This window comes from Microtus pennsylvanicus, chromosome 7 (assembly GCF_037038515.1).
Source record: "Microtus pennsylvanicus isolate mMicPen1 chromosome 7, mMicPen1.hap1, whole genome shotgun sequence".
NCBI classification, from domain to species: domain Eukaryota; kingdom Metazoa; phylum Chordata; class Mammalia; order Rodentia; family Cricetidae; genus Microtus; species Microtus pennsylvanicus.
In genome coordinates, this window is record NC_134585.1 from 73,947,650 (window position 1) to 74,067,621 (window position 119,972).

At 40.6% G+C, this 119,972-nt stretch overlaps 1 protein-coding gene across 2 annotated transcripts; it reads right to left on the reverse strand.

Annotated features, from left to right (window-relative positions):
- Positions 1–4,109: 4,109 nt before the first annotated feature.
- On the reverse strand, positions 4,110–119,044 carry Ttll7 (tubulin tyrosine ligase like 7). 2 transcript variants are annotated; one of them, XM_075981114.1, is made up of 21 exons: positions 118,729–119,044; positions 82,899–83,104; positions 82,598–82,729; positions 80,750–80,871; positions 79,749–79,816; positions 76,582–76,740; positions 74,347–74,563; positions 67,928–68,092; positions 64,975–65,133; positions 62,253–62,347; positions 55,166–55,313; positions 54,899–54,972; positions 53,342–53,477; positions 50,373–50,459; positions 44,712–44,916; positions 40,861–41,072; positions 39,833–39,967; positions 37,426–37,506; positions 21,203–21,363; positions 15,166–15,339; positions 4,110–7,868 (listed from the first exon to the last, which is right to left on the reverse strand). In XM_075981114.1, the coding sequence occupies exons 2-21, from the start codon at positions 82,921–82,923 to the stop codon at positions 7,748–7,750; spliced, it is 2,676 nt and encodes an 891-aa protein (XP_075837229.1). In that variant the 5' UTR covers positions 82,924–83,104; positions 118,729–119,044; the 3' UTR covers positions 4,110–7,747. The 2 variants fall into 2 exon arrangements, with proteins under 2 accessions (XP_075837229.1, XP_075837230.1); XM_075981115.1 differs by lacking the exon at positions 82,899–83,104 and having other exon boundaries at positions 4,467–7,868; positions 118,729–118,854.
- Between the last annotated feature and the right edge of the window lie 928 nt (positions 119,045–119,972).

The following is a 119,972-nucleotide window of genomic DNA, read 5'->3' on the forward strand; positions in this document are numbered from 1 at the left end:
GCCAACACATGTCTTTCCCAATTCTGTCCCTTTGGATACGTGTGAGCTCACACTGTTTTAGTTAAAACAACTAAAGTCAGCAAGACTGGTTTCACGTTTTTGTTTTTATTTTTTTTTTATTTTAGAAATAACATAGTTGTGCTTCACTGGAGAAAAGGTGGAAGTGAGTGGGTTGGAAATGAGAGAAGATTTAATTTGAAAATTGAATATAAGTAAGACTTGGCTGAAGAACCCGAGGCTGAGCTGCTGCAGTACTAGATGAACTTGAGATCATTTCTGAGGGATCTGTTTATCCTTTTTTGCAATAAACATTTCATGGCAAGCCTATAACTTCAGATTCAGAAGGCAAAACAATAGAATTAGCTGTTTGTTTGGTTTTTTAAAGCCCCATTTCTTGCCCAAATTTGAATTTTTCCTTTGTACTTTTCACATTATGAAGTAGAACATTTACTGAACAAATACCAATTTGAGCTAAAATGATATTAGGTTTTGATGATCTACCTATTTTTAGCCTGAGGACTAAGTGATTTTCTGTATTCACATTTTCATCATTTTAATGAAAATGAGGTAATATGCTGAAATGGTATTTTCTTAGAATGTATTAAGGTTTATATATTCTCGATTTTTCAGATACACTATGTCATAGACTTTTCCTCTAAGTCAGATGTATTATAAACACACAGATTAACATTTTTACTGCTAACAGCATGCTGCAGGTTTCAAACTTAATTCCATTTTTGATCTTTTAGAAGATCTTGTTCTAATGCAAGCAACAGAACTGCCATAATACAACAGAGCTTGGCTAAACACAGATGCATTGTGGCTACCCTTGAAGTTTTGTTATTGCAGAATTGATTTAATCTGTGAAGGGTGTGTCTCCACTTACACTTGCTCTTAGGACTGTTTCATTCATTCATCCTCCGTGTTTCTATATTTACTTAAATATGGAAGACAGTCATAAAATGATAGTTCAAAGAAGATGAGTATTGCTTTCTGAGAAGAGCCAAGATAGTCACTCCTCAGTTGACAAGAATGTCAATATTCTAGATAATTGCATGAAATACTTCAGTCTGGGGTGCTGGAGAGATGGCTCACTAGGTAAGAGTGTCTCCTGCTTTTACAGAAAACCAGAATTCAGCTCCCATCACCCATGTAAGTCAGTTCAGAACCACCTGTCACTCCAGCTCCAGAGGATCTGATGCCCTCGCCTCAATTCTATGGATACCTGCACTCAGGTGCACATACCCACATACACTCACATATACACATAATTAAAAATTAAACCCTAAAAATCATTTTTTATTTTTTTCAATGTAGACTGTGATACTACATCTCAGTTTATACTCCTTATACACACCCGAGGACAGCTTTGTCATATTGTTAAAGAAGGATAATTCAACAGTATTTGCATGGCATAAAACTGTGACAGAACTTACTAAGGCTGAGGAAGTGCCACCACGTTTCTCTAAATAAAACAGGCACAGCAAAACATCTGACATGATAAAAAATTGTCTCTCACAAATAACGTGACAAGTTTTGGATAAATTCCAGCTTCCTACATCAGCAGCAGGCCTTTTGTTTGAGAAAGATGGCCAACAAGTGCTTCCAGATATACCAAGATAGCCTGCGAAGCTTTTGGCTGCCAAGGAGAAACGTTAGACTATCATTAAAGACAAAAGCCCTTATCACATGGGAGCCAAGGCCCTCCCCCTATAGCTAGGTTGAGCAAGGTATCCATCCTAAGAGAGTGGGTTCTGAAAGGCCAGTTCAAGCACTTGGGATAAATGTTGGTCCCACTGCCAGTGGCTGCATAGACTGCCTCAGCTGCACAATCATCACCCACGTTCAGAGGGCCTAGTTTGGGCTATGCAGGTTCCCCTGCTGTCAGCCTGGGTTCAGTGAGCTTCCACTAGCTCAGGTCAACTGTTTCTGTGGGTATCCCCATCATGGTCTTGATCCCTTTGATCATATTATTGCTTCTCCTTCTCTTTGACTGAACTCTGGGAGCTTAGTCCTGTGCTAGCTAAATCTCTACATCTGCTTCCTTCAGTTGCTGGATGAAGTTTCTATGATGACAATTAAGGTAGTCATTAATCCGATTACAGAGGAAGGCCAGTTCAGTTACCCTCTCCACTATTGCTTAGGGTCTTAGCTGGGGTCAACCTTGTGGATTCCTGGGAACTTCTCTAGTGCCAGGTTTATTGTTAGCCCCATAATGGCTCCCTCAATCAAGATATCTCACTCCTTGCTCTCCCTCTCTGTCTCTCTGTCCTTCCACCATTTCAGCCATCCCTTTCCTTCATGTTCTCATCCCTTCTTCCCTTCTCCCTTCTTCCTCCCCGCCTGCCTTCCCACCCCTATGCTTCCAATTTTCTCAGGAGAATGTGTCTATTTCCCTTTCCCATGGAGAGCCATGCATGTCTCTCTTAGGGTTCTCCTGTTACCTAACCGCTCTGAGGTCATGGGCTATAGGCTGGTTATTCTTTGCTTTATGTCTAATATCCACTTATGAGTGAATACATATCATATTTGTATTTCTGGGTCTGTGTTACCTCACTCAAGATGTTTTTTTTTTCTATTTCCATCCATTTACCTGCAAATGTCAAGATTTCATTGTTTTGTTTTGTTTTTACCACTGAGTAGTACTCCATTGTGTAAACGTACCTCATTTTCTTTATCATTTTTTGGTTGAGGACCATTTAGGTTGTTTCTAGGTTCTGGTTATTATGAATAATGCTTTTATGGACATAGTTGAGTCCTTGTGGTATGGTGTGCATCCTTTGGGTATATGCCCAAGAGTGGTATTGCTGGGTCTTGAGGTAGGTTGATTCCCAATTTTCTGAGAAAGTGCCATATTGTTTTACAAAGTGGTTGTACAAGTTTGCACTTCCACCAGCAATGAAGGAGTGTTCCCCTTATTCCACATCCTCTCCAGTGTAAACTACCATCTGTGTTTTTTATCTTAGTTATTCTCACTGGTGTAAGATTGTAGGATTAATCCACATAAGATGATATCTCAGAGACATTTTGATTTGTAGTTCCCTGACGGCTAAAGATGTTGAGCAATTCTTTAAGTGGCTTTCGGCCATTTGAGATTCTTCTGTTGAGAATTCTGTTAGATCTGTACCCCATTTTTAATTGGATAATTTGGTATCTTGATGTCTAGTTTCTTGAACTATTTATATATTATTGACCTAATTCTTTAAAAGCAGGTAGCATTATCACCCTAAAGTTGCTGCACAGCAGCAAAAATTACTGTGAAAATATGTTCATTAAATTAAATACTTAATTCAATTTGCTTAATTGGTTGCAGTCTCTTCTACTGAAATCAGTATGTGTGCATGTAGTGTGCGTGTTCCTATGTAAAAGGAGAAATCAAATGATGACATACTGTTGGTTTCTTGTGTTGACATTTTTATTATAGTAACATATCTGAGTAATTGAAGTAATTTCTCCATACAGGTGTCACATGCTAGAGCATGCCATGGCAATGTTAACTGCAAGTTTTGTTTACATTCCAGGTGTATCTTCTGCAACATTTGCATTCATATACAGGAAGTAAAACACAAAGGGATAATTTGATCCATGATTTGTGTTAGCAAATGTATTCCCTCACCCTCAAATTCAGACTCCTCTGCAAGTCCATTAAAATTCAGATGCTATAGCATGTAGGGTAGTTGTTATATGAACTCAAGGACCAGAATGGCTATTAGCCTTTGATAGAAGTAAGCATCTGACCACTTATCAAAGGCAAGCCTTCTTGCTAATTAAGACTGATTAGTCTGTTGAGTGATGTGTTTGTCAAGGCAAGCGCTTTCTAATTCACAGGTGGTGATAAAGTTGAAAGCATTATACCGTTCTTCTTGGCTGGCACACACCTCAGTATCATAATGTTTACCTGAGTAAATTTCTTCCAATACACCATATACCACTTCATGATAGATCCTCAAAAATAGAAGCAACCTCAACATGTGTCATTTCAACGTGCCAATTTCTGTTGTAAGACTGTTAAAGTGCATCTCACATCACAGAGATCCACACATTTCATGCGTTATAGACATACAGGCCTCAACCTTGTTCCTAAAGTTCTCAGCAAACTTAACTTGATCCAATATTTCATTGAAGTTTTATTGTTGTTCAGGCAAAACCACACCACTATAAGAATTCAAGGAAGACCCCTGTCTAAAAGGCAAGATTTCTATTCTTTTTTACTTTGGCCACGCACAGTTAAAGTTTCAAAGGAAATTTGAAGAAGGAAAATAGGAGAGAGAGAAAGCGGTGTGACAAATCAAGTTTTCTTTATGAATACATTTCTACAGTTTTCATTTATTTACAAGCCAACGTTAGTCTAAAACCAATTAAATCTCTAATAATCAATGTGTAGATGACATGGCCCTTTACACTTGAAGTCCTCATTTTAAAGAGAAAATCAAATGACCCAAAATCACCAGGTCACAGTAACACAATTGTACAGTTATACTTTTATTGTTGGTTAATGCTTAGAACAAGTACATGAGATCCTGAATTCAAATTAGCAATGCTAAATAGGAAAGGAAGGGATTTTTCTATCACTCTTGAGGTATTTACTACCTTTTAAATAATATATATTTAAGAAGGAATCAGTGCTTTACAGAAGATTAAACAATGACATGTATACAGCTATCTTTTTGGTATTTTGAACAGTGCTATTGCATATGTTTAAATTTGAAGATAATGTTTACATAAATGACACTGACATGTTAAAGAAGAAAGCATTGGGTTTATACTCAAACAACTGAAGCTTCAAATCAGCATAATCCCATACTCATCTATTTTCCAGGCTAAAGAGATAATTTGAATATAATCATTTTTTTCAAAGTCTAGGAGACACTTATTTCCTGTGCATGCATAAATATTAATTAAAAGAAAGGAGTGTGGTTTTGGTTTGAACTTTAGAGATAAGGAGTCAAGGAAACTTTAGGGGATTTGATCTAACTTAGGCAAATCCTTACAGACAGCAGAGTTGCTTCACTCTGTGCTCCATATAAAACTTTATGTTCATATGTTGAAGATAAATGAAATCAAACAAAATAAAATTCATGCAAAGTAAAATGAATTGCAGCAGGGTCTTTTAATAGATTCAAACCCACAAGGCTGGTTTACTTAGGGAAAACTAAACTGTGACTTTAGATTATATTTGTAGGTCATAACATAAACAAGCTACTACTTAGTTTGGAAAAAATTCATATATTACAGTTTGGGGAAGCATTCCAACCTTGAGCTGATCCAAACTACTAGGGCAACCTGTCTATACCTATCCCCTACCCTGGTAAGTAAACCAAAATCCATTCTGAACAACAACAACAAAACCCTGATGAGATCAAGTAGTTTCTGAAGTTTTCTTTATCTCTTGTGAAAGAGAAATTCATACTGTCTTTTAGGTAGATATGTTTTAACCATCTGCATAAGAAATTGATAACAAAACCTAAGGAATATTTTATACCTCTAAAACCCGTCTATGGCCTCCTGAGACTTCCATGGCTCATTATCATGTCTTCTCATAGCTGCTCATTAGGGAACGGTGCTATGACAACTGCAGCCCACAGCACACCAGGTAATGCACATAAATAATGAGCACATGGCTTTCTGCACGACTTCATCGTAGCCAACCAGTTGAGACAGAAAAATGTAGGCAATGAAATTCTAGTTCTCAGAACAAGGCCTTGCTTGAGTAGCTAAAGGAATGATGTTTGCTCACCAAATACTTGGCAGTTTTATGTATTTAAATGTATGCTTGTTTTTTAATGTGTGTGCGTTTCTAGGGTGAGAATACCTACTGTGGCAAAGCCCCAATTTTTTTTTTTTGGTTTTAAACAAAAATTCCTTTCTTGAATGAAATAGAAGTTTCAAAGCATACACTCTATCTCATCAAATAATTATTTGTGATTTAATATACACAAAGTGAATGACCAACAAATTGGGTTGGTATCACTTACCAATTACTTTAAAACATATATCCATAACTTCTATGTTCTTTTATTTTTCCACGATTTTTAAACATGAATTGAAAACAAAAATGACTATAAATAAACCATTAAAAGGACTGACTGCTGATTATTCCATAAAGATTCTGTAATGTTCTAATATTTGTATCACTTATTTTAATTACTCTGTACCTTATTGAATAATTCACAATATGAACTCCTAAGTTCCACATTCATTTTCTTCATTTGGATGCTTTAGTCTCCTTTGAAAACACAAGAAAAAAACTATGTGGGTTGTACTCGGAAAAATCTCTGATGGAATGTGTGTGGGTGAGCAGCCATAAAGAAGTAAAATGGCTACCATTAATTTGTGTAAAATAATGAATATTGCAGTAAAAAATATACTCTCCAAAGGTGGTTTTAAAAGTAAAATACATATACCTTACAACTTGGGTCACCAACGATCCACCTTTGAATGAACCTGGGACAAATGGGCTCTGACTGCTGCCGCCGTGGAGTTATTTCTTCATTTACTGGAAATACATTCTAAGATATGAAAAGATGGTAAACAATCTTGAGTTTTGCAAATACTTAGCATCTGTGAGTAAAACCTTTGGAGGGAAGTTTGAGCAAATATTATACTTCCTGAGTTAAAAAGTCCATGACTGTGTTGTCTGAAAGCAACACATTGGCTTTGAAACTGTGAGCAAGAAGAGGGAGCATGGGAGTATGCTACTCGGGAACACATGCACAGTGCCTGGACAGAAAGACAATGCCACACTGAAGTTGAATTAAAGACTGGCTCCATGGCACATCAGTGGGTAGTGACATGTGTTCCGTGTAGGCTTCTCTTCAGAGCCTTCAGATTATTTTCTGAGGTGAAATGAGACATCACTGTCATTAGACTTTGCAAGGTATATTGGTCTCAACACTGAGAGACTTAAACCCATCTATGATATATTTTCCAGAGAAATGTGAGTGCTATGTGTCATGAAAGTCCCACAGCCAAGCCCTATGACTGCCACCATCTTGTCTCCTTGTGTGACTCTCATGGAAAGTCAAAGCAAGTTTGCATTGTATTCGGAAGCCACTGGACTGTCTCCCCTTTAGATCACACTATGACCTCATCAGATCTTTCCTGAAAGTATACATGAGAACAAGTAGCTACGTCTCCACATAGGAGGATAAAATGTTGGGGAGTCAGGCGAGGATTTTGTTCTAGGACTTTACAGTGTGCTACAGTAACCATAAACCCGTTTCATCCTAATCCTATCGTCAAGCCAACCCCAGGCTTCTGCATCGCTTGTGTTTCACTGTTAAACAGTTGCTAGAAGTGAGAGAAGTCAGTGATAAGATATGCTCGGTGCTTTCTGAACTCTAAGCTGTGTTATCTAGAAAATAATTTAACACTGTAAGGGGATCTTCAAGATCAATTCTGCTTTATATACTCTGCAGCAAAAATAACATTTCTAGTAGGAAGTAATTAATTGTAAACCTAGCAAATTCTACACATTTGCATATTTGTGTAAACAACTTTAACATGGTTTATTATATTTCCAGAAAGGTTAAATCTTATATTCAGTTTTCTGTTAATTCTTCTTACATATAATAAATATATATATATTTATGTTACTTGAGTGCATGTGTGTATGTATTCCACACACTTATATGACATATATACATAAAACAGCACATAAGGGTCACTTCCTCAAGGTTCAACTAGACAAAATAAATGAATTGCTATTATGTATAGCCCATGACAATACTCCATTCAGCATTCAGTCTCACAAACGGCCATATCGGGATGTAAACAAAACATTGGAGCGAGTCATTCCGGGCGAATTATATTTCATGTTGTATAGTGGTGATCTCATGAGGAACTGGGCACTTCCTGGCAGCAAATACCTAAAAAAAAAAAAAAAAAAAAAAATTGGTTGGTTGCAACAAAACTTTAATGTCAATATAATTCATGAAAGGATTACACAACTAGTTATTTACCCTTCTTATCTGAAAACTGTGACTATCACAACAATACAGTTCATACAAAAATTTCCGTCTTAAGAAAGCTGAACATATACAACATATGAAATTAGCATACCATGACATGCTATTATCATTGTACTCAAACATCACAGTGCTGTTTGTTGGTTCACATAAACTTATAATTCATTATCAGTGCCTGTAACTAACACATAGAGCCGGACTAACAGCCCCTTAAAACGTGATAGAAGAATCAGATACTTTGACATCTCAAATCTTTAGCCTTTTACTAATTATTTTCATGAAGAATTTGGCAGGTCGCATTAACCTCAGCGTTTATTTAAATGATATAGAAACACAGATCCTAATTGTGTAATATTTTATTGATTCAATATAACTATAGTTAATCTAAAACATTCTTAATTAGAAGCTTTGTATTCTTAGATAACTCAGTGTTTATGTTACAGATTGATGTAATCATGAAGCCAAATGTATTTCCAAATATCTGATTTTTCCCCAGATTTTAGAACGACAAGATAGTATATGTATAATATATATTATATGTAACATATATATGTTATATATGATATATATATATATATCAGGGTGCAACATTCTGCAAAAAACATTAATTTTATATTCACAATTGATAATAAATACTACAAGCAAATTTATGCTCTAATTCAGGTCAAATTTGCCAAGAAACTGGACCTTGTTTTTTGTTTGTTTGTTTGTTTGTTTTCAATGCCAAGTTTTAAAAACTGGGAATTACATAAAATATGGAATTAGGTAGCCATATTTTCTTTTCCTGTAAAAATCTTGATAGCTTGGTCAGTCCAATCTATAGATCTATAGCTGAATGGCCAAGAAAATCCATAAATGTGAATGAAAATTAACCATGGTATATAAAGCCTATGTAGTAATAACTACAGCAATGTATTGTAAAGTCAGGTTAAAGGCATCTCTGAGGAATTTCCAATAACAAGGGACAGGAGAGCATCACTGATTCATTTCCTTCTTTGGCCACTGGAATCTTCTAAGCAGCATCATGAATGAACACATAAGAAGCAAAGTGATAGGTAAGACCTGTCAGCGGCCTAGTCTATGACTTCAGTGCTGAGAACTAGGGTATGTCTATATTAATGAGAAACTAAATTTACAGTTGATTTCTGTAAATCTTAGGAAAAGAAAAGAATTCATTATAATAAAACTGCAAACAGCATCAGATTAAAATAGAATTTTTCATACTATCCATAAACATTATTTCATCCTAAATAATAATACCTACTAAATCTGTTACCTAATATCACAAACTATAAATAATTGTGCTGATCATTAAGTTAATAGAGCAGTCAAATAACACACAACAAAGTAAATTAAATCAAAACTCCAGAATGGCTGATGAATAATGAAACAACTGATTTCTCACATCACAGATTATATAAATTATTTTCTTAATATAACTAGGGTAATTTATATGGATTAATTATGATGTCAAGTGCTGGTGAAGTCTTAATGATTAATCTGATACCTTTGGCACGGGAAAGCGTCCCTTCTTACGTAGGGCAAGGAGCAAATAAAATAAGGCACTGATCAAAACCTACGAATCCACAGTGGGTGGGGACAGTCTAAGCTCTGTGGAAAAGGCATCAGGAATAACACAAAAACAGCAATTTCTATCAAACTTCACACATGTGTATGTGTGGTGTACACGCATGTGTGTGGTCGCCTGAGCATGCCTGTAGAGTCCCTAGGTCGATGGCAGTTGTTTCTCTCCATCTTCTTCTACTTTATGTGCTTAGACAGTGTCTTTCAGGGAACCTGTAGCTCAGCACCTCCAGCCAGCCAGCTTGTCCCAAACATCCCCATCTCCTAGGTTCTGGGATTATAGGTGGCCAGTATACCTCCTGAGTTTCTGCTATTAAGGTGGGTTCTGAGGATCTAAATTCAGGTCTTCATGCTTCTGGAGCAAACATTTTAGTCACTAAGCTATCTTTACAATCCTCCAATTAAAATTTTTAATTTCCAATAAATTGGCACTATTGACACTTGAGAAACATGCACAAAAGCGACTTTCTACTGTCTCTCAGTAGATCTGGAACCCATGCTCCTCCCGTCCTCAGCCTCCTGAGTGTTGGGAAATCACACCCAGTCTCACTAAGACCTTGAGCTCCATTTTGGCACATGAGATAAATAAATAAATAATAAATAAATAAATAAGATCACAAAGTACAGGATCCTAGGTGATTTATTTTATACTAAACAATTATTTAAATAGCATTTTATTGGCCAGCTCTATTCTATTTTTTTATAAATGTTAACATATTTTACCCTAATAACAATTACCTAAGTACATATCACTGTTAGCAACATTCTACAGGCGAATAAGCTGTATGAAGCAGCTGTCTTTCCCCTGCTCATGCCTGTGCAAATCTACAGCTTTGCTGCTCTTGAGGACTGCACTCCGTGGTCATGACAATTCCAGACTCTTGTCATGGCACACAAAAATACCCCTTTAAAACCTGTATACAATCGTTATAATAACACTTTCAGGAACATGAAGCATAAAATTACCCAGGAAGTACAGTGGGAAAGGACACCACAAACCCCAACTTTCTAATAGAAGCGGTAGTTAGTAAGAAACTGTTCTTTTGGATTTGGAAGAAGGAGAAGTGTGATATGAACTGGAAAAAGTATATGAAATTATACTGGAAAAACACTCTGCTCAGCTAAAACAAATGCTGTGGGTATTGCAAGGCATTCTGGAGAAATGCAATAGCTATTTGCCTCCAAGTCTCCACTAATACCTCCTGGGAGACTCCAGTAGCTGAACAGCAAATATTACTTTTAAATTGTTCTTTGCATTGGAGTTAAATAGTAGAATTTGATTTTTTCTTTTTAGGCAGGAAGACTGTCTCAAGGAAGGGAATTTATAGACTCTATCTGAAGACTTTATATAAGCATCAAAATACAAAGAAATTTACAGCTTTTTGCCTAGCTTATTTTTCCTGTACCACAATAACTCACAGCTAACTCGTACCCAAGAGCAATGCACCTGACTCTCCATTGACTTCACTGCACAACCCATAGCCACACTCGTTTTCATATGCTATCTTTTTGTTAACTCTGATGATGCCCAGAATATCAGTCATTTAAAACCGATAGGGGACTTTTCCTTGACCATGTAAGTGACATTCACCTTCCAACATCTTTCTGTTGTAGGACAAGGACCCCTGAACTCCTTCAGACAAACCCAGCTTCCTAGTTTGAGGACTGCAGGGTAAATAAAATTCAACAAACTATGCGCATTATGCTTTTGGAGGATTTTTCTTATTGTCTTGAATTTCATGACAGAAATATTTTTTATCATTCTTGGATATAAAATTCAGTAAGCTAAGTATATTAATCTTATATAGCCACCTGCAAGCCAAGAACACTGTCATCATCCCCCAAAAGAAATTGTACATCAATTAATTTTCCTAGTTTCTCCTTTTCAGCTTGGGTTCAGGAACTCAGTAATGACAGCACTGGCCTAGAATATGTAAAGCCCTGAGTATTGGGGGAAGATGCTCACCTCTCCCCTAGTCCCTTACCAGGTTCCTAACCTCTGTGGTTATTTGGATGGTACCATGCAAATCCAAGGCTTAAAAGGTAGTATCCATATATAAAGTAAAAGATACAATATTTGTCTTTGGGGTTTTGGTTGCCTCACTTGGGATAACTTTTTCCAACTCCATCCATTATCTCTGAATTAAATGATTTCATTTTTATTAACAGCTGAATAGTATTCCATGGTACAGTTGTACCACATGTTCCTGTCCATCAGGGGATGGACATTTAAGCTATTCCCCATTTCTGGCTATTGTGAATAAAACAGCAATGAAAACAGATGAGTATCTCCATCTCCATGGGAGGATGTCGAGCCCTTTGGGTATATGCCCAAAAGTATATATGGTATAGCTGAATCTTAAGGTACATTTATTCCCAGATTCCCGAGGCACCATGACCCTGCTTTCCACAGTGGCTGTACGAGCTAGCCCTCCCATCAGCAGCTCTCCATGCTTGACAGCATGAACTGCAGTCGGCTTGATTGATCGTGGCCATTCTGACTGTGCTAAAATAAAATCCCAAAGTAGTTTCCATCTGCATTGTCTGGGTGGCTTAAGGAGGCTGAACATTTCCCTAGGTGTTTCTAACCCATTTATGTTTCATTTTTTGAAAACTAGCTTCTTAGTTCTGTACTCCATTTTTTTTTAATTTGGTCTTCTTGATGTTCTGCCTTTTTAGTTCTTTATATATTTAGATACTAATCCTCCATCAGATGTAGAATTGATAAAGATCTTTTACTATTCTGTAGCCTGCAGCTTTGTCTAAACTGAAAGTGCCTTCTGCCATACAGAAGCTTTCCAGCTTCATAAGGTCCCATTTACTCACTGTTGATCTTAGAGCTTGTGTCTTTAGTGTCCTGTTCAGAAAGTCATTTCCTGTGCCAGCAAGTTCAAGCCTCATCTGCACTTTCTCCTCTATCAGGTTTAGCGTGTCTCTTAGGCTGAGGTTCTTGATGCATTTGGAGCTGAGTTTTGCACAGGGTGGGTGATGAATATGATTCTATTTCCATTCTTCTACATGCAGTATCCAGTTTCACCAGCACTATTTTCTGAAGATGCTGTCATTTCTCTGTCACCAACCCCTTCCCCTCAAGGCTCAGGGAATATGCAGAAGAGGAGGCAGAAAGATTGTTGAGAGCCAGAGGTGACAGGTGACTCTGAGGAAATGAGTGTCTTCCAGTCACAGGAGGACTGATGTGCAGACGAATTCAGAGACTGTGACAGCATTCACAAAGCCTGGACAGGCTCACGCCAGATGGGATTCCAGTACTGAGTGGGGGAAGTGAACATGGACTCCCACCCCTAACTAAGAAGCTGTCCTCAATTGATACCCACCGGGAATGGAAAAGTTAGTTTTCTCCTGTGTGGTCTGACTGGGTGTATTAACCACATTTCACAGTAGGCCTCATGCCCAGAAGTAGTTGGACAAAAAACAAACTTGGGGATATTTTTGTTGACTATTTTATTTTACTTCACTTTGCTTTGGACATTTTTTGTTTTTGTCTTATTGGTCTTTTGCCTGTAGATCTTGGTGTTCTCTCTCTCTCTCTCTCTCTCTCTCTCTCTCTCTCTCTCTCTCTCTCTCTCTCTTTCTGTTTTCCTGTGTGTGCATCTGTGTATCTTGGCTCTTATTTGTGTTTTGTTTTGTTTGTTTCTTAAAGAGAGAGAAAGAAATATAAATTTTGGTGGGTAGGGATGTGGGAAGGATCTGGGAGGAATTAGGAGAGATGAAAACATGATTAAATATATTATATGAAAAAAGTTCTTTTTCAATTTACATAAATAAATAGCCAAAACTACTGAAGACAGCTTATGCTGGAGAGGCTGTGGGGTAAGAGAACACTTCTGCATTGTTGGTAGGAATGCAAGCTGGTACAGCCCCTTTGGATGTCAATATGGTGATTTCTCAGAAAATTAAGAAACAACACTCCTCCAAGAGCCAGTAATACCACTTTGGGATATATATCCAAAGGATGCTCAATCGTGCCACAAGGACATGTGCTCAACTATGTTCATAGCAGCATTGTTTGTTATAGCCAGAACCTGGAAACAACCTAAATGTCCCTCGACTAAAGAATGGACAAGGAAAATATGGTACATTTACATAATGGAGACACAGCAGAAAAAAAATAACAACATCTTGAATTTTGCAGGAAAATGGATGGAGTTAGAAAACATCATTTTGAGTGAGGTAACCCATACACAGAAAGACAAGTATCATTGTAGCCACTCATAAGTGGTTTTTAAACATAAAGAAAAGAAAACCAGCCCACAAATCATAATCGCAAAAAACTTAGACAACAATGAGGACACTAAGAGAGACATACATAGATCTAACCTACACGGGAAGTAGAAAAAGACAAGATCTCCTGAGTAAATTGGGAGCATGGGGATCTTGGGGGGAGGGTTGAAGGGAAGGAGAGAGGCAGGGATGGGGAGCAGAGAAAAATGTAGAGCTCAATAAAAATCAATAAAAAAGAAAAACCACAAAAAACCAATAAATAAAATAATAAAATACAGTTAGCTTTGTCTCTGTAATTGTTATGATCAATCAATTACTATTTGCAAAAACAAAATAGTCAAAACAGATTAGATATACTACACAGTGTACAAGAAACAAAATCTAAGACAAATATGTGGGCTGATCCTTTCTGAGGAAAATATTCCAATCCATTCTGTGATTCCGGGTCCTGTGGAAGAGAGTAGGCTCGAGTGCTCTCACCCTCCCCGAAGAGAGATGATCTCACTGCATCCACATCTAGCGATTCCAACCGCTCTTTATTTTCAAATCTCCTCCCTGACTCTCACTCCTTTTTGACTATGACTTCATCTTCATCACTCACTTGCTTCTACTCTCAGTAACACTGCAACTTTAGTATAATAAAACTAAAGTGAAAAAGGCTGGGAGCACAGCTCAGCGCCCATCCTGTGTAAAATCCTGGCTCCAATTTCCTACCACCAAACCAAGCTGTAATCCGTACCCAGAGTTACAACTCATCTTTAATTCTGATAGGAAGTGCAAACGTAGAGTGACGTTCTAAAGTGACTACACTTTTATTCTGTCCATTTGCAGCGTGACAGTTGTTTCTTGTTAATGTGTTTCTACTTTCAGAAGAACTACATGTTTTAACTGGATACACCTGAAATTCAATTTTGTGATAGAACTTGACAAAAATTCATCTCCTGCTGACTGGCGTGGCCAATGTCTTGGTAGAAGCATGTTGAATAAATAAAATCAAACCAAATGCACTTTCTCAATCATATTGTTATCAGGGATGAATGTTGAAATGCCCAATAATAGTTCATTTTATTCCAGCATTTTGGAATGCTCTTCCAAGGTTTTTAGAAACAGGAATATATACATCAAATATGCATATTTCCAATCACATTACACGTACCCCTTTAGGCTAGTGATTGCTCTTTGGTTTCTTAAAGGCAAAGGCTGTGCAAATAGAAGCTGCTTTGTAGATTAGGAAATGGATGCATTTTCAGTTTTTGATGATCCCCTAACCAGGCATAAAAAGACTCCTAATTGAAAAAGACCCTCAATTTCAAACTGCCCCATGCCATGTCTCTACACGATACACACAGGGAACTAAGAAAGTCCGACTCACCTAGAGTTACCCCAGTCAGGGCCGATGCCTGAGATGGGCCCTCGCGTTTCATTGGTGTATTTGTAAACCACCAGCAGACACTGCTTACAAAGCTCCACCAGGCGCTGGCAACACTGGAGCTGCAGAGGACTCACCACCTCCGGGCTCTTACTGAAGATGCTCTCCCAAGAGGTCCTGTTGGCATGGAAACAGACATGACTTTGTGGGGTTCACTGTTGGAAATGGCAACCAGCAACAAACCGGGAAACAAAGTAGAATTGGCCTTTCATAGATGTGATGAATATGGAAGCTTTATAACAGATACAAATTAGGAAGTCAATCTTCGTTTTTGAAATATCGAATTATTATAGGATTTGTATAATCCTATGTATGTATGTGTGTGTGTACATATGTGTATATATGGCCATTAGTGCTACCCAACCTGGAGAGCTAACAAAATGACTCATTCCTGCTTTTACAAAATGAAGCTGCTCCATATTAATTTATTAATTTGTTAACTGCTCAAATTTTAGGCATTATAGGAATTTAGGGGTTTTTTTAATTCTATATTTAGCATAATACCAGACACAAAGAGATTATAAAGTCATTGTGATTTGTGGCTGCCCTGCTCTACAAAACTCAGTTTGACCCCTTTCTAAATACTCTCTGTATTGATCATCCCTTCTGCTTCCTCTAACATAGTGATACCCCAATAGTGATGTCACCCCAATGGGCACTCACCTCCCACAGCAGAAGTTGGGTGTCCCTCCTCTTTCAGGGAACTCACTCCAAAGGAGGAACAGTTTGTGATTCCCTGGGAAGCCCCACTGTTGGTGCATACATGTTTGTCTGTGTCACTGTTATCAAGTCCCAAGCTATCATCCATGGCTTAAATCAGCGTGGATGGAAGAGGGTTAGCTCTTCAAACCTTGAGAGGAAAGTTCAAGTCTCTTTCGACAAAAGCCAATGTTTGTAAGCCTCAAGGGCAAAGAACAGGTTTTCGGAAAGAAAGGAAAAAAAAATACTAAGGAAAAATCCTTTCCCGGGGGGGGGGGGATCTCAAAAGAAAAATCCCAAAACTCAGTTTTCAACCTTCGGTAGCTATTTTATATATTTGGAATTTAAAAAAAAATTCTTTACATACTTCAAAGTGCTTGAAGTTTCTTTGTTTCATTTTTTCCTGCAAAGACGACTGTTTATTTTCTCAATAAAAAACATGGTCCAAGAAGACAGCATGTCCTCAGCAGATGACAGATTTTCTTACAGGGTTAAAGCTCAAGTGAGTTAATTGAAAGAAATAGATTTTCTTCTGGGTTTGGAAATGTTAAGGTCTAAATATAATACTTCTTCCTTACCAAAGGCATAAACATTTCTGATCCAATTGATTTAATTAAACAATTAAATGTGAGCTCAATTAACTCAACCTTTACTACTAAACATTTAACAATATATGTGTGTTAGAGACACACATTACAGCCACAGATATAAAGTTAACTTACCTAATTGGAGCAAAAAAACACTGGAGAAGATAATTACCATTTATGTTTGTATTTAATATGCATAATGTAAAAGACCTTAAATGCCTGAGCTGAGAGATATAAAACTGTATATGCCTGTAAATACACATAAAAAACACCCTACGTTCCGACTGCCCATCTAGCCTTCTCTGGTGGGATTCTGATATGTTTATATGAGCATCTATCTCCTTTATTACTCCCCACTCGGAACAGGAGTTTTCTTTATACTTTGAAACATCTGCTTACATCTGTACCAGGTCTCTCACATCAAGGTTATTTTTCTTTACTGACCTTGGGGTTTAGAGGGGCGAGAGGAAGAAATAAGATGGAGGAAAGATAAAGGGGTTTCTTTATTTCAATTTGATACAACTTTTACATATCGTGTGAGGTTTGTCTCTAAGGCCATTGATGCTACCAACTCAGCATGGCTATCCAGTTTGCTGGGTTTGCTGGCTCCTGCTTACAGAAGAGCTTTGACCCGTCTACCACTCTCTTCTCAAGGCAAATGGATGAGCCAATGTCCTATACATACTTCCTGTGTAAACATTCAATATCACTAGTAAAACACTTCATTCTAGTCTATTAAGTTATATTCAAGTAACAGCATACAAAACCCCCCAAAAGAGAAGCCAAAGGCTACCAGAGCCCATACACAGAAAAGCCGTGACACTCAGCACCGTGTGCTCCTCACCTACTGCCTGCCGTAAAGAGTATATATGAAAAGCTCCTTTGCTACACTTGTGTCAAAGTAATGACACAAACGTTTTTCTATTGTTGTTGTTGTTGTTATTTCTAACAAAGGTAAAAATGAGATAGGAAGAGGTGAAAATACCAGAGCTTTCCAATCAAAGAATCCAGGGTCTTTTTGCCTGCTTTTTAAATCTAAATTCAAAGAGAATAAAAGCACTAGCGTCATTGAATTCTAAAAGAAAAATTAAATGATTTAATAGTTCTTTTGAGTTTTCCCTAATCCTCAGAGAAATATTAAAGGGGACGGCTTTAGATGACATTTTTAGTGACATCATGACAAGGGATAAGATCCTGAATACTTCTCACAACAAAGCGGGGTTAATGAAATCCCAAGACTTAGAAAGTCCGCCTATTATTCAATAATCCAACCACTTCACCCTCTTCCTCATGAAAACTTTAATAAAACATTTATCTGAAGAAGGGAAATAATTTATTCCTTTGTACCCTGGAAGAAAACCTAACTGATGGCTAAATGTATGGAGAAAGAAGAAAGACCGGTTTTGCTTTGTCTGTTTAAAAATCTAGACAGTCTGTCAAGCAAGTGGATAATCACCAGAAGAAAGATTTGAGTGCTGAAGACCTACCAAGAACATAGCCAATGGGAGGGCTGTGAAGGAAGAGGGTCGGGTCACTAGACGACTACATTTTCTGTGTATGTTTTTCACACTGGGATAGTTCACAACCTAAAACCAAGCCACTTGCTACTGCTTGTGTTTGGTCCTTAGTTTGGCTCTTCCATAGTTCTACTGTATCTTTTGAAGCTCTGCTCTGTCCTTTTGTATTCCTTTAAGAGCCATCTGACAGCTAGGACATCAAGGTGAAATCTAGTCTTCTTATTTCTCTAGAAAGAATTTTAGCTAAAAATAAAAATGTGTTGCTTTCTTGCTCCGTTACAAAAAATATATATAATTTAAGTAACTCTTGGACAGCTCTATTGTCTGTATAGACAGGTATGTCTCTGCCTTTTAACATACCCAAGAATGTGCCTTAGAACATTTCTTTTTTTAAAAAAGATTTATTTATTATGTATACAACTTTCTGCCTCTACACGCCAGAGGAGGGCGCCAGATCTCTTTACAGATGGTTTGGAGCCACCATGTGGTTGCTGGGAATTGAACTCAGGACCTCTAGAAGAGCAGACAGTGCTCTTAACCACTGAGCCATCTTCCCAGCCCCCTTATAACATTTCTTAAAGCTTATTTCTGAACTAAGATCTTAAAAAGAAATAATAAAGCTTCCATATGAACACTCCCACAGGAAATGTTCTGGGCTGAAAATGTCTGGACCAGAATCTCTTGCCCTGGGTCTAAAGAGGACTTGTGAATCCTTTCCAACATGGTGGTGCTACCCCATTTCCCTTTTCTCTTCATTCCCCATCTTCCTCCCCATTTCCTCTTCTTTCCCACTCACTTTATATGGCTAAAACCTAATCTTCTGCAAGTCTCAACTGAAATGTTACTCAACATAGCCATATTTCCTGAGCTAGAGTCCACAGAAATCTGACTTTGGATCCTAGCACCTACATTAGGCAGCTCACAACCACCAGTAACTCTGCCTTCACAGGATCCAGTGCCTCCTTGTGGCTTTATGGATGCCTATACTCTCATAGAGACACATACACGCCATTTTTAAAATAAAATATATCTTTAAAAAATCCTCCCAGAGGGCTATGTGGGACCAAGGAGGTTTTGCGCATGAGCATCCAAGAAGAGAAGGACCAGGATATTTGATACAAAAGCCCTGAGCTAAATTTATTGAAACCAGCAAGGAAGATTTATAACATTTTTCCAATGTTTCTGGAAATAGGCAAAATGGCTTACTTGTTTAATCTTATTCTTGGGTATTAACAGACAAAAACAGGAATGGAGTTGCCCTGTTGTTATTTAAAATATTTGTCTAATATTTTCCACATAGGTGAGAATAAAAACATTTTTTAAATTAAAATCATTCATTAAGAAATGAGACTAGGTTTCTTTCACCTTAGCTGCTGGATCAGCTATTAAAGGAAGACATACTGATGGGCAAAGTATCACAAGTACAGTCAAACTGTGGAAGATCCAAACTGAAGACCACCAAGCATAAGTAGCACCATGTGATGTCACAGAGTCGAGAATGCCTACCGAGCTCACTTGTGTCTGTCACATAAAGCCCGGAGCTAAACATATAAAAAAAACACCAGCACGTTAGAAAAGTGTGTAGAATATTGAACTCCTAAGTGTTTCTCCTCCACCTGCTCAGACATAACTGGCTAAGCAATTGAATGCTGGGGAATTGAAGTGAAGAAGGCTTGGTAAATGCGGGCAAACAGCAAATATGTCTGGGGACAAACAATAAGGCACTGAACTGAGAGCTCAACTCAGACTTCTGGGTTTAAAAGGAGGGTCATCCAATTTCTATGGCAACCTGGATAATTTACGTATTCTGTATACATTTTAGTTTCTTCGCCTGTCAAATGAAAATAACAGTAATAGTCTACTCTAGATATTTTTATGGTGACTATATGAACAACTGTCCTATGCTTAGTAATCCCTAAGTAAGTAATAAGTGTGACTTACTACTGCTGTCAGAATTTGTAGAGAAAGATACTACCAGGAAAATGTGCACAGAGTATTATCTTAGTGGCAGGTGATGAGGAAACTCAACCAAGCCTGAATATGTTACCAAAAAGAGTAAGGAAATAAAATAAAATAAAACCCTGTGATCAACGAAGGCACCAGATGTATATATTTAGATGTTGACACTGGCAAATACCCAGCATTAATGGAAATAACAGACTGCCTTACAGCCTTCCATGGTTGGCATTAGCTGAAATCCCTATGTAGAACCAAGCCAAAGGATCCACAAACAAACCAAACCAAAGAGAATTCAGATAGAAGCATTCCAGAGAGCCATCAGTTGAGGTGGAGGGTGGCTATAGAACACAGATCAAATATTTCACCTAAATCTCTGGAGGGAAGTCTTACAGCCAAGATTATCCTCAGATGGAAATGCAACACGGGTGAGCTTCCACTGGTGAGTGACCGACGAGGGAAAACACCTAGTGTTTACAAGGGGTCTGCGAAAGGCACACATGACTAGGAGTCTCGGCACTAAACAGAATGCTCAGATTTCACAGCAGAGAAGAGTGTACTCTGGGATGCTACACAGAGTAGCATGCTCAAATCATGCAGAATGGACAGATTTTTAATATTTGAAAAATAATCCGTGTTTTCTGGAGCACATGGTGATGGGCAGCCTGTGTCTGTAGACAAGCTTAGACTCTGACGAAAGATGAGAGAAATGTCTACATTTTAAGCAATGATCTTGATAAGCAAATAAAACACTGGACTCAAGACTGCCCAGAAATCTCTTTAATTGGGCATGTATGTGTGCGGGTATGTGGTGTACGTATGTATGTGTGAAGTATGTGTGTGGTGTGTAGGCACATATCTGTATATATGTGCCTCTGCATGGTATGGTATGTATATTCTCTGTGCATGCACATGTCCTGCAAGTGTTTCTGTATGTGTGCATGGGGGGAAGTTTGATGATGGGTCCCTCCCTTTCTTGATTACTCTACATCTTATTTTTAGAAAGAAGGTCTCTCATTGAACCCAGAGCTCACTATTGACTTATGCAAATCAACTTAATTGATATGAATTATATTTGAGTACTATAATTACATGCAGTAAAAGTTCATCTTTTAAAAGACTACTATTAAAGATGTTTGACCATGTCCTTTGTCTGCCTGCATAACTAATGGAAAAACATTTAAAATTGCAGTAACAGAAAATGAAATGACTTCAACTTACCCTGAGTCACAGAAACAGCTCCACAGTCCTTGGCCATGACTCCAAAGTAGGCGATTAAACACCCGGTTGAAAATCCGGTATAAACTCAGTTCTTCAGCATCCGGGACCCTCCAGATTCTTGGAAGAACTGTGCGGATACTTGATTTTACTATGTCCAAAACCTAATGGGAAAACGGATACTTAAAATAGACATATGCACGCATGAGTTCAAAGGTATCCCTTATCAGGGAAAGGAGTGTGTCATCTCCTGCAGCCAAGGCTGGCCAAGAATTTGTTGTCATTGAAGCTGGCTTTGAGTTCCTGAGTCTCTTGCTTCAACCTCCCAAGTCTCGCATTATGGGCATGTACCACTATGCTGGCTTAAATGTGAGAGATGAATGTGTGTGTGGAGACAGGAAGGGAGGGGAGTGGAGAGGGGAGGAGGAAGAGGACGAAGACAGAATCAGTGAGAGAAAAGAAGAAGCCACAGGCAGAAACACAGACCAGCACACTTGCACAAGTCTGCTGGTCAGTGACAGCACTTGAGGAAGAAGAGAAGTACCAAAACAAGTGGAGACCTTGAGAGAAATGCTTTATGGGAAAGATCATGTGAAGCTGAAGCCTTCGTTCACTCAAATCGCAAATCCCAACTCTAGAAGGATTGAAATGTCAAGTGTTAAAAAAAAAAGTCAACCATTCAAATGTCAGTGCGTAAATATCTTCTAGACCCTGAGTGGGAAAAAACTAAGTTGCATAACATCATGATTATATTACTATAAAGAACCTGAATTCATTAAAGATATCGTAAAGGAAAAGCCAGACACCATGGCGCATTTGTGATCTCAGGAGTGGAGAGCCATGGACAGGCAGATCCCTGAAGCCCACTGGCCTGTCCTCTGGGTTCAGAGAGAGGATCTGTCTCAAAAAACACAAGGTAGGAGGGGCGGCTAGAAGGCTCACAGGTAAAGGTGATTGTCACCCAGCAGTCAAAGTCCGCTGACCTATTTTCACTTCCTAGAACTCCTGTGAACATGGAGGCAAAAAATCAGCTCCACAAGGCTTTTCTCTGAGCTCCACAGGTGCACAACAGCTATGAACCCCCAAACACACACATAATAAGAGTAAATGAAAAAAATAATAAAAAAATAAGCTGGAGAGAAATCAAGGAAGACCTCTGGGCCCCACTAGTATGCGTATGCACACATCAACAATATATAACACACACTCACATACATACAAAAACACAGGGTCTAACACACACAGGGCCACAGCCTCCCAATGCTGTCAGTGTGAGGAGCAGAACCCATCGAGATGGGGAGCTGGCTGCTGTAGATGTTAGGTTCACAAACATGAAACGAAAGCACAGGCCATGCACAACCTGATGAGGAGATTATGGAGAAGAAATACTGTAATCAACCCAATGAGTGAGACTCAAGAGGCCCTGACAGACATATAGAAAGCTTTTCAAGACAAATGATCAGGTGCTGGACATATTTCTAACTGAATGTTGTAAGAAAGAGATATCAACAAGTCAGGCAGAGGTGGCACACGCCTTTAATCCCAGCACTCTGAGGCAGAGGCAGGCAGGTCTCTGTGAGGTCAGCCTGGCCTACAGAGAACTTTCCAGGACAGACAGGGCTACTTAATAAAATCCTGTGTGGAAAAACCAAACAAACAAAAGGCAGAGGCAGGCGGATCTCTGAGTTCAAGGCCAACCTGGTCTACAAGAGCTAGTTCTAGGACAGGCTCCAAAGCTACGGAGAAACCTTGTCTCGAAAAACAACAAACAAGCAAACAAACAAAAAAGAGATATCAAGAAACACAACTGTTTTAACAAAGTTTAACGATGATTAGTTTTTTCCTTAAGATTTTGTTTTATCAACTTATGGATATTTCCCATAAAAATTAAAGTGAAAGATCAAAACATGGCAGGGAGGGCGCTGGAGGGAGGACTCAGCAGATAAGAGGGCTTGCTGCTCTTGCAGGGGACCAGGGTTCTGTTCCAGCAGCCCACAAACCCTCTGAACTCTGGGTGCAAAGGATCTGTCTCCCTCTTCTGAGGGCACTTGCTTTCACAAGTACATAGAGACAGGTGAAGACACAATTGCTCTCTCTGGGAATAAACAGTCATTGGAAGAAGGGTATGAACCATTTGTTTCTGTAGGCACTCCCTAAATATTAAGTGATATTAGTTATTGATGACCAAGTTCGATTTCAAGCAAACAGCCATTTAGAACTCAATTTGATAAAAAAAAAATTTTCAGACTAATATTGTTCATTCTGACAGAATACCATATTACACAGGTACAGCTCCTCACAGTGACGTGTGTGAGCCACCTATTGGTCTCATGTCCCTCCGTTGCGCTTCCATTGCTGTGATATGGGGGCAGAAAGGCTCGCAGTGAAGTGTGTGAGCCACACAGTGGCTTTATGCTTCCATTACGGCGACATGGGGACAGAAATGCATATCCTGCAGTATGTTGAGGTTCGTCAGTAAGCACGGGGACAAAGCAGAGATAGTACTGCAGTTCCTGACAGACACTATCCTGGGTAGTGACTCCTTAATTACAAAGAGGATTTAAAAAACACTTTCATGTGAATTATTCACAAAAATACTAATATAATATTCATATCAAACATTAATTTAATTTATGATGTTTTAAATTTCATTTAAGCTATTCATTTAATGATCTGCAATGTTTAATGTGGAAAGCAAGACTCATGATTGGTGCAATGTAAGAATGAACAGGAGCAAAAAACATGATAAAAATTTGAATCATTTCTCACCTTTCCTCTCCGGTTTCTGTCACACTATATTAGTGAATCATATAATAGGTTAAAAATCAAGAATGAAAGAAAAAAGTAGTCAATTACAGGTTATTCTAAATTAATCTCAAGAATAAATGTAAGGCCAGGAGGTGGTGGCGCAAGCCTTTAATCCCAGTACTTGGGAGGCAGAGGCAGGTGGATCGCTGTGAGTTCGAAGCCAGGCTGGTCTACAAGAACTAGTTCCAGAACAGGCTCCAAAGCTACACAGAAAACCAAAAAAAAAAAAAAAAAAAAAAGAATAAATTTGTGTTATATAAAATAACCAGAATTTGAATGATGCTCTTAATACTCAAGATTTAAACATTACCCTAAGCAACTAGTTTTTCCTTTAAATTATAAGAGACATTTATCTTTCCAATGAAAAGGCATTTGGATTAGGATGTGTTGATGTGTTTATTCTTCCTTTTTTACATGTACCCCTGGTGATCACACATGATTCACAAGAACCAAATGGAAGGATAACCAGTGTGGATTAGCAGACTGCCCTGGGCCATGCAGTGTGCAAGTCATACTACTTAAGAGATTCTCTGGGCCACATGGCTACATTTATTCTATTCTTAGTCTCAGGGAAAATTAAGAGCACGATACTCTAGTATCCTAATTTACGTGTGCCTTTAAGCCAAGGACATGGAGCTGGAGAAAGCTTCCATTTTTCAACAGTCCCTTCCAGTATGGACACGGGGAAAACTCCTCAGCCATCACAAGGGCTGTACAAGCCCCTTGGCGCAGGAGAGCTTTCCAGGTCTGGGAGAGCTATGTAGATGCTTGCTCCTTCCCGCAGACCAGCACTGGGAACTTGGATTCCCCTTTGATTCTCCTTGCTTTCAGCTTTCAAGAGGCCTCCTCTGAAGCCGAGCTCTGGTCTTAGGAGAGGGGATGGGCTAGAAAGATCTACTTTGACAGTGCAAAGGAAAAGAACCCAAATGCCTCCTCTTCAGGATTCTGAAACCTCAGCAAAGCTCTTTGCTAACAAGAGCAGTATCTGCATGTCTGCCTGGGGAATTCTGGATCTTTTTTTAGATGTATTTTTCATTTTTATTTTTAAGATTTTTTAAAAATTCTTTTTAGAAAAACTATCTTTTCTCATTTTACATAACAAAGCCATTTCCCACTCCTTCCCCTCCACTTCCTCCCCCCACTAATCCCACTCCCCATTCACTCCTCAGAGTGGGTAAAGTTTCCCATGGGGAGTCAACAAAGTCTAGCACATTGCTTTGAGGCAGGAACAAGGCCCTCCCCACTATATCTAGGCTGAGCAAGGTATCCCTTCAGAGAGAATGGGTTCCAAAAAGCCAGTTCAAGCAGTAGGGATAAATCCTGGTCTCACTGTCAGTGGCTCCACAGTCTACCCCTGCCATACAACTGTCATCCACATTCAGAGGGATAGTTTGGTCCTATGCTGGTTCTCTCGCTGTCAGGCTGGGGTTGGAAGGCTTCCATTAGCTTAAGTAAGCTGTTTCAGTGAGTGTCCCCATCATGGTCTTGACCTCTATGCTCGTATTCTCACTCCTCTCTCTCTTCGACTGGACTTTAGTCGGCCCAATGCTCCACTGTGGTTCTCTGTAAAACCCTAAGCAAGTGGAGAGGGTGCCTGAAAGACCTTGCCCTGTAGTCAGATTAGGAATTCTGTATCTTAAGACATCATCACATAGTAGAGACAAGCTACTTACCACCAACCCACAGCAGGGTCCCTCAGTGACCAGATCTTCCTCCATCAGTCACCTGACTTTAACTTCCCATCCAGTTAACAACAGAGAAATGATGCCCTGCCCAGTCACACATTTGCCCTGTCCCCAAAGGCTTAGAACAAGGTCTACCATTTACCAACTGCTTATGAAGCAAAACCTATTCAGATGAGGCAAAAACCAGAGCTTAGATTTATTCTAGGCACGTCTGCATATATTAAATCCTTAAATCTCAAAACAAAAACCATAACATAAGCACTGCTGGTCCATGGCCCCTTCCCAAAACTACTGAGGCTGGAATCAATGATCACACACACTAATATTTCGACAGGAAAAGATGAAAATATTGAAAGCAAGATAAAGAGAGAAATAATATGTTATTTCCTGTCAAATCGGCAAGGGAGTTCTAGTGGGTTAGGCTTTGCCATCCAATGACTAGGTAAACTTGCAACGTCCAGATCAGAAAGCTACTTTTCTAAGATCACAAGTCACGCAGACTTCAGTCTCTCCCAGTACCGCAGCACAGTCTTGTCTTCTCAAGGGCCAACAGCAGGAGCCCCGGAGACAAACCCTGACCTTGTCTTCTTAGATTCAGACCCATTCTAACAAGTGACATTTAGGAACATAGGTGAAGTCACTGTACAGACAAGGCTGCTAGACACCTCCGTCTTGTCCTTTATGCCCATTGGATTTGGACTAAACTGCTTAAAGGTATTGTGGACAAGCAAAGATGGTTGTATCTTCAGCAAACTACCCACAGGAAGGCAAAGGGCATGCAGGCCAGAAATCAAACCCAGACCAGGATGAGGAAAATCTATTGCTTATTCTGTTAGTGATAAGCTTTTGGATTCCTGGTATGATCTTGTTAGACAACTTTAAACTTTAAATAACTAGCCTTAAAACTGTTATAGAGCTGACAATAACCGTGAATTTATAATTCTCCTGCCTTTATTGCCCGAGTTATGGGATTACAGGCATGTGACATCATGTGCAGCCTGGGATTGAACTCAGAGCTTTGCAGCCTCTGAGATCTCTCTAGGCAAGGCTCTCCCCCCTGTGCTACTTCCCCAGTCCGGAGCTGAATAATTTGTGAAGTATAATAATAAATGGCCAGCCTGGATCCTCATGCTTATCTGCAGCCCAAGCAAAGCCAACCTATAAAACCTAAGTCTCATTCATATAAAATGAATTTTCAGAGCATCCCAATCCAACATTAAGCTCTCTGTGGAAAAAAGTAAATGGAAGATTCAGTGAATAGCAACGTTGATAAAATGAAAAGATTTGTCTTTGTGTGAAATATAGTACATCTGAAGCCATAAAACACACTGACAAATACATATTTTGCAACTACAGATGCTGAATGACAAACTGCCACCTACGGCTGAGCAGTTGGCCCTAAATTCAAATAATGGCAAAAGGTGAAGACGGTTTGGAAGCAACATTAAAATCACTGTGTGCCGCACTAATGATGCGTGCAGCCGCTGTGGCTATAGGGTAAAGGCATATTTGCTGACACAAAATGCGCCGCTAAGAACGGCATCCCTGTCAGCCCAAATGAAACAGAGGAGGGAAACAGGAAATACAGGGGGCAAGCGGCAGCTAAGGTAGGTGTGGAAGAGAATTTGCTACCGAGAAGCACTAGTAAACAAGGCTCCATTAGGAGCCCTAAAACAAATGCAAATGGAAAATGACAAGATAGCTGATTTCTCTCTACCCCCAGTCCTAGTTCGTGCCTAACTATGGCAATGGAGAATGTACTTCTCAGCAAATTGGGTGTTCTTCACAGCCCATCAACGCGGCTGCACACTCAGGCTTCATATAAATGTCTGCAGCGCGGCTCTTGGCAGAAAGCTAGACTGCACAACTGTGGGTTTACCACAGCCTGATGTTAAGTAAGATGAACTGTTCTCACCTTCACCCACCGAGGACTCGCCTCAGTATTTAATTCCTGAGTTCCAGGAATTAAATGTATATTTTATACCCCTTAAGGAAAATGTGAAGAAAGGCAAATCACTTTATTCTTTAAGAACATACACACACGTGCACACACAGGCATGGGAAAGCATGTGGGAGTCTCTGTGAGTCTGGCAAGGTAAGCTCTGAATCTCACAGTTCTCTAATGAAGCATCAGCAATGTCACTGTCCTGAAACAGAAAAAGAAAGATAAACATATATTTCAACAGTAGCCTCAGAATGGAAGTACAAATGCTTAGAATGTGCCAATCCCTCCACTGTATCTGCAGAATCCATGATTAAATGAGAAAATAAATGAAGGAACTTCCACAGACCCTACAGCACCTAGCTGAGTTCATGAACAAAACCAGCAATCAATAAAGGCTTGTCAAATTAAATCAAGTAACACGTAACCTGTGTGACAGCCATGGATGCAGGCGAGTCAGATCAATCTGCTTTAAAGAGCTCGGTCATTTCTGTCCGGTGCTACAATGTGGGTCTCTGTCTCTTTTCATTGCCTGATGAAGGTTAATATTCAGGAGGATGCCTATATTTTTTTCTTTGGGTTCTCCTTCTTATTTAGCTTCTCTAGGATCACTAATTATAGGCTCAATGTCCTTTATTTATGGCTAGACGGAAATCAGGACTGCGAGGGGTGCACCCACACACTGAGACAATGGGGATGTTCTATTGGGAACTCACCAAGGCCAGTTGGCCTGGGTCTGAAAAAGCCTGGGATAAAACCGGACTCGCTGAACATAGCAGACAATGAGGACTACTGAGAACTCAAGAACAATGGCAATGGGTTTTTGATCCTACTGCACGTACTGGCTTTGGGGGAGCCTAGGCAGTTTGGATGCTCACCTTACTAGACCTGGATGGAGGTGGGTGGTCCTTGGACTTCCCACAGGGCAGGGAACCCTGATTGCTCTTTGGGCTGATGAGGGAGGGGGACTTGATCGGGGGAGGGGGAGGGAAATGGGAGGCGGTGGCGGGGAAAAGACAGAAATCTTAATAAATAAATAAATAAATTTAAAATAATAATAATAAAAAGAGCTCGGTCATTTGATGCTTTCTCATTCAGAAGGGGAATGACTGCCTATGCGCTACCTAGACTGCTCCCAGCCAAGAAGTGAGCAAGACTGGGACGCAGTCCAGGCACTGCTGCCCAGGGCCAACCCTCCAACATGCAGCGTTTTGTCTACTCTCTCCATCAGCCTGGCCAAAGCCTTCTCAAGATTAAGTCTGAGGTCATTTCCATCCGAGCCAGCCCTTTTGTTCGCAAGTGTCTGACCTGTGCTCCAGCTGAACTCCTCTGCCTGCCTCCTTCAGATCCCTCCCCATTTATCCCTCTTGGGTGTTCCCCATGGAAACCTCCTTCACTCCTAATTATCCCTGCTTAGCAACTGCCTCCCAGCGGAGTAAAGTGGCAGAGCTCGCCGGTGATGATTGACTGTTATCACAGCTGAAAGAATGATGTATCTGATTAATCCAATTCTAATACGTTAATTAAACCTTTGGCTTTCTAAGTGGGTAACATTTTATAATATCTAACTGCACATTCTGTGGCTGACTTACATCTCTTTATTTCTTCCTGTCTTGGATATGTTTTCTAGCTTTATAAGGAAGTCACACCAGATTAGACACGGATCAATATGGGAAGTCAACAGGCCATAGTTATAGCTCCTTCCTACACATTCTGTACACACAAAGTTCAAGTGCACGCAATGTTCCTCTTTCTCCCATGAGCTGTGCAGTGCCTAGAGCTACACATCTCAGAGAAGGTCTAATAAGCCACCAGGAGTAAGGTAGGAACCTATCAAACCCACGTCCAAACTCCCCTAAGTCCCAGGACTCTTTCCACCCCCTGCCACTGACTCTCTTGTTCCCCCGCACAAAGCTTTCTGGTCAGTGCGCTTTGGCGTGCTACATTAGTCCTCTTGTCATCAAAAGAACATAGTTTCGCCAGTCATTTGGTACTTACTCCACTTCTGATTTCATTGGAAATATGGAGAAAAAATTATATATTGAATTTATAATATAGATAAATCAGTTAATCACATTATAATGTGTCCCGATGATCCTTAACATGATAATTCAACACTTTTATTCCTGCCTGAGGTACATTTTAAGCATTTCAGGTCATTAATTTCCATACTCAGGATTAAGCAGGGAAAAAATGTTTAAAAATTTAATTAAAACCATAAATCTTTGTTTACAATGAAACTCAGTGCCTCCCTTGTTGGCTGCTGTGATGAAGTGTGTCCATGGGTGTGTTCGTCCATGCTTCCACATTGGTGGAAGAGCTATCAATTCGGCACAGTTACTTTTACAAAGATGCTAAGTTCTACACAGTTGACAACTTAAGAGTCGAATGAAGACTTATGGGAGAGACCGCTGAAAGCAGGCCTGCCATAGAAGAACCCCATCACGGAAGGACAGCTGCTGAGGGCCCTTCCCTGCTGCTCTTCCCAGGTGGGCTCATCTCTTGCTATACTGAGGAAAAGGAAAGGGAGCTGTGGTAACCATGACCACAGCAAGAAAAACTGCTACAAATGAATTGCACGTGTGGGTTCCAAAGCCTCTGTCTCGCAGTTCCCCATCCACCACATCCAGAGGCCTCCTGGCAAGATCCATTTTTCTCTAATTAATATCAGCCCTTCCTATTCTTTGAGTGCCAAAATCCAAGACATAAATTCTTCAGCCCAAACTAGAATTATCTATTAAATAAACTGTGTAGGAGAATGATCATAACTGTTAAGCTAGTGTGAACTATAAGACATTATTAACTGTTTCTTTTGGGGGGGATGGGTACTTTATTGTGTCTTAAAACACACAGGAAATATAATACCTTTGGAAAGTAATTGACCAAAGGAAGTAGCAAAATGGGAGTCCAAAAAGGGAGTAAAATCTGTATAAACTGAAAATAAAGATTCTGGAACCTCACACTGGTACAGCCTCTCCATCCCCTCAAACAGCCTCTCAGGAACTCTTAACTGAAGAGGACACAAGTATTCGTGCAGTAAATTGCCACGATGGAGCTGAAGTTATAGCATGTACATGTGATAGTAAATTCACAGGCAACCACTTATATTCACTTTAAAATTTCACATCCTACTAAGCATGACCCTTAAGCATACGGAAGAGTCCTTTCTACTCACAGACTGCATTCTACCCAAGTCCATCAGATGCTCACCCCATATTTACCAGCATTCTTACACCACATGCAAAACACGAAGTACCATTTCACGTGTGGCTGCACTCGTGTATACGCCAGGTTACTAAAGAAAGGAGGATACAGACAGGTGCCAGCTTGCTGATAAGAAAACTCAAACACCGAGTCTAGACTGAACTGGTCTCAAGAATGCGTACAGCAAACTTCCCGCCAGTGACTATCCATGAGACTTGGTCACTTTGGGACAGATTAGAGCAAACTGACTCTATTTGAGGTGCTAGGGTCAGAGAGTCAGGACAGACAGTGATGTTTGAAATTGAGGATTACAGATGCTGCCAAGTGCCAATCCATGGGTGGTTAGAGCCCGGAGGTATAAGCCTCCAAACTGAGGGCCTAAGCGTCTAAAGAATTGGTGCTGTCCGTCTCACGGTCTACTCAGCCTTCCCTAGGGCTGTGGCTCTGGTCATAACCATCCGGCACTGACTAAGTTTTCTTTTCCTACACCCAGACCCTCTGGTTAGAACAGAAGGACCCCAGGCAGGTGGCTGACAATATCTTAGCCTATAGTGATATTTTATTTATGTTTTATTAAATAAAGCTTGCCTGAAGATCAGAAGGTAAAACAAAACCACTAAGAGGCCAGGCACTGGTGTCATACACCTTTAAACCCAAGATTTGAGAGACAGTGAGAGACAGAGGCAGATGGATCTCTGTGAGTTCAAGGTCACCCTGAGCTACACAAAATCAATGGGAAAACAAATCCAAGTGCAGTGGCTCACACCTTTAATTCCAGTACTAGGGAGTCACCTGCCTTTAATCCCAGGACTAAAGGGGAATATAAATGGGAGGAGACAGAGGTCGGGCTCAGTCTGCAGTCGCCCAGCCTTGCGAGAGGTAAGACTTTTCTAGCGGCTCAGCTGCCTTGCATTTCTGACCTTCAGTTTGGACCCCAAATCTGTCTCTGGGTTTTTATTATTCATGCTACAAATGGTACCCAAATGTTTAGCAAAAATTTTCACATAAAGCCTGAGAAAGCTTTAAAAAAAAAAATTCTACATAGACAAAAACAGACTCAAGCACAGCTCCTTGCTTGGCAAGTCTCTTTACTCCTGTAGGCTCTGTTTGCTAGAGACAAGCAGAGGCACAGTTCCTTTAAGAGAGGATACCTGACTGAGCATTAGCAAGAAAAACAACATGGTGGCTCTTTTAAGAGGCAGTGCTACCAAACACATGTTTATGAACAGTCAGTGACATACTTCTTGGTGGTAGCATGGACCTAGAAACTCCACAAAGTTGTAGCAATAAACATAGTTCCTGCCAATATTTCCATCATGAAGCTAGACTCTCAGGAAGCTAAGGAATGGGCGGAACCAGTCACCAAAGCCACAGCTTTAATCCTAGCCATGCCTCTTAGCAGACTGAAGACTCATGTGGTCAGAAAAAGACAGAGATAGACAGTAAAGACAAATTCAGATGGGGGAATGCCTCTAAACTGTTTACAGTGTATTTAAAAATATATGTAGGCTTGGGAGAGAAAAGAAATTAGATAGAGAAAGTCCTTTAAAAAAGAAATAGAGTAGCCAGGCATGATGGCATGCCTTTAATCCCAGCACGTGGGAGGCAGAGGCAGGAAGATATCTGTGAGTTTGAGACCAGCCTAGTCTAGTTCCATCCAGAACAGCCAAAGATACACAGGGAAATCCTGTCTCAAAAAAAAATCAAAAATTAAGAAATAAGAATAAAAGAAATATAGTAAAAAGAAAAACCACATAAAGATAGAAAATACACAGAGAATCTGGATAATGTACATTATTGTGCTGTCTTTGAATTGTTTGACTGCTGAGGAAGGAGCAACAGCTACTAAAAGACATCTGATTATAAATGCTGCTGGATTAAACCAACCTATATATTTTAAAAACATCTTGACTTCAAAATTTAAGTCAAAAGACATGTTAATTAGGGAGAGAGGTTCTGCTTTTATTTCCACAGGAAATGAGAGGCTGTGGATTCATTCTCAGTTAAGGAGACTCAGGCTTGGTCAAGGAAGACCCCCTGATCAGTGTCTGACATGAGCGGATGGCCTGGATGACTCAATGTCTCAAAGCACATCTGCTGCAGCTGCTTCTGAGTTCTGCGTCCACAACAGCATCAAGGCTGCTAGCTGAGATGATCAGGCCTCACTGAATACTCCAGTCAGGGCTTGACCATGATCCTAAATTTTCTCAGGGCTTTCAAAGATTACCAGTGTCCCCAATCAGCAGAAAGCAGCCTAGAAAACTATGCCCATATTTCCCCCTCCCCCCAAAAGTGGATTAAAGGCCTGGAATCAGAGCCCAGTTCCATCTCCTTTCCTTACTTCCTTGGGACATGGAGTGAGACATGTCCATCTCTCTCAGCCATCCCTCCACTTGTAAAAAAGATCATTGTACCTGGAAAAATATAAAAACGCATAAACGAACATGGGAAAATGACACCAAATAGCATCTCTTCCTTTCTCTTGGTTCAGTTAACTTTACTCTAGAAATGAGTCATCATAATTTGGCAGAGTCTAAACAAATAGGGATTCTTTGAAATGGGATCTCACTATGTAACCATGGCTAGCCTGGAGCTTGCTACGTAGACAAGGATAGCATTACATGTATATTCATCCAGCTGTCTTTCCCTCCTCAATGTTGGGAGTGTAGGGTTTGCTACTACATGGCTGCTTTTCTTTTTAAAAAAAAATGATGCCAGGTATTATGTAAGTAGGTAGGTAGATGGATAGATAGATAGACAGGTTAATTTTGGGGTAATGAATATGGTACAATATGTATTGTGACTTGCTTCTTTAATATAGGGTATCTTTTTAGGATAGTATCAAATGGAAAACTTCACTGGTTCCTCTCAAAGCCTCTCTAAATTTCTAAATGGGAAGACAGCATAGAAATTTTTATCTAAGACCCTTAAAAGCAGAAGTCAATAAACATGGCTGGACCTTCACATTTAAATAAATTAAAACTAAGTTACAAACTCAATTCCATGGTCACAGTAGCCACATTTCAAGCATTCAGTAGCCTCCTGCAACTGGTAACTACTGTATTGAACATCACAGACACAGACCTTACCCGCATTTGCAGAAAGCTCCTAGGAGCTGGGCTCACAAAATATTGGCCCGGAACTCCTGGAATTTTTATCTCACTTGGCTATTCACATTGGAGCTCACCATTCAGGATGCATGGGGGGAAACAGAGATGAAAAATGGAGTCCATACACACTCAATAGGTTCCCTCTTTTCCAACATGAACATGGTCCATCTTATCTCCAGATAATTCAGAAGGAGAACCAGACAGCAGAAGGCATCAGCCTCCCATAGACACTGCATTGAGCCTGCTTCATGCTGTGCCTTCCCCCGTGACAAAGAATGTTCAAGTTATTTTACTACCATGTTTGTTCCGCCAGTCTTAAGTCACAGGCTTGAATTCTATATTCTACTCATGGACGGTTCTAGAATAGTCTTCAAGCAAATGCAACTGAATTCTATGGATGTTCCAGGTCTTTTTTTACCATAAACCCACTGTGAGCCACTCCAGCTGCTTCTGGTATTTGACTTTTCTAAATAGCACTGTTCTAATGTTGATATGTGGAAATCTTTTCTATTATTCAGGACACGGGCCAGAAATGGTTTTTCCGAGTCACAAGGTTATGAGCACCTGTAATCTAACAGGTCCCGTAAATGACCTTTGTGAAGCATTAGACCCATGTACTGACAGCAGAGTAAAGGCCCTCTTAGCCATGCTAGTCCCGCTGTGTGCAATATCCATCTTATTAATTTTGACCAATATGAGAGTTTCCACCCGCTATTGCTCCATCATTAGTGAGGCCAAGGATCTATTTACATGCTAATTGGCTGTTTGAAGATCCATTAAATTGTCTCTACATAGCCTTCTTATGCACTTTACCGTGCTACTTTCTGCAGACCAGTTTGTCTTTGGCTGATTGTGTTACCTTTCATTTTAGATGCACTAAATCGATCTCTCCTCCTCAAACCACCCCTGCTGGCACAATACCCTCACTCTTTAATTTGGTTTAAGATGGTTTTGTCCCCCCATTTGTATGGTTTTTGGTTTTGATTTTTTAAGCTATGGTTTCACAGTATTGCCCAGAATGATCTGGGACAACCTTGGTGCCTCGGCTTCTTGAACACTGGGGCTATAAAGAAGAACCACTACATGTGATTTTAAGTTTTCATATAACTTGTTGGGACCAATTGAGTCCTGGCCTTCAGCTGCTCTTACCTGCTAGAGCCTTCTAATTGAAGTTACTAGAAGCTGTGCCTGGCCTAGAGGATCAGAGGATGGAATTTTCACCTGTTGGCCATTGACTGCAGGGTATTTAAGCCTCCATGGTGCTATTAAAGAGGGGCTTTTGTACCAGTGATTAGAGGTCCGTGTGTCGGTCTGTCTTTGCGAGTGTTTCCTCAACCTCCAGCCCCTTGCCCGAAGCTCGTGAACTGGGTTCTAGCGCATAGAGCGCAGATGGGGGAGGGCGGTGCGCGGCAATAACTAAACATTTCAGGCTTTCCCTTTAACCCCTCTTTGTCAGGTCTTTCTTAAGACGCTGTTTCCCCACTTTATGACTATAATCATCTTTCTTCATTTCCTTTTGTCTTAATGTTTTTTCATGTTACATACATCATATGTTCCCATCTTACATACATCATGTTTTCCATGTTACATACATCATGTTTCCCATGTTACATACATCATGTTTCCCCATGTTACATACATCATGTGTTCCCATCTTACATACCAATTGTACCCTACAAGGAATTTATTTTGTGTATGATAAGAAATAAGGTTCCTTATTTTCTTGTGAAATAACCAATTGTTTTGACATCATTGCATTAGTTGCTTTTGTTCCTGTGGTACAATGCCCACCTCCCAGTCTTCTCTGCAGCTCTACCTCATTCTCTCCTCAGATCTCACTTTTTCCTGCCATCTGAGACCCCTCATCATCTTCCCTCTGACGACAACAACTGCTCTTGGCTAGACCAAACCTCAGTTTACTCAGGAACTTTGTGCTGCCCAATCCTGGCGGTCCTTCTTCCAGGCCACTGCCATTGAATCATCAACACACAATCATCTTTAGGCAGAAAAACCCTCTCTGGTTTCAATTCTCTCCTCACTACCACCATTTTCTTTTGTCTTCTTCCCCCAATTTCTTGAGACCTGCCTGCAGCAGCTAGAGCTTTTTTTCCCCTTTTCAAGGTACAGTAATTGGATCCCTTCCAGCTAATTTTTGCTCCCCACCATTCCTCGAAATTTGTGATCACCACTAACCTCCATGTTTGCCCAAAATGACAGAGAACTTGGTGCTCACCTCCTAGAGGCAACTTCCAGCACAGCCTATGGCCCACTAGTCTGCCACGAGGATGACGCTCCTGGGCTTCAGTGACACTCTGTCCCCACTGTTTTCCACACTGCACCTCCTGTCTCTTCTCAGTCATCTTCAGAGACCCCTCCCCCAATTCCTACACAGAGGGGATTTCGTTCCCAGAAGCCTCTTATCTTCTAACAAACTCTCCATGTGGTCCCTTCCAGCCTCATTCCTTTAACTACCTTATAGACTCCTAATCTTTCTTATCTCCATTCGCAAGCTCAGTTCTGCCTTCATGTTCATATGAACATCACTTATATCACATTTATCATCGCTTTGATATCTAATCAGTACATCAACATAACATATCTAAGATCAAAACGGGGGACTGGAAAGATGACTCAATGACCCCAAGCATTTGTTCTTGCAGAGTTCCCATGTTTGATTCCTAGAATCAATATGGAGGTTCATAAGTGCACAGAACTTCAGTTTCAGGGAATAAGACACCGTTTTGGACCTCTCTGAGGTCCTGGATGCATGTGGTGCACAAATGTAGACTCGGGCACACACATACACACATAAACCCACATGACAAATGGGCAGAATCCCACCCAGGCTAGCACCACTGTGCTAAGTACTCCCTCGTTCCCGCCTCAGTTACCCTACAAGAATCCTAGCTCCTTTCTATTCCAACTGTGCCACATTCTCTCTGCCGCAATTTGACTCCTCTCAAGTAGTTCTCAGTCCTTTAGAATTACTAATTGAACTATAAATGTTTTCCCAAACTTTTCCAGTCGCCTCTCATGTGCAAAACTAAAACCTGATCTTCTTGTAAGCCATAAAGCTGTCATCTGAGCCCTGCCTCGCCATCCAAGCTCATCTCTTAACGCTACTGCAGCACGTACTCTTTCAGCCAAAAGTGAGTTCATTTTACAAGATAATTAAATTATCATATATAGACACACATATATAGATATGTTAATAAGAAAATTGCCTCTGTGGCCCTTCTGCTCCTCAAGCTAATCTCCACTCATGATCTCTGTTCCTGCCCCGCCCTCTGCCGCCACACGGATCCACAGATTTCCGCACAGCTAAACTGCCTTGTCCTCAATCTACGTTTCATCCTCACGATCTAAATCCTTGTCTAACACAAGCAAATCAATGTTCACATATAAAATTGCTATGAATTTGGCCACAGGTTTCAGCTTAATAAACACACAAAGGGTAAAGGGATGCGTGTCACTCACTTTTCGTTGTTTTACGGAGTCCAATTTTATGAGCCAATATGAAGCCACTTTTGTTTTATAATGCTTCCAGTTATCCATGATCTGTGGGGGAAAGACGTTAACAGATTTAACCTAGAATGCTCACCAAGGCGGTAGATAAATGTGTTAGCACCGATTCTATTAATTTCTGCAGTGGAAACACTTATAGTGAAACTCTACCACTTGCACAAGCCAGAGGTTTTTAATCCAAAGCCTTTTCTTCCTTTTCACTAAGAATAATATCACTCAATGAATATAAGTCAGAAATCTGTAGACACACATATTCTAGACAGAAATCCAGCCTATAGGGTTTTCATCTTGCTATGTTACCCACCTAGTAATAGAATATTAAATAATACACTAAAAGTCAGCCTATATCCAATTAGGATTCTACTAACCCATTCTCTGTATGACCTGTATCACAATAGCATTTCTCAACTTATATTCTAATAGCATATACTGTAGCAAACATTCAAGTCTGGAACACAGTAGACAGGCAGCAAAGAATCTAATGTACAATATTAGTTATGTTTCATTAATTATATATGCCTGATAATCTTCTTTATAATCATAATAGTCACAAATATTAGTTCTACTTTCTCTTCTTCTAATAAAAAATAACCTTAGCAGGGCTGCAGTGATAGCCCAGTGGCTAAGAGCATTTGTTACTCTCATAGAGGACCTGGGCTTGATTCCCAGTATCCATCTGGTGATGCATAAATGTAACTCTTGTTCTAGGGGATTCGACACTTTCTTTGACCTCTGAACATCGGCACACATGTGGTGTATACACATGCATGCAAGCAAAGTATCAAACAAATAAAATGAAAAAATTTTAAAAGAAAATGGCAGATCATAAAAACAAACAGAAAATGATGTATCTGGTGCAAAGTTACTGGTTTTCCTTAAAAATAAACACTGTCAAAATAAGTAACCGCTTATCCAGCTGGTGGCACAGTGCCGTGGGCAAAGGTGCCCACTGCCACGTGTGACAACCGGAATTAGGGCGCTGGGACACGCATGGCAGTAGGAGACAACTGGCTCCCTGAAGTTGTCTTCTGGTCTCCACATCACGCACATACAAACACTAAACAAAAAAATAAGTAAGTGTAATTTAAAATTGTAAAACATATCAGCACAATGCCTGATACTCAACCTAAAGTTTCTTTTGTTGTAGCAAATAGCAGCTCCCCCACAGGCAACATACCACTTTCATGTTTGAAAAGTCTTTATCACCAAAAATGCAAAACATTTGGATACTTTATTATATTATCTAATAACAAAAATATGATGCTCTTATGGATCTTTACAACAAGAAAGCTTTTTCTTGTTTTGTTATTATTTCCATACACTTGATTTATAAAGCAATGTGAACAGTAAAATGAGCCAGTGTAAACTGTGGTTGTTATTCTTCATATCACCACTAGATGGTGCCTTGTCTTCTGGGGAAAAAAAAACACAACCTACTAGACCCTACTCCAAACAGCGTTCTACAGCTGAAGAATGATCTAAGAATGGCCATTTAGAAAGCGTGTTGGGTGCAGGAAAGAAATGTACTTCTACAAAATCATTTCAGTAACCTTAGATTTTCTTTTCCAAAATAGGAGCTGAGCCTCTGAAACTGCCATTTCCAAAGCCTTCACTGGATGGCAAATGAAAATAACCCAGCCTGTTCCAACACATGGTGTGCTAGGCATCACCTTTAAATCTTTCTGTCGTTTCCGAGCAGGGCGCTGCTATTATCCTCGCATCTCTTTTCACCTTAGACTTCTTCAACTCAGTAAACTTTTCCATAGAAAAGTCTATCCTGATATTTCTCTGATCGCAAAGAACAGTTATATGATGTTAATTATTCTCACTTGACAGCCTCATTAGATGACAAAATGTTCCTAATATCTAAAATAAAAGTTTCTGGGGCCTAAAGGGAATAGAATTGCATTTCCTATGCAATTAAGTACAATTCAACAAGAAAACACTTTTGTTTCGATGCATGGGAGCCATGTGTCCATGCACATATGTGTGCAGTGCACATGCATGCTGGTGTGTGTACATGCTTGTGCATGAGCATGCATACCTGTGGATGGCAGAGCTCAGTCCTGGTTGTCTGTCCTCCAGGGGGCAATTACCTTGGATTTTTAAGATCCAAACTCTCACTGGGAACTGGGGCTCACCAGGTACCCTGGGGTAACTGCCATAGAATTACTGAAATCGTCCTGTCTCTGCCTTCCACTTCCCAGGGCTGGGACTACAGGTGCATGTCATATGCTGGGCTCTAACGTAAGTGTTGGGGATCCAACTCAAGACCTCATGCTTGCCCCGCAAGCATTTCGCCAGCGTATCCTGTCTCCCGGTCCCAAGGAACACATGCTCAGGCTTGCTGGATACTCACATCTTCTATCATCAGCTCAGACTCTGCATCCGACTTCCCTGGAAAGCGGATCCTCATGTCCTTCAGCACAAACAAGGTCTGGCTGGTGAGGTCGTCCTCCTGTTCTTTTGTTTTCAATTGCCGCAAAGACTCATTCTTAAATTTGAAAGAATACAGAGATGTGGAGGGGGGTCTTACTTCACTGTGCTAGTATCATTTAAAATATATTTCTAGGTAAAAATGATGTGCTTTTAAATTTTAAATGGACATTTGTGAATTTTTAGCATCAAATTGGTTATTATTAGCAAGGATATATTTTATATTTCCTCCTGGTTGCATTTTACCGTGCTCAAGGTATAAATCTTAAATATGAGTATTTTTAAAGGACTTCCTAGTCTCTTTCATTTACTGCAAATTCTTGGTTTATAAAATAAAATCAGTCATTGTTATAAAGTGAATGAAATCGCTTGATTTCCTGAGTTTTACCCTGGGAGACATCAGTGTTAGTGAAACAAAGACTTTAACTAAATCTCTGGTCTAGCTCCAGGAAAATATAATAGACCCACAGACTACCTCAACTATAAGTTTCTGTAGTTTATGCTGAAAAGGGGATATGACATGTTAATTTAGTATTCAGAAAGCATTCTGAACAGTATTGTAACCAGGCTCTATAAATATAATTTATCAGTTTTTAAACTACTGATCTAGTATTTTAAGAGTTATTTTCCATACAATAAATGTGCTTGTGTCTACAGATGCCAATAAAACACTGCAGAACCATGCATTTACTCGAATGATTGCCAACAGCATTACCCTCCTGTACCAGGAAATGGAAAATAAAGCAATGCTTCTTTCTACACGTCCTTGAGATCTGTGATATGATGGGGTCTACGATACGTGAACAATACAATTTCCAAAGGTCAGGAGTCAAAATGCAGAAGAAATCAGGGGTTCCACTCATCATCTGCTCAACCAATCCCTTTGCCACCTACATTCTGAGTACAGTGTTTTCTGCAACCTTGAAAGGGCACAACCGATCAATAGCTTACCACCAGAGAGTGGGAGCTGGAAGAGCTGGTATCGGTACTGTTAGGCAGGTGTCTCGTGTAGGAGGAAGCACGGTTTAAGGAATGTGACCGAGAGGCTGAAGTTGGTCGTGCTAACGGTATCACTTGTTGAGAAGAAAAGGGGCGCACATCCCCGTTGGAAGGTAAGTGAGCAGAGATGGACCGAGGGCAGCTGACGGAACGCCTCATGGAATCTATCGGTGATGGAGAAGTGATGCTGTTAGTACACTTTCCTCCCTATTCGGTCACCATAGACTAATGATTAGACCAGGCGGCAGCTGGATAACAAGGGTCAAACCCTAGACGCCATCACAAGAGGGGAAATTTGGAATTAATTCTTCAATTTGAACAGCGTACATGGTACAAAACAGTTCTGGCATAGGAAGAACGAACGGTTGCACCAGGGAATGCTGCAGACAGGACTTCAATTCTAAGTTCTTAATGTGAGAAGCATTCGAGAAACAAGGAAGGGGATGCACACTCATGAGGCACTTGTGAGCCAGGCATCTTCCAAGGTCCTGCACCTTAATGTCATGCTTCACGGAAACCTCTGCAAGGGGTGTGTGTGTGTGTGTGTGTGTGTGTGTGTGTGTGTGTGTGTGTTCATGTATGTTGAGTGCAGGAACACACAAGCCACAGCACACATAAGGAGTTCAGTTTTCAGTTCCCGCCTTCAGCCTTGTTTGAGACAAGGTCTTCTCACCATCATCACTCACAGCTGTGGACACAAGAGTAGCTGTCACCCGAGGACAGGGATTCTTCTGGCGTCACCCCTCCCCCGCATCTTGCCATAGGAACACAGAATTACAGACATGCGACTGAGCCCGGCATCACCTGGTTTCTGGGAACCCGCACTCAAGTCCTCACACTGACACTGTGATTATTTCACCCACTGCACCATCTCTCTAGCCAGGAGAGGAAATTTCTATTGTCTGTTTTTCCCAAAGGACCACAGCAAGATGGTGGCCAAGGTCAGCTGCCTAAAGTCCTCACCACTGAATGCTAACAGCCTCCACTTTCCTATAATGCCACCATTATCTATTAGCCTTGGGTGGAAACTGGCTGTTAGAGTCTCTGTGTAGGTTGGAGAGTTTACATTTTGCAGCAAAGATCACAGGAAGAAGGAGAGGAGAACAGAGACAGGGTAAAGAGATAAGGTATAGAATCCAAGGCCAAGACTTAGAGTCACAGAACATAAGAATATTATGAAGAATATCTGAATGTAATTTAAATACAATAAACTAGTAAAAAAAAAGCTGCAGCAAACTGGTGTAGTCTTATTCTCTCTCTCTCTCTCTCTCTCTCTCTCACACACACACACACACACACACACACACACACACACACAAATAATTTCAACAGCAAAATATTTAAGTGAAGAAAAAAATTAAGTCAAAGAACAGGACTGTTACCAGAATAAATATCTAATGAAGCCATCAACTATCTGCCCTTGTGCATTCTGGGAACACTGATGAAAGTGAATTACATGGCCATGGTAAGCTGCGGCTCATGACCTGGAAAAAGATAATTGCTCAACACTGTCAGCGTTTTTATCTTTTCTTCTGCTCGTTTGTCCTGAAGATTCTCCATTCTGAATTTGTTCTCTGTTTGGAGAATAGATCAGTCTTCATTAAGGAAATATTTTAATTAAACTCACATGAAGCCAGGTTGCATACCCAAATATCTCTCTTCATCGGCTGTTGAAAAGAATTCAAACTTCGTAAAGGTGATAGTTATGAATGGCAGATTTAGGGGTGCACTTCTAAAAGATACTGGGAACATGTGGTAAAAGTAAAACTATGTTCTGGAGAGCATAAAATACACGCTCATTCAAGTTTTAGGAGATGCTGTTTAAAAACAAACAAACAAAAAAACCTTGTTTATTGCAAGTATTAACTTCCTTCTGTACCTGTGACCCAGCACTCTTTAACAGTCACTGTATAGGAACAGAACACCGGCCAGTTTACCCTTAAAAAATATTAGTTACAAAGGTCACATATTTAACATACAACAATAATACAAAGGTCATGTCTTCAAAAAAAATTCTAAACCATTTGCTCCAAGCTACACTGTAGGTCTACCATCTTTGTAAGCCTAAGGTAAGGATTGAGTAAGTAAAACCTGCTCATTGGTCAGAAGGAAATACCTTCTCAAATCAGCTCAGATTTTTGCTTTTCACCTACATACCTGGAAATTCAGACAAGAAAACTAGAGTAGTTTGATATACTGGTGGTAGATTAGGAAACATAGTTGTGACTTAACATCTATAAATTATGGGAGAAGAAAGTCTTTTATGTTATGTGTGAAGCTATAATAATACCCTAAGTCCATTGACTGCATAAGAAAGTGTTACTCTTGGTCTGGATTTTGTCCTTGGTCATCAGTTTATAGAGGATTTGTGATTATGAGACTCCTACTGTAAGATTAAAGAATGAATACGAAACAAAGTGAAGCCCTTGCTATAATCTCTGCCTAAATATACAGTAAGGATATAAATATGTAATTGGATTAGACTTACTTAAAATTTCTACATCAAAATGTGTTTTAATTCTGTCTCCTACTTTATGATACTCTATCTGACCAGGGCTCTTTAGACTATTGGCCCCAGAGCATAGAACAGTCCCAGAGTTGTAAAACTCTATGGAAAATTTCCTCTCCCTGACCCATAGCCCTCGTAGGTTCAAGCTATGAAATAATAGTCACATTAGCTAACAGGCAAGCGATCTAAAACCCAGCAAAATCTCAACATAAGAATGTCAGATTCCAGAATAAAAACTGAGTCATACCATCCAGAGACACACTTACGGGATCCTTAAGGAAAAGAAGCGAGGGAGTATAACTTACAATTGCTGATACTTGGAAAATTTCCGTCAATATGATGGAACACGGTACATTGTTTCCTATCCAAATATACAAACCTTCCTTGACAAGAGCAAGGGAACATGTGTCTCTATGGAATATTTGGGGAGAAATAAAACCAAAGTGCTGTTTCTCTGAATTCTTCATGTTTTAGTTCTTCTTTCCTTGGGGCTCTTTGCTACAAGTCTCGAAGGCCAGTTTTAAAACACATTATCAGGCCCCATATATACTAAACATTGCTGGGAATCAGATGTGCAAAGGCTCCAGCTATGTTTACTGCAATGCTGAGCTGGTTGCGTTGAAACCTTGGGACACTGTGTGCTATGCAAATGGCTGTGTGACATGGGTGTTAAGATAGTCCTAGTTCAGAAGTGGCAGCAAGAAGGTGGTTTTTTTTTAGGAAAATGGAGATAATTAGGTTCTATATTTGAGGGTGAGTGCCACATCAAGAGGCCAGACCGTGGATATCTGGGATTGAAGAAAGGAAAAGAGAGTGAAAATAGAGGGAGAGAAGAGAGAAGTTGGTTGCTTTCCTAAATACCCATGATGTGCCCAAAGTCCTGATTGACTGCTTACCCAGGATGGAAGTGAGAAGGAGCAAAATTCAACTGCTTCAGAGCTAGGTGACAGTGCCAAACGAAGTGACAAAAGGTAGACACTGAAGCAGAGATGATGTGGCCCCCAACGAAAACTCATTCTGCCTGAAAGAGTTGTCACATGTTTCTAAAACCCATGCCACAACTGAGCATACGAACTATAGAAGATAGGAGGAAGGAGCCTTAGTCCCATCCAGTTACTACTTGTAAAGTCTGAGAGGGGACGGACTGGGCTCTGGCCAGGTAAAGAACACAAGGGGTAGAATACGGGTCCCCTCACACATGACAACACTTCTTTTGGCCCAAGGACTTTTTATTGAGTTCAAGAGTTTCAATTCTATAGCTCTTCGTGTATCAACGTAGGAGAGATTGACTTACTGGATTGTTGAATTAGTTTGCAGTGACTGGTGTGTTTAAGGTTATATGGGGCTTGTTCTCGTCTCTTCTGGCACAGTTCCTTTTCATTCTCATCCAGTTCTGAACTGCTGCTGCTGCTGCTGCTGCTGTCATAGCTGCTCTCGCTGCTGTAGTAAGACTTCTGTTTCTTCATCACCTCCGCGCATTCTGGCATGCAACACAGGGGCTGAAACACAGTGACATGCCATGCACTTAGAATCCCCTGGATAGTCATTATTTTTAATCCCTCCCTCCCCATGCTCGCTGCCTATTGGTGAATATGGAAGTCTCTCCTACTGCTTGGTACTTTTTAGCCAATAGAGCACACACTGCTGTGAAGTTTCCTTAAATACTCCTTCTCCAATTATATCGCTCAGTCCTGATGAGGACAATGCTGTTTCTATATAACTGCAATTAAAAAGTATAGTTTCTGCAAACAAAGAACAAAAATATTTGATCGAAAAAATATAACTATCATAAGTCATAATCTGCTTTTGTTCACTCTACTTAGAGGTGCTGTGGGAACTCCTTCAGCCAATAACCTTTAAGATACCAGATACTATAAATGCAGCTGTAAAACGTGCCATGCATGTTCTCTCTCTCTCTCTCTCTCTCTCTCTCTATCTCTCTCTCTCTCTCTCTCTCTCTCTCCCTCCCTCCCTCCCTCCCTCTGCTGCTCAATTCAGTTCCTGTTCCCCATTCATGCAGAGGACTGTGATCTGTTGTGAGTCTACCCCTAAATAAAGAACCCCTTATTATACTCAGTTCTGAGCTAGTGTGGGACTACTTTATAGCATCCATCTACACAGAGAGATTAGACATCAAGATTCATCCACTCAAAAGGGAGTGGGGATGGGGAGGGAGAAAGACAGGCAAGAAGGACAAAGGAACTATGTAGTAATAAGGGCGGCGGGGCTGCGTCCCCAAGACCCCAGCCGCCTGCCCGGCTAGCTTATGCCCTGAAATAATTACACAGACACTGTATTCATTTAAACACCGCTTGGCTCATTTCTACCCAGCCTCTTCTAGGCTAACTCTCGCACCTGGACTAGCCCATTTCTTATCATCTATATAGCACCGGTCTTACCGGGAAGATTCTAGTCTAAGTCCATCCTGGGTCGGAGCTTCATAGCGTGTGTCTGCCTGGAGCAGGTAGCATGGCGTCTCTCTTAGGCGTCTGCTCCGGAGAGGAGAGCTGTCGAGTCTGACCTCACTTCCTCTTCCTCCCAGCGTTTTGTTCTGTTTAGTCCTCCCACCTATCTCCTAACCAATGAGAGCCAAGCAGCTTCTTTTTATTTAACCAATGACCTTCCTCCATCAGAACTAAGAAAAGCCATTAGAAGATCATGCCTTCAAGCCAGGTGGTGGTGGCACAAGCCATTAACCCTAATACTCAGTAGATAGAGGCTTGCAGAGCTCTGTGAGTTTGAGGACAGCCTGGTCTACAAAAATAGTTCCAGGACAACCAAAGAGGTTATGCAGAGAAATCCTGTCTCAAAAAACCAAAAAAAAAAAAAGGTCATGTGATCATGCACTCAAACAGAGCCCAAGAATCTATCGGCTCAGATGATGTGCCGGAAGTAAGGCAGTGCTCACATGCTCTCACGTGCCTAGCTCATGGTTGATATTTATTCATTCGTTTATTTATTTATTTAGAATCGAACCCAAGGCTGGTCTCATCGAGCTTTTCTGTATATTTGGGAAAATAAACATTTTACTCAATTTGTTATGGATGACTTGAGACCTTTCATAGAGAATTTCTAACTTTGACACAGTTTGGCCACAGTGGGTTAACTGCTTTGTCATCAGTGTGACATCTTACAACATGGCATATGAAAATCATTATGGTATGAAGCTTTTTGAACAGAGAGACTCTGCGCAGGTCTGATTGGCGTGGCGCTCTGCCCTAATATTTTCAATAGAATCAGTCTACTTCCACTCCTCATGATAGATACAGATACCAGGTGAAGGGACAGCAGGAGAGATGGGATGGCCTCACTTCAGAAAGTGTGTGCAAGACAGTTCTGTAAATGAGTTATTTTAAGCCTGCTTGCTAAACCCACCATACACCCCCTGTTCCTGCTGAGACAGGCTGCTGCAGTTGGAAACTAGTGGCTTTGTTGTTATTGTATATCATAATGAATTCTTTGGATGCCATGGGAGTTTACGGAAAGAAGCTATGTCCCTCCAGTGTGACCGCGTAGGATGAGAGGAGGAAGGGAGAAACATTCTAAGAAGCATCTAGAATACAAAGCAATCCAAAGCATGATGATGTAAAAGTTACAGCTTGTGCCAAAAAAAAAAAAAATGAAATACAAAACTAAAGCTGGAAAGGAGCTGAACACACTAGGTACCAACTTGTCTTTAAACATATGCTCTCCTTTTGATAGTCTAATATTTACAGAGTACTAAAAATGTTCAAGCAGAAATACATAAAAATGTTTGCCAGTAGCACAGTCATCAAACACACTGACAACCTTGGCAAACATGAACCCCAGAGAAAAGATGTCTCTTCAGAAGTTTAGCATGCCCCAAGAGAACAGTGGCACGATCGGGTTTGCAGGATGCCTTCCTTCAAGCAGAACACAGCTTATGCTTTCACAGACATTGGCTACATAATTGTTCAGCCCTATACAAAAAAGTCTCAGAGGAAGTGGACCGCCGAACCTTTGTGTTTCGCAAGCATACTGGTCAATCGATAAGTAAATAGGAGTCATAGCAATACAAACTCCCAGTAGAATTCCAAGATGGGATTGCGAAAGTGCAGTGACACAAATTGTGCTACTTGATTTTATTTACAGTTTAATTATGAAACCGAGAAGATATAAAAATACATCAATGTATAGATATAAACAACTTATGGGCACCAACTTAAGAACATCACTACTGCTTTATGTGTTATTTGTGGCTAATTAATGTTCCTAAAATTTTTAAATAAGTAAGACGCCATTATTCATCCTAGCACAAAGTTAATAAAGGACATTTCAAAGTATTCTTCAACTAATGAAGACCTTGGTGACAGGTGTTCACCATGAAGCACTGTCCCTCTGAAATGGAAGCTCTCTTTAGACGTTTGGGTCATATTAGACACCCTGATGAAACTTAAATAAAAACTATAGATACTGTTCTACATTAACTGTGCTGTGCTCATCTACTTAGAAATGCTTCTGACTTTAACTAAATAATTAATTAAGGAATTACCCAATCCATTTCATTTCAGCAAATACACTGTTAACTCTTCCTGTTCACCTTATATGACAGAAGTTGGAAAATACACAATGGGAGCTCTTCCCTGAGACCCATCACACTTTCCTTTGGATGGTAAGTCTAATATGAAGGAAAATATATGATGCCTCAGGGCCTTTGTAGCACGGATGCTATGTCCCCAGGTAGTCTCAAGCTGGCTTTGGCAAACTGTGGTGATTGTTATGCAAATCTTAGAAACTCCAGGAGTACAACTGGTTGGTGCAAGGTACCTATAAGATATTCAAAGCTTAAAAACTCCTTAAATGTTTCCGCAAATGGAGTCATGATTCATAAGGGCATTCACTTTTCTAAATAATCTAAGTATACTGTCTCACAGGAATTTTCAGCTGAGAATAATGTCTAACATCTGAGGTCTTCACACATGTACACCTTGCCAGGATCCCCTTGCATTATTTCCAATTCTCCCTCCTAAAGTCACAAACTCCCACACTTCCCTCATACCTGGTACAGCAGCATCACAACTACAGGGCTCTGTCTGGAATGTCCCTCCTCAACCACATGAGCAGGGCTCATTTTGCAACTCCAGTTCAAATGGAAATGCTGCCAGGAAGCTGTCTTCTGTCAACCCTTGTCATTTACACTCTATTCAAACACTCACCTCCTACACCTTGCTTTGACAAATACCTATCTACTCTCCAGCTAGCTAATAAGGATCTTTTGAGCACATTCAACAGTTCTGACCAATAGATTTTGGGAACATGTGATGTGTTAGGCACTCTTAGATGCTACAGATAAGTTGAAAATCCATTTCTCACCTTCAAGGTATTCACAATCTCACACAAATAATGACTCATCACAGAAGCTCTAAAATGGCATAACTTATGGGAAAGAGGTGGAGGAGGAGTTATGAAACTTAAGTCTACATGGTGGTACCAGGGCAAATTCACAGAGTATCATGGTGTAGCTTTGTTTGGAGGGAGTCTCAACTGATCTAGCAATGTATCAATGAGGGTTCTTTTCTCCACTGTTTTACTAACAGGTATTAAAGCATGAAAGCCTAACAAACGTGTCTATGAATGCAGAGATGGCTTGAAAATGCCATAAATATAGATATAAATAGAGACAAAAAGCAACACACTGATAAATGTGTCTATGATTTCTCAAATTCAACTTCTTGCTTCCCTGCTGCTGAAGAATGTGTCATATATGAAACTGTAGAACATCACCACAAAACAGATGTGAAGTAAAGCAAACATCTGCCTCTCTTTGCCTACACAACAGCTTTTCCCATTCCTAAGTGCTGAATCTATCTTTATGGACACACTGTCAATGTCACTGAGTCAGCAAAAGAAGAGCTCCCCAAGACAACACAGCACAGAGATCCTGATATCAGTGCTTATTATACACCGTTCACATGGCTATGCTGTGGAGCTGACCCAAATGTCAACAGCAGAGGAACAGACAAGGAAAATGTGGTCCACATACACAGTGAAATTATCAGCCATTAAGAAATCAAATTCAAGAGGCTGGAGAGATGGCTCAGAGGTTAAGAGCATTGCATGCTCTTCCAAAGGTCCTGAGTTCAATTCCCAGCAACCACATGGTGGCTCACAACCATCTGTAATGGGGTCTAGTGCCCTCTTCTGGCCTTCAGACATACACACAGACAGAATATTGTATACATAATAAATTAATTAATTAATTAAAAAAGAAACCAAATTCGTGTCCTTTATAGAAAAACAGATGCAATTGGAGATAGCCCTACCAAGTGAACTAAGACAGTCACAGATAAATATTGCATATTTTCTCTCGGTTGTGGTTCCTGGATTTTATACAGATACATAAAACCATGCACACATATTTAATATAATAGTAAGAATAAAAGAGTTTAGGAAGACAAGGGAAACTAATGGCATGAGAGGAGGGCAAGGAAAGGGAGAGTCGGATCATGCTAAACTAAACATACAATGTGGACGTGCACAGTACAGCAACTAGACAGATAGAAGGGGCTCCCTATTAGCAATGTGGACATGCACTGTACAGGAATTAGATAAACAGACATAATGACTCCCCATTAATGTATCTCTAGAGTCACCATCTGCATTATCTATAATCCTATACATTTCTTTGTTAGTTATTTATCTGGGACTAGAACAAAAGCCTGACTTTGAACTTGGAAGAGGGAAGTCCTCCTCACTCCAGCCTATCTGAGTCACTAAGCATCCATTAGCACTTGGCAAGGAACCAAAAATCTAAAGGCAGCCAAAGAAAGAACACCTGTGAGTGTGAGATAACACCATTTGCCTGGTTTTACCTTTACTGGACACAAAATTCCTGAAGTTCCTATGCATCATAGCTCTTACAGGAAATACCTAGGAGGAATGGCTTCCCCTTGTGACATGGACTTTGGCACTATGCAAGGCAGAGACATTTCACCTTTGGTCCTCGGATTCTGGCAGTTTTTCCCATCAGCTTTTCATCATCAATTTCACATTGTTCCAGGAGATCCAAAATATCTTCCTCCTTCAAAAACATGATTAGAATTGTGATCACTAAGCAAATATAGACCTTTTACAAGTTCATTAATCTCGTCCAGCTCATGTACAGTGATTATTCTAGAAGCTATGCAGTGGTAATTACTCGGACAAAAGAAGGAAATATAAAAGACAAACTCTCCAAGAAACTAACCAAATCTGGTGATAAGCACAATACACAGCTAAGTCCATTGTGCAATCACCATATGCAAGTAAGTCCTTTCCAGCATACTACAAAAATCCCAGAACCCCCAACTTTCCTAAGTGAGTTCACTGAGCACTAAGATGTGTAAAAGTCCATGCTCATTTCCCAACTTCATCCTATTAATCATTCCTATACTGATTAGTATAATTTAATATTAAAACTCGACCCATGAAAACTGGCCTGAGCGTTTCATTTAGAAAGAATTTAACATTAGAATTTGGTTAATGGGAACCATTTAGTGAAGCTACTTAGAAACATTTGTTATTGCAAGAATATTTTACAGCCTTAGGAAATATTTTCATTCTAGGACCATTACTGGTAGAGGAAATCTCTACGTACCCCAATAGCTTCCTCTTATGCTCCTCTAAATTTATTTTGAAGCCAAAGGTAAAAAATATGAGACTATACACCACCATTGGAAGCTGAGCAAACCTGAACAACTGAATAATAAATCATCTCATTGTGTGATCCAGGCATGAACACTAACAAAACTATGTTCATATAACAGTGATTTAAACTTCAATATCCCCGTAAAGTTTACTGAAAAAAAAAAAACTAGGAATCACAGCTCATAATAGAAATGTATTCCAGTCTAGGAAAGATGGCTCTTAAAATGCAGAAGACTTGGCCTATGATCCTACAACAAAGAATATGGACAGCATCATTACAAACTCAATATCAAGGAAGATTTTGTTCAGAAGAAACATAATAATGAAAAATATTTTCATCCTAAAAACTCCAGATGAACTAATAGTCGCATATTTTAAAAGAGAAAGCTACAGACGAACAAAGAGTAAAGAAATTAAATTCTCTAGATAGGGTTAGGTTCTTCCCTACAAAGCAGAGAGGTCGCTTTCCACTTTGGGGTCCTCCATTAAATCTTGGCAGAGGCTGCCATGGATAACTTCTACTGGGTAAATCTGTCACCTTTAGACATTATCAGGGCGATATATGAAGAGAGCCCACACAGAAATAGAGACCTTCAGCCAGCTCCCAGGTGTGCCAACATCTTATGTGACTTCCCAGACATGTGAGTGAGGTCACCTAGGCATGCTAGCCCCAGTTAAAGGCAAGCATGTCTTCCCCCACACAATTCATTCCAAAGAAAGATCAGAAACCATTCAGCTGTTACTAGTCAGGACCAAACAATAAGAAGCAAATAAATACAGAAGTTTGTTATACTGCAATATATAACTAATAGATCTTTCATTAAGATAAAGGGATAAAGAAGGGGAGAAAAAAAGAGGGAGGAGAAAAGTAGAGAAAATGTACAAGGGAAAAGAAAAAATGAGAGAGATGGGAAGAGGAGAAAGGAGAAGGATACAGAAGTAATGTGGGATGTCTTTCTGTACACTGTGAATATATGTTGCTTTTACTGATTGATGAATAAAGCTGCTTTGGCCCATAGCAGAGCAGAATATAGTCGGGCAGGAAATCCAAGCACAGGGATAGGGTCAAGAAAGACATCAACAGTAGCCAGAGGAGTAAGATGCCAAAGCATTACCAATAAGCCCTGGGTCATCTGGTGATACACAGATTAATAGAAATGAGTAAATTTAAAAGTAAGAGCTAGCTAGTAAAAAGCGTGAGCCAATGGCCAAACAACTATAATTAATATTAAGCCTCTGAGTGATTATTTTATAAGCAGCTGTGGGACTGGGCAGGACACAGAAAATTTCCAGATAAAAGGAATAGTGATAAGGGGAAATGAAACAGATAAATAAAATGAAAGAGAGATGTGAGGGAACATTTTATTTTTTAAAGATTTCTGAGACAGGGCCTTGCTCTGTAGCCCAGGCTGCTCTTAAACTCAATATGCCATCTAAGCAATCCTGCCTCAGTTTCCCAATTGTTAGGACCTCATGCCTGTGTTTAATTACGTGCTCTCATTTGCCAAGTCTATGTAGCATCAAGACAAACTACTGCAGTGTTGACTATAATTTAAACCAGAGTGTCCCAAGTCATTGGGTTACTGCCATGGATTTATCGTTTCAGACATAAATCTATATTAGAAGAGATATTATAATATAATGAAATTACAATGCAATATCAGAATTATCTGCTCAAAGTTTATCCTGGTATGTATACTATTTATGAAGTTCCTTGGTTTTCTCTGAAATGTAACCACCTCAAAGAAAATTGTTTCTAAATGTGTGGCTAGGGTGGCACCCAATCTCTGTGTGTGTGTGTGTGTGTGTATTTGTATAAGTACATGTATGTATGTGCATATATGTATGCCTGTGTATGTCCATGTATATATGTGTATGAAGTGTTTGTGTGTATGTGTATCTGAGTTCACATGTATGTATGTATTTGTATGGGTGCATGCAAACACACATGTGTGTACATGTATACAGAAGTCAGTGGAAGCTCTCTACTCTATCACTCTGCCTTATTTTCTTGAGACAGGGTCTCTCCCTGAACCTGAACCAGGTTGGCAGACAGCAAGGCGAGGGATCTTCCTATCTCTGCCCCTGAAAACATGTGTGGTGACAACTGGCTTTGTACAGGGTATAGAGCATTTGGAGTCAGGCCATCATGCTTAGACAACAGCGATCCTACCTACTGAGTCCGTTCCTTGCCCTCCCTCCTCCCCCCGTTCTTTACTAAAGACATAATGTTTGACTTGTTTCTTTTTATCTCTATACAAACCGTCACCCTCTTACCCTCATCTTTTTCAGAGGATTGTTCAGTTCTCGCTGGAACGAAGCTGCTCGTCCTGACAGGAAGGTCTGGAAGGCAACAGCCAGCAAACTTTCATACTTTTCGAGCAGTGTTTTATCTTCAGGAGGATAAATTCTCCTACAAAAAGAAAATCAGAAAAACCCATTCCCTTAAAAGAATTCAACACAATTCAACAGTTAAAAATCAGCTGTTTAGAAAACCATTGCCCTCCCTGCTCCAAGCTAAGAAGGTGCTAGAAACAAACAAGAATGATTAAGGGGGAGTCACAAATATCCATCTGGTATACCAGTTAGCATTTACATAGAGGCATACACTGAATGTTTCACAGTGCTACAAGGTATAGCATAGCGTCCGGCTGAAAAGAATGCCTGAAGAACAGGTTTGGGCGTTGGTGAAATACTGAACTTGGAGAGGAGTGTGCTGAGGATCTGGGATAATGCTGAAGGTATCAGGGGTGTGCTGAATATGTTTGAGGAGAGTGTACTGAGGACCTGGTGTTGGCGTGTGTTGACACTATGCAATTACAGATATTCATCTAAATGATCTTTTGGGGCAAGGAAATGAAAACAGGGTAGATGCTGAGTGGAAAAACTAATTTAGCCTCTCTTTGCAACTGTGGAAGTGTTAATGTCAGGAAAGAACATCTAACAGAAGGATAGGAAAATCCACACCCCTCCCCCACCCTTTGCTGAATTCTGAGGAGGCAATGTCAGCTGGGAGGATAGAACATCTTTCTAAGAACATTAGGATACCTTTCCCTGCTTCCCAGGGGAATACTGTGAATACCCCCACACCCTTGTCTCCCACCTCCATCCAAACACTTCAAGCACTATCTTACTTTGCCTGGTTGTTAAGCAATTAGGCTTACAACGAAGTACAGCAATCACATAAAAACTATCAGAAAGAATACAAGAATACCCGAATTCTGACTTTCTTAAAATACCTACAGTAACAGTTGGTTAAAAACCTCCCTTGGCAGAGCAGAGCCTGCTGGCAAAAGCTTCCCCAGTTAAAACCGTCTACTTACAGCCCCCTTTCCTCTCCTGAAACATAGTGAGTGAAGCGCTGTAGCTAACAACAACAACAAAAAAGCACTCGTAATGAAAAAACCCACTGCTCAGACACCTCTTCTCTCTAAAACAAACAAAAAATAAAACAAATGTGGGGATGGGGCTGCATGCCCATCGTGTGAAGGTGTATTGCTGTGGTTGGTGTGATAAAAAGCTGAACAGCCAATAGCTAGGCAGGGGTATGGGTGGGATTTCCCGCGAGAAAGGAAGAGGAGAAGAAATCTAGGTGTGCAAGAGATGCCAGGAGACACAGAGAGAAAACAGGGGTTCAAGTGGAAGAGAGGTGAGCCCACATGATTAAAATAAAAATTACTATAAATGGGTTAACTAGGTTATAAGAGCTAATTAGGAAGAAGCCTAAGCTATAGGCCAAGCTTTTATAATTAATAAGAAGTCTCTGTGTCATTACTTGTGAACTAGTAGCCTGAAGAAAAACCCAACTACACACAAACAAACGGCAAGAATTACCTGTAATTCCCCATATGTCGGTTTTCATGTTCTTCTCGCGAGACCTGCTTTCGTACTTGAACGAGTCTCTCTTTCTAAAAGGGAACAGATTTTATAAAGTGTGATGAGTCACGCAGCTCAAACTGTGGGGATGTTGTTAAAAGTTCACACCAGGCTGGGGTGTGTGTAGCTGGGTGACAGAGCACTCGCCTATCCAGGGTTCACTATGCACCACAGTGCCGTCAGAATAAAAATAAGCCAATACACCAAGCCCCGCACGCCCCGTACCAACTCTTCTTTCCGCCTCTCCAGCTGATGCCTCTGCTGTTCCCAGTCGGAGGAGCCCGGGGAAAGCTTTCTGATTGAATTCTGACCGTACAGCCTCTTTTGAGCCTCGGCTTTTTGCTTGGCCAAGTTTTTCCTTTTATCACTGGTCCTGAAATGTGAAGAACAAGACCATAGCTTTCACTGTAGAAAACTTCCAATGCTGTCCCTTTGAGGAGAGCATGCCGAAGCAGGAACGAAGTTATTAAGCTTATATCTTCACACACATTCTCTTCCTCTGTCAAGGAAGAGGACTCTGGAAGGTAGTGCTTCTGAAAATAACTAGAAATAAGGAAATTCTATATGTCTTGAAGAGTCCAAACATCTATAGTCTTTGGTAAATTAACAGCTGGATCTGTCTCCCCATCTCTTCAACTTAATCAACACTAACTTTATCCTCAATGTGTTCTAAGACTCCGTCTATGTATGAACACATGTGCCTCTTTTCCATTTACCAACTTGCTTTATGTACGCTCTCAGCTATACTGACCGCTCTCCAATGCATTTCCAATCAGGGCTGAAATCCTAGTAACTGTTACCATTTCAAAACTGACTTCACGCTTCTTATCTTTTTGCTTAATTGTGATCATTTAGCAACAGCCCTCCCGTTTTCACACGAGAAGTAGTGCTCTGGGATTATTTGCCTCAGTACCACCCGGTCCCCCTTTTCTCTCTCATCCCTTCCATGTGGAGGAGTATTAAGTCTGAGGTCTGTCTTTGCCACCACAGTCGCAACAGCGTAGAATACTGGAGAAATTGAAAAGACAAGTAAACACTACCCTTAGCCACACCGAAATAACAAAACAAACAAACCAGAGCCCTCATCCTTAATCTTACACACCTCCACATCTTCTGTTGTCATTACTCTGAAATGGATGCTGACCCAATGCTACCTGCTCAGTTTCCAGTTGGAAGAAGGAAACGGGTTGCTTAAGCCACAAAGTGCTCCACTGAATTCATTAGAGATTGCATTCAAATGTCAGGCCAAGACTTTAACAAGCTCTCCCTTAACACAGCCAGCGTGACAGCTCACAACAGAGTGCTAGAAAACACTCATCTTCTTTCACGACATGGAGGCTTAAAGGGCTCGAGGGGTTCAAGGTTGAAACAGAAGGGATAATTTGAGAGAAATCAATAAAAAACACTGATAAAATTGAAAGTCATCCAGTAGGGCTGGTGGTTTGAGTAAATGCAAGAAACTCAGCTGACACTAAGGGTTTCTGCTCATTGGAGAGCTTCAGGTATAACTTCAAGCAGCAAAGGAGGCAGGAACCCTTGAAGGGCCTGGTCATATCAGCCTGTGTGAAGTCGCACCCTTGGCAATGAATACAGAGCACAGGGGCTTACAAGTAGAAGGGAGAGAGGGAGAGAGAGAGAGAGAAAGAGAGAGAGGGGGGGAGGGAGGGAGGGAAGGAGGGAGGGAAGGAGAGAGAGAGAGAGAGAGAGAGAGAGAGAGAGAGAGAGAGAGAGAGAGAGATTAAGACATGGATGCTATCTTCCTAGCAAACATGAAGTATGAGAGTGTGGGTCACAGAAACTGGAGTGAGTCAACGCTGAGGAATATTTTGAAAGACTAGATAGATGTAAGGTGAGGAGGGAAACAGACTTCTGATGTTCACAACTAGGTGGCTAAGAATATCGTTGTTCCAATGATGACTACAAGTCCAGCTGGGTGTGTTCAGTGGAGATGAAATGCCTGAGATAGCTAATAATAATAATAACCTAGTTTTTCTAGAATGATCACTTGTACATAGCATTAAAGAGAAAAAGAAAAATAAGAGAGAAGAAATAATAAAGACCAAACAATAAAAGGGAAAGAGAGAGGGACACGAGGAGAAAGGATTTTTTATTTTTCTTTTTAGTGGTGTGGCCTTTTGGTTAGAAAAAAAAAAGCACACAGCCAAGTAGTAAAGTACCACTGGCAGAAGCCCAGAGCATCAGAGTGTCTCTATCAGATACGGTGCTGCGGAGAGTAGGGGAGGAACTGTCTCCAAGGAAACCACCAGGTCTGCACAGGTGTTGTCGCCCAGCTTTTGCTTCATCTTATAAATAATAACATTGTCAAAGGCAACTTGGGGAGAAGCCTGGGACTTCTGCTCCTGCTAGAACAGTAGACAAAGCCACTTCCTTTTTCTAACTCTTATCTGAAGGTTTTATCAGCACTTCCTTTTTCTAACTCTTATCTGCAGGTTTTATCAGCAGACCTAGCAAGTGAAAAGCCCTGGACTCTGCTACTGCACTTATTCACAGGTCCGGCCACACCAGTGCTACCAGTGCAGCCCTGGAAACATGGGTGAGATAATAATGATATTTCCGTTAGAATATTCTTTTCACATTTGGGTTTTAGAAATATTGTCAATATAAAGTCACAGTTTCATTTCTACAAATAAAGGCACAAAATACCACTAATGGCTCTTAGCATGTACTTCACAGACCACAGGCCAGAAGTCTGCTTTTCACTTAGCATTTGAATCAACAGGTTTTTTTTTCCTTCACTTGTACCTGCACAGTGACCTAAGACTAAGACGTTCTGTTTCACACTTCTTAACTCCTTTCCACACACATGATTTTGAGGGTCTCCAGGGGCTTTCTCTAACTTTTGCTTTATATATGTTGTGTCCTGTACTAGTTATGGTAATTGTAAGAACAAATTTCCTTAGTTCCACCCAAGTAATTTTCCAGACTAAGAGGCTCCTTCTACCCTTGCCTTCCAACTCAAATCACATTCATTACTCTATACACTAGATATATCCCCCAAAAGACATAACACGGATGCAGGACCCATTGTCTTTTTGGAGCTGATAATCTAGCCAAAATGGGAGATAGGATACCATGTAAACCAGCATATAAGGTATAACGTGATAGAGAAGATGGTGACATTAAAAAGAAAGAAAAGTTAGGCTTAAGCTATGCTGTATGGTGTCTGTCCCCAGAGGTCCATGTGCCAGAAGCTTGCTCTCCAAAGGTTAGGGTTTCTATTGCTGTGAAGCGATGCCATGACTATGGCAACCCTTATAAAGGAAAACATTTAATTGGAGCAGCTGACTTACAGTTCAGAGGTTCAGTCCATTATCATCATGGCAGGGAGCATGGTGGTGGTTACCTCTTGATCAGAAGGCAACAGGAAGTGAATTGTCTGTCAGACTGAGGAAAGCTTGAGCAGTGGAGACTTCAAAGCCCGCCCCCACAGTGACACACTTCCTCCAACAAGGCCACATCTACTTCAACAAGGCAAATCCTTCAGGATTATGGGGCCAATGACATTTAAACTACCACACCAACCGAGCATATTGAGAGTTAACATCAGAGTACCACATTCAGGAACAGATCAAAGTGTTTCTTGGAAGGCTAGGTTAGTTCTCCCCATCAACTGGGTCTGAGTTGATTGAGACGTGGGGGCTGACTAAACTGCTGTGAAAGCTGGCCGCTCATAAAGTACCAGCCTCCACCCTCTCTCCCCATCTCACACGCTCTTCAGCATGCTCTCTTTCCTCCTTGTTTCCCATCATGGGAAGACGCAGCATGAGACTCTCCTGACATATGATGCAATACGGGGGAACTTAAAGACCACACTAAATGAAAACTGCCAATCATAAAAGGAAAAATCATATATTCCTACCCCAATTACTACCAAGCACTTGGACCTCATTTTACTGAAAGTATTGATCTTCACTTGGGCCTGCTGGGCTGGCGCTTGCAGAGAAGTGCTAAAACTACACGGCAGCCATGGATTTGGCAAGATTCACTGAGTTAAATCAAAGGAAGAAGTGAAGGCTTGCTTCAACTAACTGACGAGTGGCAGAGAGCTGTGGATACTTCCCTTCACTATCACTATCTCTGTTTCCTTTGCACACACATTGTCCTGTGAGTCCATTCCGGGCTCTCTCTCCCTTGCCGCACGTGTGCCATGCACTGGCAGCACAGAGACCGGGAACCCCTATCACTCTGTTCCTCAGTGCACTGGTCATTTGGAATGTGTGGCTCTTCAGGGTACATAAGAAAATTCTGCCTATTTGTTATAATAGCAAACTCCATGTAAATTCACGTGCTTATATTTAATATCTGTGAGCTGTAAATACACATTATTATAAGCAGGAGGAAAAATAACTCAAGATAAACATGACTGAAGGGAAACACCTCAGCTCTGGTCATATTGAATCTAAGTGGGAGATATGCTATCCATTCGTTCAGTCACTTGTTTATGCATTCACTTGCTTGCTATTTAATACATAGTTATGATTACAGACTAGGCCAAAAATCATCAGCATTCGCCATCAGGAGATAATGCCAAATGGATGATCTGTGCTCCATTGAGGGCCGAGGTCACCAAAAAGCATCTCAAGCTGTATGTTCCTTCCTATATACATGGTTCATGGATTCTGGAGTCATGCACACAGGAATGAGTAAAACTGACATAAAGAGAAACGAGCCAAGAACCCAATGGGGGAAATGGCAGGCAGTGGACAGGGGATAAAAGAGGACCACAAGGATCCAGGCTCCATGAACTCTACAAGTGTCAGAGAGGCAGAGAGGACCAATGTCCAGGACGGAAGAATATTAAATGCTCAGGTCTGTGACCATGAGTTTGTCCTAAGTAGGAAATGAGTGTTTCATTTGAGCTAATCTAATTCACACACATTTGAGCCCTGGGGGCTCATGGGACTGGGGATGTCTTCTTTGGATTCTGTTTTTTATAACTGTAGTAGAAGACTCTCAGTGGATGAAAAACTCTGTCCAAGAACCTTGGCACAACACAGCCGGGTCTTCTCTGACTACAGGCGAAATAATTATCTTTTATTCCACTTATGAGGCCTGAGATGGCCCCATATGACAGTTTCCTCTGAAGATCTCAAGCCTCATGCTTCAAAACATTGTCTGAAACTGAAATCACACTGCATTCTTCTAAGGGCAAGCAGTAGTTCGGTCCCCTCTGCATGAGCTTCTATAGTCACAGTCACTGGGACGGATCTTCCTGATCTACAGGCTCTTCTAAGTTTCCTCAAGATGAAAAGCAAATAGGTTTGAAGTGGACTTGGACGTGTAGATAGAGGAATGTCATGAGCAGACTACTGCAGGAAGATCTGTGAAGAACTCTTAAGACTGCAAGGAGCATACATCAAATCAGAAAGCCATGCCCAGGAAAAACATCACAGAATATGAAGGAAGAGACAAAGTTATAAACCATGTCCTGAGTACACGCTAATGCCACCAAAATATTACAGAGTGTAATGGATTAACTCTGGTCAAAATGTAGAGTTTTATAATAAAATATGGTATGTACATTGTATGTACATTATAGAAAGCAAGGAAAATCATTCACTTCAACTAGAAAGCAAAACAAACCACCAGTGAGATACGGCGGGGGACAGAAAATAATGAGACAATCAGCCAAGCTATCCCAGCTTGGAGCAAACACAGAAATATTAAGATAATAGTTATATAGCTGTGTTTGGGGAAGCTTAGCCTTGGTATTTAGCAATAAAACCCTGTTTGGGTTCCTGAGAAGAAAGACAAGTAATGAAAGAGAGAAGCTGCTCCTGGTAGTCTCAGGGAAAACAGAGAATTCTGGAATCATAGAGCAATCCTACCCACACCAAAGTTAAGCCCGTAATGCTGAATACAAGGCAAGAACTCCCCTATTGTTCCCCATCTAAGTCGCTATGGTATGCATAGCACAGAACCAGTCACAAAAACACACACGTGCCACGGCAACCTCCGTGGTTGAAGAGAGAAGAAAAGTGTGTGACACACGCGTGCACTAAATATTAGAACTGTGCTATGTCCTGTGGAGAACACGAAGATAGATAAGGGAGAAGCTCCATACTCACATTGTTAGAAATGTCTTGCTCCTTAAATTATAGATAAACCTCCCCTCTGAAACAATTGAAAATATCCACAGTTGATTCGCGAATCACTATCATCGTCTGGATAGCCTTAAGCTAAACACAAGGTTCTATTGTAATAGAAAACAACGTAAAAATACGCACTATCATCTAAAATCACACAGTGGGTAGGCTAAAGAGCAGCTGAAAAACGAAAGCCTGCAGGCATGTGCACCTTTCACCAAGCAGCAGGAGCCGCGTGGAAACATCAAATCAGACTTCAGTGCCCATGTCCTTTCTTCATGACGTTTTTCCCACACAAGTAAGATCTCAATGACCACTGCTAAATGCTTGAAAATAGTTTAAATAAGAAAATTCCTTGAATTATTCCATAATTCTTTGGGAGTTCTTGAGTGATGATAAAAATAAAAAGGGCATAAAAGCCTCAGTTGATCTCCAGGGCCCTCTAATCGAGGTTGGGCATGCGCCGTAGAGCAGTTAAGTTAAATATCTTTTTCTTTTTTTCCTTGATCAAACGGGTGTGTTGTATGTGTTCCAAACTGGCTTAAAACTCGCAGTCCTCCTGCCTTCCCTAATAAATGCCTTCCCTATGGAGTCGGAGGCCTTTCCTGCAGGGCAGCATTTCAGACACCGGAATCCGTGACGTGTTCACTTCCAGCACCCTTCCCCGCCCCGCCAAGTCTCCTCTCGCATCTTTCTTCCCACTGTGTCTGTCTTCCCCAGTGGCAGCCACCTCATTGAACAAGGCCTCTTTTCTATCTACACAGAAGATAGAGCAGGAAGATTAACGAAGGTAGGAAATCTATGTTTAAGGCTTCCTGAGAGACTCTGGGTGCCTAACTTCCTCCGCAACAAGAGGACGGTAAACTAGAGGGTCTCCTACCATACCTCGCGAGCAATCCAACCGTGTACGCCACAGAAACTTCTGTGATGAACAGGAGCTGCGGCGGGTGCATAGCGCCATATGGGGGAACGACGCCAGCGGGAAAAGGGAAATGGAAAGGTTTTGTGTTTGTTTTTTAATAATGTGAATTTGCAGAATGGAATGAAGAAGGTTTAAATGTTAAACACAAAAATATAAAGATTCACGAGGCAAAGCCAGTTTCAAGTGCAAATGCTTTATCAGTGCCAAAGGTAGGGGGCGCCAGTGAGTTGGGAAAGGCTCACCTCTTGTTTGGGGGACCCCAGCAAATGTGGAAAAGGCTTACCTGATGTTCAGTAGCTTCAGCGCATTTAGCAGAACTCCCCTTTTCACATCATAATCTATTTTCTGATCAGTTCCAAAGCTTGGGGCTCGATTAATCTGAAATTTACGGAGAAAACAATGAGTTTGGTTGAATGTCGGGAGGTCAATGCGTGACTCAGTCATGTTTGCTAACTGATGATGATTTCCAGCTATCAGTCTCGGAGCTCTACGTGGGAGATGCTCCAATCATCACTGCCACGCCTGGTTTTCTATCACCCCATGGCAAAGATCTGCAGAAAAACATCTCCAAGCACCACCTCCTCCATCTACAGTGGCGGTTTCTTAACCAGTGCATCACGACCCCTTTGGAGCCAAACGACCCTTTCACCAGGGTCACCTAAGACCATTAGAAAACACAGATGAGATCTATAACAGTAGCAAAATTACAGTTATAAAGTAGCAACAAAATAATTTTGTGGTGGTGGGGGTCACCACAACATGAAGAACTGTATTAAAAGGTCACAACATTAAGAAGGTTGAGAACCACTGCCCTAGTGGCTTAGGGTTTGCTGCCAGCATTACCTGGCCACTCCAACCTACCGATCCATATCACTGAACCTTAAAAAAAAGTAAGTTATCTTGAGTGCTGGGAAGACCCATAGTAGATATATTTCTGACATAGTGACAGATGCACATACATGTCTGCTTAGCATACAGGAACATACATATGTGTCTGCTTAGCATACAGGAACATACAGTCAATTCCCGCCTTTCACCACCTAAGGGCTTCCTGCTGAGTTCTATTGCTTCCTAAAATATAAATTTGGTTTCCTCTACTTGGCTCAACAGTGACTCATTAACTTTCACCTCAGAAGGCATTGATTCAACCGCTTGGAAGACATTCCTAACCATAGGCACAGACTGAGCTCAATTTTCCCTCCTGAGAATCTTCTTAAGGCTTGGCAATTCCTTCAGGTTTGCCACTGCCAACCACTGCCTGGATTTTAAGCCGCTAGACTTTCTCATCCTCAGAGGCACCCTCCACTTTATTCCACGTGGTGGCGCCAGAAGGATTTAACACCGCGCATGAAATCTGCAGTGTTACCAGCTGGCAGCAAAACGCAGAGCATGCTCTCAAAATAGGACATGGAACAATCTGAACATGCACTGTTCACTATCCACAGAGAGCAACACTGCGGAGCTTTCTTTTTATTAATGATTCTGAGCTGAGTAAGTCAGAAACAATAAAGAAGACAAAGAACAAAAAAAATGTGTTTACAGTGAACCCTTTTAAAAAGTGTACAGAATCCAACTATTCAGGCAGTTCTGATTTAGCAGCCTGATGGAAAGCTCCTCTAAACAAACGCTTTTTGCAAAGGTTAATTCACATTTTACATAAAGCTCTTACTCCCAGCAGTTCCCTCATTTCATCCCCATGCAACATGAGCACAGTTCACGTCTCCACCCATCAGGGGTGAATGCCCAGTACAGAACAGAGGAAAACACAGCAACAAGAGGAAAACACTACAAGGTCCAAGGGTCCAATCTCCAGGACTCCAGGCCTTACTAAGACGGAGGATCTGTGGTACACAGTCAAGAACTTCTCCACCCAAGGATGGCAGAAGCAGAGAAAATAACTCTGCCAAGTCCATTTCTAGGAACAAAGCTGGACTCAAATTCCAGCTAGCAGAAAAATGACTTTTCCTGGATCTCTAATACACGTTATTTGTCCAGGATGTATGATTGCTCTTCTCTTGCTCTCCCTCTCTCCCTCACTCAAGTTAGAAAAGTGTGCTTTCCTTCAAAACGTTTTGAATCGAGGTCTCACATAGCACATATTCAGGTTTGCTTACAAAAACCTGGAGACGACGATGTAACTTCTGACATCTAAATCACTAACCTACACCCCTCTGAAATAAAAGATAGTGGTTGATTCCAGCTTCTGTGGTAGCGTGTTATTTAAAATATAATTCATTCTGGAAACACAGTTCAGACAAGTATATGAGAAGCCCTGGGGAAGCAGGTGCTTTCTGTGACTCCAGATCAGGGTCCTAGAGAGAACATCTGGATGGATGAGCACTGGACAAGGGTTCTAAAGGTGCCTTGTGAGTAGCACAAATATAAATGTGATTGCACAATACGACAGCATCTTAAACAGAGGTCACTTTTGTGTTCTTTACATTGTTCCATATGTTAGGTGACATTTTACACTAAAAATAATAGTAACTAGAGGGGACAGGCAGCAAATCCAACAATATTGTTTTTGGGAATATCAAATGGCCATAAGGGAGGATTTATGTTTGTCGCAGTGTTGAGCACTGGGCACCGAGCCAGTAGTGAGCCCCTCTCCCTATGGAGTGCTGAAAGTTATACTAAAGATAGGGTGCAGAGGCAGTGCCCACCCAGGGGAGATATAATATCCAGAGTTGATGAAGTGGTAGGTGGATGCCACCAGGTTGAGAAAACACACATGTAACCAGCCGGCGGCTCAGAGGCAGCTCACACCTCAGTTCACTCGATGCTAATGAGAGGAAGCGATATGAAATCATATTGATTCATCCTGGGAAGTGTTCTGGTCCCAGAGTTTTCATTCAGTTCCTCCCACATACTCCAAGCGGGCCTCATTCCAGCCAGTGAACTGGGGACGCCTGTGCCAAGTACACATTTGAAATTCAGTTTCTAAACACATGATAAGAATAGTGCTGGCTCCTTTTTAAATTTTAACTTCTTAGAGAATATCTTACCTCCAGAAGCCATGGCTTTAACTTTCTGTCCAACAAGATGTCAAACCCTAGGACTTCGAAGCAGACGCTTTGACTTCCCGGGGGCTGACCAGGTCTGCACATCCGATACGCATGCAGGACATGAGGTTCTGCTACGATCAGCGTCTTTACCACCAACTCCTATCGAGGTTGTGATGAGAGATATAAAAGTGCCTTATTTGAATGTATTTTCCCAAGAAAAGGCCTGGGGACAAAGTAGCATCCTACGTGGATTCACTGATGCTCTTTGTCCGAGCTGCTCTACCTCACTTCCTCCGGCTCTGCCCTTCCCCACTTGTCGTTCTGGCCACACTCTCTTTGAATTTCTCTAGTGGGCAACACTTTTTCCCATCTTCCTGTGCATCCTCCCTTTGATTCCTATGCCTAGTCATTAATATTCAGACAGGGTAGCAACCATCATGCTTGAAAAGCAACCAAACTTGAAAAGGCAATCTATTGTCTACAACATGCAGCCAAGTGACACGTTTCCCTTGCTATGTGAACAAGACCCTTGCCCTTCTTGTTTTTTGCACCATCCCAGCACCCATAATAGTGCCTGGCATTGGAGATATTCAAAGACATTTGTAAACAATAAGTAAGATTTAAAAAAAATAAGGAGCAAAGGCTAGCTCTTTACAGAAGAAGAAAGAATGACAGAGAAGGAAAATTCTAGGGAGAGATGCAGCATTTTCCAAACAGCATGGTGGAACCTCCGCTTAAACAGGGGCTGGGAAGAAAGAGCTCATGATGCTTTATTTCGTGGTGCTGGTTTGTACCCTGTGAAGGTTCCTCTGAGAAAGGAGTACATCTTGGTGACCACGACTAAAGATTTGCCTCAGTGGTTAAGAGAACTTGTTGCATAGGAACTGAGTTCAGCTCCCAGCACCCACAAGGCAGCTCACAGCCATTTAACTCCAGGTCTAGGGGATCCCATGCCCTCTTCTGACCTTCACAGACATCTGGCACACAGTACACACATACACACAGGCAAAATATTCATACACATAAAATAAAAGTAACTTTTTGGAACTCTATCAGATTTTCCCATGAGGAAACCCACAGTGGAATACGGGAAAGCTAGGCCTTTGCATACATTGATTTCCTAACTCCTACTGTCGGAAAATAGATAACCAGAAAGATGGTTAAGACCTTGACTCCTTGGTCAGAATTCTGGGCTTATGCCTGACTTTTCTGTTTGTTATCAAGGCAAGGCAAGCATTCTGCTTGAACTGTGTCTTGTTTTCCCTGAATGTAAATCACCAAGGGATAGGCTGAGAGCCCAGGCACAAATTTCAGCACAGTGCCTAGAATAGCATAAACCTTCACTATTGTTAACTACTTAACTACTGTTCTATTGCTGGTCTATCATTTCTCAGGACTCACTCTCATGGCTTCTCACTGTGTGGAAGCAATATTACATGGAAGAGAAATGGGGAGAGGGGTACTAACCTCACTGCTGCTCCCCAGAAACATAAATCAGTTCAAATAACTTCATACACACAGACACTTTAATGTTTATAATAATGAATTTGGAACATTTAATAATATTCTCATTTAATGGGTTATTTATAATCACTATATGCATTCTAGCTAGCAGACTAAATATTGCATTTGTAGACAAGATCATGAAATGTGTCACTGATTAAAAGAGTATTTCGGACTCACATCTAGAAAGTATACTTCAGGATCTAACATAAAAGTTAATTTCCATACCACACCCCCTTTGCCTTGTTTGAGCACTTTCTCCTAACCCAGTGGGATGTGAGAAGTATTGTCTAAAGCCAGTGTCTGGGTAGGAGGTTGGGACCATTGCTCTCTGGCTGGCCCTTCACTCGTACAGCTCACTAAGGCAGCCCAGTAGGGTATGCATTTTCGCAGGAACTCTCTCAAAGACCCAAACTCATATGGAAGTTAGCATACTGGTAGAGAAGAGAAAAATACAATGAAGAAAGAAACAGAATGCCAGAAGTGTATAATATTTTCTTGGTACCACAGAGACAGTGATCTAAGGGCTTGGAGTATTTGAATTAATAAGGGGATAGATGGGTGGATGAATTGAGGGAGGGAGGGAAGGAGGGAATGATGGATATATAAATAAGCAAAATTCCTTTCCTTCATCTTCAAAACAAATTCAATACATTAAAAAACTTCTTCCTATTCTATTTCAGACATCACATCCCTTTTCCCTTCCACTCTTTCTGAAAACAGAGATCCTTGACCCTCTTCGGCATTGTAGACAATCATCAGCCCCAGTGTCTACCTCCTTGCCCCTCTCACTGTGGTTCACGATAAGCCACCCTTTCACCTCAACTTCTTACAAGAGTTCCCAAGTGTCCTCTCTGGTTATTCTTAATGTCGGCTTTAATCCAGTCTATGCCTGTTTGATGTGTCTTTCAGATACATACATTTGACTATATCCATCATATTATTCTCCTCTGTTAAGAACTGAATGAGGCTGTCAAGATGGCTCAGCACACGAGGGTGCTTTATCACCAAACCTGATGATCCTAGCTTGATCCTCAAACTTATACAAAGGGAAAATCAACTCTCACAAGTGTCCTCTGATTACACACATATGCTGTGTTACACATGTGTGTGCACAAATGTGTGTGTGTGTGTGCATGCATTTCAGTGGGAACCTCATGCAAACCTCCTACAGACCATCTGTGAAACCCTGTACTTCTCTCCCTATCTCATATCTCCATGCCCTTGATTATGCTATTGTCCCCAGATAGAATACCTATCCCTAGAAATGAGGTTCTTACTTGCTAAGGTCTGCCACAGAATCAACTTCCTTAAAAAACAAACAAAAACTCATCTGCTCAACCTCCTCTACTATGTTCTTTAGTAAAAGGTTGGATGCTACTTCAATCTCATGCTGATGAAAGACAGTACAGTTATAGAATGTAACAGTTACAGAACAGAATAACCTTACTGAAATATCATTCCAGAACTTAGAAACATCGTGCTGATTGGCTTGTAGGAATTCTGTAAACCACTTGATTGAACGTTTGCTGCCTTTGTCTTCGGTTTCATTGCGTTCAAACCGCTCGTTGTGTTTGTTTACGGAGTAGTTGGTCAGATGCATGTACAGCTGGGTCTGGAAGGAGGAAGAACAAAGGGTTACCACCTAGGAGAGCCACAGTAAAGTGGTCTGATGGGGAAGAGAACCTCAAAGACTAGTTCTTAAACTTGGAGATAACCAGCATATGTGGGTTAGGCTGCTCCTAGATGCCAGTGGTTGAAAAAAGGATTTTGATCTGAGGATGAGCTACCACCTTGCAAAATGCTGGTCAGTGAGGGTCCAGTGACCCCAAAATCAATACAGGCAATAGCCGCTGCTGCTGAATGCCCACCAGAGCCAAACACTGCTGCTGAAGATGCTGCATTATCTGTTCACAGGATACACAAAGATTAAGCTAGAACTGAGTTGACCCCCCCCCCACATGCTGGCTTGTTTCCATGGTGTTGAAGTGCGCTGTGCTGTGAGGTTAGAAAAGTCATCAACAGTCTTGCTGATGACCAAGCAGGCAGGATGTGCTTACTGTCTCTGAAGTGATAAGTCAGTAATCGGTAACCACATTCTGACTGGACTCAAGGTCCACTCCACAGCAGGGAATCCATATCTGGTACCGTAAACCTGGTCAAATACCCATGACTGGAGAGATAGTAGATCATAATGAGAAGATTATTGCTGCTGTTTTGCTTAAATGGATATGATGTGCCTGCCAAATTGCCTTCAAATTAAGGATGCATATGTATGTGGGTTAGTGCTGCTGCAGTTTTGGTCAGAGAAGCTTCTTCATGCAGTGGGCTTGGCACCTACAGAGATTCATAACTGGTCAAAGTGATGAGCATACATGACAGTTGGGTGCTCAACTATATACAGAACATCTATATCACCCCCTCCAAAGCTTAGTGAACATCACAAAAAAAAGGAAAAAGGAAGAATGTCAGAGCTGAAAGGAAGGGTAGAGTGTTGATCAGTGTTATCTTCTGGAAATGGCATGGCGACTATACCCATGGATTCACAAAGCTGTGATTATTTGCACGAGACATACAGAAGATTAGAACAGTCAGTGTCCAATCATAGAGGTCCCACCAGCCTCACTGAGTGACCTATAGGAAGTAAATGGTTGCTGGAGGAGAGATAGACATTTTTCTTCAGTAGAACAGACACTGTTGGAATGCCTATGCTCTTATAAATTGTAAATAAGCCCTCCCCCTGTAAGGAAGCCAATGAAACTAAAACATAAAAAGACACGTAAGTATAAAAGAGGCTTCTTAGAAAGAGAGAAGGTATCAAAGAGTAGGGAGAGGACAAGAGAGGGTAATAATGGAGGAAATATGATCGAAATGCATCATATATGTATGAAAATATTATAATGAAGCCCATTATTATGTATGATTAATGTAAGCTAATTAAAATCATAAACCTTTAAACTATACCCACTGATTCTGGTGCTTAAATATTTCCCAGTGAAATGCTACTTTTCCCTTGAGAGGACTGTGAGTATCCGTACTGCAGAGTGACTTTCCTAATTATTATGATATTTACAATTAAAGTCCCAAATGAATGACAATATAGGCAAAAATTAAAAAGTGAAGTTAGACTTGGCTAAATAGAACACTCCAAAAGTCTGCCTTCATTACCCCTTTTATTTTCAATGCTTGACCCTTAACATTGATCTTTCAAATCTATTTGAGAAAAGACTACTTTAAGAAACATTCTCCATCTCTAAAGAGAACAATTGAATACTGAAAGCATCAGTAAGAAGGGTACCAACACACCCGTCCCCACACCCCATACCGACTGCACCTGCCCTCCCTGCAGACAGTGTACCTGGGATCAGCAGGTGGTGTATCCCATGTCGCTGGACAGATGACAGCTGTGACACCCATCTGGCTTCGCTTGGGTTTGTGTTTTAGTCTTTCTGTGTTATTTTGTTGTTTTAGATGGGGGTGTGTGCTTGTAACAGGGTCTCACCAGACAACCTGGAACCCACTGCGTAGTCCACTCTGGCCTGAAACTCGTAATAATCCTCTTGCCTCGGGTTCATGAGGGAGCCACCACACCCAGCTCTTTGGTTTGCTGACACTATTTTCTTTAAGTTAACTTGAAAAGAATCCAAAATTCAAAACTACTCTTAACCCTCAGTAAATATCTAATGTTTCCTCATCAAATTAGCATAAACATTAATAAAGTCTATCTTTAATTCCCACCCTTTTCCTAATTCTACTCTCCAAGACAGTTTTGAATAGAAATATTGTATTTTATATCTAGATATTTGTTTATATATTCTACCCATATGACCATTATTTTGATTTTTGATAACTAACTATACCCTTATGGTTTTTTATTTTTACTACAATCCCAGAGATCTGTATATTAAAAAAAATCTTTGAGGCAAATAAGCAGAGACAACTACTTGTTTGTTAATCTGTGTGCCTATCACTACTGAAGATGTCTTCTCATTCATGATGCAATATTTATCTACAGAAAAAAGTGCAGAAAGGAGGCCAGAAAAGCCTCCAGGTATTTAATAGTGTGGCTACTCAACACTGTATGTCATCACATTGGCTTAATCAAGTAAATCAGCAAATATGAAACTTTTCAGGAATGGACTCATCACTACAGGAGATGGGTATGTTGGCATGTGCCTCTAATTCTAGTATTTTGAAGATTCTCCTGACGACAGAAGAATCAGGAGCTAAAGTTCATCCCTGGCTACACAGTGAGTCTAGGCCAGCCAAGACTAGATTGAGACCCTGTCTCAAAACAGCAAAACAAAAACAAAACAAAAAATGGATTTTTCAACATCTGAAATTACCTGTCATAATCTCTTTTATAGTCATGAACCAAATTGCATGGAATGATGCTCATAAATTCATTAATAACTGCAATTAAGTCTACATTACAATTTCCTATGGAAGTACAGGAGCTATTAAAATGAACACTCATTGTTCTAAACATTAGAAAATGGAGTAGAAAGAACTGTGCAACAGTATGCCATCCCAAAACCACTAATGAAACTGTTTGGACTTTTAGTTCATCTTTACAAATAAGCTTTTACATAATATACAATCAGTTCGCATGGATTTTGAGGTTTCTCCCTACACACAACCACCAGAGTAATGAAATCATAGAGAAGAAAAATGGATACTGGCAAGAAGAGCTTACCTTTTTCTATATATGTAGAAACCGAAGGCAGGAACTTACATATTCAAAAGCAGCTATCAAATGAGGCACAGAGGTTGCACCTCTCTTCTCCCCAGCTTTCATTAGGATCTTCTAGCCCAATGAGCTTACTACATATGCACAAGGTAGTATTTCAGAATAGAATCCCCAAGCCCTGTCCTGTCTAATATCAGCAGTAGATACTATCTTCCTTACACAAATATGACCCACCCTTACCCATTCCAGTTGTTTAACTTATAATCTACAAGCTGACATGTCCCAAGTCAAGCCCACATCTCAAACGGTTCTTCTATGAATTGTTCCTGTGGAACAATTGAAAGTCAAGGCCAAATATGTTAATTTCCACAAAACCTTCAACAGCTCCTGAACTCCACTGCCATGGGAGTACAGCTCATTCTCCCTGTGTCCAGGCCACACACGCTGAGTTTCCTCTGACTTCCCTTACTTCACATACCCAGCTCATGACCCTGCCATAGCTATGCTGTGTTACCTTAAATGTATCTCAAATCCGCGCTCAGATTCCCAGCCTGGCCTTGATCTCAGAGTCTCCTCTCGTCTCACATGGCTAGGCAGAAATGGTGTCTGGCTTCCCACACTTCAAGTCTCCTTTATTGCCCCCTATATGACATATTCCCATCTAATCCCCACACTGCAGGCCAGATGGGCTTCTTAAAACCCCAAATTCCACTGTCCTTTTCAGTGTGTCATCTTGAGCTGAATCCCCAAGTCCTAGAAAGTCCTTTACAACGTCTGGAGAATCCTGTTTCTGAGACCCTCTGCATTCATCTCAGAAGAGACACATCCTTCCTTCTGGTCTGTGCTTTGGCCAAACTGAACGTGTCTGCTTCCTACACAGTTTTCATATTCCTTTCCCTAGTCCTCTCTTTTGTGAGGTGCTACCCAACACTGAGCCAGGCAAGCTCGTTCCTCAGTCTTCTCTGACCTTAGACTCCATCTGCAAAGTTGAACCCCTAAGCATGGCCATAGCTCCCTTAGATGGGAGTCCCGCACTCAGACTTTCCATCAGGTATTCTAAATGCTTACTTTATCTTCTACCTCACCACTGAACTGTTGCTTCGATGAAGTCACATACTGCATTTATGTAATGCTTATATTAATGTTTCTTCAAAAATAGCACAATTCTAGGGAATGCAGTACACTTCAAACATGACTCGGGGGAAGCTCAGAATAAACTTTATGACCATAAATAAAACATCACTTTATTTTAATATCTTTTCCTAATATTTTTATAGTTTCCTCCTTTTTTTCCTTGCCAGGCTTGTGAAAATTTTAGTTTACTAGTGGAAGCAACTTTGAAGGTCAGCCACTATTTCATTTTGAAATGACTAGTCTTACTAGAAGCATGTACAAATGCTGAAGGAATTGGGCCTTTGGAAAGATGAAAAACAATAACTAAATGTGACTTTTCTTATAGCCAGTACATTCACAACATAAAGTTAGAAGTTAACTAAATTTTCTGAGTGATAAATTACAATTTAATATGGGTAAACAATAAATTACAGTTTATTATCTTCAAAGTAAATTATAGTTACAACTTTCATGAATATTAGCTGCTAAACAAAAGAAATTTTTATTGGAATTTTATTGAACTTTTAGTGAAAAATTGTTGCAAGGAAGGGCCGCTTGTTTCCTGGCCACCCATCAGCATAGACCCAAAATAATCACACAGAAATTGTATTATTTAAATTATTTCTTGGCCCATTAGCTCTAGCTTCTTATTGGCTAACTCTTGTATCTTAACTTAATCCATTTCTAGCAATCTGTGTATCACCACGAGGTCATGGCCTACCAGCAAAGTTTCAGCGTGTTTGTCTCTGGCGGAGGCTCCATGGCTTCTCCAGACTCTGCCCTTTTCCCCAGCACTCAATTTAGTTTTCCCCACCTACTTCTGTCATGGCCTACCAGCAAAGTTTCAGCAAGTCTGTTTCTGGCAGCAGCTCCATGGCTTCTCTCTGACTCTGCCTCCTTTCTCCAAGCATTCAGTTTAGTTTTCCCCTCCTAGCTAAGTTATGTCCTACTATAGGCCCAAAGCAGTTTCTTTATTCATTAGTGGTAATCACAGCACACAGAGGGGAACCCCACATGAGTATGCACACTGGCTATCATAGACCCAGGTGATTCTGACATTATTAGAAGCATACACAGAACAGAGCTAGGTGGGGAAAACCATGGAGCTGCTGCTGGAGACAGGAAAGTCATGAAAAGTTCTAAGTTATTAAAACATTTTAAATGCCATATTCTGAAGGTCACTGAAAGATTTGAAGAACACCTAACTGAAATATATCTCTATATATCTAGAAAATCTAACTAACATGACTACAAGTTTGACTACTCTAGATGATTCTCTATTAACCTATATTTCTTAATTATATACTACATTTTAAAATGAGTTACACAAACACAACACCTTAATCAAGAGCAGAAATACACATATAATAAAATTGACCTTAAATTTGTATCAATAAACCAAAATCCATACCAATGCAAATATCTATAGCAAAAATACTAACAAAATGGTTAAGAAATACTTAAGAAATTTTTATTAAAATTTTACTGAAGTTTTAGTGAAAAATACTTACAAAATGGTTCATTTAATAGACCTCTCAATACATATAGAAACTGTTCATTTTTTCCTTGACTTCATTTGTGATCAATGCAAATTTAGAACCTACCTCCCTTTACCACTAGAAAATAACCCTAACCACTGACAAGGTTTGATTTTATCCACATACATTCTTCCACATTTACATGTTCATACTGTACCTTGTAAACAAAGCTTCATCATATATCAGCTCTCCCTTGAGAAACTGAACCTCATGATCCCTGCACTTTTCTATAGTTCCCACACCACATTGATTTTATTTCTAGTATAGCAGTTTCTAGAGAGGTCATGGCATTGAGACAGAAGCTCAGAAACCAACCCAGAGAAAGTATCTTATCCTAATTAACTAATCAGATTGTCTGGTTTTCACAAAGCTGTCTGTAAGTGAGAAGCAGTCTTACTCATGCAGACGATTCTTTCGTAAGCTCCTTAGAGAAGGAACTTCGATTCACACAGTTCTTACACATCACAGATGATTTAAAGGCAGACATTGAACAAATGAGCGATAACTAAGTTCTCTGTCATCACTTACCAAGTTGGACTCATTTGGTGGGATGTACTTCTCTGTCCCCATTCGCACAAGCCCATCATGGTAGAGAAATATCTTTAATGGATCACAGGATGTAACCAAAATATAAATCCGTAAATCAAACTTGTAGCCTTCCATTAGGAAAGGCTTTTCAATGTATTCTTGAACTATCAAATGATCCTGAGATGGAATTTTATCCCCATTTCTTATCAATGAAATCCTAAGTTTAAAGAAAACAAATAGAAATAATTTGATATGGAGGTTGAGATGCCAGGAAAATCAATGTCATCAATGTATTTAGGAAGAGAACAGTGTTACAGAAATTCCAAAACCCTGTCCCTCCACAAGACCAATGAGTGGGCTGCTGTCAGAATCAGTTCTGTGGAGGCACAAAAGTTAAACAAAAGCTTGAAACACCCAGGAGATATTTTACCAAAGAGGGAGGAAGAAAAAAGTGGGGGAGAAAGGGAAGAAAACAGCAGCCAAATTCTGTTTAATGGAGTTTTTGGCATTTTAACTGATTCAGTTATATCACCCAGTTCAGTGTGGTTTAAACAGCAACCCAGTCCCCAGCCCCGAGGTGAGTTCTAGGGTAGGCCAACTGGACCTGATGGCTGTCACTGTTTACTTCGATCTGCCTTGAGCTCTCTAGAGGAATTAGTTTGCTTTGATAAAGAAATGACTAAATAATTTCAAGCATATGCAAGAAAATTACTATTCACATAGAAGAGAGAAAAGTAATAAAAAAAATGTAAAGTGCGTGAAATATAGCAAGCATGGTATAGATATAGCAAACAGCAAAATGACAGAGGAAAACAGTCTCTGGGTAAGCAAATTAAAAGTCAATCGATTGACTTGAAAAGATGGGCTTGAGAAACAGGTTTAAAAATATAATCTAACTACAATGTCATCTAAAAAAGACCTCTTTTTGAATTAAAGATACAAAAGGTTGAACGTGAAAGCAAGCAGTATTCTGAACTGGTTACCCTTACATCCACCTAATCAAAGCATCGCCATGACAGACAAGAGACAAGATGTGGCACTGGATGATAAGCAAACATCTCAATATAAAAATTGTGATACTATATGATAAGCGAATAGTGATCAAAATGAAGGGAGAAATGGCTGAGCTAGGGTGGCTCCAGTCTTCAGTCATTCACCTTCAGTGACAGGACACCAGCAGAGTAGCAAGGAAGTGGATCTAGGTGACAGGCAACATAAGTCCCTGTACCCATCCACTATTACAGCACAGAATTCCACGCTATAGAGAACACCCTTTCTTCAATGTTTTCCCACCGTTTCTGCATTGCTGTGAAATACACTTTACTAGTATTAATAAACATTTATTACTTTCATCACAAACATTGAAGAACTCATACCAATCAGCATCCCTCCTCCATTTTCCTTTCCATTAATGGATAAGAGGGAGCCAACATGCCAATAATCAATGGACACAAATTCCCCAGTAACACACTTCTTAATTTGTACATTACCAAGCATTCTGAACATATTATATGATTGGTTCAGTGCATCATGCTCAAAAGTTAAATGGCTTTTAAAAAACAGTTTAACTGGGAAGCTAAAATGTCCAAGGATCTTTTGCAATATAGCATTTGAATTTTTTTTTTAAAAAAAAAGGTGCAAATGACTCACATTTTGCAAAAAATCGACCTCAGCCAACTTCCTATTTAAAAAAAAAAGTGTACTACAGAAAACTAAACATAAGCAAAGGGGATAAAAAAATGTTATGCTGTGCATTCTATTCCTGGAAAAATTGTCTAGGTCTTTGGTGTGCTAGCTTAAAATGCATCCTGTGCAACCTCAATCTAGTTACCAAGGCTACGAGAGGAAAACATTTATAAAGCAGAGAATACATACATTTTGCTTCAAGCATTCTCATTATAACAAGACAACTCTATTTTGTTCTCCAAGCTAATTTAGCTTTTCTGTAGCAATTTATCTTATTACCCAAGATTTCTGGAATTATTATAAGCATGCATTGTGTTTACGAAGAAATAAAATAAATTTTCCCTGTAAGTTATTCTTTCTCTGATGGCTTACAACTCTGGTGTATTTTTAATTGGATTACTGAATCTGTCAGGAGAGTCAGTCATAAAAACATGACAGTTAGAAACTTATTGCTTTTCTAATAAGGTATTCAACCATGAGTAACTGTGAGCACATCTTCTCTCTCATTTTTCAATGATTATACTTTCCAGAGGAAAAAAACTAACCTACCCATGACCCATTGCACCATTAGCTGGTTTTACTATAAAAGTTTTCTGCTTCCTTTTTTTCTTCAGTTCTTTCACATAGTTCTGGAATTGAGTATATTCAGAAGGGAAAATCCACGTTCGAGGAACAAAAGTATAATCCAGAGGCCGAGACTTGATCATTCTGTAAATCAGATGCAAGAGAAAATATAAATTCTATTCAACATTAGTAAATCTTATTTTTGTAGCAATTATACTATGAAGACTTAAATTTCTTTGTTCTTTCATTTATTCTTTTGTTTATTGTTCTACTCAGAAAATGTCTATATACTAAATAGCCCAAACTTGAGACTATCAACAAAATAAAGAGGTAAGAATCTCTGCCCTGTTTGTTACACATTGATTTATATTTTAACACAATGAATATTTTTGATTGTATACTATGCTAGGCACTGCTGAAGCAAGGGGAATTAGCATGACCTCTGCCTCCAGTGAATTTACAGATAGTCTTTGTATACAAGACAAAGTGATAACAGACTGGAGGAGAAAGGTCAGTCACTAACCCTCAGGGAGGGTCAGAAAGCACACCGTTTATACTGACACTGGTTCTTGGTGCTCCAGTCCCCCAAGGCATCCACAGACAGCAGCTCCTGACTTCTATGCCAATGCTTTAGAAGTTAGCCAGTTTTCTGATAAAACCATCTGAAAGTCTGTTCCATAGAAGTTTTAGGTGAATGATCTATCCATTCAGGTGATGGTACAGCCAAGGACGTCTCCCGATAGCGCTGTATCTGCTAGAATTTGCCTATAGTGACCCCTAATGTGATGACGATGTTCGTTCTGAGGGGAAGTAGAGGTACTGAAGACAGAACACAATGCCTCCCATGCGTTAAGGAAGTGTTCCACTACTGAGCTGCAGGTTTTACTTTAAAATGGGGGCTCATTCATTGTCCAGGCAGGCCTTGAACTCACAATTCTCCTGTCTTGCCTTTCTGAATTGCTAGGATTACAAGTTTGTGATACCAGGCCTGGAAAAAAAAAGTGTTTCATTTTTGATTGATCCAAAAATATTAAGTATTTTATACTTATCAATTCTCGATTAAAATAAAAACGAAAAATGATTTTAAAAAATATATTATTAAAAGTAATGTTTTCTTTTTAACTTTTTGTTTACTAAGTGTGTGTGTGTGTATGTGTGTGTGTGTGTGTGTGTGTGTGTGTGTGTGTGTGAGAGAGAGAGAGAGAGAGAGAGAGAGAGAGAGAGAGAGAGAGAGAGAGAGCGCGCCTAGGCCTGCACCTGCGTTTTGCCTGTGCACCATGTGTGTGCCCAGTGCTGCACAGGCCAGAATGGAGCATCAGATCCTCGGGAACTGCAGTTACAGTTATGAGCTGCCATGTGGATGTTGGGACTCAAACCAGAGCTCCTCTGGAAGAGCAGCTGGTAATCAATCCTAAGAACTGAGGCATCTCTCCAGCCCTGAAGATAATACTTTCAAAAGAGACATTTTTTTTCTTTTTCTAAATGTGGTCTTTTATTATAAATGAGAATAGTCTGCAAATAAGTTTAGCCAGCATTAAAATGGAACCACAGTGGACAGAAGGCACAAAGGCAGAGACTAAACTCTGAGAGGAGAAGAGCAGAACACAAACCACTGGCAAAGCCACCGGACACCAACAGCATCAACCCATCTCAAGGACTTTCCCAAGATTTCACTTTTAAGTGATGTTGAGCTGGGGCAATAGGTCAGCAGGTAAGAGTGTAGGACTGCTCACGGAGCAAGCATACAGACATGACTTCAAAGCCCCGGAGTCTAAGTAAACAGTGAGGTGCAGCCACATAGGCCCTTAGAACCTTAGTTCTGTAGGGAAGTGGAGGCAGGAGCATCCCCAGAGCCATCCACTAGCCTAGCTCCAGGTCAGTGAGAGACCTAGTCTCTAGAAAACAAGGCAGAGATTGGGAGAGCAGGGCACACGACTTCCTCCTGTGGTCTCCAGGAGCATGCACCTGCACACACAAACATGTACACGGCACACATTCATCTGCCCCTCCCTCCTCCTCCCCTCCCCCTTCGCTAACTCCCTTTCACATGGATGTACACAGATATGCCATTACCACCATGGGCAACGAAATGATATTATTTCCAACTGCATTTGCTTAAAGTATGTTAATTCCACAACTAGGCAATCTCAATTGAAAAAAAAAGAATAATATTGACTGGTTTGATAGTTTGACTTTTTAAATAAAATTAATGCTAATGTTGTAATTTTATTGAAACACCTTTACATGTGTTTATTATATTTGACAATGACCTGAAATTAGGCTGAGATAAGGCTTTAATTAGAACTTTAAAAGGTACTATGTGGTACCTTTTTTTAACATATGCAAATACATATCTTACTTATCTCATGTACTTAAAAATTATCAGTTTTTGCAGCATAACCTAGATATAAAAATTGTTGTATGATTATAAATATTCACAGGAATAACATCAATGATAATCTTTAATAATAGACATGCCATATTAAATTTTATGAATACTCCTTTATTCAAAAATACTGTTTGCCACTAAACATTTTCAAGCCAAAAAAATCCAAGAAAGTTTAGTCAACAGAAATATAAACTGCATAAAAATTCCACTGTCTTGTCCAACAAAACATATGACTACCTGTTACCAGTATTTCCATATGAAAGATTTATTCTGATTCTCGACTTTGGAGATGAATGCAGCATCACCCTAAGTGAGTATGGGTGTGTGTGTCTATGAGCGTGTATGCACATATGTACATACATGGTTGGAAAATGTTAGATATTTAGTAGCTAAGAAACACACAGAGCATATGATGCAACAAATGACTTCTCCTGAGGTTTGACTAAAAATTGAACAAGAATTTACTTTTCTGTGTTATCAAATTGTAATGAAAAGAGTTCTTGAGATTCTGAAAACTAGTTAGGGCCCAGCTCCACTGAAAGCAGTTTGTTTGAGTTTGTGCCATTTCTCTAAATCTCAGTCACAGTGACGTCCTGTGCAAAGTTAAAAATAGAACCAGGGACCCATTAGGACTGCTCTGCCTCTGAGTGTCTCTCTCCCATCTGACTACCTCATCTGAACACAACCTTATACAAGATAATACCACCACAACCACAGGATAAACTTTGTTCAGGCCTTCTCTGTACAAGAAAATGAAGATTACTTGGTCATATTTCTTGCTAAGAAATCCTTCCTACAGATCTCCCCCATTCCTGGAAAATGGTTGATCCTCTGAAAAATAAAAAGGTAAATATTAACATTTATTGAATCAATGAATCTGTTCTTTTATACTATAACAGTGAAAAACATCCTTTGAGGATTTTGTTCTAATAAATTAAACATTATTATATAAAGGATTTTAAATTGAATAGCTAATAATTACTGTGAAATAAAAATGATGATCAGAGAATAATTCTGTAAAATTTTGAAGAAATCTGGAAAAGATTTTACAAAGATAATAAAGTTTTATTGTTCTGTGTTGGATAAATGGCAATTTAACATCCAGACTGCTTTTTGGATCCAATGCATAAATACAGACATTTATAACATAGGACTTAAAATATTTGCTTGTCAGTTCTACCACACATTCTCTGATTCTAAAGTAATGAGGAGGAGGGAATAAGAGGAGGGGAGGAGGAGGAGAGGTAGGGGAATAGGATGTGGAAATAAGAAGAGGAAGGGAGAAAGGAAAAAGAAGGGATTGGGGTACAGAGGACGGGGAGGGGACAGGAAGGAGGGGAAGAAAGAGTGGATTAGAGAAGAGGAGGGAATGGGGAGGAGGGGAAGGAGGAAGAAGAGGGAGAGAGGGGAGGATGGAGGAAGGGAAGTAAATAGCAAATGTCAATTGTCTCAGATTCCTTGTAGGCTTTTCTATTTGCTTTTCATTTCTTCCAAACACCTCTGTATTGCCCTCTAGAGATAAAAGCCAGAAGGCATGTAGGCGATACCATACAGTCTTTGTCCATCCAGACACTATCATTCCCTGTCACTCATCCTAAGGTATGACACAAAGCATCATCTTAGAGGGAATTCTTTCCTCTCAACACTCCTTTAAAGAAGTAAGCTGGCTACAGGCTATGTAGGGTCACGATGCAGCCTGGCAACAAGACAGGGTGTCCAGGGAACTCAGAACTGAAACAGGAACAACTGAAGACTACGCCCTACCTGATAGTTCTGCAGTTCTGTGATCTTCTCCTGCTGAACAGCAGCATCACACCATATAAGGTTACTCGTTTCATCTTCATCTGGAGTCTTTATAAATCCCATTTCATCTATTACTAAACGAACTGAAAGGGAATGGTTAAAATGAACGAGAGTTTAAACCTTAAAGACATCGTTGTGGAGGCGTCTGTACATACATCCATAATATTCCATTCACAGACTACCCACTACTTACAGCATAAACTCCTTATGAGTGACAGCTGTTTTATCTAGGACCAAATTATTCTCCACAGCAGCTGGGAACAGAATTAGATGGCCCAAAACACCCTTAGTGATAGTCCCTTCAGATTTACCCGAGGGTTTCGAAAATGATGTCGACACCAGGAAAACACACAGAGAGCTGAGGTAACTCTACACAGGGCCATTTGCTCTCGTGGGTTTTCCATGACCTGGAACTAGGTATAAAACTGGAAAGGTAAAAATATTCTTGACCATCGGATCTCTCGTGCGCCTTTTACCTTTTCCAGTTCAAGTTACTATTACCACAAAAGTGAGTCAGCTCTGTTTACTCGGAGGACGAACAGTGAAGCCAGATTTCCAGGAAGGATTTAGAGACTGGCTCTCTGCCGCTCCACACCCTGAGATCCTACTGAAAAATTTATTCTCGGGGTTTACTTTTGACTAAATATTACTCCTCCTTAACTGGCATGTTACAGTTAATATACGGGCATTTGTCTTTCAACAGATCTTGAGTTTACAATGAAGATGAGCTGTACAGTGGGGGTGATAGCTGACTTCCAGTGAGTTCTGAGTCCTGAAAGAAGACTGTGTTTGCATGGCGATGCTTCGGTGCTCGCTTTTCATGCTTCCTTTATCCGAGAAGTGACATGGGAAATAGTAAGGACTGTCTAGCTGACTAGCCCAGCTGCAAAACTGATAACTCGGCTATTTGCTGGAGAAAAAAACTAGCTTTATATGCAACGATGCCTGGGATGACAAGGACACCTAGAGAGGTTCTGGAACCATCTATGTGAGGGCAGCAGAATGTAGTCTGGAGTTATACTGATACCTTGTGTCATCAAGTGCACACACAAGAGGAAAGTGCCATTTTCCACTGTCACACACTGTGCCGCCATGAGATGGCCTCTCTCGGGGCTCTGCTGCTCCTGTGCCATCTGGACGCATACAGAGAGCGAGAGCAGTGGCACCTGTCCTGCGGGATTCCTCTAATAAGCTAACAGCGGAAAACAGCGCCAGGGGCAGAACGCCTGCATGAGACCAAATCTACTCCTGAGAAACAGAGACACATCCTCTGAGCCCGGACATAACTGGCGAGACCCTGATGATAAGACCAGGTGAAGAGGCAGTGATGGCGGCCGCTCAGCTGGCTACTTAAGTCATGGATCTTCATGTACTAACACCAGTAAGGCCAGATGCTTCCAGATTACATAAGGATAGTTAAAAAGATCCACACTGTATTCACAAACCTTCATAAGATCAGACAGGAATAAATCTTTCTTATGACTTTCAAAGCTCAGATAGCTGACAACATCGAACATTACCGGAAAATCCAGTGTTGGGTAGAGACCTACACATTTCTTTCTGCTAAGTTAATGGAATGCGTTTTTCTTTGTTTGAACTGCAACTTTAGAAATCCATTAGTGCCTTTTCAAAGCAGATCATCCCCCACTGCATAGGAGAGAATTCTTCCAAGCTGTCAGCAGTTTTACAGAAGTAATTTAGAAATCCATTACATAAAAGATAATCACCTCTCCCAACTCTACATCGTTTCCTATGCCAAGGCGGTTTGCCCGTCCATCATGGGAAGTGCTGGGTTCTGGAGACACTCACCAATTTCAAACTTTGTCCCAGCAACATTCGCTGTAATGACGCCCTTCTTTTTCTTTTTTCTGACTTTCCTTTTCATGGTACATTGATAAGGCAGCTCTGTACTCAGATCCAGGGGCGAGGATCCCGGAATAACTATAAAGAGAAATAGACACGGCTGTCACTAAAATAAAAACAATGTGACCACAACATTCATGTTGCCCCCAGCAAAGAAAAACGATGAATGGTGACACTTTCAAAGTTTTAATATCATGTATTCTGAACACACTCATAGCCTGTAGTATGGGCAGGTTAATCCACTTACCCCCTTCGTGAGGCAGAGACGGCATGGTCACCTATGCCAAATGAGCAAGAGCAAGAAACAGGCGCACAGTAACAAGCTCTCAGTAAATCTGGAAGTCCCACGTTCATCTAAGTAGGATATGGCCCCAAATCACAGGAAGTTCCTATCATATTATCTGGGTCAAAGTCTCAGATTTCACGACACAAAGTTTTGGGCTAGGAAGCTACCTGGAAAGGTTTAAAAACAAAGTTAGTTCAGACACAGCTTCATGATATTTCTCATGCCAATGTCATTCTTGTGAAACAACACATAATAACGAAAGCTAATTTGTTCCATCAAAACAGTATGTGTTAATCAGTTATTAACCCATACACAAAATGCCAAGTTACAGCTTTCTAGTCTGGAAGCACACAATCTAAATAGATTTGTTGTTTTAAATTATAGACCCTTAAATATACAAATTACACAAAGAAATTAAAAAATAAAATTCATTGCTGTCCATTGACCACTGAGAATCTTGAGATTTATCATAAACAGCTTAGCCTTTATTAAGCAAGCCTATGAGGGAGCTTTTTGAGCCCTGTGTTATAGAAAAGTTAACTGAGCTCAGAAAGGGCAAATGATTTTCTCTCCTTACAAAGAAAGTAAGAGGTAAATTGGAGACCGAAATGAAGTGTGCCAAAGCCAAAGTCCCCGAGCCAGGAACCCATACAATCTTCAATGCAATGCTTCACCTGTTACTGGGACGCTGCTTCTAACATGAAGCAGTGAAATGGCCACGAGGGGAGGGGCTGCTCACAGAATGAATACAGACAGTTATCCAGTTTTTCAGGGTAAGGAGGAATGGCTTCCTAAAGCAGAGTGAACCATGCCTTGGAAGAAGTTTGAGAGGCTCAAAATAGGAAGGACCATTACCAGGAGGATCTTATTTAAGAGAGAGGGACACAACGTTCTCTTAAGGAATGAGGTTTCGTGATCCGGCCGCATCCTGACAGGCCCCACAGTCTGCTCTGTGGGCATCTGCGTGTTGCAGGATCCAGGCATCCAGGTCCTAACTATGCTGACCAGCTCACACTCTCAACTCTTGGACTTCTCTCTTCCTTGAGCTCCTATGTCTCCAACCATAATGGGAAAAGACATCAAATATTCTACTAAACACAGGTGACACGGGAACTTTCGCCAAATTATCAGGGTTTTCAAAGCTCATTCAGCCACCATCCCTAATAGCAGTCCTAATTAGCAGGACGACGTCATCAAAGGGCATTTACAGCTTTATTTATTCTCTGGTATCACCTTAAAGAAAAGAAAAAGTATAATTCACTATAAAAACTAGAGAAATATTATTTATTAGAGATCCACAATGGGTAGGCAGTGCGTTAAGTATTTAAAGTGAGTAACACCGCCAGCAAGCTTTGAGCTTCAGTTCATTTTCCCACAATTTCTAGATATAGAAACCATGGTTTAAAACTGAAAACCAAGAGTTTTGACACAGTTCTGCCTAAGTGGGGATCTCATCCTTCTCGCTCTCCTATTTTTAGACATCACACTGACACTACACAGACACATAAGGAGCTGGCAAGTCTAATTTGGTACTCAGGAAGACAGGCTGTATTCTGGAAATTCACAATACCTCAAATCAAACAGGGAACTCACAATAACATCTCCAAACTGATCTCCCAGCTGGAAATGGACTAGGTCACCACTCAGAAGGAAGAAAGGAGTGACTTGAAGGTCAGTTCTGTTCTGTTTAGAAGCTCTCTGATACTGAGATTGAGTTTGGGATGTTGTGCCCAGCACCTTGTTACTGGAGTAAACAAAGGTCTTTTTACAGTAATACCTCGCTGATCCCATTAGCAGTCGGTGACAAAGTCAGGCTCCTAAAACAGACCTGCTGATTTCTGAACTTAAATTATAAAACAAACAACTTCAAAGTGCAGAGTACAAATGTTCCATGAGCCACACTGGGATCTGAAGTGTTTGAAATGCTCCTAGTCATACATAGGCTCTACTCCATCCCACTGCCGATTTGGTGGAAGTGCCTGACAAACTTCGAGGTCTTGATTGTATCTCCCCCATCTGAATTAAGTTTATTTTAGGCAAGAAATTTGAGAAAGCAGACTTTGAACAGCACTCAGGTAAGCTACTGTTATCTACTCTCCAAAAGCTGGAGGCATGATTATTGACCTAGAAAATACTTTAAGCCAATGGTTTCTCACCAGAAATCAAAACACTCTGAACATCAGTGCCTGAGAACTCTTCCCTGCTCTACCTATCGCTTTAAAATCTAAGGAAGCAGCTACTTCAGCCTTTAATCGTGTTGAGGGATTCATTCCCCCTTCTTCTGGTCTATCGTGGGGTTCATTATTTGTTTCTCATCAAAGCCACCCATCTAGAAGGTGAGTTCCCAAAAGAACGAGCTTTCTTCAGTCTTGCTCATGACTGCATTCCCAGAACCAGAGCCTGGCAGTGCTCAGTATTCACCTGTGACTAAGTTAATGGGTGCTCTGGCTCAGGGACATCCTCTGAAATAGGGCTTGAAGAGGTCAGCAGGTCACAGAAGTTTCCTCACACACAAAAGTATGTGACCCTTTTTGCTCAAGTGAATATATTAGGGGGCTTTGGTTTCTACTGATTACTTCAAAAGACTGAACCATGATAAATGTGTGTTAACTTATGTTAAGGTTAGTTGTCACATCATTGGTGTGTGGAGGAGCTCAAGTATGTAGAAGAGCTCAGGTGTGTGGAGGACTCTGGTGTGGGGGGAAGCTCAGGTATGTGGAGAAGCTCTGGGATGTGGAGGAGCTCAGGGGTGTGGAGGAGCTCAGGTGTGTATAGGACTTGAGTGTGTGGAGAAGATCATGTGTGTGGAAGATCTCAGGGTTGTGGAGGAGCTCAGGTGTGTGGAGAAGCTCAGAGGTGTGGAGGAACTCAGGTGTGTGGAGAAGCTCAGAGGTGTGGAGGAGCTCATGTGTGTGTAGGAGCTCATGTGTGTGGAGGAGCTCAGAGGTGTGGAGGAACTCAGGTGTGTGGAGGAGCTCAGGTGTGTGGAGAAACTCAGAGGTGTGGAGGAGCTCAGGGGTGTGGAGGAGCTCACGTATGAGGAGGAACTCAGGTGAGTGTGGGGGAGCTCAGGAGCTCACACGGGTTTTGGCTTCTATATCTTCCTTCTTCTCAAGAGGTATCAGACTTGGTGTTTATTCTTCCCATGCTGCTCTTAATACATTTTTTCTTTCTTATGTATCAGTTTCTATGCAATATCTAAGTGTGTATAATTTATATAGTTTTAAACTATGTCAATAATATACTATATATTCTTGGGCTGTTTTCTAAACTTTGAACTTTTGTGTGATTCATCTAGTTCCATATCTTTTCATTAAGAAGTACCACAGTGGAAATCACCCTCGGAGCTTAGTCAAGATCTTACTTTAATGGCAATGCAAAGCCCCTAAAGGACTTCTCATAGATTACACTGCCTGTGTGAAGAAAACAGGAGAAATAGTGTGAGGAAGATATTTTGAAGGTTCATGGCATGGAAAATGAGAGCTTGGCCACAGGAAGCCCCACATATACATAGAGAATACTGCTACAGCCGTCAGGCTTGGTGATCAGAAAAGAAGTGGATTTCAAGATGGATGGCTTGGAGAATTGGGAGGAAGCTAACACCATGCATCAAAAGACCTGCAGAAAGAAAATCCAACCCCAGGAGTTAAGTCAACATTTGCAGAAAAATGTGAATGAATAAAGACTAGAAAATAAATAAGATTCATAATTAAAGGTAAGACAAGAAGCTGCAGAGATGGTTCAGTGGCTAAGCTATTTACTGCTCTTGCAGAGGACCCAGGTTTGCTTCCCAAAACCTACATAGCTGCTCCCAACTGTCCAATCCCAGATCCAGGAGGCTCCAGTGAGATCTTTTGGCCCCTGCAGACACTGCACACATGCGATGCAGAGACATTCATGTAGGCAAGACACTCATACACATAAAATAAAAATGAATCTTTTTTAAAAAACACAAAAGATTCCTTCCATAGTCTAACTGATCCAATTTCTCTGTTTCTGCCAAAAAGTGACAATATATACAGCTGTATAACTGGCAAACAACAGATGATGTCACCCTAACTGTTCTCCTAACAATAGTGTATTGAACCTCTTCATTGTGTGTTCAGATTCAAAAAGTTTGGAGAAGCTGCTTGCTTCCTAAACATAAGAACTCTTGTGTCCCATCCCCAGGCTGGCTATCCTCCCCGAACCTAGAGCTGGCTGTGCAGGATGTTACTGACCTGAAAGAACTATTTCATCAGACACTTCTAGAAAGCCGGTAAGAGCCAAGCGTGAGTAACGAATCAAAGAACCATTTATTCATTCTGGTAACAGAACTAACATTGACCTGAGGCAATAGTAGCTCCACTGATTCACTATTATTTGCTTTTCAGATTTCCATAGCTTGCTCGGCATCTGTTCAATGTTTATGGCTAAATAACGTCACCCAAATGCAATATTCACAGAGATCTGTGGAGTTTCTCATCCTTAGAATTTAGCCTACTGTGACATGAAGAAACTGTAGGCACTGCTAACACAGCATACCTGGAAGGCATCTTCTTTTATTAATATTTATATTTCCACTATGTGACACAATAAAAAAAACCATAAACCTCATTCAGCAAGTGCGTAATTGAATAAAGCTCAAATCAAATAACAGAGCTATTTAAGTAGCAGACGAAAGCATTATTTCATAACATCTTAAATGCTTAAGTAGTGTCAAAAGCCCCTTTGGACATGTTATCCAAGAATATAATATTGTGTCTTAAATAGTTCTCAAACCACCCTAAAGGGGAGAAAAAGAAGTTTCACTCGCTCTCTCGGAATAACATACGATACTAGTCAAGGTTTACATATCTCACTGACCTCTGTCTACCCATTTCATGACGCACACACACAAACACACACTAAATTTACCTGATGTCCTTGCATCTATGCACACACGCACATACATACGTACTCACAGTTAAGAATCTAAGACATCCTCAATGTACCAGCATACACTTTGCTACATAAAGACCTCTTGTTCTGAGATTCTTGGTGGGATTGAGGGCCCTTTGCACCCAGCTCTCCCAGCCCCCGAACCTGCAGTGGAAGGTGAAACAGAAATCCAGAAGCAAGTGGAGAGTTTCCACTATAGTCAGTTCTCTGTTCTTTACCAGAAAGTTCGCAATAGATACCAACCTGTGCATCTGCCTCCCAGGTGAGCAGATGACATCACAGTGGGGCCATGTGATGCTAGCATAGTTCTCAATGTTCAAAACTTAACTCTTCAATATTGTTCATAAACCTGGGGGTTCCTCTGACACTCCATGGCTTGATAAAGTGTGTAACAACATAGCCAGACATCAAAAAGACACAACAAAATCCTCCTTGGTTCTCCATTTGAATTCTTTGTTTGTATTTATTCCATGTACACGCATTACCAATTCTAGGGTATATGTTAGTTTAATGCTTATGCTCCTATCCATGTTTATGAATTATTAAATGTATTAAATTCATTAAACTAATAATCATGACAAGGCATGACTGCAATCCAGGCATATAGAAGACTGAAGCAGGAGGATATTGAATTCAAGGCCAGTCTTGGCTGCACTGTAAGACCCTGAACAGCTAAAGAAGCCCTCTTTACCATCCATATTAGTCAAACAGTTAATGGATAGGGAAGACTCTGTCCCCCATCTGAGATAACTCATTAAATTGTCCTTCCTAAACAACCATGGAGTGAGTTTTGGGGGGTAGAAATTAGTAAAGTGCCTGATTAAATAACTAAATTTACCTGATGTCCTTGCAGGTGTATGTGGCCATATGATTCTAAACGAATAGGCATTGAGGAATCAATAGGGCAGGGGGAAGGAAGTGAGTGGAAGGGGCTTCCCAACTGAAAGAGAAATAGTCCTTCAGTGGACTCTCCCTTGTTTGCTCCCATTTCTTGGGAGCACATGTGATTGTAGCTGATGTGTAGTTCCCAGCAACTGGGGTTTCCTCTTGGAATTGCTGTATCTGTTGGAAAGTAGACATCTGTCTTGTTTGGGCCACTGGTGCTTTAATTTTCTGTCACCACCAGCTAACTAAACCTCTTGATGTATGAATCTGTTACTCCTACAGCTACTATTGACACACCATGTGTAGAGAGGTGGCTCAGTAGTTGGGAACCGCTGTGGAATAATCCTTTCGTACTCTGTGAATATGCATTATACTCTTGTTGGTGCAATAAAGAGTCAGCTGGCCAATAGCTGGGCTGGTGTAGGAGGTTCTTCTGTTTGTATGTTGCTTTCATTGGTTGAATAAAGAGACTGCCTTGGCCTTTTGACAGGGCAGCCCTTAGGACTGGAGAGGGATGGGGGAGGGTGAGTGAGAATGCGGGAGGAAAGTGGGAAGTGGATATTTTGATTGGTATTATTTATAAAATAATAAAAACAAATAAATAAATAAACATTTCGACCTCTGAAAAAAATAAAATAAAATGATGCTCCAAGAAAAACAAAACTCTCTAAGTTTAAGCTGGAGAAATGGCTCAACAGTCAAGAGCACTTGCTCATCTTCCAGAGAACCAGGATTTGGTTCCCAGCTCACAAGAGTCTACAACTCTAGGTCCAGGGGATCCTATGCCCTCTTCTGACCTCTGTGGGCCCTGCACTCACATATGCTCTTGCATACACACAAGCCAACACTCATACACATGAAATAAAAACAAATAAATCTTATTATAACCACTCTCTCTAGCAATTCAATCTTTGCCACAGAACTAGTCCTTTTATAGACACACGAAGGGAAAGGGATATTTTTATCCTTCAAAATAAACAGGGATGGAATGCAAAATAGAACTGGAGCACACAGTGAGCCGGGGCACAATAATAAGTTCTCCATAGATACACTCAAATCATGAGCATCTATTTTCTCAATGATTCCCTCCCTTGGCCATTTCCTTCCCTGATCACATTCAGTCAATTGACACTGTAAAGTTATTAGGTCACATAAGGCATTGAATCAATAATCTGTTCAAAACCTTACTGCCCCTTATTTTATATCAAACATTTCATTAGTGTGCCAGTTAGTTTTATGACAAGGTGACACAAGCTGTGGTCATAAGAGTGGATGTAACCTTGACTGAGAAAGTGTCTCCATAAAACTGGACTCTAGGCAAGCCGGTAGTGTATTTCCTTAATTAGTGACTGATGGGGGAGGGCTCAGTCAATTGTGGCTGGGGCCACCCCTAGCCTGGTCCAGGGCTCTATAAGAAAACAGGCTGAGCAGGCCCTGTGGTGCAAGTCAGCAAGAGTACCATGGCCTCTGCATAAGTTTCTGCTTCCAGTATCCTGCCCTGTTTGGGTTCCTAGCCTGAAGTCCTTCAAACAAGTGTAAGCCAAATAGAACTTTTCCTCCTCAACTTGCTTCTGGTCATAATGTTTCAAAATGACAATAGAAACCACAACTAAGGCAAGTTCTCCCTAATTTATTAGGGACTCAAGCAAGTAAAATAGATGTCTTCTATTTCACCATGCTCATATATATGTGGGAAAGTTATTTAGCTTGGACCATCTTACAAATAAAACTTCCTTCAAAGTCCATGACATTGGCTATTCATATCAACCCAAAGTATGCTGAAGAATGACAGTCAACACTAGACAACTACATAACCAGATGTAACCATATATTCATAGTATGCACATCAGGAATACAAATTAAACACAATATTCAATCAACAAGGCTGATTTTCAATTCTGCTACGTGGGATTGGAATTTACCATTTTTAAAATCTTAACGCAATATCTAGAACTATCCACTATACAAGCCCCACTAGGAAACAATGAGAACTCTTTAGGACAGTTTTGTTTTTTTAAAATTTATTTATTTATTAAAGATTTCTGCCTCTTCCCCGCCACCGCCTCCCATTTCCCTCCCCCTCCCCCAATCAAGTCCCCCTCCCTCATCAGCTCAAAGAGCAATCAGGGTTCCCTACCCTGTAGGAAATCCAAGGACCACCCACCTCCATCCAGGTCTAGTAAGGTGAGTATCCAAACTGCCTAGGCTCCCCCAAAGCCAGTACATGCAGTAGGATCAAAAACCCATTGCCATTGTTCTTGAGTTCTCAGTAGTCCTCATTGTCCACTATGTTCAGCAAGTCCAGTTTTATCCCATGCTTTTTCAGACCCAAGCCAGCTGGCCTTGGTGGGTTCCCGATAGAACATCCCCATTGTCTCAGTGTGTGGGTGCACCCCTCGCGGTCTTTAGGACAGTTTTGAATAATGAAGTGCCAATCACATCCATTCCAGTCTCGATCTGGCTTGGATGGCCACACCATATTACTAGAACTTATACTCAAATCTTACATATTTTATTATTTGTATGCATATGTGTGTGCACATGGGTTTGCACACAGGGTTGTGCTCATGGAGGACAGAAGAGGTGATATGATTCCATGGAGTTGGAATCACAGGTGGACTTGAAATGACTGACCTAGGTACTCAAAATTTAACTTTGGTCCTTTGAAAGATCAATACACACCTTTAACCACTTAGCCATCTCTCCAGTCTTTCAGATACTATCTTCAGAGAACTTAATCTGTTTTCAGTCAATTCATTGGGCAGAAAAGACTGTTAATAACATAGAAAAGATGAACCTTACAACAATGTACATTTAGTGTGTAATTTCAATGCCCTCCATACATTACTATTATCTGCTATTCGATTACTTGAGCATTTCATTTGAATCTCTTCATTGAACCACTCACTAGAGTATAAGCCTCTTAGAAGCAAATATAGACATTCTGCACTCTCCGCAGAACTTGGCACTATACTCTGCATCCAGAAGTTCCAAATCATTCTACAGGAAATAATGCATTTCACCTAGTACAATGGAAACTCCAAACAGTCTATGAGGATGGCCCTTGCTTAGAGACCTAGCAATAGAGGATACAAAGCCTGAATTGGACATCTCTGGTAATCGGGCAAAAATTCTAGATAAGGGATTGGAACTAACCTAGCCACAAACCCTTTGACCTATAATCCTATAATTTGTACGTCCTGCACAATGTATTGGGGGTAAAGATGATACAGTAATTGTGGGAATGACAAAAAAAATTTTCAGGCCCTTCTAATTCTTTCTCATCAGCTGACAAATTCACCTACAGTTAAGAAGGCGATCAAAGATGGCATAGAGCGAACCAGGAGGTGAGTAACCAACTCCCCAGCAAGACCATGATGGGTACACCCACTGAAACAGTCTACCTGAGCTAAAGGGAGCTCACCAATGTCAGCCTGAATGGGAAGGAACAAGCATAGGACCAAACTAGTCCCTCTGAACGTGGTTGAGAGTTACATGGCTGGGGCAGACTGAGGGGCCACTGGCAATGACACCGGGATTCATCCCTACTGCAAGGGAGCAATCCTGACATGGTTATCACCATCAATTCATACACATCGAAAACAACAGCACTGATAGCAGTTACTACAGAGAAAACCCCATACCAACACAGAACAAGAACATATCCCTGAATACCCCCAAATGTAAACTTACTCCCTTTCTCCATGCCTGCCTCCCCCTACCCTTCCTTTCATGCTTCCCTCTTTCTCTTTCTTTTAGACCACCCCATTACATAGCCCCAAAGCTGTTCTCAGACTGGAAATACTCCCACTTGGGCCTCCCAAATGCTGGAATTCTACGCATCACCCTCACCCTTAGGCTGCACCATCCACTCCTCATAGCCAAGTCAGACAATATGAATCACAGAATGACTCAAAAGAATCTGTCCTCTAAGGGGAAGACATTTAAGAGAATGTCTTAACCAGTTTGTCTTATATTTTCCTTTTTTGAATGCATAGAAATAGTACAAAGTAAGAGCTGTCCTTAAAGTCACTTCCAGTGTGTATAAAATAAAAGGAAGGACTTTTAAAAGCACTTTTGCATGTTTGAACTGCACAAGTTTTGTTTTCTCGAGTAAATGAGGTAACGGTGTGTCTAGCAAGGAAATTTTATCTTGGCTGGAAAATGGCGGCTTACCGGCTATCACTATTTCTAGTGTAAAAAATTAATGAGAGCAACAGCTCCTTTAAGCCCTGAGGTTCTCATTCCGCATCCAGCATCATAATTCCCTGCAGAACCAGCTTGCTGGGCAACGCCCTCCAGGTGAGAAGAGTGTGTGTGACTCACGCCATGCCTCAGCCCTGGGCTAGGGTGAGGCCCTCAGCCCTCGTGCGGCCTGACCTTGACAAGGTGAGCTCAAGAGCACAGATCTGAGGCTGCAGAGCAAGAGCATCAGCACCACAGCGGCTCAGGGCAGGAGACTGACAGACCCTGAAATCCTCGCTCACAGCCAGTCTAATGCCGACAATCCGTACCGTGCATATGGGCACTCAAGCCTGAAAGAGCGCAACTCGGATTGCTTCTAGTTTAGACATCCTAACAACGTTGATTCTGGAGAAAAAGTAAAGGAAAACAAAAGCTAGCCACTCACCATCTACAGAGGGCTTCTAACTCACTTCTCCCTCAAAATACCGCTTTATAAAATTCTGACTAAAATTGGATCCAAACAATGCTGGAAAGCATTGTTAGCTGTTGTTCTTGATTTTAAAAAAGTGACAAAATTTCACAAAACCTTGCAAACCAACTGCTTCAGTTCTGAAAAATAGCCTGTACTATATGAGGGGAGAAGCTTTTATGGGCAATTGCTGTGCTTGGGGGTAAGAGATAGAATTGGCATTGTAGCCCAAGGCAGTCCCTACAGCACCATTCCCCAGAGACATCAGCCAATCAATGCCACAGGCCCCTGGGTGGGAGTCATGATAACCAGCACCATTGGTGCTGAAGGAGACTGTCTGAGCTGGAAGCAAAGTATAAAACAGCACCATGCCCTTGGTTCCGTCGCAACAGTAACAACCATAAGGGGCAATATGAAGGTCAATGCCACAGCTGCTTATAGCTCAGATCCCAGGTGGCATCGGTATTGGCCATGAAACATGAGTCCTGAGTAGCAGCTCTCTTGTCTCCCAAATGAGCTTCCCTGACATTTTTTTTCCTCCCCTTATCGTCCACACAACCTCTGCTCCTCACTCGCTCACCAAAACAAGCATTTTAAGCATAATAAGTCCGGTGTAAATTGTCTGTGATCAATGGTTTCAGTGGAGAAGTCACTCTGGCTAACCAGGGGTCCATTTTATTTACTTCTTGGTTTTTAGTAGTTAATGTTAGGAAACAGCTGAATTCCAGGCCAAAGCAGATTTTATTTCAAGCATAATATATGCACATATATGAATATGTACTATGTTCACTGGAAGACTCAGAGACTCTTTTTAGTTACTTGTTTCATTATTGCGACAAAATGCCCAACAAAAGCAAATTAATGATGAAAGAACTGAGTCTGGTTCCTAGTTTGAGGGCATAGTCCATCACGACGAGTGAGTCATAGCTGTAGGAGCTTGCAGCCAGTTGGTAACACCAATCTACAGTCAGGAAGCTGTTCACGATGAATGCTGTGGCTGAGCTAACGCTCCCATGGAATGGCGGCGCCCACAGCTGAAGCAAACCTTTGCCCCTCAATTAATTTAATTGAGATAATCCTTCCTAGCAAGCCTGGGGCATTGTCTCCTAAGTGATTCTAGATGCTCAAAGTTGACTGTCAATATTAACCATCACAACCAGCTAGAATAGGAGCCTGGGATGCTACCACTTCTTTTGATTCTTATAACACTGGGGTTGGGAGCTGACTCATCTTTCCTACGCACAGGTTCTCCATTGTTATCGTCCCATGCAGGCCTCATCTGAGGTTGCGAAGGAAAAACAGGACTTCATAAACCTAGTGCACACAACTGTTAAGTGATGTTCTCCTATGCCACGTGAGGAGCCGAGTTGCAGGAGGAGCATTAGTAACAGGCATTAAGGTTGTTTAAAGGCGGTCCTCACTTTATTCTTTGTGGATGTTGCTTGTTGAAACAAAGCTTTGCTTTGTAGTCTGGGCAGAGCCTCAGCTTGGCTGCAGTCCTCGTACCTCAGCCCCCTGGGTCCTGGGATTACAAGCATAAACCACCATTGCCAGCTCCTGTCCTTTCTTACTGTTTTATTTATTATATTTTACTTAAAATCCATGCAACTTATTCTTCTTAAAGATGTTAATAAGGACTGGGCACATTTATTTCAGGACCAACTCTTTACTCTCGGGAGAAGACCATTCATGCTTATAATATAAAATAGGAAAAAGAATATGAAAAAAGAATTTTTCCTTTGACTAACACACATCTGCACAATGTAGCACTCTAGAAATACGTCTTCTTTAATGTGTGTGTGTGTGTGTATGTGTGTATGTATGTATGTGTGTGTTGCTTGCATGTATTTTTGTGTACCAGATGCATGCCGGGTGCCCACAAAGGCCAAAAAAGGGTGTTGGATCTCCTAGAACTGTGGTTTCATATGTGAGCCATCATGAGAGTGCTGGGAGTGAAACCTGGATTCTCTAGAAGAGGATCAAGTGCTTTTAACTGACTAGCTATCTTTCCACCATGAATATTTCTTTAAATTTTATCATTTTAAACTGTAGTAATAAGGAGCGGCGGTGGGGCTGCGTCCCCAACACCCCAGCCGCCTGCCCGGCTAGCTTACGCCCCGAAATAATTACACAGACACTGTATTCTTTTAATCACTGCTTGGCCCTTAGCTCTAGCCCTTACTGGCTAATTCTGATATCCCAATCAACCCATCTCTAATAATCTGTGAGCACCGGTCTTACCGGGAAGATTCTAGCCTAAGTCCATCCTGGGTCGGAGCTGGGGCATGGCATCTCTCTGAAGCGTCTGCTCCAGAGAGGAGAGCTGCGGAGTCTGACCTCACTTCCTCTTCCTCCCAGCGTTTTGTTCTGTCTACTCCTCCCACCTATCTTCTAACCAATGAAATGGGCCAAGGCAGTTCCTTTATTAGCCAATGACCTTACTCCATCATTTCCCCTTTTTCGGTTTAAACAAAAAAAAAAAGGCTTTAACTTTAACATAGCAAAATTACATATAAAACAGTTATCAATAAAAGTTACAATAATCTTTATCATAACTAAGGAAAACTATAACTAACTATTCTTAACTCCATCAAAGACTCCAGAAAGATACAATACTACATAAACAAACAAGAAAAAAGCAACTTTTAAAACTCTAGAAATGACAGAGACATCTAGCTGCCTGGACAGTCACCCAAAGTTTCTCTGTACCGTTGGGGCATCCATCTTCAGCCTTCAGGCCCATGGTATCCAGAGACATTTCCATAAAGCAGGAAAATTCAAAGTCAGTTCAGTCACTATCTGTTGTGTCCTGCAGAATGTCTCACAGACTCTTTCATGAATCAGGAACCCCGAAAGATCATCTCACCTCAGGCAAGTTCAGTAGTCCTCTCTCTGCGGGTTCTCTGTGTCCAGTTTATGCAATAGTCCAGGCAAGAGCAGTTTCTTGCCCAAATGGCTATCAAACTCCATAACGAGCCTCTTCGATGCCCATCTTCCTCTTGAAGTAGATTGGTGCTGCCAGGAGCAGAGTGTCTCATTGTCATGAAAAGTCCTCAGTTATTAAAACATTAAATGTCCTATTCTGTAATCTTTGAAAAATATGAAGAATGTCTATCTAAAATATATCTCTATATATCTAGAAAATCTAACTAACATGACTACAAGCTTTACTATTATCGATGATTATCCATTAACGATCTATATTTCTTAATTATACAGTACATATTTAAATTAACTACACAATCACAATACCTTAATCAAAATCAGAAACACTTATACATATAACAAAATTGACCGTAAATCTCTATCAATAAAGCAAAATCTATACTAATGCAAATTATTCATACCTATATCATATCCCCCTTTAAATGTAAAAGAACATTTATAAACAATATTTTGGGAACATGGGCACAGTTTTTTTTTCTCTCCAAACTGCTTCCTGCTGAATGGGGGTGTCGTTAATTAGGTCTTTCATGGTATAACCTGTGTGCTAGGGTCATCTCAGTTGGCAGTTGAGTGAAGTAACTTTTTGAGGGTGTTCACAGGAACTTTTCGGGAGGTCGTGGTCTATCATACCAAATCGGGATAGAAGAAATCCAAAGGGTCTGGTCCTCTGTGAAAACAAAAGAAGACCCTCTCCAAAGCATCATATCCTTAGACCCAAATTCTGAAATCATACCCTCATGATATCCGTTCTGGTTCCACTGGGCAGCCCATATAATGAAATGTCTCTCTGTACTTAGCTCCTTCACAGTCAAAAATTTTAAAGAAAACACAATGTACATAATCCAGACTCTCTGTGAATTTTCCATTTTTACGTGGCTTATTTTACTCTATCACTTTACTTTATTCTGTCTCTTTAAAGACTTTACTTTTTTCTTTAACATTAACTTTATTTTCTATATTCTTTTTCTTCTCTCTCCCAAGCCTACGTACATTCATCCAACAGTGTGACTCATTTAGTGGTCTGAATCTGTCCTATTGTGAATCTGCAATTTTTTTACTATCCAGGAGCACTTTTGATTTGCGCCTTTAAATCACTAGGCGCTTAAGAATCTAAGCTGTGATATTTCTAGGTTAACTTTTTGCTTTTTGAGCGTATATCTTTGACCTGGAATAATTCTGTAGACCAGGCTGTCTTTGAACTCTCAGAGATCTGCCTGTCTCTGCCTCCCAGGCATTGGGATTAAGGGTGTTTGCTACTACACCTTGAACTCACAGAGATCTGTTCGTCTCTGCCTTCTAGGTACTGGGATTAAAGGCGTGTGCTACCACACCTTGAAGTCACAGAGGTTTACTTTAAGAATTTTAACTTTTAGTCTGCATATATTTTTAACACACTTTAAACCATTCAGAAATTTTCTCTGTCTTTGAATCTCTCTTTACTGTATATCTCTCTTTTTCTGACCACATGAGTCTTTAATTTACCAAGCAATCTCAGTAGGACTAAAGGCATGGCTTTGCCGGCTAGATGTAGCCCATTCCTTAGCTTTCCAGCCTCATGGCTGAGGTACTGGCTGTAGCCGTGTTTACTGCAACAACTCTATGGCATTTCAAGGTCCCTGCCAGCAAGCAAGCTTCAGCAACCTGTGCTTGCAAACCACACGAACCACCTACGTAAAAGAGTCAGAGTTTGCCCTGGCAGGATGGCCCAGAAAGCCAGCATTTTAAATGGCGCAGCTTTTTTCCTGCTATGGCTGAAAACCGAAAAGCATGTGTTCAGCTTTTCATCAACACCATTTAAGTGTTTCGTGGCAGGACCTCTTAATGAGCTGCAGGGTTTTGCAGCTAAAGCTGAGTCAGGAAAGCCTCTCTTAGATTAGAGCGCTTGCTTGCCTCTAGCAAGCAGAGCAGACCCAAGAAATTGCCATAAGAAACATGCTTTACTCTATTCTTTTCCAAGCTTTCTCAGGCTTTTTGTGGATTCAGTTAGCCACACATCTGGGCGTCATTTGTAGTAATAAGGGCAGCGGCGGGGTTGCGTCCCCAACACCCCAGCTGCCTGCCCGGCTAGCTTATGCCCCGAAATAATTACACAGACACTGTATTCTTTTAATCACTGCTTGGCCCTTAGCTCTAGCCCTTACTGGCTAATTCTGATATCCCAATCAACCCATCTCTAATAATCTGTGAGCACCGGTCTTACCGGGAAGATTCTAGCCTAAGTCCATCCTGGGTCGGAGCTGGGGCATGGCATCTCTCTGAAGCGTCTGCTCCAGAGAGGAGAGCTGTGGAGTCTGACCTCACTTCCTCTTCCTCCCAGCATTTTGTTCTGTCTACTCCTCCCACCTATCTTCTAACCAATGAAATGGGCCGAGGCAGTTCCTTTAAGCCAATGACCTTCCTCCATCAGCTGCAAAGTGCTTCTATTCAATTTTATTGTTTCTATTTTCTCCACTTGAGCACAGAAATACCACTTGACAAAATCCAATGTCAGCAGTTCCTTGGTTATATTACTTTGGCAAAGACAGCATGAAGGTGATGGAATTCCTTCGTAAATGAAATATTTATATTCCCAGAAAGGAAGTGAGTGCACTCAAGCAGAGTGCACCACGGTGGCCAGTGCCAAGTTTTCTTAATTTACGTTCTAGATTATACTGACTCAGTGTGATGATACTAAATTTGAAATGATATTTACAAATAGCATACCTCAAAACACAACAGTAAATTATTGTCTCACGTGTCTCATTGATTCATAAATCATCACTTTATGAATAACTGACTTTACTGCTATAAAATTAGAAAAATGAGCATCGCAAATTATTGAAATAAACTGAAAGCAATAGAAGCTGTTGCTCACCTGAAGATAATCTATGGTCTCTAGACCATCAGTAACAAAGTGTCTGAAAAGTCACCCAAAACACTGAAAATCCTCAATTAGGTCATATATGTGTGTGTCTCGGTTAATTAAGTCACATATATGCATGCCTTAGGTTAAGGATCCCAAGTTCAGAAACTAGTCCTAAGAAAATCATCTCAAGTATTGGAGCATGCCGAGCTACTCTTTAAAATAAAAAATGCAGTGCAGACCTAAACAGAGAACTCTCAACAACTCTCAGAGGAATCTAAAATGGCTGAAAAACACTTAAGGAAATGTTCAACATTCTTAGTTATCAGAGAAATGCAAATCAAAAAAAAACTCTGAGATTCCATCTTACATCTGTAAGAATGGCCAAGATCAAAAACACTGATGACAACTTATGCTGGAAAGGTTGTGGGGAAAGGGGAACACTTCTGCATTGCTGGTGGGAATGCAAGCTGGTACAGCCCCCTTTGGATGTCAGTGTGGCGATTTCTCAGAAATTAGGAAACAACCTTCCTCAAGACCCAGTAATACCACTTTTGGGTATATATCCAAAGAATGCTCAATTATGCCACAAGAACATGTGCTCAATCAGATTTGTTTGTCATAGCCAGAACCTGGAAACAACCTAAATGCTCCACAACCGAAGAATGGATAAGAAAAATCTGGTACATTTACACAATGGAGTACTACACAGCAGAAAAAATAACAACATCTTGAATTTTGCAGGAAAATGGGTGGAGCTATAAAGCATTATTTTGAGTGAGGTAACCCAGACCCAGAAAGACAATTATCACATGTACTCACTCATAGGTGGTTTTCAAACATAAAGCAAAGAAAACCAGCCTACAAACCACAATCCCAGAGAACTTAAACAACAATGAGGACACTAAGAGAGACTTACATAGACCTAATCTACTTGGGAAGTAGAAAAAGACAAGATCTCCCGAGTAAATTGGGAGCATGAGGACTTTAGGGACGGGTTGAAGAGGGGAGGAGAGAGGCAGGGAGGGAAGCAGAGAAAAAAATGTAGAGCTCAATAAAAATCAATGAAAAGAAAGAAAAAGAAAATAAAGACAATAGCAGTTTTAAAAAAAAAAATACCAAACTCCAGAGAGCTGACTCAGTAGTTAAGATCACTGACTACTCTTGCAGAGGACCCAGGTTCTATTCCTATGGCAGCTCACAAGCACCTATAACTCTAGTTCTAGGAATTCTGTGCCCTCACTGGCCTCTGTAGGCACTACACACACAGTCCCCCACCCCTCAATATATACATGTGTGTATACATGCACACTAACACTTATGCACATTAAAAATAAATGAATCGATTAAAATTAGAAAATAAAAAAGGAAAGCAGCAAATTGTAAACAATCTAAATGTATTCAATTAATATAGTAAATAATGGGGTATCACATGTTTATTAAATCAGACTATGAAAAGCTTTCACTAGTTTGAGAAGATGTAATTATTTGAGCAAGGCAATGAATAAATGATTCATATGAAATGAAATAATATTTATTTTTCCATGAATAGATGAACAAATTGTAAAGTTTAATATTTACTTTGATTTACTGATTCTGAGTAAATATTCCATTTCTATCCACCTGTGTTACAACATTATGAAAATAATCATGAATCATATGCCAGGGTGAATTTTGATAAACTGTATCAATAAAGATCTGTCTTAATAGGAAACAAGTGTGGCTTCTTCCAGAAGAGCGACTCCTAAGTAGTACAGAAGGATTACAAAGGTGAGTCACAGCATTCTGGGTTCACTTCAGTCCTTGAAATATGTGCTGAACCACCTCTGAGGTTAACACTTCCAGAGCAAATCAAAATGTAAACAAGCTGATCCCAGATTCCAGGTATTCGAGCCAAGCCTGAGATCATCGGGTAAAAATAACTAACGGTGATGTTACAAATGCAAGTTCTATCTGTATGCTGTGCTATCCACACTGCAGTCAGAGCAAAGCAGGCGCACGCTGACATACTGAATTCAGTTAAAATGTTTCTTTCCCCATTACAGATGAAGAGAGAGAAAGCACACTGCTGAAATCAGTGTGGAAGTGGCTTGTTTTTCAGCTTCTGATTGGAGCTTTCTTTGCCAGGTCAGGTCTAAGAAATCACCAGCCAGTAGGTGAAAATGAGAACATCTACAATTTTTACAGAGACTAAGATGCAATCAGGGATAGAGCTCAACAGTATAGATCTTGTTTAATGTGCACAAGGCCCTGAGTTCGATACTTAGTACTCAGAGGAAGAGAAAGGGAGAACAGGAAGGAAGAGGAATAAGATGAGAGAAAGGAGGAGCAGGTATAGGAGGAGGTGATGGTGGAAGATAGAAACATTGAAGACATGGGAGATGAGCTTAGTTCATGCTCTTCAGAAGCAAGGATTCAAACACCAGAAGTATGGGGAAGTTACAGGAAATATGGCTAAGTGGAGCACAGAAGGGAGACAAAGAAGGACAAGCAATACAAAGGGTCAGCTCCGCTGTGAGCAGCTGGAGCTTAGCTCCCTAGGAAACACAGACAATCAGCATAAAGCAGGCGGGTTCAGAGTTAGTGCATCTGACACCAACCACAAGTTGGAGGTTACTGTGGGAGTGATGCAGAATTAACACGCACAGCCTCCTGACCTTGGACAGTAGAGAAAGGGGGTGCATGGTGAAGGTCTGGAATGACAAAGACCTCCTGGCCCCAAAGCCTCCAGGGGTGCCTTAAACACCCTCACGTAGAGAAAGGCACGGCTGCAGTGCACTGAAGCAGGCAGAGTGAGGTGCTAAGACACTGGGGACAATGAGCAAGGCACTGCGGGCATTGGCTCGGCTCTAGCCGTAAATAGAACCCTCATTATGAGATACTAGGAATGAGGTCTTTGAAAAAGATTAGACCTCTATCTTCATATATGAATGAATAGTTCATGCCACTGGTAAATTAATAGACAGATGGTTTATTCAAGAGAGGACCAGGTATAAAAGACACTGCCTACTTCAAAAACACTGATTCCTACACAAAGACTCTCCCAAGATGTTTGCACCTTTTCTTAATTTCTTGATGTCAGCAAGCAATGAGCACTCCTGGTGCTCTACATACCGGCATTTTTATGGTGTCAGTGTTTTAGATTCTGGCCATTGGAGGACTGTGTTTTTACCTCATCTGTGCTGTGATTGGTGAGGCTTAATAATGCAGCTAATGCATCTCCCTTTGCAAGCCAGGGACTGTGTGGATCATCCTTTGTAAAGAGTTTGCTAAAGGCTTAGGCCCATTTTTAATAGAATTCATCTTATTGAATCTCATGAATTCTTTGTTTATTCTGGGATGAAAAGTCTTTATCTAATGGGAAAGGCAGTCATCAGAGACAGGACAACAATGTGGAGACCGCAAGATCATGGATGTCAGGGGAATAGCAAGGACACGGTGTGCGCACACTGGTGCGTAGGCCTCTCATTGGGGACTTCTTCCTTACCTTTCCAAGGGCATTGTGTAGACAGACTTTTGAGGAGAGAGCAGGAGGAAGTCATCTTTACTCTACACTTGATCTTAGCCAAAAGGCCAAGAAGCAATAGTCATCTTACTCTAAAAGGAAGAAATCATGACTATTTTTGAGACAGCACAAAAAGTCAGATTATTAATATTTAACTATAAAAGAAAAGGTGATCTTCAAGGGAAAAATAAAAAAGAATTTTACAATGAACGTTGATAAAGCAGGAGCAGAGGGATACAATTTCAAAATTTTGGTCATGTTCTAGGCAGGAGATTGAAGACGATTGAAAATAAAGGAGACAATGAAGCACATGTCGGACTGGTAAAGGGGTCATAGGTCAAGTCTGTTCCAAACATGTTTTGAAAATCCAGACTTACTGGACACAGTAGCCTCCTTTGTGCATTGTGCCCCAGACGCTCAGACCCTTAAAAGGCAGACTGGAATAGCTACAACTATTTGACTGTGCAAATAAAGCTTGTTGATCCCCGAAATAGGGACACCAGGGACCACTAGGAACTAGAAGGATGTGGAATTAACAGGAGGAGGAGGAGGAGGGAAATCATGTGATTATGCAAAGATTTAAAGAGTGGAGCAGAGGTGTGAAAAGACAGTTCTCTGTGCGGGGAAGCAGCTGCATTTCTTGTAACCATAAAGCTGAGTGGACCTTAAGGCCCAGTAAAGTAAGCCAGGGATGAGTATGTTGCAAACTTATATTCTCTCCTACTGATGATCCTGCTCCTATAGCAATGACTGAATTGTTCTTACCAGACATTTCCATCTAAGTATTCTCCATGCCACTGCAAAATCAGTGTCAAGAACCAGTCCGTGGCCTCAACACTTTCCTCTTCCCCAACACGTAAGAATCCCATCACCAACTCTGAATTCTCCAGGACCAGGGCATCTCAGAACTCATCCTTACTTGTTGCCACCTCTAATCCTAGCTGTCCTCATCTCTCACTAGGACCACTTATAAGTTCTTAACAGAAATATTTCTATCTACTCAATTTTTTTCCAATCTGTTTTCTTCAACAGAATCCAGGACTCCAGAATGTAAATCTAATATTACTCTCCCATCCTCCCTTTCCACACCTTAACTAATTGCTCTCCAGCTGACTTGCATAGCTCTGATGACTTTCCAATGCTCACATGAAAACAACCAAAGTCTAATTAAAAATGATCTTTCGTGGACAGGTGCTATTAAGCTAATGTTTCCTACAAGTCCCATCCTTGCCTGGTTTCAGGTTAGGAACAGCCACTGAATAAATCAGCATGCATTGTTAAGATTGCTATTATGTTGTAAGGGTAAGTATAGGGAACTAGGCACTGTGCCACACACACACACACACACACACACTGGCACTGCTCTGCTTCTGTCTTTCTTGGCACAGGGAAGTGTCTAAACATGCAACTATCCTATTTATTACAGAATCTTCTCTTTCAGCCTCTCCAAACCTGGCACATCAGACAGGCACATACGTACTCTATGGCTCATAGAGGTCAACCACATTATCAGTGTTACATAGAGTAAGTCTGACAAAGGGTGGTTTTCACCTTTGCTTCCCAAGTCATGCCCAGGTGCTGTAATTTGATTGACAGCCCTATTGATGCAGAGATCAATATAAGATGCAGAGATGCAAGAACTTGATGACACCCTTCTAATTCCTACAACAAATACCTCACTCTGAATGCTTCTGGCAAGCCATTTCCAAAGACTCCCCTCCCTGGGGGGACATCCATCAGATCCAGATGCCTGCTTCTCTCTTGTCTTTCCAGTGTGACCCTGAGCCACATTGTCTTTCACTGTGTTCCAATCACTTGTCTCTTCTAACTTACACAGACTTTGCACATCCCATCCTTCCCTCTAGAAGGCAAGCCCTCCTGTCCCTAGCTGTGTTCAGTTAGAACTCACATTCCGATGGCACAATCACAGCCTTTGGTCCCTTTCAAGCCTAATTCTAGCTCTCTCCAGTGGACTATAAACTTACAGATAAGAGGACTGTGTTTGCTTCTGCTCACATATTCCAAACACTGGGAAAGCTCCTGAAGCGTGTTAGGTACCAGATAGGTGTTTGATGAATGCATGGATGGAGGAACACAAGCACTGTGTTGTGTGTTTAAATAGGCTGTGTAATAAAATCCAACCCCTCTGAGTCGTGCACCATTACCATTGCTGTTCTGCAGATAAACATGACAATGTGCACTAGAGGCAGCAAGACCGGCATCTTACCACTTGTAAACAGATAATTTTACTTTACCATTCAGAGCTTTAATCTCTATGTCCTCTACAACAACACCAAAAGCTTATTCAGTAAAGACTTTCCCCTTCAGCTTACAAAGGATGGAGTTGAGAATAATTAAGTATGTCATGTAAACCTATTCTGGGTTTTATAGGACCCAATTCTAACACCATCTCTTAGAGGGGGGTGGGAGAGAAGGGGAGGGAAGGGAAGGGAAGGGAAGGGAAGGGAAGGGAAGGGAAGGGAAGGGAAGGGAAGGGAAGGGAAGGGAAGGGAAGGGAAGGGAAGGGAAGAGAAGAGAAGAGAAGAGAAGAGAAGAGAAGAGAAGAGAAGAGAAGAGAAGAGAAGAGAAGAGAAGAGAAGAGGAGACCTGTTCCTCCTGCTACAGGCTAGACACATTCCTATTACGTTCCAAATTCACAGTCCCTACCATGGCTGACCCCTGCAATGAAGGCTCCCCACCATGTCCAACCCCAGATACCAATAAAGTTGGCTTCAGGACATAACATCTTTAAAAAGAACAACATACATGTGTGCTCCCATGAGCAAGAACACCATGGTTCCTTTTATATTAGTGCTGATCTAAAATGTTCAAACTCTTTAATAAAAAAGCAGTAACAAACAGTAAAAGATTTATATTATATACTGTTTATGTGTAAAAGTTCTTCAAAAGAATGTAGTTAGCTTTCACAGAGAATTGGAAATACTGTAAGGGAAAAAAGCAAATGGAAGGTTGATGGAAGGGACTGTGGATAAATTCTAGTCGATTTTATCAGTCACACAAGAATGTATGATTTCATTAGCATCTATGAGATGTTTTATTATCAATCTTAAGTCACTGAGCCTCTGGCAACAATGTTCAGAAATCTATCTGTAGTACAAGCTCCATTCCAACTTTTAAATATAAGAGACTCACATGGTTCCATATTGTCAAGGGGATAATTTGAAAATTAGAAGGGGTGCATAAGACTACAGATAATCACACTGACAATACACGTCAGTCTCTCCGAGATGTAGCTCTGACTGCTTCTCACAAATTCTAAAATTCAATTTGCATGGATTATTTCTGGCTTGGGTTTATCACTTTGGTGAGCTCTGAAAACAAATGGCCCTTTACTGAAAGGTTAGACTCAGAAAGCGGTCCCCGTTCTCTATGAACAGAGAGAATACATTTCTACTATTGAGTAAACTTAACTACATCCTAACAAAGGCTAAAAATGTAAAGGACTGGGCATTTCTCTAGACGTACAGTTCTTCAGTCATGGTCCCATAGTGTCAGGGGAAATAATCTAACTCTAGAGACACCAACGTGAAACCATAGAGCAGATGCTCATACTGATATTACAACAATTTCCATCATTTCAATTATGGCCCCAATACCTCTCCCAAATACTATGTACACATACCATATGCTCCACCACATAATATCAGTATACTCTTGCTAATATCAGGATCTTACATATTTGAAGACTTTACCTACATCAAACTGGTACAGTACCCACTCTATGAGGCAGTATTTAAGGTTCACATTCTAATCTAAACTATTTAAGTCTTATGTATAGTCTATAAACATTTGCATATGCCAATTGCATCATTTAAGTAATGCTACTGATATCTTAGCTCCTAATTGTTCAAGCCAGCACTTTCCACGTCACTAAGCAATGTTTTCTTTTTATGGCAGCCAAATACTAATCCGTTATTTGACAGAATGACAAACGCAAACCAAATACATCCTCTTCACCTTAGTTGCTAAAAAAAATAATGCACACTTAGGACACAGGACTCAGATGATTCAAGCTGGACCTGACCTGGAAGCCTCTTTCCTGAGGTCTAGTTTCCATGGTTCCAAAAATACTATGCAAGCTGCCAAGGGAGGGAGGCAATTAAACAGTTCTCCACAGCTGTCACAAGTATGAATCACAGCAATAACCAGCACGGCAAGATAGCCATCCATACAGGTGCAATAAGCGGCACTCGCATCTTGGTGACAATGAACAGCTGTCTAACTGGGCTTAAGGACCACTCAGCAGGAGGAAAGTCAGGACTGATACTGGAAACCATCTCTCTTGTCCCAGAAAGACAAACTCAGAAACCAGTTTTACTGAATTGTTTACATCAGCCTACTCTACCAATTTCAATACAAATAGATTTTCCAACTCATCTCTTCCTACTTGATTTTAATTCAGCAGACATTTGCTGAGCAAGCAACAAGATACCTTAAATTGTGGCTTCTTTCTATCTTATAAATTATAACGGAGAAATTACTAAACGACAATCACATCGAAGCCATTGAGCCTCTCTTTCTCTTGACGTTTTAGCTCCACCAGAAAATTTTTCCTTATGTGTATTAATCTCTATAAAGCCATTTGGTCATGTTTTTCCCAATTATCAAAGTTACTATAATGCTGGGACTTTTGATAATTCAAAATGAGATTTGCTTTGACAATACATATTATAGATGCAAATATATGCTAATTCACATGACTTTAATACCTTATATTCCTGATAATCAGAAACTACTTTATAGCACAGTGATCTGAATATTAACAGAGTTAAATAAATATTATTGACTGCATGTGTATTCTAAACTAGAGAATATACAAACTTTAAAAACTAGAATTAAAATATATTATTAGTGTAAAAGAGGAATTTAAAACTATGAGGATGAAGATGAGACTTAAATTTGGAAAAACCAAAGAACATAGACATTGCCCTGCAATAATCTATTTTAAGAATCCTAAGCATTCCACCAGGCTTTCTGGGGAGGAGGGGGAGCTTCTGGAGGATAAACTGCAGAAGTTCTAGCAACAACTTCACCACACAGACTTCAAATGTGGGGTAAAATTACACACCACTGCTTCGTTTCAGTTTTCGACCCGAATCTAAGGCTTTCTGACCTTCTTTGTACAGCATCACTTCGTACACGGGCTTGGCTACTAGTGTCAGAGAGCAGCCGTCGCCAGAACAATGGCGGACAGTGCTGCTGATTCATCTCAGGAGGAGTAGCCTTCAGCATCCTCAGTTCTGACAAAGCCCAAAGAAGGTAAAGACCTGGTCATCAGCCAACCACCTCTTGGCACACAGACAGTGAACTGGGAAAGGAAGAAATTCGCAGCTTGCTACCACTAGAACTTCAGCTCAGATTTGGCTCCTTGGGGCCAGAAAGGGAGGTGAAAGTGAGTGAATTGTGGCTGGAAACAAATAAACAAGCAAACAAACAGACACACAAAGCAATGCTGTGGCTCCAGGAGAGATTATCTGCATTTTGTTTATTTTTCTGAGCACAGCAATGTTTCCCTATGCATTCACAGTAGCCCTATGACAGTCCCATCTGTGTATGGAGAGTATGCTTAAGTACTACCCCCTACAACAGCCCCGCCCCCATACCAGTGTTTTCTATTCTAGCCTCCTTTTAGTCTATGAGGTCTGAGCTCCTCCATAACACCTACCTCAGCTACGAAGGATATAACCAATCACCACAGAGGCAGATTAGTCATGTTTTATCTGCATGGAATCTTGGGCAGATGCTTAATAGACAAACACATCAGAAAAGGAGATTCTAATAAGTTACTAATGAAGTCACCAAGAGAAGCCAAGAAAAGAGGCCCTTCTTTCTCATCTTCCAATGACAGCTACCTGGCTCCTCACAGACAGACAAGAAACTGCAAATGGAGGACAAACTCTACTGAGAGGGTCCCTCCTTAGAATGCAATCAAAAAATGCAAATAAGAAGGGTAGATTATAATCATTTCATGAAAAAGAAAGGATTATCCTTTCCAACCACCCTCTAGAATGGCATACTGTAGATTCCAAATATAATAAGAATGTACTTTGTCAAAACAGTCATCTACCTACCAATATGACACCACCCCAGTAAGAATGATTAATACAGAAGACTAAGGACAACAAGGGCTGGTGAGCTCGTAAAAAACATAGCAACTCTTGACTCAGCTGGTCCGAATGTGTATTAGCAGAGCTATTGCAGAAAATGGTACGGATGCTCACCAAAAGTTAAAATTGAACTATCAGATACTCAAGCAATCCTGCTACCAGGTACATGGCAAAGGAAATTAAATCCACATGCCAAAAGGGTCGTCCTTGCTCTCACATTTACTGCAGCAGTATTCATAATAGTTAACTCATGAAAACAGTATCAATCAGCAGATACACAGATGAAGAAAATGCAGAATATATGGGTAATGTGCTAGTATTGAACAATAAGATGTAAGGAAATCCTGTCATCACTGAAAAGATGGATGGAACTGAAGAGCACCATGTTGTTGACAGAGGTTTCTGTCCCACCCAGTCCCATAGTCATTCAGTCCCAAATAAACACACAAACTGATTGGCCTATTAGCTCAGGCTTTTTATTAACTCTTATAACTTATATTAGCCCATAATTCATGTCTGTGTTAGCCATGTGGATTGGTACCTCTTTCAGCAAGGCAGTCTTGCTTCCTCTGTGTCTGGATGACAACTGCAGACTGACCTTTCCTCTTCCCAGAATTCTCCTGTTCTTGTTGCTCCATGCTACTTTCTGCCTGGCTATTGGCCAATCAGCATTTAATTAAAAATAATACAAGTGACAGGATAAAAGACCATTGTCCCACAGCACTATGTTAAGTGAAATAAGTCAGGAACAAAGGTGAGTAGTGCATGAATACCGTCATTCACATATGGAATATAACAAAATTGATCCCATACAAGTTGCAAGTAGAATAATGGTCATCCGAGACTGGAAGTTTTGGGAGGAGGAAAAGAAAGGGAAAGGACACTCGGAGAACACTGGCATTTATTGCACTTACTTCAAATTCAAAAACTCTAATCAACCGGGCGGTGGTGGTGCATGCCTTTAATCCCAGCACTCGGGAGGCAGAGGCAGGCAGATCTCTGTGAGTTCGAGACCAGCCTGGTCTACAAGAGCTAGTTCCAGGACAGGCTCCAAAACCACAGAGAAACCCTGTCTTGAAAAACCAAAAAAAAAAAAAAAAAAAGATCAAAATGAAGATTTTGATCATTTGATATGAAATACTTTTGGCTGTTATCAGACTGGCTGTTTACAATTTCAGAATGGTCATGGGAGACAGGACATGAACTTGACTCTGACTCATTCACAAGTTCAGCATAATTACTAGTGACTCGGGTCTTGTAACAATAACCTTTCAAGAGGCTAGTATGGACAGGGGGGATCTGGTCTATCCGTTGGGAGTCCTTGCATAGAGCAGAGAGTGACAAGACACCAACTCCAGTGTTGGTCAACAAATAAGCAGGTAGGTAAATGTAATATATAGAGAGAATGGAGATCTAGTGTGGAATACTATCAGCTTTGAAAGAGGAGAAAACTGTGTCACCTATGGCAAGATGGGTGAATCTGAAGGGGAATGTGTCAATAAAGTACCAGTCACCGAAAAAAAAAAAAACACTATGTGACCATATGTGTGTAGGTAATATATGTATATATTCATATATATGAAAGCTCATAAAGCTGCTCTCAGAGAGTAGAGCCGAGCAATCACAAGCTGATAAGGCTTTAGAATACACAATCTGATAAAACCTGGTTGGCTTTAGAATACTCTACTCAAAACCAGGAGGGTACACATTATTCCAAGGACCCATCAAGCTTTGATCACGTACAATATTTTCATTCATAAAACACAGGAAGACTTATAAACCAAGGGAAACTTTTAGGCAAATTTAAAATAATTTAAACCACAAAGTAGATTCCCAGACTAAGTAGAACTAAGCTAGGAATCTTTCTACTTCTATGAGAATAACCTTTCAACGGGGCTAGTTTGAAGAAGGGGGATCTGGTCTACCCTTTAGATATAAGAGCAACAACAGCAAAATCTCCAAGTCCTGAGAAATCAAGCAGTGTCTTCTCTCAGCCAGGTGTCACAGCCTGTGCCTGTAGTCTAGACACTCAGGAAGTTAAGCTGGGATGATAGAAAACCTGAGCCTGTGAATTCAAGACCAACCTGAGCCAAATAGTGAAGACTCAATAAAAATTAATTTAAGAAAAAAAAAGAGCTAGAAAGCTGAATCAGAGGTTAAAAGGAATTACACCTCTTTCAAAGGATCCCAGTCCTCAACACCATGTCCGGAATCTAACAATTGCTGTAATTCCAGCTCTAAAAATGCCCTCTTCTGGCCCCCAAAGACACATGCTCACACATTCTCTCTCTTCTCTCTCTCTCTCTCTCTCTCTCTCTCTCTCTCTCTCTCTCTCTTTCTCTCTCTCTCTCTTTCTCTCTCTCTCTCACACACACACACAAACACACACACACACACACACAAATAATGAGATAAAATCTTGAAAAACACACACAGAAAAAAACTAAAAAAGTTTCTCAATAGCCCATGGCTGAAAATGGAAGTCCCAAAGAAAATCCTTTTTTGAACGCTGCTATAGAACAGAATGCCAATGAGAACATGACATCCTACTCTGTAAGGTAAAGGCAAAGCTGGGTGGAAAGGAACTGTGTTGAACATAAGTGTCGACATTAGGATGGAGCAGCAGTCGTGAATCCATAGGTATAGAAAATAAAGGCACAGCAAGCTGAAAAAAATAACAGCTCCGAAATGAAAAGCAGGTAATAAAGGAAACGCAAGAGCAAATGTATGCATAAATCATATAGCCTAGAAAAGTTGCCTTAAAAATCGCAAACTACCAAATCTCAATCCATAAGAAAAAGAGATAATGTGAACAATTATTCAACTGCTAAAGAACATTTTTAATTTTAAAATTCCTGAAAAGGAAATTTCAGGTCCCAGATGGTTTTATCGGAATCTCGCCAAACAGTCAAAAACTTAAGGCCACTCTCATACAAACTCCTTCAGAGTATAAAAGAGGAAATGGTTCCCAACTCATGTTCTAGTGCACAGAACCAAAATCAGACAAGAAAACATGTGAATAAAAGCAGTCACAGACTACTGTCCTTCATAAGTCTAGATGCAAATGTCCTTAAAATTTAAGAAATGTTGCATATACCCTTGGATGAACGCAAATAATGTGTATACAAACACTTGCGACTAATAAAGATTTATTCCATGTCTATAAAATTGATTCACTATTCAAAGATCAATTCAATGCGCCATATCAACAATATGGGGAAGGAAAATTATACACTTGTATGAACCAGTAGTTCTTTTTCTTTTGTATTTTAACGATTTTGGACCATGGTTGCCCATTTGTAAATGAAACCATGGAAGATGACAATAAGCAATGGCTACTATATTTTTTCTTCAAGAAAATGTAGTAGAAAGTATTACAATGACTTTAATATTGACACATAATACACAATTAGGTAAGAATAGAAAAATTTACATCTACATCATTAACTAATTTTATTTAGAGACCTGGATCTTTATATTCATTGTCATTGAGTAGACTTTTCGGTAACCATTGAGTCATCTCCCCACCCCATGTGCATCTTCTTAATGCTACTCCCAGTAAAAACTGCTTTTAATGCTTCATGGATCTTACATTCCTATTGTCCTCATTCCTTGCATGTTCTAGAAGCAACACCCGTGAATACATTGTTGAGTACAATATTAAACACATATGCCATATTTAACCAATGAGGAAGACATGTTATACTTAATACTGAGTCAAATATGAAAACAGGTATTGAGACATGCACCCCAAATAAACATTTTAAACAGAAAATGCCTCTTCCCAAAATACAACCCAAAGTATATGTGGTAGTCACCATTCACTGTACCAAAAACGTTTATTTGGCATTAATTTTAGACAAGTCAAAAGCTTTTGGACATATATAGAAGCCGATATTTTTTAAAAAGTTTTTATATTGTTCATGTGTGTGTGTATATACACTGTTACAGGAAGGGCAAGCATGTGCATGGCACGCACAAGAAGATCAGAGGAATGCTTATAATTTCTCTCCTTCTACTTTCACATGGGCTCCAGAGTTCAAATTCAGGTCTCTAGCTTGAGCAGCAAGCACTTTTTCTGCTGAGTCAACTCTCTGACTCAATCTAATGGTTTTTGAAAAGTATGGATGCTTCCCTTACAACTTCCCTGTTAATACTTAATAATGCTTAAGTTCTAGAAACGATATTTATCCTTTGTGAAACAAATGAGTTGAAACGTGCACGTATTAACCACATAGGTATTCAATAAGTTCAAGTTTTCTCAACTTCCCTAAAGGAAGTAAAACCAAAAGATTATCAATAAACCAGTGAAGGTCATTCTCTTAATTCCATATAAAAGTACAAGCAGCAGGTGTCAAAATGTATATCTCATAGGGACAACTATTAGCCAATTACTAATCTCACTCTCGATACTATTGTTCACCTGTTTTTGTGTCTCTTTAGTTCTATTTTTTACATTGTTAAAATGAACAAAGTAATTTCTACCAATGATAGGACTCTAGGTATTATAAATGCTATGTCACTCGAGATAGTTTCTTGGATTATTTCTTAGATGTGACCAAACCTAAAACTAAATGATAATGTTTACAGATGGCTCATGAATATTAAACCAACTGACTAGAGGAAAGGAGTCAGTTTCAATCTTATCCCTTTCCAGGACTATCCCATAACCTTTAGTTAGCAGCAGACTGTATTCTGATTTTCTAGTTATCACTCCAAATGTTGCATGTGGCCATGTATTTTATCTGATGAGTTCTTTGAAAAAGTAGATTTTCAGTTATGACAAAATTACATATTCAGATGATTCTAGAAAATTCAGTGGCTCAAACCCACAGTTGTTTTTCTCACCAATATTCCACATTTAAAATACAGTCAGGCTATGCCATGGAATGACCTACAGTCATGGAATGACCTACAGTCATGGACTGGCTTACAGTCATGGACTGACCTACAGCCATGAACTGACCTACAGTCATGAAATGATTTTGAAGATGCTGCCTGGATTACTGCTTCTTTGCCTTCTAAATCTACAAAAGGCCAACTTACTTTAAAAGATAGCTTCACTGCCCAAGCCCTAACAGAGGAGGAAGAAACTTTTAAGATAAAAATAAACTTTAAAAAGAAACCAAGCTATTTTCATCTTCTCGAATTAGCTGTGGTACCAGTTCACACTTCACAAAGCAGTGGGTGAGAGAGCTAGAAACGCTCAAAAAAAATCCTTTGACAAATAGAATGTTCCATTTCACATGGCTAGGCAGAGTGGCAGAGAGACAAAAATAACATAGGTTTGGAAGCTCAGGTGTCAAAGCAATTTAGAAATAGCGGCCAATACAGACAGTTTGGCATATCAACAATATCATTGATTTCAGGGTGTAGCAAGCCCGAGAAAAGTGAGCTCTTGTCCACTGAATTCTAAAACCTAAAGAAAAAAATCAACCAATCAGGAGCTTTATTGTAAAAGATGTGGAGAAGAAAGGGTGATAATTTATCACTCACCACTCCCCAGAGCCTAAATGAGCCCAGTGCCTTAGCTTTGTCACCAACAGTATACATTAAGGACAGTCATGTGGTTAAATGACAAATGGGGAATAAACTCTAAAGGGGAATAAATAGTTATACTTTTTTTTTTAGTTATACTTTTTAAACTTTCTACTTTTAACTCAAGAGATGCTTTTCGCTAAGCCCACTTTCCATTTGACAAATAAAGCCTAAGAAAAAATGGAAATGGATTTACAAGCTTCCAAGAACTTAAGGAAACTATAATAGGATAATAAGTTCCAAATAAGCATAAGACAAATTCAGCTTAAAATATTCAGGTCCTTCAAAACCCAGCTTCCGTCAGAAATCATTTCTTAGGATCTGAGAAGAGGGACAAGGTTCTTTGTGGTTTACAGTGCAATGCAAAGTTTCCATTGCTTCAAGACTGACTCATTAGAAAGAACTTCAGCTCCTAATTGTGTCCTCGAGTACAGTCATATCCCTTGACTCCCCTTTCACTAGTACCTAGAGACACTTTACAGCCAACCATCTATGTAGAGTCCCAGTCTCATGACCCAAACAAAAAAGATGGACATGAATCGCAGGGGAACCCAATGATTAACTTTGGGGAGTAAGTCAAGTGTCAGGTAAAACACCCTTTCAACGTTACGTCCTGTCTTACTCATAAGAGAGAGGGAATGATATATCTTTTCAACACACAAGGGAAACTGAGGTACAATCTCCTCTACAAGGGAATTTTTTTCCTCTGGTGAGAAAATGAGGTGGGAGGTGACTCAATGAATGTCATGCACCCTCTGGCCGCAACTCCTCTCAAAGGCCAGCTCTGGCAAATGTACACCAGGAAGTAACAGTCGTATTCAAAGACCTTCAAATGTGCCTCCCATACACCCTGTATGTTCTAATGGGGGCTACTGCTAAGTTATAATCAGAGAGAGCTCCAATCTGTGTCCAGCATTACTAAGGTACCAAAGCTGAAGACCTGGGGATCTGACACAGAACAGAATCTGAAGTTTGAAAACACTAAATCGGGATATGGTTTCTGCTAGAAGAAAAGTTGTGGAGGCGAGCATTCCCACAAATGCAGCCCTGAAATGCATTCCCACAAATGCAGCCCTGAAATGCATTCCCACAAATGCAGCCCAGAAGGTCTGTTATCACACGCACTTCTCTGACCAGACTCCCCCTTACTCTCACCAAACCTGTTCTGACTTTAATTCCAACTCTTTTCTTCTCTAGTCCTCAATGCTCACCTTCCTCTCAGTTCTTAGGATCTAGCTAATTGTTCTAATGAAAAGTGAAGTTGCCTGAAACTGTGTGATCTAAGGAGACACAGACATAACTGTGACTTTCTAACAATGTACAAATATTCTATACCGAATATGTAAAGTCCAAAATTGAACACAGAAAATTTAGTAGAGATTCAAAACTTGCTGAAATAGTCTAATAATATGAAGAGTTCATACCCTTTCCCCAGAGATGCTAGCCTACAGGATTAATCCTCAAAATAAAAAAAGCCCATGGATCAAAATGTTCATCACGGTGTTGAGACTGATATCAACAATATACTCACAAGGAGGAATGATTAGGAAGTTCCAGTGTGTCTATCTCATAGAAACTTATGCAGGCATGTAAAATGTTTAGTACTCACTTAAAATTTGGTGAAAACTAGGAGAATAAAAATAAAAATAAGTACATTAATAATATAGTATGATTAAAACTATCGATTAATGCCATCAATGGCTGCCTTTACTTGGTAAGAGTATGATATTTATATCTTTTTGCTTTCCTATTTGTACATAATTGTACAGTGGATAAAATTTTAAAGGGTGGATCTCTTCAGAACAAAAGTATTTTATTTTCATAGAATGTTCTTCCTGCATTTAGTTCATAATTCTTTTAATGTCAAAAAAAAGATTCCATTTTCCTGCAAGGGTATTGAGGCAAAGAAAATGATAAAAATGGGCAAGAAAAACTTTCTCTGATTAAAAATATGTCTACTAGTTCTCTGTGGTGACCACATCAGAAACAGGTCTCATGCCTGAAGTTCAAAGTTCCTCATAGACCAGAGCCTGGCACATCTCAGTTCTCCCTCTTTCTCAGCCTATGGAAATCAGTCCAAGTCTCAGAAAGTCATTTAATCCACTTCTGTGACTGAAGACATCCCTGATTCTCGGACCACCCAGCTTCTAATGATTTCCTCTTCTCTCTGGGTGTTCTTACAGCCCTTAAACTTACACCACCTGCTGGTATTGAGACCATTCTGTTTCATTCTGTTATTTCTGGGTAAATAAATACCTCTCAGCTAGATTTGGAGTTCCTTGAAGTCATAAATTTAGAGGCTTTTCAGTAGTTATTGGTCAGACACATCCAGAGGCAGAGAGGAAATAGAGTTCTACAGCAACAGCCAGGCTGCTATTAGATGCGTGCCCTCAGTGAAAGTATCTAAATGAAACATGATGTTTTAAAATGCTGCCTGTGACATCACTACTGGGGCATACACTTTCCATTTTCTTCTTTAAAAGCAGTGATATTCTATTTCTGCTTATTCATTCATATCAGTTCTGAGGTTCCCCCTGGGATCAAACAGATTGGATTGCAATATGCCTCACCAAGACTCATAATATAAATAACAAATGAAATGACCTTCTAAAAATCAACTTAAGGCCACACACAGGACCTTGCTTCTCCTGCAGTTTTATCTGAACAATAAATATAAGTTTGTATCTCCATGTTGTGCCCTCACTTAGACTGTGGGCTTTAATCTATCAATATCGCAATTAACAAAAAAAGAAAAGAAAAAGAACTCTCCAAAGCAAATGGTCCAGCGCTTCAGAAGTGATGGACTAAATGGCTATGCTCTTTTATGCCATCAAATACTCTGCCAGGATTTAGAAATAAACACCATCTGTACATTAGCAACCCGACACCCGAGACATAACAAGAGTTGCATATCTTAAGAGAAAATTCATAAATCATAAATGAAAGCAAGTCAAATGACCCACCAGAGGAGAAAGACCTAGTGTCCATTACTTTTGCAGGAGAATACAAGGTCAATAGGATTGTTGTCTCTGAAGGGCAGGGCATCAATTAAGAAATCCATTTCCCACAGTTCACATCTCCATCTCACGACAACACACCCATGTTTTTTTAATAAGTGAAGCAGCACTCAAGAGTAAGTGCTTCTTCATATTCTACCATTTACTGGATGATCTTGTACCGTCTCCAGATTTTAGCTCCTTAACCCATAAAAATATCACCTGCTATGCCGAATCCCAAGGTTGTGATAAGGCAAATAGCATGGCCCGAGTCTGGGTTTATCTGTCACCCTACTGTGCACGATTCAGTCTCATACCCCATAAACTAGATAATTGTTCTTTTGAATGTTGCCCAAAGATTAAAAAATGGTTTCTAGATTTCTTACTGTGATGCCAATTGATTCTCCCAATACTTGAGCATATAGCATCTATCACCACCAAAAATCACACTGGGCATCTCTGGTTAGGACCCAGCCTCCCACGAACTGTTGTTTAAATACATCTTCTTACTGGATGCTAAGGAAATAGGTGTTTTCTCTTATGAGCTATCCGATGAGTGCAGGGCTATGTGCAGAAAGTTTACAGGTTGCTGCTGCAAATGTCTGAGATAAATCCTATGAAAATTATTATACGTCACATCTAACAGTGCATACTTGGACCTAATACAGATTGATACAGCAGATGGTCCGTGGATTTTGGAGTGAGGGAGACCTGGATTCAAATTCCTGTTCTGTGACCTTGAGATTGTAATTTAAGATCTCTGTTCCTCACTTTCCACAATTGGCTCTGAGTGGGTATGATGATTTAACTCAATTACACACACACCACACCAAATGCCTAAAAGATGAAGATATTGTTCATAATTCCTATACATATTTTCTTTTTATATGAATCAGTCAAATTCTGCTGAACTCAAGAAAAATTCTGCAGAAAATTTTCACAGTTTGGGGGGACGTTTTGATATCAAACAAAGTGGATGTATGGTGGAATGAGAAGCAGAGGAAAGGAGATGTGTGGAGAAAGACATCATACTGACACACTTTCAAGAACGCGCACAACATTCTCTGCTCAAGGAGGTTGACACTAGGGTGTGGGGACATAATGTCCTGACCAATCAACCCTCTGGGGACAAAAAGCACTGCCCCCTTCACCATGCCAGGGCTGATCTAGAAACTAAGGCTGGACCCCGCAAATGACCAGGTCCGGCCCCCTCCCCCTGCTGCCAGAACCTCTGGTTGCCAATGGTGCTGAATCATGAGCCTGGCAGCAGCCGCCCTCCGCACAGCTTCCACCCGGGCACGTCTCCAGGACAGGGACTGGAAAGAATGGGCGTCCCACCTGGGGTGTGGAGGGGCAGGGGCAAGGGCAGGTACTCACAGCTTTGGCACCTCGCCGGGTGGCTCCTGTGGCCGGTCCCTTGCTGGTCCCCACTCCCCGCCGGCGGCTGGTGGCTCCCTGTCGGCCACACACAGGTGGCCCTGGGATCCCCTCAGCTCGCCCACCGCCGAGGGCAGCCACGGCTCAGAGCTCAGAAGCTCGACCCGACCAAGAGCAGCTGGAGCAGCTGTCGTGCCCAAGGGGTGGCGGCTACCAACGGGCCAGACCATTTGCCTGCTGCGCCCAGGGGTGCACGTCATGCAAGGAGGCTCCGGCACTGGGACTCCACGAGGGTCAGCGATGGGCGGGAAGGACCAAGGAGTAGGCGGAACCTCCGCCCCCTGAGTTTCCGGAGAGCTGGGGGTCGGCCAGACCAGCAGCTTCTCCCACAGGTGTTCAGAAGGATGAACTCGGCTTTTCGGTGCACCCCTCACCCCGCCTTTTCCTTAGTCCCGCTCAGGGAGCTTTCAGAACGCTGCTAACAGAGGACCTAGCAACGCTAGCTCCAGGGTGGCATCCCCTTCTAAGGGGATGTAAAGGACTCTGCCCTGACACCTGTCTGGGGTCACCTCCTTCTTCACCTTGCAGTCTGGACCACCAGTTCCCCATCCAAAGGAGTACTTGAATCTCGGGAAAAGGGCTCTTCCAATCTTTTATCTAAGCATCCTTTTTTACATAAGAATAAGAGGGTACCAAAAGCCAACTTGAAAGTTAGATCAAGTGAGCGCCCTCCCTGCAGGTGGTTTCTATGTCTGAGGAGGTTAAGAAGCTTCGAGCCCGCTAACAAATGCTCAGCAGAGGAGTTGAAAATATAGATTTGTAGGTATAAACCCTTTGAAGAGATCAATGGAAAATTCCAGAAGAAATTCAAGAATAGTTTTTTTTTTTCTGTTCATGATTTTAAAGGTTACTGAGAAATAATCGTGAAATCACCATGACCTCACTTGAAATAAACATCACAGAATGGGGAGAAGTTCAGAAACATCCATTTTCCTTGCCTTTCCTGGTTCCTGCCTCTGTCCCAGCCACACTCACACATGGTTTCTGAAGACAACTCTGACTAGAAGGAAATTGGCAGTTACCTATAAAATGTGACTAAGCTGGGGTGCTCAATGTACCCCAAATAAAATGAAATTCCACAACTTCAAGGTATTTCCGGATTAAAGTGGTGTCTTTTAAATTTAAATAAGTGTGTCCTCTTGAATAAGCCAACGCCAATTTACATTTACAGTGAAGATGACAGT

Coding starts and splice junctions, on each gene's coding strand:
- Ttll7 (XM_075981114.1), bottom strand. CDS start 82,923: ATGCCGTCTCTGCCTCACGAAGGGG. Junction 79,817..80,749: donor CAGAACTGCAGAACTATCAG/GTAGGGCGTAGT, acceptor TTTATTTTTCAG/AGGATCAACCATTTTCCAGG. Junction 62,348..64,974: donor TAAAGCCATGGCTTCTGGAG/GTAAGATATTCT, acceptor CGTAAATTTCAG/ATTAATCGAGCCCCAAGCTT.